General features: G+C 36.4%; 1 protein-coding gene across 12 annotated transcripts; it reads right to left on the bottom strand.

Annotated features, from left to right (window-relative positions):
* Positions 1-43,309: 43,309 nt before the first annotated feature.
* LOC131149059 (uncharacterized) lies at positions 43,310-101,187 on the bottom strand. Of its 12 annotated transcripts, none has more exons than XM_058099117.1 (7): positions 100,735-101,187; positions 99,568-99,715; positions 82,999-83,190; positions 65,030-65,158; positions 63,483-63,652; positions 61,874-62,010; positions 43,310-43,599 (listed from the first exon to the last, which is right to left on the bottom strand). In XM_058099117.1, exons 1-7 carry the CDS (start codon positions 100,952-100,954, stop codon positions 43,519-43,521), a joined length of 1,077 nt encoding a protein of 358 aa, XP_057955100.1. In that variant the 5' UTR covers positions 100,955-101,187; the 3' UTR covers positions 43,310-43,518. The 12 variants fall into 12 exon arrangements, with proteins under 12 accessions (XP_057955100.1, XP_057955101.1, XP_057955098.1 ...); XM_058099118.1 differs by having other exon boundaries at positions 61,874-62,004; positions 100,735-101,175; XM_058099115.1 differs by having other exon boundaries at positions 99,568-99,766; positions 100,735-101,169.
* Positions 101,188-144,179: the final 42,992 nt, after the last annotated feature.

Here is a 144,179-nt window from a genome sequence, read left to right as displayed (position 1 = left end):
CCAAGGTCAAGGGTCGGTTAACCATCCAAGCAAAGGAACTGAGATTTAGGCAAGGCTCGGTTGACCAATGGTTTTCAATTGACCAATCATGAGGCGATTTGAACCATTCGTGGGTTCGGTTGACTAGGAAAAAAATACGGTCAGCTACTCAATTGGTTTGGTCGACCATTGCAATTTTCAACTAACACTTCAATCGACCGGAGCAGGTGAACACCATCCAATTTCTTAGTCGGTCGACCTGGGGCAATTTGTTCAATCTATGGTCAATCGGCTAAGGCATGGTCAATATATTGATTCCGGACTTGTTCAGTCAATCGAGGCATTTATAATGCCAAGGGTTTGATCGACCGAGACCACTTAAAATTGTGCATTTAAGTCATGTTTGGTCTCTATGCTTCATCAGCCCTATGTGAACAAGCATATGGCATTTAAGTTTGAAGGGTGATGGCACCTATGGTCATTCTAGGCCTCTTGAGCATAAATACCTATTATGCCTGATATGCACATTATTACAAACCAACAAATTTAAATTGAAATTACAAGAATGAAAGATTGGTCTTCATTTCCTTTTGCTTCAATTGCCATCTTGTGATGTGAACATAAAGATCTTTATGAGTTCCACTGTATCCTTACCCTTATGTGCAAAGTATGGTCTTGTTTACAAACTCAAGGTACAGGTAAGATACCAAGATATTTGTCATTATCAAAACGGATATGACCAGTAAAGTCAACAAATGGCATTGCTTCAGAGGTAATAGGTGCAGTATTTGCAGCTACGATTGGCTAATATCTGGATACATTACACATTTCCTTCTTTTCTTTATGCCCTTCTTAGATTCTTGACCCTCTATAGTCTGAACATCACCCTCTTTAGTTTTACCTCCTAGCTTCCCTACACCTTTATCTTAGATCCTTCCACTTTGTGTGGCTAACTAGATCATTTACCTAGTTCTCACCATATTGGTAAAGCTTATTAAGGTATCCCTAGTAGTCTTTCATAGTAAACATTTGGGAGAGTACTAATAAAAAATGATGGTATTTCTTAATCAACAAAAGGTAGTTGGATCAAAGTAGACATTTCTTTCCATTTGTAAGCAAACTCCTAAAAGCTCTTACCTTCTTTCTTCCCTAAGTTATGGAGAGTCATTATGTCTGGAGCCAATTTTTGTAAAATTCTTATGTTGTTTCAAGAAGGAATTGAGCAAGGTCTATCCATATCATGATCTTACCTCAGTTTAACTATAGATACCAGTGCAGAGGTGCCCAAATTAAACTATCTTGAAAGTAGTAAATAAGCAGCTTATCTTCTAGGCATATGCAACCATGTTATACAAAGCATTACAATGTGCATGTTCAAACACTTCATTCAATCAAATTTCTTAACTTCTAGCATCTTCAATTTCAGTGGAATAACTACATTAGGAATCAAGCAGAGGCTAAATGCATCCACTCGCCCAAATCAACCAATTCCCTTTATTGTGCAGTCTTTCATTAATAAATTCATACTTCAATTTTATCTTAGATTCTTGCTCCACTTCCTTAGTGGTTGGCTTGCCAGTATATGCTTTGATTATATTTCACACAATAAGTTCTCAAGAGGAATACACTAGAGTTTCGTTGATGCAGACATATGATATATAGATCCTTAGGGTGTGTCATATCGTGGCAAGCTTAAGGGGAGGTAGTTGAATATGGACAATCACACCATTTGGTGCAAGGATAAGCCCCCTTGTAAAGTGATAGGAATGGTATGATTCCAAGAAGGGGGTGACTTGGGTATTAAAAAATATTTCGCTAAATTAAACATTTCCGATTCACCACATTATATCTCATTTAAAATGTAAGCGTGTGAAAGTTATGGTGTGATCCTAAGAGGGAGATGAATTAGGATTCAAAAAATATTTTTCTAATTTAAAATTTACCAATTCACCACATTAAATCTCATTTAAAAATAAAAACGTGTATGAAAAATAAGAGTGACAATAAATAAACATTCATACACATGTGGAAATTAAAGTGCAGAATTTGAATAAGATAGATAGATAGAGAGAGAGAGAGAGAGAGAGAGAGAGAGAAGATTTATTATCAAGGTTTGGCCAATTCTGCTTACGTCCCCGCCTTAGGCAAACCCACAAGGATTCCACTAACCTACTCACATAAACGGGCAGAGAAAAAACTTTTTACACTTCTCCTTACCGGGGCCGAGACTCCCCAGCTCAATTATGAGGCTGAGCCACAACAAGTACTCCTTGCGGGGCAAAGTCTCCCCAACTCAACTACATGTCTGAGCCACAACTAGTTCTCCTTACGAGGCGGAGACACCTCGATTCACTTTTCGAGCGGAACCAAGTTGTATACCCTTTACAGGATGGTGCAACCTACTAACTCAATTACCCAGGTTGAGCCAAACTGGTCTCTTTACAGGCCAGAGACTCCCCGACTCAATCTATAGGCTAAGCCAAATTGGTCTCTTTAGGGGGCAAAGACTTCCCAGCTCAATCAATAGGCTGAGCCAAACTGGTACATAAAATAGTTTTTGTACATAAAAAGGTGCTTCTGAAAATAAGTTGTGATGTATACAATGAAGCTCTAAAAATGCATTCTCGTATGATATGAAATAATGTTCAGTAGAGTATGGGTGTTACTCTCAAAATAAAATTTTCAAACTTTGAAAGATGATGTATATAATAAATGCTTCAAAGATTTGAACCCAAATAAAATTTTCTCCAAAAAATATTTTTCAAAGAATAAGAGGAGAACCTAGGGTTTTGCTCTTAATAAGATTTTTGCAAAAACTAATATATATTACCTTTGATGTGTAATGAAATATGCAATAAAAACTTCAAAATCTAATATAAAATAAATATTTTCTCCAAGAAAGATTTGCAATAAAAGTGTTTGGAGAAGTTAGGATTTATGCTCAAAAACGTTTTTGTAATAAATACAATATGAGCTTTTGAATCTTGCAATAGATGTGCAAAGATTCAATGACTACACTGTTAACGGGCATATTTTTCAAAAGTTTTTAAATTCAAACTTGTATTGCTTGGGCTCCAAAATTTCTAAAAACTTGGGAAATTATCTAAGGAAACTTTAGCAACAAGGAAACAAGTTTGAAAGCCTATAAATACATGGTTTTGCAAATCAAAACAAACCATGAATTGAAAAATCTGTTTTAGAAGCTGAAAGCACTCTTGTTCTTCCAAAGCTCTCTTGTTCACTCATTGCAAGTCTCTTTTACTGAGATATTTTGAAGTGCTAATCCTTCCTTCTCTGAATTCCTACTGCTACTCCTCATCGAAGAAGGATATTGGTGAATTCTACACTTAAGTTTCATTCTATTTCATATTGATATTTTACATTGAAGTATATAGTGCTGAACTTGTACTAACTTGCTCTTATCTTCTTTCTTGTAGTTCTTTGATGTTCCCAGGATTGTTTGGATCGTTGGCTAAGCAAGGGGATATTGCTTAGAAGGCGAGCTCTAGCCTAAAGGAGTGACTGAACGAGGGGACATTGTTTGGAGAGGCGAGCTCTAGCCTAGTGAAGGAGTGTTTGAGCGTGGGGTATCGCTTGTAAAGGTTTTGTTCCACCTGTCAACGGAATAGGTTTAGTGAATCCTTTGGTGGTTTGCCAAAGGCGAGGACGTAGGCTGGGTATGAGCCGAAGCTCGTAAAAATCTCTGTCTCACTCTCTCTTTCCCTATTCTTTATTTTCAGTACATATTTAAATTGTGTGGATGGTTTAAATTTGAAAATCATATAAACTACGTATATTTGGAAATCAAGTAAACCTTAAAGTTTGATTTTGATTTGGGTTGCAAAAACCGAAAGGGAGTACGTTGGTTGAACCATTCTTTACGGAAACCATACGGGAGTACGTTACTTGCCTAAACACCCGAAAGATAAATTAACTTAAGAGTTTATTTGAATTCTAAAGTTTGGAAAGAGTAATTGGATTTTATATTGAATATCATATTGAAGAAGAAATTTCATGTATACAGGGCTTTGTTCAAACTCATATTTATTACAGGGGTGAACACAACATAAAAGCTGAATGTTACATATACTAATCTTGAATGCTTCCATCAATCTTATAGTGCTGAAGTAAATTTATATTTGGCAATCAAATTGGTTGTGTTGGTTTGTAAATTGTGATTAATTGCTTAATTGTTTTTACTTTCAAAGTGTGGTTGAAGGTTGAATGTTTAATTGTGTTGTTGATTGATTGTTCTTGTTTGATTGACAAAATAAATAAACAAGTCAAAGAATTGGTTAAATATCAAAAGAAGTTAAGGATTTTAAAAGAAGTAAAGAGAAAGTTTTAAAAAGCCAATTCACCCCCCGTCTTGGGAAGCTATTCCTATTTTCAGACAACATTTTAGTAAACAAACTAGAAAAGAGGAAACAAACAAAAATGATAGTATTTGGTGTTATAATTGCAAAAAGGTAGGACATATTGTAACAAATTTTCCCTTGATCAAACCCAAAAGGAAATTTCAAAAAGAAGATTATATTGTTATGAATGCTACTATTTGTAATGAAAGTGATGATGAGGAAATAGCACACTTGTGCTTTATGGCTAATGAACAAGAAGTGATAAGTTCAGATGAGGAGGATTATGCACCATCCCATGATGAAGTTGTAGAAAATTGTGCTAAGTTATTTCAAGAATTAGTTTTGGTAAAGAAGAAGAACAAAAATATTGAGAAAGAGCTTGCTATGGTTAAACAAAGAGAATCCTCATTGAAAGAATTAAATGATTCTTTTAAAAAGAAGAATGAGGAGCTTGTTTTAAATTCTTAAATAGAGCAAGTAAAAATAGAAAACTTGGAGGAAAAATTATCAAAATACAAAGGAAAAGAACCTTGTCTTTGTTCCTCCTTGAAAGATGAAAATGCCTCACTTAAAGGGGAAATTGAGGAGCTTATCGAAAAAGGTCAAAAAGACCATGAATCTTTTCAAGTAGAAGTAGGAAATTTGAAAAATCAAATTGGAAATGTTTTAAAAGAAAATACTCTCTTGAAAAAGAAAGGTGAAGATCATGGTAAAGCCATTAGAGGAAAAATAAACTCAAATAAATTCTTGGAAGTTAAAAGAAATAATCTTTCCAAAAAGAATTTAAAGTCCTATTTTAAATCACATGGCTATGTGTCATCTAGAAAAAGTAGTGCTAATAAGTCAAAACCATTACACACAAACAAAATTTGTTTATATTTCGAAATAAAGGGTCATATCCGATATTTTTGCCTCTATAGAGGAGCTAGAGGTAAAAAAAGGAAGTTTGAATGGGTAGTGAAGAAAACCAATCCATTGGGACCCAAGGAAGAATGGGTACAGAAAAGAATTACATAATTTTTATTACTTCCTTAGAACCTAGGATTAGGAAATAGGATTTAGGTTGATTTAACCAAACCTAGGTGAAATGGAATAATTGTTGACTAAGTGAATTTATATAATGCTAAATTAGAAACACTTATTTTTGTGGATAGAACTCAAAGTGTAAAAATCCTAGATTATGCATTTTAAGTTGTTTGATTACTTTGCTGGGAAATTTTAGAAGATCAAGCCAATGTTGATGGATGAAAATGTTAAAACCAATATGATTTATTTTAATTTGTATATATCCTTGTTAATTGGTTTATCTTTTTTTTTTTTTTTTTTCTCAAAAGTATTGGATATTGTTTATGGGATGAAAAAGCATGCACTCAAAGCTTACTCTTTAGGAATAAAATTTATAAATCTTGTATGAGTAAAGTTTCAAAAGCATGCTATGTTAGGTAAAGTCCATCTCTTATGAAAAAGAGATATGTTCATTAGTCATATAATTCGTTTTGATGATATATGCTCAAGTTTGGATACATTGGTAGAATATCTTGAGCATAGCATAACCTATCCCATACATAGAATTGAGTTTTAGTAGAGCTAATCATAACAAAAATTAGAAAATTTGCATTGAATGATTGATTCAATATCAAATGGTTTCACTCTAAATTCATCATTCATGAGTTTGGAAGAAAGTCGATCTTGGCATTTCAAATGTTATGGTTTAGCAAATTATTTGGCATATGTTTTTAACACATACTCACCTCACCACCATGGATTCAAATATTAAGGGGGAGGAATTAGTTTAAATAAATGAATTGCACCTCTCTTTTTGATGATGATAAAAGGGGGAGAAGTTTTGTGTTGTTAGGGAAAAATATATGTGGGGTAGAATGCATGTGGTAGTATGAAAGTTCAATTTGATTATTGTTTTATACTACATGAACTTTCCATCAATGTATAATTGTGACATAGCTCCAATGGTTATGAAAGATTTTTAGGACTTATATGCATATAGTAAGGGGGAGCAAACGTTAGTCTTATTTAATAATATGCATAAATTGAGGAGGAGTTTTGAATTTTACCTTATAGAGAACACCAATGGTTTGCCATCATCAAAAAAGGGAAGATTGTTAGCCTTGGTGGCTATATGAGTTTTATTATCTTGTTTTGATGTTAACAACCCACTAGTGGTTTTAGGTAAACTTATTTTTGCATATCAAGCTATAATAAGTCAAACTCAAATGCAAATATTAAGTAAATTCTTAATAGGTTAGACATCATCAAAAATGGGGAGATTGTTAGCCTTGGTGGCTACATTGTTTAATGTGTTTTGATGATATTAACCTATTTGTTGTTCCTAGTGTTTTTCCTATCTTTGCAAATATGTTTAGTACAGGTACTCATATATAAAGTACTGAATCAAAGGTAAAGATCGAACCGAGTAGACGTTCAAGTAGGAACGATCAAAGTGGACACTCACTCGGAAGTATTTAAGCACATCCAAGGAAGCTAGTATATGAATTATATGTAATGCGGAGTGTTTGAGGTAGTATATTTTGTAACTCTTGCGGTTTTGTTTCATGCACGATTTCTGAGCAAGAGTTGAGCAAAATGAACATGCATATTAGGACACATGAGTTTATAGGATTTTACTACAGTCACAAACTCAACTTTCATGATTTTCAAAGTTAAATCAAATAGTTTGTCAAAAGAATTTTAAACTCAAATATGTTTTCCAAAGAGATAACTTTTCAATATCTTGGTTTTATAAACTTTTCCATACTTAGTCTCGGTTTTGACAAAATATGGTCTATGTCCTAAAGTTTTAAGAAAGTTAAGTATATTTTCTATAAAGTACATACTAAGCATATAAGATATCAAAATAAACTTTCAAAAATGTTTTCATAAACAAGATATCTTATATTCAAAAGGAAACTCATTTGGACAAGTATAAATCTTCATTAGACTTAATATATTTAATATACTTTTGTCCAAGGCTTTTTGACATGGAAAAACAAAGCAATCGTCGACTAATGTAGTGCATTCGTCGACTAAAGATTCTAGTAAGCCTAATTGAGTTTATGCCTAGTCGACTCGTCGACGAACGACATTGAGTCATCAATGAATGGTAGTGACTCGTCGATGAAAGGTTATTGAATGGCCAATGAAAAAGTCCAGTAGCCAAAACGAGTTTTCAGCCTAGGTGACTCGTCGACGAATGAGGTAGACTTGTCGACGACTAGACTCGAGTCTTGAACACCCTTTGGTATTTGGGGCTTAATCTTTGCTAGAAATGTCCAAAAATGACGATCTTGGTGTTTATGAAAAGTTAAGAAAAAATCCCACAACTTTCATGTTGATGACTGTTTCTAATTTGGGGCACTCATCAACAATTGGGTGCAAGTCATTGACGATTCTAAGCAGAATGTTAATGATTGCTGGTAGAATATTATTAGTCGACGAATGGGGGTCATTAGTCAATGAATGGGGGTCAACGAATGGGGGCCAATAGTTGACGAATGGGGGCCAATAGTCGACGATTAATATCGGGATTCAATCCCCAACGGCTAGAAAATGGCTAGTTCTCAAGCCAATCAAAGGGGGATCACTCCCAATGGTCAGATAACATCTAGGAAGGTTCTTTGGATATAAATACAAGTTCTTAGGCTTGTTTAAATATGGTTTTGATCATTTTAGTCAAATATATATTTTGAATACCAAAAACCTAAGCACTTTGCACTTTGCATCGTTAGTTCTTCATATTAAGTTCTCATTCTCTCTTGCTCACTAATCTTGTGTGAATCATTCCTTGAGAGAATAGTGCTGAGGGAAGGTGGAAGATTGAGGGAGATGGAGAGGAGGGCTGCCGGCTGTGGTGATGGCAGAGGGTGCAGTGGTGAGGCTCGCCGGAGAAAGAGAGAGAGAGATAAAGAATGAGGAAGATGGAAGAAGAGAGGGAGGGATGAATGGGCGAGTGGGGGGCTACGGCCTTGGGAGGCTAGTCGTGAGATGGGAAGAAGATTGGAACTTAGGTTTTTCTATTTTTCATTTTTTGCCCCCCTGCTGCGTGTGTTCCCTAGCCTTTTTATAGGCTTTCATCCCCCCCAACCCTAATAATAATAATAATAATAATAATAATAATAATAATAATAATAATAATAATGAAAAATAATAATGATAATAATACTAATAATAATAATAATTGAAAATTAAGAATATATTAATAATAATAGCATTACTAAGAATAATAAATCATAATAATAATAATAATAATAATATTAATAATATTAATATTATTATTATTATTAATAAAAATAATGAAAATATCCTAATAATAATAATAATAATAATAATAATAATAATAAAAATAAAAATAAAAATATAATATAATATAATACAATATAATATAATAATAATAATAATAATACGACGTCTTTGTTATATTTGGTCCGGGCAAAATAAGGTTTCAACAGCTGTCCCTCTTTGTAGGTTTCATTGTTCCAAAGTAACATTAGGAACTCTCCTACGTTATTTGTAACAACAAGTCTGCAAAAATAAAAGACGCCGATTTTGGACCAGGTCAAATGTAACAAAAGAGAATGACCAGCGAGGGATCAATATGAGTGAGACCGCAAAAGGTTAATAAAAGTGGGAGCGCGAAGGGTCAATAGGAATGGAACCGCGAAGGACCAACAAGAATGGGACCGTGAAGGGTTAATAAGAGTGAGATCGCGAAGAGTTAATAAGAGTGGAGCCGCGAAGGGTCAATAAAAGTGGGAACACGAAAAGTCAATAAGAGTGAGACCGCGAAGGGTCAATAAGAACGGGACCGCGAAGGGTCAATAAGGTGGGACCGTGAAGGGTCAATAAGAGTGGGACTATGATGGGTCAATAAGGTGGGACCGCGATAGGTCAATAAAGTGGGACAGCGATGGATCAATAAGGTGGGACCGTGATGGGTCAATAAGGTGAGACCGCGATGGGTCAATAAGAGTGGGACCGCAAAGGGTCCATAAGAGTGGAACTGCGAAGGGTCAAGAAGATTGGGACCGCGATTGGTCAATAAAGTGGGACCGCAAAGAGTCAATAAGAGTGGGAACACGAAGGGTCAATAAAAGTGAGACCGCGAAGGGTCAATAAGAGTAGGACCGCGATTGGTTAATAAGGTGGGACCGCAATGGGTCAATAAAGTGGGACCGCGATTGATCAATAAGGTGGGACTGCGATGGGTCAATAAGAGTGTGACCGCGAAAGGTCAATAAGTTGAGACAGCGATGGGTCAATAAGAGTGGGACCACAAAGGGTCAATAAGAATGGGACCACGAATGGTCAATAAGAGTGCAACCGCGATTGATCAATAAAGTGGGACCGCGAATCGTCAATAATAGTGGGACCGCGATGGGTTAATAAAAGTGGGACCACGATGGGTCAATAAGAGTGAATAAGATAATCAAAACAATTTGGATGGAACTACTCGTATGACTGATATAATCACGAAGGTTTGGAGGCAATCTAATGCCTCGGTTTCATTGTGAACAACACCATTTTTGGATTTGAGGGTCGATGCCCTAATTTCAAGGTAGATGACTCAATTTGGACTAGAGGGATGGTTACTCTGTATGGGGGATGATGAATCAGGTACGAGTTCTCGAGATCTTTTGGAAAGTGTCCTCAAGTGCAAGGTTCTAAGTCCTGAAGAATTGCTCCGCTGAGGATGATCCATTGGGTGCAAGATCCCAAGACTCTTTGAAGAATAAGCTCATGTGCAGGGTTCTAAGTCCTGAAAAATTGCTCCACTAAGGATGATCAATCGGGTGCCAGGTCCCGACAACTTTTGGAAGGTCAATATTTTGGAAAATGGTTACCCTACTGAGGGTGATCAATTGGGTGCAGGACCCCGAGATTCTTTTGGAAAATGTCCTCGAGTGTAGGGCTCAGAATTAATCCATAAGGGATTATCGATCAAGAATGAAATCCCGAGGTTCTTTGGTTGTCTTCAGATTACCCTCTTTGAAACTCAATAACCACCAATGCCTTAATTGATTCCTATGGTCAACTGCCACAATTTCAAAGTATGTCAATCTGTGCGTAGGGTCAGCTGCCCCAGCTTCAAAATACGTCTAGACAAGAATGACTCAATCAAGGATGCAAAAGGATTATTCAAAAGTTTATTCAGCCAGGCAAGTATGAATGAATGGTTTTCTATTGCTATATGTATGCATGTTGCTACTTGAGATGCTAAAATGCAGTGATATGTTGCTATGTGTGCGTGTGTATAATAATGCATAAATGCAAAGATGTATGCAAGTTGTTTGATATGATACCAGAACATGGGAATATGTATGCATGTTGCATGATATGACATGTATGCATTTTTTTTTTTTTTGCAATGCATGATGATGCATGAACTTTCTTTTTCCAATGCACATGTAATCAACAACTCAATCTTTGATCTTGGCTATGTTGTCTCTGAATTTGTTCTCCTAAAACTCAACCCAAAACCTGCCCCAGCTGAATGGATCTATGACTGATCTTAGCCTGATTTTCTTAATGGAGGTGGTCGACTTGGCTCGAATGAAACTCAATCACAAAATCTGCACCAGTTGAATGGATCTATAACTGATCTTGACCCTGTTTTCATATTCCAATATGATAAGAAGATGTTTGAATGGGTTCCACTGAAACAACTTGAAATTTGCCCAAGTTAAATGTATCTGTAACTACTTACTATCGGGTTATTAAATTCCTCTTGAATAAGCAACTCTCTAAATCATGACATTTGCCCCAGTTAGATTATTCTGTGACTGATTATACCCGTATCGTACATTCCCAATGGGGACCTTCTCTACAAGAAGCCTATTGGTGATTCCAAAATTCTTCGACTATCCGTCCTCTTTTCAAGCTTGGAAGAGTAAGAAGGTTTTTTATATTTTTTTTGTGCAATGCATGAAATGCATGATGATACACCAATTTTCCAACGAGCCCACAATAAACCAAATTTTGATCTTGGCCATATTTTCGAATTCCCATCTGACATAGATGTCCCTAAATGTGTTCCTCTGAAACTCGGCATGACACCTGCCCCAGTAGATGCATTTGTAGCTGATCCGTTCCATCTTACATTTTCTCCACAAGGACGTATTTTGGATTGCATTCTTAATGTTTAAAATCTCTTTGAAATTTAAATAAATAAGCATGCAATCGAATAACTCAATCTCAATAGGAATATGAATGGACTGCACAAACTTGCTTGTTTTTGCTTGATTTTTTGTGCTTGTTAAATAGGAAACAAATTTTACAAGTACTTTGACACTAATGTAACCTTACTAGCTTAGAGAATCATATCAATGGGCAAACCCCCTTTTTTTTCATTATTTAGCCTCATAACCATAACTCTTCCACTGTATCACCACTTAGAGATTCTTTCTTACTTATTTCAAACTTATTTCAAACTCTCTGTCTTGAATTATAACTAGTGTCTCATTAAGTAATCTAATTAATATTCCAATCTCAGGGTGGACTTTAAGACACAGGACGAAATGTAGGCTTAGGATTTAGGTTTCACCAAGAACAAGGAAACTAAGACTTAAAAATTTCATCCCATAATAAAAATTTCTGCCCCATTTTGTAATGCAGTATTTGCAAAGTATTGACCGAACTTGTCATTTGAACAAATTTCTTACGTACCTTTGCAGGATCAGGTCATTACGTAATTCAAACTCAACATTGAGTTTGACAAATCATTTGAGACAACAATGTATATTAATCTAATTAGGACTTTCATTTAGATCGCAATGTAGACTAGGGGTATGGGTTAAAGAAAAAAAATTTAAATAAGGTTCAAAATTTATCAATCTCATCACAGGTATTCGCTAGTCAAAGATCACATATGAATCATGTCCCTTATTTTTCTTTCTTCTTTCTTGTCTTCTTCTTTCTTTTTTTCTTTTTTTTTTCTCTTTTGATTTTTCATCTTCATTTTCTTCTTTTACCGCAACTTTTGCTTTTCCTTTTATGAAAGAATCTTAACTTTATTTTCATTTGAATTCCATTTGGGACTGATTTTTTTTTTTTTTTAAACTAACCTAGTGTGGGGTGTGATCCTTTGACGGGTTAATTAAGAATTAAACTTTTCAGACTCAAAAAAGGATTGCAAGGGATTTCTTCTTTGACTTTTTTTTTGGGAAGTAGAAAAATGGCATGTCATCCTTTTGGTAATGATTATTGTCTCAAATGACTTGCCAAACGCTAGAGAACCCAAACCCAGGTTAAATTTCTAGTGAACTGACTTTTAAGAAAATTTTGGTTTAACATTTAGGCTCAACTTGATTAACAAATGGTAAATCATTATTTGGTTCTTTATGGGAAAACTGGTAAACCAAAGATAGTCACCCCTCATTTGATCAGAATATAATCATTATACTCTTAAGACGCTAATCCTAATTTAGAAGACAAAGACATGAGACTTTGTTTGTCGATTTCATCCAACAAATGCATGATAGATAAGTCGTTTCCGTCTACTTATCCTACAACTCTTCATCATTTTGAAATCCTCACCTAATAAGACTCCTTGACAACATCTTGAAGTGGGGTCCTTACTAAACTCCGACTTGGAGGCTTTTCCTTCATTTTTTTTATTTTTTATTTTTTGTCTTTTTTTTTTGTTTTTTTGCCCCATTGAATAAACTCCCAAACCAACTATTGGCTCGAAGTTCTTTGTACTGACAAAACTATTTCCTATGTCACTTTACACAAAATGCAAACAAAAATAGGGAAAATTTGGCATAGGGTGATGATCCAAGGAGGATAGGATGAAATGAGACTGAAAGGCATTCTTATTTCATTTAATTTCAAAATGATTTAAATGAAAAGCATGGATGCATTCCTCTTATTATTACCCTTAGTTGATCAAGCACATCATTTTTGTATCACGTGAGCTCACTTCTGAAGTTGAACACCAATCAATCCTTTAACCCGATGACATTTGTGACATTTCAATTGTGATAGGGCAACGAGTTCCCATGATTTTAACCTTTCGCCTAGAATAGAGAGATCATTTTTGTTCTGCTCAAAGATGGAACCCCGAATCTTTAACTTTGCCAACTCGGCACACCAATTTTACAGAAAATTGGGATGTGATTACTGACTTATTGGAGATGACTATGCATGCATGGTTATGAAATTGAGCATGGGATGCATGATTATGTTGTGCAATGGGTGTTTATGTATGGGTGTAACTAGTGCAAACATACATACAAACACAGATATGAACATGCATGCAGCCTATCGTGCATGGCTATGTATGAAATTATGCATGAAGTGCATGAATGCAATGCTACCTAGATAACCACTTTACTAGAATTCTAGAAAAAATTCCACTAATGAAAGATTTCAAGATTAAGACGACCATTGATAGACCACTATTTCAATTTAATTCCTCCCTCAACTGTTCCTTTCCTTGATGATGGTCCATGTACCTTAGATCCTACGAAGGATTGGGTTATGATCTGGGTTTGGGGTTAACTCGGGCAAGTCAACTCATTGGGTTAGTTCATTGTGGGCTTGTAGACTCTAATGTGCACTTGGACCTTGGGTGTTTCAAAATATGGGCTTCAAACTATTTTTTGTTGGGTTGAGGCCCAAGCTCAAAGAGAGTTGAGCTTGGATTGCTTTAAAAATGTTGGCCTAGATTTTTAAGTAATAAGGTTGAAGCCCCCTTTTAACTCCGCCTGTGATGCACTTAAATGTCCTAATTTTTTCACACACAGCCGGTCCCAAGCCCGGGTTAAGGAGAAGGGTTGCGTTCACTATGATATGAATCCTTACCGAATATTTGCTAGGGCGTCCCCTACGAGCGACGCATTGCACTTGAACCACCCGGGTGTAGCGAAAAGTGGGCGAGGGTGGGCTAGGTCGTCACCCCGAAGCGATGCGCCGTGTCGGCGCCCAGGTACGGTGTCAAATATGCGAGGGTTCCTGCATCATTCTGGACATGGGCAGGTAAAGACGTTAGTTCAGGAAACTAGGATTAGATTAGCAACTTGGAATATAGGGACACTTACGGGTAAAAGCATGAAAATTGTGGATACAATGATTAGAAGAAGAATTAATATAATTTGCCTTCAAGAAACTAAGTAGGTGGGGGAGAAAGCTAGAGAAATCGATAACTCAGGTTTTAAACTTTGGTACACTGGAAAAGAAAAACATAAGAATGAAGTAGGCATTATTATAGACAAAAACTTAAAAGATAGCGTTCTGGATGTAATTAGAGTAAGGGATAGAATTATAAAAATCAAAATGGTATTAGGACAAGAGATAATAAATATCATTGGTGCTTATGCTCCTCAAGTTGGCTTAGCAGAAAATCTTAAGAGACAATTTTGGGAAGATATGGATAGTATTATACAAGGCATACCAGGGACTGAAAAAATATTTATAGAAGGAGATCTGAATGGACACGTTGGAAGAGATAATAAAAATTATGAAAGGATACATAGAGGATATGGATATGGAGACAAAAATGAGTATGGGGAGATGATCTTAGACTTTGCTATGTCATATAATTTTAGTATAATGAATACTTGCTTTAAGAAGAGAGAAGAACACTTAATAACCTTTAAAAGTGGACAAAATAGAAGTCAAATAGATTTTTTTTTAACTAGGAGGGTAGATCATGTATCATGCAAGGATTGTAAAGTTATTCCAGGTGAAAGTCTAACCACACAACATAGAGTCTTAGTGTTAGATATATGCATTAAAAAATGAGAGAAAAAGGATAAAATAAACCAGTGTGGGAGAACTAGATGGTGGAACCTTAAAGGAGAAAATATAATAAAATTTAAAGATAAAATGATCAAAGATGGGGATTGGACCTTAGAGGATGGGATAGATTCAAATACTCTTTAGAATAGATTAGCTAACTCTATTAAAAAGATAGCAAAAGAGATTTTAGGCGATTCAAGGGGAAGATTCTCAAATAGCAAAGAAAGTTGGTGGTGGGATAAAGATGTACAAAAAATCATAAAGACAAAAAGAATTTGGTATAAAACGTGACAAAAATGTAGAAACAACGATAACTTTGAAAAATATAAGGAGGTAAGAAAAGATGCAAAAAGGGCCATTAGTGAAACTAAATATAGATCATTTAATAGTTTGTATGATAGATTAGGTACAAAAGAAGGGGAAAGAGATATATTTAAACTTGCTAAAGCTAGAGAAAGGAAGAACAAGGACTTAGGAAATGTAAAATGTATAAAAAGTGAGGATGATATTGTCTTGATTAAGGACGAAGATATTAAAGAAAGATGGCGAAGTTACTTTAGTAAGTTGTTTAACGAAAACCAAATAGAAAGCTTAAATTTAGAATTGTCAAATGAGGAAAAGACTAAAAATATAAGATTTATTCGAAAAATTAGAGTTAACGAAGTTAAGTTTGCACTAAAAAAGATGAAAAATGGGAAAGCTATGGGACCAGATAACATCCCAATTGAAGTTTGGAAATGCTTGGGTGATAATGGAATTATATGGTTAACTAATTTATTTAATACAATTGTAAAAACTAAGAAAATGCCAAATGAATGGAGGAAAAGTACTTTAATACCTATATACAAAAATAAAGGAGATATTCAAAATTATAATAACTATCGTGGAATTAAACTTATGAGTCATACGATGAAACTATGGGAAAGAGTAGTTGAATAAAGATTAAGGTTAGAAACGAAGATCTCAGAAAATCAATTTGGTTTTATGCCTGGGAGATCTACCACAGAAACTATTTATCTTTTAAGAAGATTAATGGAAAAGTTTAGAGAAAAGAAGAGGGACTTGCATATGATATTTATTGACCTTGAGAAAGCATGTGATAGGATACCTAGGGAAGTTCTATGGTGGGTTTTAGAAAAAAAAGGGTGTATGTTGTAGGTATACCGATGTCATTAAGGATATGTACAATGGAGTAATAACTAGTGTAAAGACTATAGATGGAGAAACTAGAAAATTTCCAATTACCATAGGATTACATCAAGGATCTGCTTTGAGTCCTTATCTTTTTGCTTTAGTGATGGGCCAATTGACTAAGAGTATTCAAAAGGAGGTTCCATGGTGTATGTTGTTTGCAGATGATATTGTATTAATTGACGAAACTAGGGATGAAGTAGAGGCTGAGTTAGAATTATGGAGAGAAGCTTTGGAATCTAGAGGCTTTAAGATAAGTAGAAATAAAACAGAATATATGAAATGTAATTTTAGTAATGATAGGAGGAATATTGGAGACAAAGTTAAACTTGATGATGAAGAAATAAATAGCACTTGTAGATTTCGATACCTTGAATCTATTATGCAAGCTGAAAGAGAAATTGAAGATGATGTAATGCATAGAGTTAAAGCAGGTTGGGTAAAATGGAGAAGTTCTTCAAGTGTTCTATGTGATCGTAGAATACCCTTAAAATTGAAAGGGAAGTTTTATAGGACAGCTATAAGACTAGCTATGCTATATGGATCAGAATGTTGGGCGACGAAGAAACATAATATCCAAAAAGTAAAAGTTGCCGAGATGAGGATGCTTAGATGGATGAGTGGTATAACATTGAAAGATAAATTAAGGAATGAACATATTCGTGGTAAGTTAGGTGTAGCTCCTATAGAAGATAAGATAAGGGAAGGACGACTCAGATGGTATGGACACTTGCAATGTAGGCCTTATAGTGCACCTGTGAGGAAGAGTGACTTAGTTACTGTGGGGGGTAGTAGAAGGGGTAGGGGTAGACCTAAAATAACTTGGGAGGAGATAGTGAGTAAGGATTTAACATCTTTGAATCTATCAAAAGAAATGGTCCATGATCGCATAAATTGGCGGAAAAGGATTCATATAGCCGACCCCACTTAGTGGGACTAAGGCTTGGTTTTGTTGTTTGTTGTTGTTGTAGGTCGAAGCCCCCTTTTGAAATATGGGTTTGGCCCTTTTTGAAAATCAGGTTTGGGCCGGGTTTTTTGTTTAGAAAAAAGTCGGGCCTAAATTTGTTTTACAAAGAGTTGGGTTCGAGTTATTTGAAAATGATTGGACCGACCCATGCTTAGGCCAAGTGTTTTATTTTTTTGAAAAGATGGGTCATTGTCTCATTATTAGGTTTTTTCAGAATAATGGTTAAGTAGTATGCATGTCTAAAATGGATGCAAGATGCATAACACAACACAAAACATATATATAAAAGACACAGATTAAGTCACATGGAGAAGGATGAGGATCCTATCCCAACCCAAGGCAGATACACCTATTTTATAAGGCTTCTTCATGGCTCTATCCTACTTAGGAAAAACTATAGACAAGTATGTGTGGGTAGGCTCTAACCCTTATTGACAAAAAGGTTCTCAATCTAACATTTATCCTTACCCAAAAGGGGTTTGGACAAAGTTCAAACTGAGCGGCGTGGTTTGCGGGTCCCATCAATCTCTTCCACAAAGGGATTAACGTAACGCTATTACACTCCTATCTAATCCTAGTAGGAAAAGCTCAAGTATAGAGCGTGCGCAGGGGTGTGAATTCATCCATTTTAGCCTATGCCATCCACCTCCACCTTTATTACATGCCTATTCAAATAAGATATTCACAAGTAATCACATGCTTACTCAATAAAAAAGGAAACAAAATATTCACAATTAATCACATGTTTATTCAAACAACAAAGGAAATAAAGTGTTTACAATCAATCACATGTTTATTCGAAATATAGAAACAAGATATTTAAAATTAACACGCTTATTCTAAAAATTTGGAAACAAAATATTAGCAATTTATAAAAAAGATTTGGAAACAAAATATGTACAAATAAAATGTTTTACAAAAAAATTTAGAAGCAAAATATTTGCAATTAATAAAATTTGGAAACAAAATATTTCCAATTAAAATTTGCTTATCTAAAAAATTTGGGAATAAAATATTTGCAATTATTATGCTTATCTAAGAAAATTTGGAAATAAAATATTTACAATTAATATTCTTATCTAAAAATTTGAAAAGAAAATATTTGCAATTAAAAAAATTGAAAATAAAATATTTGCAATTACTATGTTTATTTAAAAAAAATGGAAATAAAATATTTACAATTAATATTCACAAAATAAGTAGCAACTAAAAGATTTATTAAATTTAAATTCGAGATAATTTCTAATTAATTACTCACTCGACTCTCTAACGTCCCCAGTGGAGTCGCCAAGCTGTCGCGACGTCCCGGAACGCGTGTGCCCTAGGGTGATGAAATAAAAATTGTGGTTTAAATTTTCATGAAAAATAGGAATGGAATCTCCACTAACATTTTAGTGTGGTTAGAACACTTGATTACTACCCAATTACGGGTAGAATCGGTCTGCGTTACCAAAATTGGGATCGAGAGTTCGGTTATGCGAGGGGAAGGTACGAGCACCCCCTATGCGCCCGTTCTTACGAACGGTACCTAATTAATTATGAAATTATCCCAAAGTAAATTTAAAAAGTCTTTAAAATTACTCCCTTTTAGTAAATTTTTGAAATATACGAGCAAAAAAATTAATCACAAAAATATACATAATATATATTCCCTCGGAACTAAAGGTACGTGAAGCCCGAAAGCTCGTACCCTTTTTTGAAATCATAGGGATAAAAAAAATCAAAAATATTTAATAAAAAAATATAATAATACTAAAATATAAAAATAAGTACCATAGTACATAATAATAAATATACACTATAATAAGTAATATGATATATATTAAAATACTAAAAATACCATAATAAGTTATATATACTAATATACTAAAGATATCATAATAAGTAATACCCTATCTATTAAAATACTAAAAATACCCTAATTAGTAATACTAAATATAAACATAGTAATAATACCATAATACATACCATATACAATAAAAATACAATAATAAGTTATATATACTAATATACTAAAGATATCATAATAAGTAATACCCTATATATTAAAATACTAAAAATACCCTAATAAGTTATATATACTAGTATACTAAAGATACCATAATAAGTAATTCCCTATATATTAAAATACTAAAAATACCCTAATAAGAAACACCACAATAAACATATAATACTTACAGTATGTGTAAGTGTGTGTGTAAATGAGTGTTTTAGTGTGTGTTAGAGTGTGTGCTCCAGTGTGTGTAAAGGTGTGTGTTTTTTCTGTGTGTGCAGAGGAGCTTACCGAGGGGCGTCGAAATCTGGAGAGCTGCCAGGCGTGCCGAAGATGTTGGGTTGCAGGAAGGTTGGAGCAGGGAGCGATGGCACTGGGAGGTTTTGCCGTCGGGGCTCGTGGTTGTAGTTGCTGGCGAAGCAAAGATGGTGTCTGCAGGCCTACAAAGGAGGTTGTCGGATTGGGGCTGCAGAGGAACGACGGCGGCGGCTGCTGCTACCACTACTACTGCTGCATGTGTGATGGCGACGGCGTGGCTAGAGCTACTCCTATTGTCTGTTGCTGCGTCTCTGGTAGTGAGGACGTGAGAGTGACGATGAAGCTGGAAGAGGCTGAGGGAAGGTGGAAGATTGAGGGAGATGGAGAGGGGGGCTGCCGGCTATGGTGATGGCAGAGGGTGTAGCGGTGAGGCTCGTTGGAGAGAGAGAGAGAGAGAGAGAGAGAGAGAGAGAGAGAGAGAGAGAGAGAATGAGATGAGTGTTAAAGCTTGATATACATTGTTGGCCCACAACCTAATAGCTCAAGCTTTTAGGTAAAGTGGTAATCTAACATGGTATCAGAGATCTGGTTACCACGAGGTCCAGGGTTCTAATCTTGTCGCCCGTCTTTATTCTGTGGCATTATTTGTCATCTGTTTATCTCCACGTGCTATCGGGCTGCACGTGCAGGGGAGTGTTAAAGCTTGATATACATTGTTGGCTCACAACCTAATAGCTTAAGCTTTTAGGTAAAGTGGTAATCTAACAATGAGGAAGATGGAAGAAGAGAGGGAGGGATGAATGAGTGAGTGGGGGGCTACGACCTTGGGAGGCTGGTCGTGAGATGGAAAGAAGATTGGAACTTAGGTTTTTCTATTTTGTATTTTCTGCCCCCCGGCTGTGTGTTCCCTAGCCTTTTTATAGGCTTTCATCCCCCCAACCCTAATAATAATAATAATAATAATAATAATAATAATAATAATAATAATAATAATAATAATAATAATAATAATAATAATAGTGGTAATAATGAAAAATAATAATGATAATAATACTAATAATAATAATAATAATAATAATAATAATAATAATAATAATGCTAAAAGTAGTAATAATAATAATAATAATATATTTGGCACAGGCAAAATAGGGTGTCAACATAAGGTATAGGATTCTTAAGTAAAGGTAAGCTTAACTTCTCAACTAGGGTGGTATTAGCTACATTGGTGCAACTTCCCCCCGTCTATAATCATACTACACACCTTGTTTACATAACATCTAGTATGAAATATGTTCTCTCTCTGCTGCTCCAGTTCATCTACCTTAATTTGCGTATTGAGAACACGCCTGGCAACAAGAGATTCACCTTTTATAGGATATTCCACTCCATCATCATCACTAGCATCGACCAACTCGAGCATTTCATCACTATCATCCTCACTCTCAGTCATCACCTCCCCATTGTCACGCATAACCATCACCGGCTTGTTTAGATATAAGATGCGATGTGTCTTGAACCCACACATTTAAAACATTTAATATCTCGATTCCTTGAAGGTTGGAAATCTACCTTGGGTTTGTTCTTGCTAGTTCCCTCATCTTTTCCCTTAGGTGGTTCGGCATTCCCCTTTACTATAGCTCGATCATTTCTATCCCACTTTGGTTTCTAAGGAGTGCTAGAAACTGAAGTATACATTGTTGCCCCCTCTCTCTTTAACTGCCTTTTTACCTTCTGATTACGCACCGAAACTGTGTAATTGGACATTTAACCCGGGTTTTACGGTTTATATTTTTAATTAAATGTCCAAAATTGTCCAATATTTTAATAAAATGCCAAAATCATCATTCTTGAACTTTATTGCACTATTTATGAGAATTTGGTAATTTTTTGTCGCAGGAAAATTCCCGGGAACCAAAACCGACACTTGTTCGTATTTCATGCATAACTTTTCCGTTCGAGCTTTGATTGAGACGATTCAAATTTCTAGAGAAAGAGGAAAGGATCATCTACAACTTTCGTGTTTTGAGTTTTATGAGATACAGGCTCCAGAAGAGCATAATTTGCGACGAACAGAGAACAAAAAAATACAACAATTCGGGTCAAGTTGCTGGGTCAAGTTTGTTGGATCCGAGTCCTAGGGCAGCTTCTTTCCTCCATCCTATTTAATTCCCTTTTCTCCCCTGCGTAGGGTGTGCCTCCAGAACCCTTCTCTCTCCCTCAAACTCTCCCTCTTCCCTTCTCTTTCTCCCTTACTTTGTTTTCTTTCTTTCTTGTTCTCTCCCTCTTTGTTGCTTTCTTTTCCTTTTATCCTCTTAGCTCCCTGCTCAGTCTTCTTCTTCTTCTTCTCTCCTTCTTCCTTTCTTGCTGTTTCTCTTGCCTTTCTTCTCCTCTCTGCTCTTCCTCTTTCCCTTGTTTCTCCATAGCTTCAGGCCTGCAAACCGTGAACCATCACAACCACCACAGCAGCTTGCAACAGACCTCTCCATACAGCAAAATATCAGCAGCAACCCCTGCTCTGCTGCACACGGCCAGCAACACAGCAGCAGCACAGCCCCCTGTTCCAGCAGCTCTCCACTCTCCAGACCAGCAAACACAACAGTCCCGTGGAGACTCGAAACCACAGCATACCAGCAGCAATCTGCAACCAACCCGAGGACATCCACAGCACAAACAACAGGCCCCTGCTCTCTCTCTCTCTCTTTCTCTCCTTTTATTGTAGTTGAATAATGTTTGTTTTTATTTATTTATTACAGATTATTGAAAAGTTAGAGTTTGGATACTTGCTAAGTAATTTTAATTTCTTTCTATTTACTTATCTTGTATTTAATTCAAGTTGTTATTAGATTTAATTTAGTAGTTTTATTTATCATTTGTTTAATTTATATACCGTTTTAATTTAGTTGATCTTTTCAAATTTAAATTTTTTTGTCGAAACTTGTTTTAGTTTAGGGTCAAGTCATATTAAAGCTTTCATTTTTATTGTGTTCAGTCTAGTTTAGGTTGTTAGGGATAATTTCTGTCTAAGTTCTTGGTTTCCCTTGAAGTTTGGTTTTGATTCAATTTCTTAATTTTGTTAAAGGTTTGATTTTTACTGTTTGTGAGTGTGTTTTATTTTGATTGCATCTCTATTGCGTGTGTAATTCCTTATTTGTAGTTTCCATTTTTAATTAGTGCGTGTGTTGATGTTTCCTTAGGTAGATTAGAGTTTCTATTCTAGCGTGTTTTAATTCCTTATTTGTAGTTTCCATTTTTAATTAGTGCATGTCCCAATGTTTCTTTAAGTAAACTAGGATTTCTATTCTTGTTTCTTTTATTTAGTACATGTTGGTTTTAGGGTTTTTAAATTACGTGTCATCTAATTCGGCAAAAGTAAAATTGAACAACTCTTGAAAAACCCGAATCTAAACTGAGTTCAGTACCTTTTTAATTTCGATTGGAAGAACGTAAAATCTGAGATTAAACGCATTCCCTGAGGAGACGATCTAACCCTTGGGCTTAATATTACACGACAGAACTCCTATACTTGGGATAGCTTTCGAGCTGCTCATTTTTCGAGTGAGTCACCTTCAAAGTCAAGTGCACCATGTCTTCTACCTCCACATAATGCTGCAACTCAACTACATTGGCTATGTCCCAATTCAAACAACTTAAAAATCTTGCCATTGTGGCCTCTCGATCTTCTTCTACATTAGCCCGAATCATAGCCACCTCCATCTCCTTATGGTAATTGTAACGCCCCGAACCCATAAACCCGAGTCCGGTGCGTTATATCTGATAATAACCTGATAAATCATAAATCCTTACATACCCTCGCAGCGGAAAACATAACCATAATTTCCATAAACTATATACCATAATACCATAATATACCAGAGTTTACTCTATCCTAACTAGAAATCCATTAAATCCAACCATCACCTACAATTCCATATATTCATACATCTTCAAAACATTTCAGTATATTCATAACCATTCCGTTCTCAACAGTCATAAAACATAAAGACATAAAACATAAACATATACATCCCCAAAATAGTATCAACATATACTCTTTCTCTTATAGTCCTCAAAATGATAAAAATACCCTTGAGCTCCTAAGCCCGACCTCGAGGATGTCCTGAAAAAGAAACATTTATATTCGGTTGAGACACATCTTAGTAAGGGAAGAAACATACATATTAAAACAGCGTGTGGCTAACGTGAGGTATATAGATATCATTTTAATACATTTGCAAATCATTACATACATTGAAATCGTTTTCTAAACCTAATAAAACACATGCAGAAATTTAACCCACGAGATTACTAAGGATAGGGGTGATTCCCCGCCCATACAAGTAGCACCTCTCTGTACTGATACATAGGTAACCCTAAGGTCACAACCAAAGCATACAAGGGCACTTATGTCAAGACCTGCTTATTTTTCTCATTTTTTTTAAAAAATAAAATAAAATCAATATCACATATCTCAAAACCCAACTCAACCAATCATAATCCATCTGGACCCGTGGGTACCAAGGATACATCAGAACACAATTGGAAGCCTAAGCAGCAGGGAATATATATATTCATAATGTTGTAAATATAAAACATCCATCATTTTACGACAAATACCAGAGCACTACAACCACCGTATTTCCATATATACATCTCAAAAATAAGACCTAGGGACATTTCCCCAAAAATCTAACCGTCCCTACAAAACTTACCCATCAAAAAGGCAGATACACAGCACTAGTTCAGCGGGGCTTTTCCCACTCTCTCTTATCTGGGATTCCTTAAAAGTTAATAAGATTTAAGGGTGAGACACCTCTCAGTAAGAGAAATAAACTAATACTAGTGTGTGGCAACATGAGTATTTTGCGTTCAACATATATCATACATAACATGTTCTGTACTGTTTATCAAATCTAAGAAAACATACATATACCATCAAAACACGGCAAAACATACTACATTTTTCATAATCATATTTTATCTCATATAATAATAATAACATAAAACATTCCTAGTAGGTTAGTTGGCTGTTGTCATGTATTACCCCCACATGACTGGGTTGTGTGGCCCGAAGGCGGGACCTGACAATGGTTGGCCAACCACTACCGAGTCAAACAGTAGTATGTAGGTCCGATGGGTCTGCCAGACCTGGTCTGTACACCAGGGGCGATCAGCACACTTCTTATAAACCACATCGACCATCCAATCTCACACCACTCCGTACAGTGGCGTTAATACAAATATCATGATCACAAAAACCATGGACACATAGCAACGGTACTGTGCAAGTGCTAGCCTAGACCAAACCAACCAGGTTCTGATATCATATACATATACTAAAATCGTGATTCATGGATATCTCATATCAATAATTATCAAATCAATCATATCATTTTTCACATATACATATTTCATGAAAATCATCGGCTCGTACGCCGGAATTACACATTTTATCATAGTTCGGCTCGTACACCGGCAAATCATTGCATAGCCCGTACGCTGACAAATCACATCCACATAACACGGCCTGTACGCCGGCAAATCACAGTTACATAGCACGGCTCGTATGCCGGCAAATCATATAAAAATCTCGGCTCGTACGCCGATTTTCCATCATAAAAATTCATATCATCCACATTCCCAGAAAACAGTATTTTACAACATTTTTACTCATGCCACACAAACGGATTTTCACATATTCAATCATACGATCATTTTCACAATCTTTTGCAAATATAACACATATATATATATAAATATATTTATTTTCCATAAATCATATGCTAAATATATATATACATATACAAGTATTTTCTCAAAACAAAACTAGCATAGTTTATCCCCTTACCTGACTACTGAGAAAGCCCCCAAAACAATCTAGTCTAACCCCCATAATATTTCCTGACCAATACCCTGAAACCAAAAATTTTCAGTGTTAAACTTCAGTACTTTCGTACGTACAACATTTTCTATAACAGCCACAAAGTCAAATTTGGCTTAAAAAGTCTTACCTCAACTTAGAGATGATTCCCAACGTTCCCAATCAATACCCCTGAAAAAGAAAACTCCCAATATTAAACTTTAATATTTCAACGTGTATAATACTTTTCTCAACTGTCACAACTTCAAATTTGACTTAAAAAATCTTACCTCAACTTAGGGATAATTTCCAAATTGCTTTCTCCAACGATCCACTCCGGCAGATTTGCAGAGAACTTCGCCAGAAGCGTCGTGGTGGCTTCATTTTGTCGATTCGGCGTAAAATTGGCCCGGAATCGAAGAGAGAGAGAGAGAGAAGAGAGAGAGAGAGAGAGAGAGAGAAAGAGAGAGAAAGAGAGAGAGCACTGGCGCAGACACAAGAATCCAATTCAAATTGGATTTGGCTTTCAAAGCTTCCTGGAGAAGCTTATAGTATTATATATATATATAAAATATCATAATTACTTACTAGTTGAAGCAAAGCTTCCTGGAGAAGCTTATGCAACTTTATATATATATATACCTTTAACTTATATATATTAAATATATATCATAATAACTTACTTATATATATATATATATATTTTCCGTATCATACTATTCATTTTACTTGTTAATTTAATTATTTTATTTTATTTTATTTTATTATTTTATTATTATTTTTTTTTTAATTTTATTTTTCCCGGTTACTACAACTTATCTTACTTAGTAAGCCCTCAAGTGCTAGATTAATCTCATATTCACACATTCAATAATAGTTTACCGGCAAAAGCCTTAAGAATAGGAAAATCTACTCACTCATACAAATAGTTTCCCTCTGTCCTAGTATATTATGCAGCTACTACCACATCTGAAGCTACTAGTGCACTCGTCTTTCTCAGCAAACCCTTAGGCGAAGAGTTCGCCTTGCACAATCACAACATGTTCTACATACATACATACTTCTAATATCATAATACATCATTCCTTTCTGTCATTATATATTCCTACACATTTGTTCATGTTCATAACTTAACTTTACATTTCATTTCACTTTAAGTGACTCTTTCTCATTCGTATCGTTCACGTTTCACATTTCTTTTCATTGCATTGTCATTCCTTTGTCATTTCATTGCATAACATTTTCATTTCATTCCTTCGTAGTACAACTGGTCTTTAGCCATCATCAGTTAGTTTCGACATAGAAATGCGATAGAATCTACTACAGTTAGTTCATATAGAAATGCACTAGAATCTACTAACATGGCGGTCTTTCAATTGTCTTACATTTACATGGTTACATTTAACATACACAAGCAACATTGTCCATATCATATTTTATTCATAAGCTTTACTTACTTAACCTGCATCTCATATATCTAACATATATTTGCACAGAATCTCATGCCACACAGTTTTCGCAGTAAAATTCATATACATTTCTTACAAAATAAGCCAACCCATAATTAACATTGATATACTGAAAATACATTTCCTTCCTTACTTCCTTAGAAAAATACATTTTCACTTTCATTCATTTATTTTCACATATACATAACTATATAAGCATTCCTAAGCTCAGAAAACATAAATTTCATAGCTGGCATTTTAAACCCACATATAAACATAAATACATAAATAACACATAATCTATTTTAATTCATGAAAAACCTAATTTAATATATAAATTCCCCCCTTACCTGACTTTCAACTACGCCTGTAGGATCCCCGAACTGATACCCACACGGCGTTCACCTAGACCCTGAATCCAAAATTCTTAACTTAATTAAAATAAATTCCAATTAACTCAAATCTTAAGAAAAATGCTTATTTACTATTTCCTAGGCTCCAAGTAACAACATTACTTAAGACAATCCCAAAATAACTAACTTACCCTGATTTTGGGATGTTTCCCAAACCTCACCACGCAACGATCAGCTCCTACAGCTTTGAAGAGAATGATCCTATGAACCTCGTGGCGGTTCCAAATCGTCAAATCGGGTCAAATCCGGCCCGAAATCGAAGAGAGAAGGTTGGGAAGTCGTATTTTAGAGAGAGTGAGGAAGGTTCGTGAGCTGTGCTGAAAAATGAAGAACTCTCTATTTATAGGCAGGGCTTCGTCAACAAAACATGTTGATTCATCGACGAGGTGCAATAGAGACTTCGTCGATGAAATTCAGAGTTCTAAATATACTCTCTCGGGATCCCTTCATCGATGAGAAACCGAGTTCGTCGATGAGCTTAGAAGGACACTTGTCGATGAGGACAGGACATTCGTCAACGAGGCCTACTTTTCTTTTGAAAAATTCTTCCATTATCCCTTATCACCCATTAATCCATTCTATTTGTTATATTTTCTATTTACTTTAATTTTCGGGTCGTTACAATAATCCTCTACACTCCTAGACCCTTTTGTAAGGTTTTCTAATTTTTGGTAGAGGTCTTTATAGTAGTGGCTAGGTACAAATCTCTACCTCATGAGAGTTTTCAACTCACCCCATGTTTCTACAGGTCTCTCATGATTCCTCCTCTTATCGGTCACTAATTGAACCCACCAAATAATTGGATAATTAGTTGAACTCTATTACCGCCAGTTTCACCTTCTTCTCCTTTTAATAACTGTGACAAGCAAAAATCAACTCTATTTTCTTTTCCCACTCTAAATAGACTTCAAGGTTAGTCCTACCTTGAAAAGATGGTATTTTCATTTTGACACTCCCAAGGTTCCTATCTACCCCATCTCGGCCCCTTGGATTTCTCCTAGGTCCTCTTCCACGCCTACCTTTTCTAGGTTTGCCCATACCACCCATTCCAACTTCAAATGCTATGTCCTCCTCATCCTCTTCTTCATTCTCATACTCATTTTCAACGCTAGGCTCATGTCTCCTCCTATCTCACCCACCTTGCAAATTTCTAATCACTACCTCTTGCTGATCCATCCTATCCCTCACCTCCCCCAACACCAAATTCAACTGTTCAAATTGTTGTTTAATGGTCTGCAACACAAAGAATGAGTTATCTGCCTCCTCCTTAGGTGTTGAGTTACTCTTATGAGACATTTTTAAGTCACTACAAAATAAGAATGTTCGTGGCAAAACCTTACACACTCCCTTACGTGTTTAGGCTCAAATATTGTCCTCCACTTGTGTTTCACTCTTTTGACCTTCCAATACTATTCTCACCCACTCTTGCCTTTTACCTCACCTGTTTTCCCTTTCAAGTTCTTTAAGAACTAGTTGAACTAAATCAAGACACAACCTTGTATTATTCCAACCAGTAATAGATTCAAGAAATAAGAAAGGAATAAAATGACACGGGTCTCAAGGAATTTGTACGGTTACAAATTCAAATTCAAATTCAAATAATGTAGCAAGAAAATCTAGGCTATCGGATAGTATATTTAACTTGTACGAGGAAAAAAAGAGCAATTAGGAAACAAGATACTAAAGATGATATATTCGACCCCTTTGAAGATAAAGATCAATCAACACCAAATCACTTCAATTTTCAGATTGCAAAGTATATCAAATAGCTATTTCTAAAATTTCTCTCTTTTCTTTTCTTTAAAAAAAAAAACCTACGCAGCAACCTTTGAATACCCTGCCTTTATATATGTATTGATTCCAAAAATTTCTGAAAAAGATTGCAATTTCCAAAAACGATTGCAATTTCAACAACAATAATTGCAATTTTCGAAAAACATTGATATGATTTCAACAACAAGAAACAGAAATAGAAGGAATCAAAGCAAAAATTACAAACCTGGAAGTTTTAGATCCGGAAATTAAAGTAAAGATTTGTGTAATCAATTAAAGAATTTGCAAATCTGACGAGTAATCAATTGTGAAAATCACATATCTGAATTCAAACACACGAAATTAGCAAGAATGAAAAAGGAATCGCAAATCAAAATAGAAAACCCTAGAACACACCTAAGAAAAAAAAAATCAAATGCAAGAATTAAAAAGGATAAACCAAACCTGATTTGGAGCCTGAGCTCCGATACCAAATTATGTGAACCCGTGACATCAGAATGCCTTAAACCCATAATCAAATTGAAAACTTACCCAAGAACGCCAAGAATCAAGTAAAAATGGTTTAGACTCGTTGAAATCTTATTTCAAGAACCTAGATTCGGTGAGAACGCCACAAAGGTTTGACCTTTGATAAGTTCTTAGATTCAAGAACAAGTAGAGAAAACTAAAAATTCTCTATGAAGAAAACTTCATTCACGTTCAACTTATGTAAAATGCGGTTATAAGTCTATTTTTAAACCCCTCCATGAAACCCTAGGGCCAACTAAGGCCTACAACAATTAAAAGACATGGGCTGAACATCTCAAGCGTAAAACACCCTAAACTACACGCCTATAACTAATAAAAGAAGCCCATCTAATAAATTAAATAAGCCCAAATGCCTACAATCATGGAAACATAAATAGGCCCACGCGCCTATACTTAATGAAATAAAGAGTCTACACTAAACCACTAGGCTATGCCGCCCCCCTCTATAGCTTGTATCACATGGATTAAAGCTAGTTCTTCTTCTTTCAAGCCCATCTTGAATGTTGGGGTCTTGCTTGATAAATTTGCAAACTCGGCCCAAGTGGATTGCACCAATCCTTACATTGCTTCCTTGATCTTCTTAGCTTTTGACCTTGTGATTGCCCTATCTGGAACTTACAAGGGATCTTTAAGACTCAGTCCACCATGGTGCCCATTAGTTTATCAAGGGGTTTAAATAGAAAATTTTTGGGTTTAAGAAATGTTGGAAAGGAATAATAGAATATCTCATTGATATGAGAAGGTGGTACTTAGAGTGCAAAGGACGAGGCTACTTTACAATTAGAGGATTCATTGTTGTGCATAAGACTCCAACTAGAGAGAGAAGAAGAATTTAAGTCACCCAATGGTCCAACAACATGGTAATGAAATGCCATGTGTCATAGGAACATTTGTGCCAACTAAAAAAGAGTTAAGGGACTAGGTCACTCTTGGCAAACTCAAGTTCTAGCCCACCAATGCTAATCTCTTAACAACCCCCAAGACTTAAGATAGATCGAGGGACCTATCACATTTCTTGTCATTTATTTAGGGTACACGCAGCAGGTCTAGCCCCTACAAAAATAATATGATTAAAAGTCAATAATGGAAGAAATTAATGTTCCATGTAAGTAATGGGATGTTATTTAAATTGTCAAGAGACAAGAATTGAACAATCCTTAGGAGCTCAAGTGTTAGTGGAAGGAGAAGTATGTAGGCTTGATCATAGGTTAGAGAGAACATCCTTAGAAAGAATAAAGGCCAAAATATCTCCTCAGGGTGAGAAGGGTGATATTTATAGTACTAACTAGGGGGTGAGGCAATTATCCAATGAGAGGAGTCATTGTTCGCAAGACTCCAATCAATGAAAGAAAAAGAATTTAAGTTACCCAATGGTCTAGCAACATATTAGTCAAAAAGAAATAGTAAGGAAATAGTCATGTGTCATTTGTGACACTTGTGCCAACTAAGAAAGGGTTAAGGGTGAAATTGGAATAGCTTTCCCAAGAGGGGGGTGAATTGGGATTTTATAAAAATTTATTTCCCTTTTTAATACTTTTGTGTTATAACAATAATCAATGCTCAACCACAATCACAAAATTAAATCAGAGTAATCACAACCAAAACAAAATAATCAACCACTTAATAATAACCCTGTAGTATTTTGTAAAGTTTGTTGAATTTGTATAAGCCATGTTGTTAAATTCCACAAACAACATTCTTCTCAATGTTCAGCTTTTAAATATAACTTTCACTTTAATAAGTTAAGGATAATCAACCAATGTAGTCCCTTTCAGTTTCCGTAATCAATGCCGATCAAACCAAAACAAATTAACTTCCAGTCTATTTAATAACCAAACACTCAGAATTCATAAATTTATAAAGCATCCACGCAGTTTGTAAATTTTGCTGAAAAGTAAAGAGTAGGGAAGAAAGAAGAACACAAGATTTTATGAGGTTTGACTTCAACACAGCCTACGTCCTCGCCCTTGGCAAAACCACCAAAGGATTCATTAACACCATTCCTTTACCAAGCGGAACAATACCGATTACAACATTCCTTGGTTAAGGCTAGAGCCCGCCTTCTCCAAACAATATCCCCTTATTTGGTCCAAAGATTCAACACTTGAACAGTCTATCAATCTACTACAAAAATTTAAAACAAGGCGTACAAGAATTGCTCATCAAGAGCTGATTAGTACAAATAAAAACTATATACTTTAGTAAATTCACAATACCAAACTCAGATTGAAGCTCTAAAGTTTTATCACCGTAGAAATCTTTCAATAGAGGAAAGAATTAACAATTGAAGCGCAATATCAGTGAGACAATCAGCAGAGCTTTTGAGAATTTCGTGGATGTTGAGAGCAATAAAGAGATTTCAAAATTTCAGAGTGCTTGAGAGAGAGTTTGATTGCTGATTTGAAATCTTGGTGTCTAAATCAATGTATCTTGAGGGTATTTATAGATGTAGAATGGTTTCTTACTTGTTCCGCAAGTTTACTTGGAGTAGGATCCAAGTTTTAAAATAATTTGGGCTTCAAGTAATTGAAAATTTAAAAATATGCCCGTTAAGAAATTTGAATTTTGCCGCGAGCCAGACGACTGTGGGATCTCTAGCAGTCAGCTGTCCAAATATTTCAAACACAGTTTTCACAAACAGAAAGGTGGCAGTCAGCTATCCTCAGCGTGGCAGTCATCTGTCACTGAACAACTCAGTTTTAAAAAATCATTCAAAATGGTGGCAGTCGGCTGGCAAAACACACATAGACGTTTCATTTGTCACTAGTAGTCATCTATCATGCTACTGTCACTTGTTTAAGATCCTTAAAAAAAATGTCAGTCGTCTGTCCATTAGACAGACAGTCGTCTGTCTAGCATGCTTTCCTTCTTTTAAAAACATTTTTATCTCTCTCATCTATGCTTAATTAATCTTGGAATATAAATTTGTTTAACTTTTAAAAACATGTCCCAAGACTTTAAAATTTCAGGTTTCTAAGTGTGTCTTTGCCTAATGAGCTTCAAAATGAAAATTTGTACTTGAATCAATTTGAAGTACTTACAAAGCTTGTTCTATAAATAAATTTGACACTTCTTTACTTTGAGTTCTTTTTGTCACTGATCTTGGATCTTTCAGACTTCTCTGAGCTTTCATTATTGATCATTCCTTGTTCCTTGATCCTTGTGAGCTTTTAAGATAGAGTATTTTGAAGTTTGAGCAAATCATCTTTGCTTGAAATAGTATCACTTGAAAACAATATTAGATAACCTTACTTTGTTATCATCAAAATCAAGAGTTGCAAGCTTAGCTAGGCCAACAAAGGGACTAGGCCACCATTGACAAACTCTAGTACGAGTCTACTAAAGCTAGTCTCTCCACATTCCCAAGACCTAGGTGTTGACTTTTTGGGTCCGCCTTCTGTTTTAATTATGACAAACCACAGTATCTCATTCATGTGTTAAGTGTATGAACATATTTACTTTTCTAAACACAGATGACAAATGAGAAATGGAAGTCGAGAAGCACTTAAACGAGAACATTTTTCGGCATATTCCATGGAATTGCAAAGGAGCAGCGCATGAAGATTGACTTCCTTTTCAAGTTGTATTATATTTTCTTTTGTTCATTCTAGGTCTGTAATAATTATTCAAATGTCCATAATAATTAATGCATGGTAGGGACTATAAGCTCAAAACCAAAGATTGACCTTAGGGATCACCCTTCGGTTGATCGCGCCAGGTTTTTTAGGCTAAATTAAAGAGCCTTGACCTTATATAGACCCTAGGTCCCTGCACGTAACTTATGATCTAAAACAGGACCACATCTTAAGCAATGAAAGGGCTTCGAGTAACCGAATCTGTGTGTTGAAAACGTCTTGGTCAACTGAACGTGTGAAAATTCAAAAGTGTGACCTGGCTTTGGGCGACCAAACCAAAATGAACTCAACATTCTTGATCGACCGAACTTTTATTACTGACTTTTCCAACAACCCGGGCACCCAAACTTCAAGGTTATTTTCACGTCGGGCGACCGAAAGTGCAAGTTCGGTAGACCGAACTTAAGACCAGGCGATCGAACCTCGACCAGGTTGGAAAATCGCCTTGGCCAACAGACCGAACATGTTTTTAGGCACCCGAACATGGAGAATTCACTTTTTCTCATGAGTCTGTTCGGGAGACCGAACCTATGGCTCGATCCACCAAAACTCTCAAGTTGGTCAAATTTTAGCAATGGTTAATTGGGGTAAAACAGGGTTATTTTTATTAAACTCATTTAAAACAATTTTAGTAATTCCCCTCATGTCCCCAACGGTCAAAATTCTTGGTTTGTCTATATATATGGCCTCATTTGCAAGATTAAGTAAGGATTAGCAATTTGATTAAAAGAAAAATCCTCTCAAATTTTCAAAGTTTATTCATCCAATACAAAGCCTATACACTCACCCATTATTATTCTTTTGATAAATCAACCTTGGTAAGAGTGCCCTTGAGTGATTCTATACTGTTCAAACTTGCTAAAACTCTCATTGTTGTGATTGTGTGATTGCTTTTTGATTGAGATTTTAGCTTAAGATTTTTCCCCCCTGGTTTAATTAATAATCATTGTGTGGGAAAATTTTGTAGCTTGTGAGTCTTGACACTTGTGTTGCAAGACTTGTAAGCTTGTATTTTGATTGTGCAAAAATCTTTTTCACAAGCTTATTTTTCAAATATCTCTTGTGCTAAAATTTTGAGAAAATCAAAGTGAATATATATCAATTATGGAGATTGAGAAATTAAAATAAAGAAGTTAGAGAAAGAAAACTTGGAGAGAGAGAGAGAGAGAGAGAGAGAGAGAGAGAGAGAGAGAGAGAGAGAGATAGAGAGAGAGAGAGAGAGAGAGAGCAAGCGAGCGAGTGCGTGAGGGATAGACTCAACACGTAGAAAAAACTCAAGGACCTTTTCATAAAGAAATTATTAAGAAATGTATAGAATAAAAAAATCAAAAAAAAAAAGAATGAGAGTAAAAAAATTAAACATAGAAATTAAAGGGAATATAAAAAATAGGAATCAACATTAGTGAGGTTGGTAACAGTAGGAGAGAGAGAGAGAGAGAGACCGGGCCGATTAGCAATTGAAAGGATTAGTAAGAAAGAGCAAACGAATTTAAAATAAAAATGAAACTAATTTTAATGGACATGGTTATCAATATAGAAACAAAAGAGCTGCAAGAAAAATAGAAAATATAGTACGGCAGTTGACAGTAAAGTGTAAAAAAAAAAAGAATTATCCACCTATTTGAAACTAAGAAAATATTGTGAAATAAAATACGAAGGAATTCACTTTTTGGCTGCCAAGTGATATAAAATAACACACACACACACACACACACATACATATATATATCAAATCAAAGAATAAAAGTTTAATTTCACACATCCTTATATTTATTTTTAAAATTTTTAATCATATTAGAACAAATTTTCATTTTAATGATATTTAATATAAAGAAAAAATAAAAAATAAATTTCCTTCTTATCTTCTTTCATTTCTTTTCTCTAATAAAAAATCCTTGATCCAAAGAACCCTATCTAATAGTATTCATTAGAAATTAAGTATTTCTTCCTAATTTAAATGAGGATATTAAGTACGACTGTAAGAGGATCATCTTCTCCATTCATATATGTATGACTGATGTTTACCATGACTGATCAAACTGTTAGCCTTAGTAGCTACATAATCATATGTAATGTATTTTGATGATATTAACCTATTTGTAGTTCCAAGTTTAACCTATCTTTGCAGATCAAGTTAGCATAGGTACAAGTGACAAATACATGAAGGTACTAGATCAAATGCAAAGATCGGATCAAGTGGATGTTTGAATAGGAAATATCAAGATGGACACTCACTCGAAAGAACTCAAGCACATCCAACAAAGTCATAGAGTAATAAGGAGTGTTTGAGGTAGAAACTATTGTAACTCTTGTAGTTTTGTTTCATGAATGAAAACTGAGCAAGAGTTGAGCAAATTGCATATGCATACTAGGACATAAGAGTATATAGGATATCACCAAATCATAATTTTCATACTTATGAGTTTTCAAAGACAAAATAATAAGTTTTACATAAAAATATCATATACTCAATTTTGTTTAAAATGGGACAAGTGCTAAACGATCTAAATTTCGTATATCTTTATATACTTGTTGGGTTTAAACCTCATTCAAGCACCTAAAAATCAAGTTAATGAAGAAACAGGACAAACCATCGACGGTTTGGCCAAGTGCTTCGACAGTTTCAGGCAGTAGCTAAATATGGATTCTGCCCAGATGAAACAGTCGACTATTTGGGGTAAACATTCAATAGTTTGGGGTAAACAGTCGACGATTTGCATTGGGATTCCAGCCCCAATGACTATAAATGGCTAGTTTTCAAAGTAAACAATTAATATATTAGCCCAACGGCCATAAAATGGCTAGTAACCCAATTTGACTATAAATACAAGTCCCAAGGCTTGTTTAAAGATTGATCTCAGTAGTTCATATATTATTCTCAAGCACACCATATTTTAGTTCATCATTCTTGTGCTCAAAATCTCTCTTGCTCATTCATCTTGTTGTGAATCATTACTTGGAGAAATTTGTGTGAGGTTTTGAGTGTATCAATTATCAGCTCATTCGAGGAGCTTTTGATTTGTAAATCATTTTTCATCATCTTGTTGTATTAAGGTTATTGGTGAACTAAAGTAAGAGGATTATTGGTGAATCGAATTGCAAAGGTTTCTTAGTGAACCTTGTTGGAAAGCTCTGTGTAAGCATGATGGGATTTGTTCCTGTGTGTAAAGGCTTCTCTGCCGATGAAGGAATTTGTTTAGTGGATTGTGGAAACCTTAGGTGTGACTCAAGGCGTGGACGCAAGGGGTCAAACCACGTTAACAACAATGTTAAGCTTTTCCTCCCTTCACTTTAAATTATATCTGGTGCATGATTTACTTTATATTTATTGTGATATAATCAGTTGCATCTTTCCAAAATTTATATTTTGTAGAGAAAGCAAAAAATACGCGAAAGAGTCTATTCACCTCCCTCTAAACTCGACTCTAGGGCCAACAAGTGGTATCAGAGCAAGGCGCTTGAGTTATCGGAGTAAATTCCAGAGTGGAAAGATCAATGGCATATATGGTGAACACCTCTTCTTCCCTAGGATGATCCATATATCAACCACTGAGGTTCGAAGGCACCAACAACCTCTCGTGGAAAAATCTAATGACCGTTTTCATTCAAGCATACGACTTGAATTTATAGGAGATCATCTCAAATGAAGACTTCTCCTTCACAAAGAAAAATGAGAAGAATGAAGATATTTCAAAGACGAGAATGAAGCTATCAATAAGAGAAAAAAGGTTAGTAGAACTGAATTTTAAAGCAAGACATTATCTTAACTATGCTTTAAATGATGTTGAGTATAGTCGTATTTGCGGATGTGAAACAGCAAAAGAAATGTGGGATATGCTTCAAAACATCTATGGAGACACATCTCAAGATAAGCAATCAAAAATATGCATGCTAGTTAGAGAATATGAGATGTTTAGAATAAATGAAGGTGAATAAATTTCTTTCATGATCACTCGGTTCACACACCTCATAAACAACTTAAAAGCACTTGGTAGAACTTATTCATTAGAAGATTATATTCAAAAGGTTCTCCAAACTTTAGCCAAGTCATCATTGACCATTGAAGAATCACAAAAACTAAAGAAGCCTAAGAAAGAAATTGGTTTTGCCTTTGATTCATCTAGTGCTACTAACCAAGGCATAGTAGAAGAAGATTAAGATAGTGAGGATGATATAGCATTCTTTACAAGAAAACCTAAGAAACTCTTAAGTAAGAGAAGACAGAAAATAGGAAGAGAAGAATCAAGCAATAATAGCATTGAATGTTGAAATTGCAATAACATCAGGCACGACATGGTAAATTGCCCTATAGATCAAAACGAAGGGAATTTTTCTAAATGGGGATCATAATGCCATGAATGTTGCTACTTGAGATGAAATCGATGGATTATCCACCGACGATGAAATAGAGAAAAAAAACACATTCTTGCTTCCTGGAAAATGAACAAGAAGAAGAAGTAAGTTCTAATAAGGATGATTATGCTCCCTCTTATGATGATTTAAGGATCACATGCACTAAAGTATATAATGAATTAGCTGTGATCAAAACAAGAAACAAAAATATGAAGGAACAATTATCAAAATGCAAACTAAAGGAACCTTGTCTTTGTTCCCCCCTAAAAGAAGAAAATATCTCCCTGAAAATGAAATTTGAGGAGCTCACCTTAAATGCTAAAAATGAACATGAAATTTTTCAAGAAGAAATAGGAAATTTGAAAAATCAAATTAAAAATGTTCTAAAAGAAAATATTCTCTTGAAAAGGAAAGATGAAGATCATGCTAAAACTATTGACAAATTAACAAGAGGAAAAGAAAACCCTAATAAATTCTTAGGAGTAAAAAGAAATCATCTTTACAAAAATAATTTAAGTTATGGTTCCTCTCATAAATCACATGGTTATGTCTCATCAAGTAAAAATAAGGGTTAATGAGACAAAACCTTCACATGCAAAAAACACTTACTTGTGTTGTGAAAGAAAAAGGCACATTTGTTATTTTTGCACTTTTAGAGGTGTCAGAGGCAAGGCAAGGAAGCTAGAATGGGTAGTTAAGAAAACCAACCACTAAGGTTCCAAGGACGAATGGGTACCAAAATGAATTACATGATTTTTAGAATATTGCTTCCTTAGAACTTAGGATTAGAAAATAGGATCCAGGTAGAATTAACCAAACCTAGGTAAAAAGGGATAGTGATGACTAAGTAAATCTATATAGTGAAAAATTATAGACACTTACCACAATAGCGCTCAAAGTATAAAATCTTAGTTTATGCATAATAAATGCTTGATTACTATGCTGGGGACTTTAGTAGATTAAGCCAATATAATGAGTTCAAATGATAAATCTAATATGGTCTATTAACTGTACATATCCTTGTTAATTGGTCAATGTTTATATGAAAGTATTGGCTATAGTTTAAGGGATAAAGTAGAATGCACACCCTCACATGCTCTATACTTAAAGCTTGTTCTTTAGGACTGGAAAGGAATGAAACAATATTTGCTTTCGTGAGACATTAGTCTTCATAAGATATCATTCCTCCAAAAATATACCAAGTAAAAGGACTCAACTAGCCTACTTTTGGGTGAAAATAGAAATCTCGTATTTTTGATATGAATAACTTAGGTTTTGAATAAAGGATTCAAAAGCATGCTTTAGTAAGTAAATCCATCTCTTATGGACAAGAGATGTCTTCCTTTGTTATATAAATTTTTGATGATATATGCTTAAATTTGGACACATTGTAAGTATATCTGAAGTATAGCATATTTTATCCCTTAACATATGAATTGAGTTTTAGGAGAATTGTTCATGACAACATAAGTAGTATGTACCATCCAACCCTAAATTCATCTTGGAACATTAACATTGAATGCTTGATCAAAATTCAAAGGCATTCAAAAATGAAAAATCAATTATCACAATTAACGCAGGAAAACCCTACTAGTGAAAACTTTCTAATAATATTCTACTAGTGCTTACCAAAAGATATCTCACCATGATCAATTAGAGGCATCTACTAGGAATTCTTAGTTTCATCTATAGTGACTCAAGATAAAGTATTCCCTCTATGCTTGACCTACAAGAAATATCCTTGAGCATTGTTAATACAAGAAGTATTCTCTTCCACAAGCTAAGATTTACCAAAACAGAATCAATTTGGTAAAGAAATTAGTTATATCATATTCTTTCTCATCGTGTAAAGCATATTCTTAGGTACTTTCCCAATAGTGGCTAATTGGGATTTGGGAGAATATATCTCCTATCTCCAAGAGCATTGTTCAAAAAGGCCTCGTATACTTCTGAAGGCTCATTGCCAAATAGTGAGGACATACTTCTCATGCTTAATGCGCAAGCATGAAAATATTATGCTTATTTTGAAAATGTCGACTTATAATTACTTTGGAATCAAGTACTAGATTGAAAAATAGCTCTCAAGCTATACTCAACCTAATGAGCATCCCCTACCAAGGAATTCAAGACTCATCATTTGGATGCTAATCAGGCAATACCAAAGTAATTAAAGAAGAGGTTATATTCACATAGAACTAATCTACCTCATATCTAAGCATCTAGTGCTCAACAGAATGTTCAATGTACAATTAATTCAGTTGTGCTTTCTTAGACACATTCTAGAACCACTATCTTGCCACATAAATAAACTTTCCTTTCCTTTAGAGGAAAAGTGGTCCTCTATAGTGGCAATGATGGAAGGCTCTAATTGCCAAGTGATGAACTGGTTGGATCTTCACTCACTTGAACCAGGCTAAGTGTCGCTTTGAGAATTAGAAATTGAATGTCATAAGTCGATAGGATTAAAAGCATATTTATGCCTTGCAATTGAATAAACTGGCAATTCATCTGATATTTATCTCAAAGCAATAGGTCCTCTAAATGAACATTCTTGATTGACTAAGAACCTATTCACCCCCACTCAACCATGAGCATCCATGTGTTTGCGCAATGCGATTTAGTTTCGAGCATCCGCAAACTTATGGTTAACTAAAAAAGAAGAAAAATTTCTTCTTGCACTCTCATACTCTTATCTTTTTGTATCCTTTGTATATATATCCTCACTCCACTTATATTATTGAAAAATTATCATTGATTATTCATGAGTAAGGAAGCCAATCTAGGCAAACAGATGGTTTGGTTCTGCACCAAACCGTTGACGATTTCAACCGATCAAGGAGGTTGATGCTTAGGTTCAGTACCACGGTTTTTGTCAGAGAAGTCACTTGAAAACACGCACAAAACCATCTTTAAGACACACCAAAACCCTAATCTCTCATGCCTCTATTTTTCCCTTCATCCAAAAAGCTTCCAAAAACCCTCCAACTTCCTCCAACTACACTGGTATTATGGCTTCTGAGACCAAGAGAGATGAAGGAAGTTTTTCAAAGATACAAGAAAAGGAACTAATTCAGGATTCCACTCCTCCTCAAACTGATGAAAGATCGAGAAAATTTTCTAAGGAATGGTATACACGATTTGTATCGAAGGAATCCTACGCACAATTCAAAAAGGATATATCCAAGAGGAATGTTATAAGTAGCAAAATCATACCGATAAAATTCCTTGAGGATAACTTTCCAATGTTCATAAACAAATTTTGGGTTATAGGCTAGGAGTTCCTAATGACTCATGATAATCCTGCTTATCCTAAATTAGTCAAGGAATTCTATGCAAACTTTGGACCTACTACTCCTCAAAAACTTGCACATTCCATGAATAGGAGTAAGGTTATATATCTAGATGCCAACACATCAAATGTAGTTATGATATGTACAATATAGTAAGTCTCCTTGGCAAGGTTTGGTCCATAAATAAGGATTGGTCAAATCCCCAATGAAGCGCTCCAACTAATAATGGGAAACCCAAACATACCGGAAGTGGAAAAACCCAAAAGCCAAAGATCTCACTGTAAAATTCAGGGTTTTGCACCACATAATTACCTATAATGTCTCGTCGAGCCAAGGTGGACGTGATATGGTAACGCACGGAGACATTTTCACTATGTACTGCGTATGGCATAGGCATAGGGCCCAGTAGGCCAAGTCGAGTGACCTATGGAAGAAGAATACCTAGGAACATGACATTTTGGTAATCCAGATGAGGAAATGGAAGAACCTAATGCTAGTGGTCCGCCTAATGACTATGTTAGGCAACATATTGATGGGATAGATGCACGCATCAGCTCACTAGAACATGGAATTACCACACATCTAGATAACTTAGAACATGAGATTACCACACAACTAGACAACTTAGAACAAAGGGTTAATGTTCGTTCGATAGCATGGAGAATAGTCTTAATAGGATTTTAGAGCACTTTAAGATAAATGAATAGTACCTCTCTTTTTTATTATGATCAATAGGGAAGAAGTTATAAGGCGTTATGTATATGAGAAAGAGATTTATTATAGACTATAGATTCTGAAAATATATTGAGTGTTATAGCTCCAATGAATATGAAATATCAAGTTAAATGATTTAATTGTGCCTTATATGCATATAGTAAGGGGGAGTAATATTTTCATCTTATTCAACAATATGCATAAATTAAGGGGTAGCTTAAAATTATATCTCGTAAGAACACCAATGGTTCACCATCATCAAAAAGGAAGAGATTGTTAACTTGGTGGCTACATAATCCTAATTGTTATATTTTGATGATAACAACTCATTAGTGATTTTAAGTAAACTAATCTTTGCATATCAAGTTATGACAGGTAAAAGTTCAAATGCAAAGATCAAGTAAACTCTTAATAGGTTAGACATCATCAAAAAGGGGGAGGTTGCTAGTCTCAGTAACTACATTATCATATGTACTGTATTTTGATGATATTAACCTATTTGTAGTTCCAAGTTTAACCTATCTTTGCAGATCAAGTTAGTACAAGTACAAGTGACAAATATATGTATATGAAGGTAATAGATCAAATGCAAAGATCAGATCGAGTGGACATTTGAGTAAGAAAGATCAAGATGAACATTCACTTAAAAGATCTCAAGCACATCCAATAAAGTCAAAGTAATAGGGAGTGTTTGAGGTAAAAACTATTGTAACTCTTACGATTTTGTTTCATGCATAATTTACTTTGTATTTATTGTGATATAATCATTTGCATCTTATCAAGATTTATATTTTGTAGAGAAAAAGAAAAACATGTGAAAGAGTCTATTCACCCCGTCTAGACTCGACTCTAGGGCCGAGACAAACAATCAATGATAAATTACATCATTACTATACTAATATAATATTTATCACTACACAATCACTCATGGCATACAGGTGTCATAAAAATACACATGCAAAGGCGAGTACTGTACTCTGTACACATCCTACCAAGAGAATCCTTCTGCCCCCAAATTCTCTCATACCTTTCATGTTTTTTTTTTCATTTTTTTTTTGCTTATTATTATCTTTTTTCCTCTCCTATGTGCATTAGAACACCTTTTTTCTCTAAATGTTGATAAAAACATAAATATTATTGATCTAATTTGGAAACTATTACAACCTGTACATACGAATCTTAAAAATCACATGATATTTTTTAGCTACAAGAAAACGATAAAGAATTCTTCCATGTAAAATCAACTATCCATCAATTATTAATATCACTTTACCACTTGGATCAAAACAAGAGATGTCTCCCAATGATGTAGATTCAATAGATGGATTTCAAATTTTTCATGAAAAATCCATCCCAAAGGACTCTACAAAAATTTTAGTCAATGTCTCTCTAATTTGGGTTTATGTTCAACTTCTTTCCCAATATGCAAATTGTACCATTGACTTTAGAACAGACGGGAATAGGCTTAAGGTGATAAAATCGAAAGTAGTTTTGTTTGCTTTTTGCTGAATAAATTAGCCCCAAAATGATTTTTCTAAGATGATTGTCCTCTGATGATCCTAAATAGCTCTTGTCAACTTTAGAATGAAGAGCACTTGAGAATTCTTGAAGTGCAACAAAATGCAATGATCTTATTTAACCCCACCAACATCAAGTCTTGGATAGTTAAGAGGGGGAAACCAATGACCAAATGGACACTCTTATCCTGCAATTTATGTTGTTCCAAAGAACCAAAAAATTTATGTTGTTCCATAGAACCAAAAACACAAAATGACAAGAAGAAAAAAAGAGGAGTCTGTGTGACCCAAATAATTTTGCACTCAAAGGCTATTTTGATTTGAAATTAATGGGAAAACAAAGCAAAACTAAATCTGATTTTTGTCACAAGGCTAAATTACATTTATGAAAAGAATTAAAATACTTTTAACCACTTTTATTCATTTTCACATTGCTCTTTTCATTTGTAGTTGTCACATCAGTATGCCAATGCAGCCAAGCATAGTCAATGATCAGCTTTTATGTACTTCATTGTGGGATTCCTTCATCCAGAAATTCCAAGCTACCAATGCTCCCCCTACAGCAGGCTCCACCTGATTGATTTTTAACAGAGTAAAGAAAAAACAGCAACGTAAAATACAAGTGGAGCTCCATTGCAGGCTTACTTGCAGATGGATATCAAACTTGAAAGGAAAAAACAAAAAACTTGACCTATGTTTAACTAAAATGCATGGCATACTAAATGCATTGTATATGGATCGGGTCGGAAGCGTGTACACATGCAAAAACATGATATGACGTCACAAGCAACAGTGATTATGCTACAAACACAAACTTTAAAGAGTTAAAACTACAATTTCAAAGAAACAAAAAAAAGATGCTTATGGAAAACAAGGAAACCAGTTATAGGAGTGGGAAAACCACACATGATCACAAACATAATTACAAAATCAATGCCACCAAATATCCTTTTCAGCAAAAAATTTAGTAGGTTCTATTTTTGTTATAATTGTTAGTAGAGACATTAATGTATGATTTAGAATGAAATACAATAACAAAACCAAACTTTACGTCCCACTAGGTGGGGTCAGCTACATGAATCATTTTCCGTCAATTTATAAGATTTCGAATGATTTATCGAATAAAATATTTGCATGATAATTACAATAGGGTGTTAGGACCAATGGTAGCTTAAAGATCAGACAGAAAACGAAAATGCCAAACAAAATGGCTGCATGGAAATTACAACATCTTGAGACCAAATGCATGTTGAAGAGCAAATAAAAAACAAAAATGTCAAATAAAATTTTGAAAGAAAGTTGGGAAAATAATGGATGAACTAATATAAAATACCAACAAGCATATATGACAGTGAAAATCCAATCATAGGAATCCATTATTTGTAACCTCAAATGCATCTTGCCATCGTTGAAAGTATTTAGAAAAAAAAAATTGAGGAAAATAAAAAGATCAACTGTTGAAAGAAAATATTAGTTAGTGTTCCAAAAACAAGTGTCTCAATAATGATGCATGAAATAAGTAAAAGTACTGTCATGCGTATACAGCAGTGTGGGTGTCCGATTATTAAAAATCCAATATTTGTAAGCTCAAGCATCCTGCCATCATTGCAAGTACTTTGAAAGAACTTAAAGAAAATAAAAATTTTAACTATTGAAGGAAATATATAAATTCAAATTCCAAAAATATGTATCTGTGTTAATTAAAACATTTGTATATCTCCAAAAAAATGATTACATTTGTCTATTATAGCAATCATTGTTTTTGAACGAGGTCAACCTCCTGCTTGGCCTTAAAAGCACAAGCTACTAGGAACACGATAACACAAAGCAGGATCTAATGGGACATAGTGCCATATCTTAATAAATCATCGCATTTGGGAGCACCTTGAAGGCACTATAAATACTTAAATGGTTAATAAATAATATTCATATTTAAAACATGTAATGCATAAAAATAAAAAATGCATTTTATCCAACAAAATGATAATCTACCAAAAGCTTCATAGTAAACTATCAAATAATTCAACTCCTAAGAAAATAACAACAAAAATTAAAATACCCAAATGACTAAAATTCGTGAAGAAATCAAAGCGCTGATTAACAACATAAAATTTCAGGATTTATGAAAGATTCACCCACTAGTTAAAGCTCAGAGTGATTGCACGATCTAGCTAGGGAATGGACCACCAATTTATATAAGGCGAATACACCCCTCAATAAATACAACTCACCTACATAAGATGCACCAAACAAGTGAACAAAGAGCAAAACGCAGTACAAGATAAATAGGGAGGGCAAGGGTTGACCACAAGACCCTCAGAAATCAGCGTTATATGCCACATTAAACTATACTTTTCTTTTTACGAGACATGATAAGCTATCACTTGATGCTACAAGACTACGCTGTCAATGAATGGACCAACAATGTTCCTCTGGAATTTTATAATCAGTGTCATATCTTGCCTATCCATCCATCACTTGGCTTGCAGATTTTGGGTATGATACAGCAATGTGTGTAAGCAAATGCTTACAACAAGAAGCCTTAAGTCTCACTAGGTGGCGCTTCTCATAATTAAAAATACCATCATCACAGCATTCCCAGAAAGCACCACTTCTGAGAACCATGGCAGTAATATAGTGCTAGACAATCAAACTCCGAAGTCCACCTAATTTTGCCTCTATACCAAAAGTGATTTTAAAAAGGCAAAAAACTCAGATTGAACAACAAAGGAAGATGGCCAACACCAATATACCATGACAATGCCGATGGCAACAGCAAATGGGAAAGACTCTCACTATCTCACTCCCATGTCATACAAAGACTGCAGTTAAAATCAACAAAAAATTCAATTACATCTTTCTGAGAATGTCCAAAACTCCTGGATCAAGGTATTAGCCAAAATATCTTCAAATTCAATAAGTCTGATTGTGGAGTTTAATTAATCGGAATTGAAGTGAATTAAACATGCTTCCCTCCAAATCTTCTTCACTCTTTCTCACATCTCTCACTGGCCATTCCACATGAACTGGTTTAAGACCAGTTCAACCCACCATTGCCTGTTCTACGCACCCCCCCCCCCCCCCCCAGCTCTATATCCCCCTCTCTTGGCATTATTGAGTAAAGCCACAGTAATGTTGAGAAATTTTGCAAAGGAAAAACTTAAATCGAATTGGACAGTAGCCGAACCACATCTTCGTAACCCGCATTGCTGATCAGAACCAATAATGAATCTTCTTATCAGTCAAAGTCCAAATAATATTGTGTGTGTGTGTGTATTAATGCTGCACAGACACCTAGCTGTACATGGTTTGGAAACTCCTTTTTTGTAGGGCCCACACAAGGCCACAAAATACATATTGACCATTCGGTTCAAATTTTATCTTGTGCCTAGCTTGCCAGTCTAATTTCAGTCCCATTTATTATCAAAAAATCCTCAATCAATACAATCAAACATCGAGTATTTTTAAAAATATTAAGTATCAAAATAGGGGCAAAATTTTGACTGCACTGATTGGAATTTACTCATTGGATAGGGTCCCAAATTTGATTGCCGAGTTAGGAACAAATCAATTTCAATCAACCGGTTGATATTGCTTTTCACAATGCCACATAAGCCCCACAAAAAATTCACCCAACTTGGTGACCTATAGATGTTAGTGCAGCGTTATTTTTTGTGTGTAAAGTTGGGTTGTTTAGGTCCAGTCTGTTGACTCAGTTTGACTCAAATTTCAAAAATTATGAAGTACAAAAACTGTGAAGATTTTTATTGAAAAGAAAATTATTTAAAAATTTTAAAACCAGAAGACATGAAAAGAATGAAAATAAAACTTCAAAATGTAAAAAAAAAAAAAAAATTCACGCCATTTGTGCTCAGCATCTCCAAGCCAGCACCACACGTATTTAAATTACCATCAATTCAGAAGCCACCAACTGAATGGAACACAAAAACCCACCAGTGTTTCTTGCTTTGCATGCTGTCATGCGTCATCAAGAATTTGGGTCATCCCTACCAACTCTACAGTTCCACCTTGCATAGATACATGAAGCTGGACGAGTGGCAAGATAAATATATTGGTAGGATTACGGTTTATCAATCCTTGTAAGTTCAGCAGAGCCACTATTAACATTTTATTTTACTAAAGTGTGGTTAGGTTGCCTAATTAACAACCATTTATGAAACCATAAATCAAAAATTAATCAAATAACTAGTAGGCTTTGATTTGCAAAACTAGGTTAGGTTCGAAATTAAGGGAAGGTACTAGTGCACCCATCACCTCCATTTGTAAATGGTACCATGGAGCATGTATGATCATTAATATAATCAATCATCGTTATTTTTTACTTACCTTTCCATTTATCATTCACTTCCCTCAAGGGTCCAATAAGTCTAGTTGCCATGCGGATCACCTTCCCTCAAGAAGCCTAGCAAAGCACTAGTGTGCTCATTTAAAGGAATCCATCATTGAAATTTTTAAATTCATTAGATAAAGAAAGAATGTACAATCAGGAGAGAAGACATCTCCTTGTCAAAATCTGAGAATCCCCAGAAAACAAAACAAAAAGTTAAAACACAAAAAAAAAAAAAAAACACAGCAAGCTCAAATCAGCACGCCCTTAAAGGGACTTCAGTCCCGCTGAACATCTTTCAAACATATAATATCACCTTAAAAGTTCCATTGCCCACACACCACAAAGAAGCCATAAAAAGCACTTTCTCCCACACCAACCAATATGGGATCTTCTTCCCTGAAAAAATATGTAGATTACGTTCCTTCCACAAGCCTCATAACACTACAAATAAAGCACAATTCCATAATGCAATTCCTCCTACCAAATCCCACAAAAGATATTGCCAAAAACTCATCCATTGTTCTTGGACAAACCCAGCTTTCTCCAAAATAATTAAATAACATATTCCAAACCTTCCATGCAAAATCACAATGCATACAAATATCAGGAGATAAAGCCTTTAAAGGTCTCCTCATCTGCAGCAAGTCATTAATATTTATTCTATTAAGCACAACCAAGCAAAGAAATGCTTTGATTTTATGGGGGATTTTGACCTTCCAGATTACTTTGTAGAGTGGAAAGGAATGACTAGTATCAACCAAGAAATCAAAGAAAGATTTACACAAAAATACACCTAAGGAATTCAACAACCAAGAACAACTATCATCCTCGAAAGACATCCTACAGTTGTTCAACATTACCAACAAAGAAGATAATTCAATAGTTTTGCTACCATTCAAGGCTCTTCTAAAACAAAAATCCCAAGAAGGTAGAGACTGTCCAAATCTATGATAAATCCATTGTTGAATTTATTTAAATCATTGTTTGTTAATAAAGGAATTATACTCAAATGGAAATTGAAATTAACTCAAAATAAGGCAACAAAATAAAGATACAAACACTAAAAGGGCAGAGAGCAATCAATTCACATTCTAACTTTCTTACATGGAAAGTTCAAATTACCATTAAAACCCCAAAACCTTAGGCCCTATCAAATTCTAAAGCTCAACATACATGAAGTTAAATCCTTTGGAAAACAGCAATATTTGATGGGCAAAAAAAGCCATTTCTGTTTTTTTATTTTTTTTTTACTTTTAGCAATTTAAAATTGAAGCAAGCAAAAGAAATAAACCCTAGAATTCCTAAAAATCAACTTAGTATTTTCTCTTTCCCTCCAATTTTCAGAAATTTCTAAATTTTTATTAATAATAATAATAATAATAATAATAATAATAATAATAATAATACTAAAAATGATAGTAAATGAACAACTAAAAAAAAAAATTTTTTTTTTTTCTATATTTTAAGAAAACGTTAACATTTTTATGCTACTTTACAACATAGAAGAGAAAAGAACTGTAATAATAATAGTAATTCTAAAAAAAAAAATTCTTTTATTTTTTCATATTTTTTTAATAATCACAACAAATTTTTTTATTATTATTTTTAATTATTCTATAATAATAATGATGAAAGAAAATTTTTCTTATTTCAAATCTGATCTCTTTCTTATTTTACTCTCTTTTTGGTTTTTTTTTTTTTTTTTGGATAGAAAAAGAAGAATTTTATTAATAGATTAAGAATGTGCAACCAAGAGAATAAGGCATCTCCTTAGCAAAATCTGGAAAAATCTAGACAAAAACAAAGAAGAAACCGAAAAGCAAAAGGAACAAATCCAAACCAGCGCACCCTAACAATCCAACAATTATCACCAATCTTGCTGAATATCCGAAAAGTTCACTCGCTTAAAGTTCCCATGACCCACACACAAAAGAGAAGTCAAATAATGAATCTTCTCCCAAACCAGAAAATACAACTTCTTCCCTGAAAAAATATGCGCAGTGAGCTTCATCCACAGCCCCTCAAATACTGCAAAGAAAGCACATTTCCAGGGCACTGTCCTATCTTTTTTCCTGCCAAAAAAGACAAAAAGAACTGCCAAAAAGTCCTCCACTGTCTCCGGACAAATCCAACATTTGCCAAAAAAACCAAATAACTTATTCCATACCCTCCATGCAAAATGATAGTATAAAAAGATGCAAATGCAGATTCCAAACAGTTAAAACAATGTAAACAAACATCTGGAGAAAGACCTTTTCAAGGTTTCCTAATCTACAAGAATTATTGGAATTCTTTCTATTAAGCAGTGCCAAACAAAGAAAAGCCTTGATTTTAAAGGAGACTTTGGCCTTCTAGATGGATTTATAAAGAGGAAAAGAAGAGATAGAGCCAGTTAAAAATTCACAAAAATATTTGAAAGAATATACCCCCAAAGGATCCAAAGACCAAGACCGATTATCCTCTTCCAAAGAAACGCAACAATTGTTCAGCAAGACTAGGAAAGAAGGTAACTCTTCCATCTCACTGTCATTCAAAGACCTCCGAAAATGAAAACCCCAAGAAGTTAAAAGACCACATGGATCAACAACAAAAGAAGAAATGGAACCATCCTTCTATAAGCTCAAGCGAAAGAAACGAGGTAAAGAGTTAAAGAAAAACTACAATCCCCAACCAAAGATCTTTAGAGAAACAGATATTAAAACTTCTACCCAACAAGAATTTTGTAATAGGGAATGAAAAGGGGATAAATCAGAGAGGTGGCTTTCGATGGACTTCTTGAAGAACGTCTAGATCTCAAATTGGTATCCATCCATTCTTGTCTAATCCATGTTTACTTTTTACAACTCTATGCCACAAGGAAGAATTCTCTAGCAGGAACAACCAAAGCCATTTAGCCAGGAGAACTGTGTTTTTAGACACCAAATTTCCAAGACCCAAACCAGCCCCCTCCAGTCTAGGCCTGCACACCACCTCCCCTAACCCTCAAACATTCTAGCTAACTATCTTCATAGCTTGACACGCTTACGACCCTTCCCAAACCCTTTCCTACCCTCATAATTAATCGACATAATCAGGTCTTTAGGCTCTTTTTGAACCTTTTTTTTTCTCCTACTGTACTCCCTAGGGCTCAAGCTCACCCTCACCACATTCCCAACAGGATCTAATAATTTCAAACCCAAATCCCCAAGGAGTTTTTGCGGATCTAATTAGTCGATCTCACCTCCCTCAGAGCTAAATCCACAACCCTTCCTCCTAATAGAATCCTCCCCATGGCATAAGAGTTTCAATAGAAAAAATAGGCTAAGTGGAAATAGGAAAGATATCTTGGATTTTTTTTTAATTTTTTTTAATAGAAAAAGAAGATATCATTAATTGAAAGAGAATTTACAAAGGGAGAATGAGAAATCTCCCGAGACAAACTGAGACACTTCAAGACTAAACAAAAAACATAAAAAATGTCCAAGAAAAAAAATCATCCACTCAACTTGTTCCTCCAATCTCTTTGAAACTCTTGAAAGCTTGCCTCTTTAAAAAAATTCATACCCAACACACCCATAAAGAGGTCAAATACTTTATTTTTTCCCAAACCAGCATCTGGTTTTAATTTTTTCCCAGAAAATATCCGGGTATTACGCTACATCCATAAACCCTATAATACTGAGAAAAAGCCACACTTCCATAACGTTGCCTTGTCCTTTCTTCTACCAAAGCTTGCGAAAGAATTTCTAAAAAGTCTTCCACCGAGGGAGGACAAACCCAGCTTTCTCCCATAACGCCAAAAAGCATATTCCAAATACTCCAAGCAAATTGGCATTGCAAAGGAAGGTGAGAAGTTGTCTTAGAGTTCTTGTAACAGTGCACACATACACCGGGAGAGAGAACCTTCATAGGTCTCCTTATTTGAAATAAGATATTAGTATTTATCTTATTAAGCACAAGTTGCACAACCAACTGAGTGAAAGCCTTTATTTTAAGGGGAGCCATAGCCTTCCAAATAGTAAGAGTATAGCGAGAAAGAATTGGAATGAATTTCAAAAAAATATTTGCAAGAAAACACACCTGCCTGGTCCAAAGACCAAGAACAAACATCCCTCCTTGAAGAAAGGTTACTCCCACTCAAAAAAGATAACAAAGATGACAATTCCATTATCTCCCTATCATTTAGAGGTCTCCTAAAATGAAGATTCCAAGAAACCAAAGGACTACTCAATTCACCAACAAAAAAAAAAGGGGCTTTATTTTGTTCAGAACTAAGATGAAAGAGATGAGGGAAAGAAGTACAAAATGGTGCACTTCCCAGCCTAGGGCCTCCCCAAAAATGAATATTAGAACCCCTTCCCACCTCAAATTTAGTGTGAGTTGAGAAATGGATCTCCACGGACTCCCCAAAGAGCATCTTAAATTAGCATTGGTATCCCACCCATTCTCATCCACCTCAAAATTACTTCTTATTACTTTATGCTAGAGGGACGATTCTTTTAGAGGGAAGTGCCATAGTCATTTAGCTAGAAAAGCAATGCTCTTAGACACCAACTTGCCAAGACCCAAACACCCCTCCTTTTTAGATCTACAAACCTCATTCCAACTCACTAAATGGTCCCTATCACTCCCCCTCGGAACCACAAAAACTCTCTCATAATTCTCTCAAGCTTGCTAGCAATCCCCATAGGAATCTTAAAGACAAATAGGAAGTATAAAAAGATGCTAGCAAGATAATCCTAAATCAAAGTAATTCTGCCCCCAAAAGAGAAGAGGACTCCCTTCCACCCATCTAATCTCTTCGTCACCCTTTTCCACTACCGGACTCCAAAAATCTGTTGTTCTAGGGTTACCCCCAAAGAGAAACCTAACCATGTCAAATGCCAATCCAAAATACCACACCCCACTTTGTTAGCCAGCTCTGTAACTCACTCGACTAGGACATTCATAGCATCCACACCACTTCCCCATATTGATTTTTAGCTCAGACACTCTTGAAAATGCGAAGAATACCCAAAATACTCCTAAAAGAAAGACTGATCATCTACAAATAATATGGTGTCATCAGCTAATTGGAGAGCTGAAACCACTACACCCACACCCTCTCTCCCCACTTCTAGACCTCTAACCAAACCCTCTCTCCACCACCCTATCCACCAACCTACTCAAAATATCTTCTACAAAGACAAACAAAAAGGGGGATAAAGGGTCTCCTTGTCCAATATCCCTCGAAGCACCAAACCAAGATTTAGGCTCACCATCCACAATTACCGAAAACCACACATCAGACAAACAATATCTAATCCAACGGTGCCAATGCACACCCAAACCCTTTCTTGTAGAAGCTCTATCCAATAAACTCCACCTTGCTCTATCGTAGGCATTCTCAAAATCTATTCAAATATGAACCCCCTCTTCTTATTAATTCTAGATAAACAAGGATCCTCCATAGAAGAATCAACCTTCCTAGAATTAACCCCCACTCCCGCTCCCCAACACCTAAATAAGGTACAACTGGATAGTCCGCTAGCAAAAAATTAAGCCTAGGGTTAAAAGGAAAAGGCCCCAGAAAATTTAAAACTTTCAATAGGTCAAAATTGAGATTAATATTTTTATCTACTAGTGCATTGTAAAAATCTAGATGAGGACTATCTCTCTCCAATTGTTGTGGGATCATTGCAAAATTTTGCTATTATCGGACCCCTCCTCTTCAAAATATCCACTTTTACCTTCAAATAGTTGAAGCAAACCGTCCTCTCCTACAAATTCAAGGTCGGCTCTTAATTGGTTGACCAATAATTCCTTCTCTAATCCACAAATACTGCACAACTCTTCTTCTGAATCAAAAAGCAACTCATCTTCTATTTCCCCATATCATAAAGTCTTTTGCTTCTCCCTTAAACTCGAGCTTAAAGGAGAAAACTGGTTGCATGTTTTGGTTTGCTCCCCGACATTCGTGAATTTTTTTGGATAGAAAAAGAATTCAATAGATAAAGAAAGAACTTACAATCAGGAGAGAAAACATCTCAAAAAATCTGGTAATCCTCAAGAAATACAAAAAAAAAAAAGAAAAATCCAAAAAATAAAAAACGACAAAAGAAACTCAAGACACCCTAAGAAGAGTCAACCAATCACACTGAACAACTGAAACACACATTCCCTTGAAATTTCCATAGCCCACAGACCATAAAGAAGCCATAAAAAGAATCTTTTACCAGCCAATATGATAAGTTCTTCCCTGAAAATATGCGCAGATTACATTCCTTCCACAAACCCCAAAACACTGCAAATAAAGCACAATTCCATAACGCAAATCCTACCTTCTTCCTCCTAAACCCCACAAAATAAGTTGCGAAGAACTCCACTATTCTAGGACAAACCCAGCTTTCTTCAAAGTAATTGAATAACTTGTTCCAGACCTGCCATGCAAAATCGCAATACAAGAAAAGATGTGAAATAGACTATAAATAATCAAAAAGCTATTTACAAGAGGGAGGATGAGAAATCTCCCGAGACAAATTGAGACACTCCAAGAATAAACAAAAAACATAGAAAATGCCCAAGAAAAAAAAAATCATCCAGCCAACAGGTTCTTCCAATCTCTTTGCAGCTCCTGAAAGCTTGCCTCTTTAAAGAATCCATACCCGACACACCACAAAGAGGTCAAATACTTTATTTTTTCCCAAACCAACACCTAATTTAACTTTTTTTTCCCAGAAAATACTTGAGTCTTACATTTCCATCCATAAACCCCATAATACTAAGAAAAAACACAATTCCACGAATCATTTCTTCTATCAAAACCTGCAAAGGATATTTCTAAAAAGAGTCTTCCACCAAGGGAGCTTTCTCCCATAACGCCAAAAAGCATATTCCAAATACTCCAAGCAAATTAACAATTCAAAATAAGGTGAGAATTTGTATCAGAGTTCTTGTAACAAAGCACACATACATCGGGAGAGAGGGCTTTTTGCATCAAGTTATTGGTATTTATCTCATTAAGCACAACCAACCAAGTGAAAGCATTCATTTTAGGGGGAACCTTAGCCTTCCAAATAGTAGAGTATAGCGAGAAAGAGGAGTTAGAACGAATCAAAAATTCAAAAAAAAGATTTGCAAGAAAACAAACCTGACTTGTCCAAAGACCAAGAACGAGCATCCCTCTCCCTAAATAAAGATAACTCCCACTCTAAAGATAATAAACATGACAATTACACCATCTCCCTATCATTTAGAGGTCTCCTAAAATGAAGATTCTAGGAAATCAAAGGACTGCGCAATTCACCAACAAAAAAAGAAATAGCTTTATTTTGTTCAAAACTTAGATGAAATAGACGATGGAAAGTAGAAAATGGTGCATTTCCCAGCCAAGGGTCTTTACAAAAACGAATATGAGAACCCCTTCGCACCTCAAGTTTAATGTGAGGGATGAAAGAAGGATAAATTTGAGAAATGGATCTCCAAGACTCCCCAAAGAGCATCTTAAATTAGCATTGGTATCCCACCTGTTCTAATCCATCCCAAACTCACCCCCCCCCCCCCACCCCTCCTTTTTAGATCTACAAACCTCATTCCAACTCACTAAATGGTCCCTATGACTCCCCCCATCAGATCACAAAAAACTCTCTTATGGTCCTCTTGAGCCTGCTAGCAAACTCCACCGGAATCTCAAAGACAAATAGGAAATAAAACCAAGGTCTTAAATTTCGATTTCAACTCAAATTTCGAAGCTCCAAAAGTACAGAAATTTCGATTTTGATGTCAATTTCGACTTCAATTTGAAAAAATAATGGAAATTAGTAGTAAAGCATGGAATTCTTTGTGAAACTTTAGAAATGGTTAACAAACATGATAATATAAGTTTTAAGACTAATATATTACAAATAAAATTCATCTATGTTTTGTATGAGGTGGAAAGTTGTAAACTATTATGTGTACAAACATATTTGTAAGATAATGTACATCAAACATATTCAGTTAATACAAATGAAATTCATAAATCATTTAAATATTATTTATTATTCAAATAATGATAATATAGACATGAATGGGTTAAATAAAATATTACTGTAAGTTTATTTTTTCATATAATTTCAAAAGCACTTGTAATAATATTTTGCTTCGGTAAAATAAATAAAATGAACTAAAAGAGAAATTTCACTTCACTCCTAAATCTCTCATTTGAATTCTGAAGAAATTTTATTGAGGAGTTAAAATTTTGGTAAGTTTCACTAAAATTTCAAGATTTCGATAAATTTTGGATGATTCGTTGATATTTCGACGGAAATTATGCAAGACAGAAATCAACTACCATTTCGATTTTGAGGGTGACGGAAATGGGAAATTTCGACGGAAGTTTCAACAATTTCGTGGAAATTTAAGTCCATGAATATAACAAGATACTAGCAAGACAAGCCTAAATCAAAGTAATTCTATCCTCAAGAGAAAAAGGACTCCCTTCCAACCATTTAATCTCTTCATCACCCTTTCCACTACCGGGTTCCAAAAGTCTGCAGGTCTTGGGCTACCCCCCAAAGGGACACCTAAGTATTTCAAAGGCCAATCCATAATACAACACCCACTTCGTTAGCCCACTCCCTAATACCCTCTTCTACAATGCATTTTTCCCCTAAACCATCTCCAGCAAGCTTGCATCAGTTTTCTGCCCAGCCATAGTATCTAAAGCAGTGTACTAATCGACCCATTCCCCCCTTCACCTCCTCCACAAGCCTTTGATGCTGCTTATCTAGTGTTGGGCTCTTGTCTACAACCCTTACTAAACTTGGGCTCCTTTCTTTTATGACCCACATCAATTTGAGTTTCTTCAACTCAAGTGGTTTGGGGTTTTTGAGTCACCATCCCAACATGACCTAAGCCTTTTGGCCCCTCAAAAGCCAAGCGCCCCGCGCCCCCCCCTCCCTCCCAAAAGAAGATTTGGAAAATGTCCCTATTTCTTTGCTTGCCAGTCTCAAGGAATTAGGACTGATTAATCTCTTCGTCACCCTTTCCTCTACCGGGTTCCAAAATTCTGCAGGTCTTGGGTTACCCCCCAAAGGGACACCTAAGTATTTCAAAGGCAAATCCATAATACAACACCCACTTCGTTAGCCCACTCCCTAATACCCTCTTCTAAAATGCATTTTTCCCCTAAACCATCTCCAGCAAGCTTGCGTCAGTTTTCTGCCCAGCCATAGTATCTAAACCAGTGTACTAATCGACCCATTCCCCCCTTCACCTCCTCCACAAGCCTTTGATGCTGCTTATCTAGTGTTGGGCTCTTGTCTACAACCCTTACTAAACTTGGGCTCCTTTCTTTTATGACCCATATCAATTTGAGTTTCTTCAACTCAAGCGGTTTGGGGTTTTTGAGTTGCCAGTCTCAAGGAATTAGGACTGATTAATCTCTTCGTCACCCTTTCCTCTACCGGGTTCCAAAATTCTGCAGGTCTTGGGTTACCCCCCAAAGGGACACCTAAGTATTTCAAAGGCAAATCCATAATACAACACCCACTTCGTTAGCCCACTCCCTAATACCCTCTTCTACAATGCATTTTTCCCCTAAACCATCTCCAGCAAGCTTGCGTCATTTTTCTGCCCAGCCATAGTATCTAAACCAGTGTACTAATCGACCCATTCCCCCCTTCAGCTCCTCCACAAGCCTTTGATGCTGCTTATCTAGTGTTGGGCTCTTGTCTACAACCCTTACTAAACTTGGGCTCCTTTCTTTTATGACCCATATCAATTTGAGTTTCTTCAACTCAAGCGGTTTGGGGTTTTTGAGTTACCAGCCCAACATGACCTAAGCAAACCCCCCCCCAAAAAAACAAAAAAAAAAAGAAGATTTGGAAAATGTCCCTATTTCTTTGCTTGCCAGTCTCAAGGAATTAGGACTGATTTTAGGAAATAATCCTCCCTTACTCCCTGTTGTTTTGAAAGGCTTCCTTCTCTGTCTCTGACCTTGTGGCCCAAGCTCCTCTAGTCACGTTGGTGAAGGAGGTGTTTGACGTGAGCCTTTCAAACATATTGATCCTTTCACTCTTCTCCTCTAATCTCTAAATGTTCAAGGAAGCATAGTCGAAGCATTGCCAACTGCCACTATTGGTGTTATAAGATTCATTTGTGGTTGATGATAGTTCTAACAAAGCGGGGAAAATAGGCCTTCACCCATTTTCCTTTTTATATCCCTCAAGAATGTGCACATCTTGAAAGTTCCCTATGTGAGCCTTCCTCAGACACATATGTCAGCCTCCATCATTCGCGATAATTTTCAAAGTAGCACCTTTCCCCTCTTTTTTGAAGCTTAAGCTGCCTCGATCCCCTACAAACCCATCATTGGCTTCTCTGAAGTGTCAGGAAATCATAAGAAGAAGGTTCTTAGGTATATAGGTTTAGAAAAAGAAAGAGGAACGTCACCATGCTCTCAACCTCAAAGGGGGAGATGCTGGGAGGAGAGCATAATGATACTCACTGATTTCATCCTACGTAATCAATGATTGGATCCCCAAATTTGCAAGATATCCTATTATACTCGATCTCCCATTCCTCTCAAGAAATTTATAACTTTATATATTTCCTATTGTGCAAGATGCGAAGACAAGCTCAATTTTCCTTCCTCTAAATGTGTCTTTGCCTTTGTGCATGTTTGCACAAGGATGAATCTTGACACACCTCACCACGCTAGGCTAAATAATGTGCATAGGGAACACAAAAAGGCATTTTTGGAAAATTTTCCTCCAAAAAAAATGCAAACCAGTTCCTCACAATAGGCAATTGGAGTTGAGAGTTAGCACAAATAAAAATATGTGCTCACAGCACACATGCCACTTGTGCAGGTGAAGTATGTAGCCAAGGACCTTGTGTGTTCTTCTTTCTTCTCTCTTCTGATTATTTTACTGAATATGATTCCTTTGATTATTGGCTACCTATGTTTTGTTTCCTAATCGTCTCACTGCAACACTGCCCGACTGGTATCCCAAAATAGTGAGACACAAAGAACAATCCTTGGCATATTCCACCCTTCACATAAGATTCCACACATCCCCCCCCGAACCCCCAGCACCTAACCATTTTTTGTCTCCACAATATTTCTCCCTAATTCACATCTATTATTTCTTTTAAAAAAAAAAAAAAAACAAACAAACACAAATAAACAAAAAAAAAAAAAAAAAAAAATTAAATATACAATTAAAAGAGAACAAAAAAAAAATTAATGCAAAATTGTCTAACGAGGTTGAATCGCTATCGAGTAGGGTGCAGACAATTGAGATTGTTCTTAAAAATTTTAAGTGTTTTAAATAACCAAACAGCCTAACTAAAGTTGCAGCCTATAGCAAAAGAATGAATTTCTTCCGGTGGTATGACATGAATGAAGCCCAAATGCTGTCCGTGGCCAGATAAAAATTGAAGAGAACTGCTTGAATTTGATGGATTAAAGAAAGAAGAAATATTTACGAAATATGAAGAAACAAGGACACAGGACAGCACAAAGCAAGCCATGCACTGTACCTCCTAACCACTAGCAGCATCTCCACCTAAAAATGTTCAGCTTGAAGCAAGAAGATGAGACTAGCAAAATAAAAAAATAGATTCATCATTTTCCTACAATGAATATGATGATTGCTTTCTATAGACAAAGGTTGAAGCCTATGAATGCATTAAAACTAGCTGGCTTTCCTCTCATTGAGTTGTGGATCATATTGCCAATGGCCCAATGACCTATAGAACCATGATGAAAATCAATGCACACACTCCAAATGAGTGAATAACGTCTTTGACCTCAACCCCTCAACAAAAACACTCCCCCGCTGTCAAAAAATTCTTAGTCCATAATTTACACACGTGACATGATTCTTGGCCAGTTTTTTAAAGACCAGACTGGACCGGGCAGTCGAACCAGTTAAACCAGAACCCGGCTCAACATCTTGTCGAGTTCTTATAAAAAATTTAACCAAGTCAAAACCAGAAATACTGACCAAACCAGACAAACCCAGCAAGCTGGACAAAAACGGGGTCATAAGAAACTCTTCATTTTTTTGAAATTCTTTTCAGATCATGATTAGTTGGGAGCAAATTTGTAGAGAGAGATACAGAGGGGGAGGGAGAGTGAGAATAACAACAAATGGCAGCAAATAATCCACCTGCTTGGCTAACAATATTGGGTTGCAGAAACGAGCCTTGCAATTAGTTATCACTTTCAATCTGCAACGAGGAGAGAGAGAGAGAGAGAGCAGTGAGGTCTAGCTTCAAACTTGAAAGAACAGAAGGGGGGAGCAAGGAGCTCTTGCTTGAAACTTTGAAGAACAGAAAGGGTAGGGGGATAATAATAAAAATTTGTTGGGAATTGGGATATAAATTATTGCAATAATAATGATTTGTTGGGACTTGGTATATATACTATTGTAATAATAATAATAATAATAAATTGTTGGGAGGCTAGGGACTTGGGGTTACCGTTTGTGGGTCTTGTGGCTTTAAATCTTGGAAAGGGAAAGGCCAGCTAATTACCAAAATGTCATTGTGGCAAGTGTGAAAACCAGAAAGAGAGGGGAAAAAAAGTATGGGTAAAGCCAAAAGTGGAGGCAATGAGAATTAAACCTGCGACACCTCTAAGCAGAGCAGCTCAAATTTACCACTAAACCCACAAAATTACTTTGCAAAAATTTATTTAAAACTACATATAACCATATATTAAATTTTTTTTAAATTAACCAGAGCCGGTCTGACCGGCAGTCTAACTAGTCCAACCAGAAAAATCAGGAACTTGAAAGCCCGGGTTTGAAAACATTGTTGTTGGTGATACTGGATTTTTCTTTTTAGATTTTGAAGTGTAATTGACCTTCAACAAAGCCTTTTGTTCCCCTAAAAACCATTATCCAAAAAATCCCAAGGAAAATCCTAGTACATATTATCGTATCAGGTATAGAGTAAATGTAAAAGAAAATGAGAAACTATATTGATAGTAGCTTTAAACATCCATCATCTGGTAACCAAAATAAGCCACTTCTTACAATGATTATCAATAGCCAAGATACATAAAAATTTGCATTCCATTAAATAAAGAAAAAAAAAAAAACATGCACACAGACATAGAGAGAATAATAATAATAATAATAATAATAATAATAATAATAATAAACCCTACTCTGAAAATTTTCCCCAAAAAAATTTATTTAAAAAAAAAAAAATCCTCATATTCCCTCATCTTCGTGCACATTTGCTTTCCCTTTGTATAGATGCTGCATCAACACATCAACAAATGGCAATTTCTATTCATTGAAATTTATCAAGAACTGTAGATTCCAACATAAATGGCCAGATCCAAGATCCATTTGCATACCAAAAGATCATCTCCGTCCATTATTAATCTGAGTAAAGAAAAAGGTAAACCTAGAGACTAGAACTGTATTCCCACTCCAAATATATTTCCAACTCGCATTAACCTTTGACTGCTTCATTGCGATGTGTATATTGTACAAACTACCAAATGATCTATAAGCGCCTCAAAAATCAAACCAGCCAAGGTTCAAAGAAATTTAAATATGCTAACACTATTTATTTATATATTTTCGTCAACAGAGTTGCAATGATAATATTCTCATGAGCAGAAAATTTTAGGCTTTGGAGGCATATATTATGCAATAAAAGAAACTAGGACTCAAAAATAAAGAGACCTAATGCTTTCTCACCTGTATATTGGCATCACATGGATGTGCGAAATTAGCACTGCAAAACTTCAGAGTATTGTCCAAAACTCAGGCCATCTTGCCATGCTAATTCGGTCGACTTGATTTATGCATGGTAATGGTTTGGTAATTATAGTTTTCAATATTCTCTATTTTTAAATTTTTTTAAAAAAAATTATGAAGGAAATAATAAAGAATTAAAAAGTATAAGGGCGTTTGGGATAGTTGTAAATAGTTACAGGAGTTTTTTGAGATAATTATGAGCAGTTATAGAGATACATTTGACATAATTATAAGAGTTCCTTGGGATAGTGATGGGTAGTTAAAGGGGTATTTTGGGATAATTGTTGGTAGTTATAGGGATAAACTTGACATCTTTAAAGAAGACACCAAAGCGAGAATCACCTTTATAGTATTAAAGAAGAAAACAATAGATCATTAATTTTTGCAGGACCATATAATTAAGTCGGACCTTCTTGTTCCAACATTTATTCCAACCAATATCAGATTAACCAGGTCACAAATTCATAAAGCAATAAAAAGAATCAAGGAAGAGAACTGAGGTTGCAACAAATGAGGACACCACTGAAATTCAAGTCAAGTCAGTTTTCACTGGAAACAAGAAGGGGCAAATAGCACGAGTTATAAGGAAATGCATAGGACCAATTTAAATCAAGTAGATGAATAATTTATCCCTTCATCTGAAGTTTTGTATTGGTGACTTATAAGAGAATGTTCTTCCTTCACCTGATGTAGCAGCTAGTGCTAATAATGCTGCTGAAGGAAGAAAAGATATACTGGAAACAAATATACCAGATAGTAAAAAATATATTACCTTTGGTCTAATTGGAAGAGCCCCAGGGAAGTCTTTCACTACGCAGTTTATGACTTCTTTCCCTATGTCCCACCTTTCATTGGCTTTAAGAACACCACCAACCATGACAAGGGGAAAGGAATCTTCTCCACCTGCAACTTTTTTTTTTATTTTGTTAAACATCTAGAATTATCAAATTTCATCCAAAGCAAAAACAATAGCAGCAATCAAGGCACAAAAGTTAAAATATTGAATTTATGCAAAAAATAATGAAACATTAGTAGGACTTTTTCATCAAGCATATGATGGTGGTACATGGTAGTATTTTCTCCCTTCTTGGTACTTGTCAACATGGTCCATGGAATCGTTCATTAACCAATGTAATCACATCCATACACACTAAATTGGAAGTGATTGAACTCAATTAATTAGTAAATAAAGACTACATATTCTATTGACTACATATTTCTATGCCCAACTAAAATGTTCTGGAAAATCACAAATGGTTAATGCAAAAAGATCTCAATTTTGTTAGGTTTGCCCCATATTTAATGCACAACCTGTATAGCAAAATGCATATCGCCATGGTACAAATACTATTATCTGGTACTATAACCAGTGTTTTAAAAGGCTTGATCGAGGCTCGCCTCAGGCAAGGCAGGCCTAAAATGCCTTGAGGCTCAATCTAAAATACCAAACTCCAAAAAGGCTAACGCATTACATGTTGAGACGTATGCATTTGTACAAAAGGCACAACTTTTGTGCCTTTTTAATTGAGGCTTAAGCATTTTGTGTGTGTGATTCTCAAGTTAGAATTGGCTAGAAAACTTTACTAGATGTTTATACAAAAAGGAATGTCATACTATGAGTTGATTCCTAAAACTCTTGAACCACAACCTTTCCAAAATAATTGAGTGTCATATCTTAGATTATGAAAATAATTTGAACTTTCTAATAGTATAACTATCTCTTGGATTCTCAAATTAGAATTGGCTAGAAAACTGTAACTAGATGTTTATACAAAAAGGAATGTCATAATATGAGTTGATTCCTAAACCTCTTGAACCACAACCTTTCCAAAATAATAGTGTCATATCTTAGATTATGAAAATAATTTGAACTTTCTAATAGTATACCTATCTCTTGTCATGATGTATGTCATGAATTCAAGTTCGCAATTTTTGAATGGCCAACAAGTAGTTTGCAAAGCATATCTATTTTTTTACACTATATTTGTGATTTTCATTTCTTTTTTTTCTTTTTTTTTTTAAATATATATAATTTAGTTATATTTTTATCTAAAAATAAAACTCTTAAAATTCTTACGCCCCAACTCCTTAAGGCTTACACCTCCCCTTTTAAGTGTTAAAACGCCCTGCCATATGCATTCGCCTTTTAAAACATTGACCATAACAATATATGCGCATTTAACATGACCTACACTGTGCTCCATAGTTTTTCTTTTATATTTTGATAGCAACACTTTGCTCCATAGTATTAAATACAGCTAACTTTTGAAAATGGATATTATGTTGTCAATTTGAAGGAAATATAACCCAAGCTCCATTTCAGGATAAATTGCTCAATCAAGGAAAAAAACTTATTTTTCATTTTAGTTTAATTACCACACCTTCACCACACAAGCCAAGTCTTCGGACAACAGCTTTCACACTTGCAGCCAACTCCTGAACAGAATCTAGTAAGATCTTATCTGCAACTAGATCACCTTCCTCTGCACAAGATACTACAACTGGAACAAGTGCTGCAATGCGAGCCCAAGATGGATCAGCGTAGGTCCACCTATATTGAAATGAGGAAGAGAAGGAAAAAAAAAAGGACTTGTATCTCAATTCCTATTTAAGAACAATCATGAAATTCATTAAAATAGGATACCGTGTGAAACTGAATATAAACATGGTCTTAAATTCCCACAAATTTGTTGAAAATTTCATTGAAATTTCTGCTCTCTGCCACCCTCGCAATCAAAAAGGCGGTCAATTTCCATTTTATAGAATTTCTGTGGAAATGTCAACGATACAATAAGAGTTCATTAACATCATGAACTTACAACATGAGATTAATTATAGAGTGAAACTTTCTACAAAACAAAATTGAGATTCAGAGCCTAATTGAAATTTTTTTTTTTAATTTATCTATTTTCTTTTTATTGAAGCCAATCATTATTACAAGACAATCATGAATAATAACTTTCAGACTTTTGAAATTATAAAAGAAATTAAGCTTAGATATTAGCTCTAACATTTGATTCAACTATTTAGGTCTAATTATATGCATTTGTATAATAAATAATATTTTATTGATTTATAAATTTCAGTTATGATTTTATATTAATTGAATAATTTAAATATAATTTAAATATGATTATTACATTACAGCTTTTGCACCTTATTCACCACATACCTGTCCTCAATGTATTTTATTTTTAATAGCATAGTTCTAGATTTTGCACTATTATGTCCATTAATAATTTCTAGTTTCATAAAAGAGTTCCACTTCCACCATTTACTACTAATTTCCATCATTTTTTAAAACCAAAATCAAAATTGAAACCAACATCAAAATTTCCATTAAAATTTGAGTAATTATGAAGTCTCAATATTTTAATCGAAATTGACTTTAAGACCTAATACTCCAACCAGGCATCATAGTTCAGTTTTTTTTTTTTTTCAATGACTAAATAAAGAATCACAAAAACCATACATTTGTGCAAATTACAGTATACTTCAGCCAAGAACATTTGAAACATATGTAGACAACAAAGCCAGATGGAGTAAACAAATTGAACACATGAAAAAGACGGGCAAAGCTTCGAATATAATTCATGAACTTGTCATTGACGTTATGCTCAAGGATGGTTCCAAATAACTTCATAAATTGGAGGCAGTTACCAAAGTATACAATATCTTATCCATCCAGTCCAAGAAAATTATAAATGCCCATGCTTAAATAACAGCAATCAAAATAATTTTCCACCCTACATAATGATCAAAGCCCGCCGATAATCATTTTTCAATCCATACGCATATCCAAGGGATTTCATGCTAACAGAATTATTTGCATCAGTAGAAAAGACATGTTACTTCTGTTTTGTCCAAAAGGCATAGTAAAAATTGCAATTGCATAAGAAATGCTCATGAAACATCTTTGAATAAACACCTGATGAGTTCGTCTGGAGAGGAAAGACCAAGTGCCTGTAGGATACTATTAGTAAGTTTCGTTGGTGGACCACGACCATCATGCGACCTTATTACTGCAGTTAATGCCTGTGCAGCAATGCCATATCCACTGCAAAGTAAACAGATAGAACTTGTCTCAACAAAATATTACATAAATAATTTAATGATTACTCAATATTGCATTGACAATGACATTTGAACAAGCAATTCATTTTTTTTGGGTATCAGCAGCTTTTATGACCCAGAGGAAAGGCACCACACTTTCCCAAGTTTAGAACCCTTACCACCACCTGACAAGAGGAGCAATCATTAATATCAGATTGATTGGGACAGGTTATTATGCAGAACAAAACTCATGCAAGCTAAAGTGATAAATCAGCTCACACTCTTATATATAATAAAAAAAAAAAATGACCACCTTAGATATATAGAACAAACAGAATAGTTCACCAATTAATGGAACTAAAATCAACGTAAACTAGTTTTGGACTTATGGAAACCCAAGCAGACAATTAAAAGACTTTAAATATTAGCAAAAAAGACTATTTTCGCCAGCCACATCTTCCATTACAAGTCTACGAATAATGCATGGATTGAAACACTACAAATTAAACTTTTTGAACTTTATAACCACAAATAGTGGTTCGATTTAATTCTTTCTAGATTAGCACAAATTTACCTTCTAATAACCCATCATTCTACCGAGTGATGAATAATGAAAAGCTCCAGTAATTTGTTGATGACATACATATTTTTGGGCTTGGTTGCATGAAATAAACCTCTATGTTATGAAGTAACCTTGCTCAAATGTGAACATGACCTGATGAACTTGCACAAAATGCTCCTGCATCAAACCCCTTCTATTAAGCAGAAATTTAGCCTTGAATTTGAGAATTTGCTATCTTTTAGAAACAATGTTGAGAAAATATGATCCAACCAACTTCATCCATGATGACCATCCAATCAGTCTCTTGCTTCAATGTCGTGGTCAATAATAAACTTCTTGATAAACCACATAGAAGATGACACAAAAGGAACCAATTCAAATCACCTTCATAATCGCGATTAATGTTAATATCCAGAAAATTAGGAAGAAACAAATACCGCCATCATCACGCTGCAAATTATCACAAAAGAGAATTTCTTTAGGGCCACATTTAGTTGTAGAAAACAGTTACCATTTTCCGTTTTAGTTCGCCAAAAAAATTATAAAAAAAAAAAAAAAAAGTAGCTAATTTTTCATTTTACAACACTTGCATGACATAAATAAACAATAAAAAAATTTAGCATTATTTGCTCATGAAAATAGTTTAATTTTTCCATTTGTAACTTTTCAAATAATTACAAAATGCCATCTTGTTTTTCAATTTTCCAAATTTATATAGAAAAGTTGAAAAACATCTTTTCTTCATTATTTTTCTACATTTATTATTCTTACTTTGCATATGAACATGGAATTCGGATCTTGAACTTTAATTTGCGGAGATTATTTTTAGAGTTTCTTCTAAATCCACAATAAAATTCAAGCCACAAAATCCATGGTTCCAAACATTACCTTATATTAAATTTGGAAAATTGGAAAACAAGTTGTCTTTTCTTGTGATTATTTTGAAATCTAGAAATAAAAAATGAAAAAATTCCTTCGCAACAAACTCTTTAATTTCTATATTTTCTAGTTTAAAAGTTCTAAAAAAAGACAAATTTTTTTATAATTCTTTGAAAAACTAAAAACAGGAAAATGGAAAATGTTTTCCACAACTAATGGGCCCTTAGATTTTCTAGTTTGCTTTGGACCATAAGAATCGCCATTATCAGCAACAGATTCCCGATTAAGTTTGGCACTTGACAATCACATCCATGGACTTTCCAGCAGTTCATCGTTGATAGGGGGTTTACTCCAATAGACTAAATTTTATTTTAGATTTTCCACTGAAGAATATGGCCAGATTAAATCCTCCAAATTTTCCTGCCTCAGACCACCCAAATAATTTTTTTGATAACAAAGAAATATCATTAATAGAGAAAGAATTTACAAGGAGGGAGAATAAGAAATCTCCCAAAAAAATCTGGAGCAATCGAGAAAAAAACTAAAACAATAAAAATCAAGCCAACCAATTCCTCCAATCCCTCCCATCCCTACTTAAAATCCTGAAAACTAACTTCCATGAAAATTCCAAACCCGACACACCACAAGAAGTCAAAAACTGAATCTTTTCCCATGCCAAAGACGAATTCAACTTCTTCCCATAAAAATATGCACATTACATTCCAACCATTAACCACATAAAACAGCAGACTAGCTACACTTCCATAGAGCTGCCCTATCTTTCCTTCCTTCCAAAGCCAGCGAAAGAGATGACTAATGAGTCCTCCACCGAACAGCAGCAAACACAACTCTCTTCCATTATACCAAACAATTTATTCCAAATCCTCCACGCAAAGTCATTATGTAGAAAGAGATGGAAGGTTGTCTCAAAATTCCTATAATAGAGCACGCAAACATTTGGAGGGAGCCCTCAAAGGTCTCCTAATCTGTAGCAAGTTATTGATATTAATTTTTTAGGCACAACCAACCAAGTAAACGCTTTTATTTTTTGGGGGAACTTTAACCTCCCAAATAACAGGATTAAAAAGAAAGGGAAAAGTTTGAATAGGTCAATCATTCAAAAGAATGATTTACAAGAGAACACTGCTGAATGATCCAAACACCAAGTACAAACATCTCTGCCCAAAGATAAGTTGCAATATTTCAATACAGACAACAAAGAAAGCAACTCCACCATCTCCCTATCATTTGGAGGTCTCCTGAAATGAAGATTCCAAGAGAGCAGAAAGATACTCACATTGTCCATGAGAAAGGAAAATTCTGTTCGGCTTAGAGCAGTCTAAAAACACAAGGAAAAGAAGTGGAAAAAGAAACGTTTCTGAGCCCTGGATCTTTCCAAAAATGAATCCAAGAACCCCTCCCCACTTCAAATTTAGTGCGAGAGGTGAAAATAGAGTAAACATGGGAAATATACCTCCATGACCTCCCCAAAGAACATCTCAAACTAGCATTAGTATTCCACCCATTCTCATCCAACCCAAACTTACTACGAATAACTCTATGCCATAAGGAATTATCTCTAAGGGGAAATGCCACAACCATTTAGCTAAAAGAGTGGCGTTCGTAAACACCAAATTACTAGGACCCAACCCCCCCCCCCCCCCTTTTTTAGACCAACAAACCTCTGCCTCCCAGCTAACTAAATGGTCCCTACAACTCCCCACACCAGACCACAAAAAAACTCTCATAATTCTCTAAAACTTGCTAGCAATCCCCACTGGAATTCTAAACACAGATTAAAACAAAAAAAAAGGTGGAATGCCAAAAAGACAAGCCTGGATGAGTGTAATTCTACCCGAAGAGAAAAAAAAGCACCCATCCAACCATCTAATCTCTTTGTCATCCTCTCCACTACTAGACTCCAAAAATCCACCCCTCTAGGATTCCCAAACCCTAAAAAAGTTAGGGCTAATCCAACAAGCCACACCCAACGTGCAGCCCAATCCCTAGTTCTCTCAACGGGTACATTTAAGGCTGCTAAACCACTCTTTCGCATATTAATTTTAACCACGAAAACGCTCTCAAACACTTGAAGTGCACCCAAAATTATTCTAAACAAAAGGTTATGATCATCAAGGAAGAAAAGGTAGCATTAGAAAATTGAAGATGAGAAATCTCCACCCCCTCATTCCCCACAACTGAAAGGCGTAGGACCCCATGAGTCCATGACACCTTACTAGACTCCAACAAGAGAGGGAAGTGATCGGAAGCAGTCCTATGAAGAGTGGTATGAGGGAGGTTATGAAACTCATCCTCCCACTCACTATAGAACAAAAATCTATCCAATCTACAAGCCACTGCTCTTCCCCCCACCCCTTTTCTCCCTACAGACCAAGTCAATGGCACATTCTCCCAAGGAGATCTCTCAACCCGCAGACCACCCAAATAATGCAATGACAAACCATCATTGATTCATGTTCTGCAAGACAAAAGATTGACATGGTCATCATTTCTACTGGGTGAATTTGTTCAGAACCATTCTCTTCATTTACATGATTTTTATAATGATAAATACATCGCCAGATATGTTGAATCTGACTTCTCAAATCAACCGTTTCCAAGTCACCCCGTGAATATGACAACCCCAAACAGCCAGAAAAACCTTGGCTCTCAAACCAGTTGATCCACAATCGACGGACATTGGTTTAGAGACAGAACCAGACATGCAGCCACTAACAGAATAAATCTGCTCACCAAACTCTAGCAACACAGAAAAATCATCAACTTAGAGATACAGAACAAAGAGAATAGTATCCACTAAATGGTATCAACCAAATAAATACAGAAATGAATAGCCAAAGCTAGAAATCAGAAATTCATTCAATATTACTTCTACATACAGAGACAGAAGCTAATATATAGAGATATTTGGAACAATCCCCCACGCATAGGCAACTACCAAAATGATGTTTTCTAGCCAAAATAAGAGAAATCATTGTAAATGGAACAAAAAAACTAAAACGACATAAAACTAGATTTTGTGCTTTCCAACAACAGACAGCCAAAGAAAATTTTGGGGTATTTAAGAGGGAGCACACACACACATATACACAACACATAAATTTCATTAAGAGAGAAAGATATCCAAAGAGAAGGATAAGAAATCCACCATAAAAACAGTAAATTACAATTAAAAAAAAAAGGAAAAAAGAATATTAATCACATCAAACAGCATCCCAATCACGTTGGAACTCAAAAGACACAACCTCTTAAAACAACCAGCAAAAAAAGCCTAATGTGATACCAAAAATTAGATACGATCCCAAAACAATGATAAAGAGAAAATCCTTCCATTAAAAATTCGAGCATCATTCTCCAATCAAATTCTTCATGGGAAAAAAAAAACACTCTGCACATCTCCACATCATATTAGCATCCATACTCCTCGAAAACCTCTGAAAGATGTAACTAGAAAACCTTCCCCCAACTCTCTCCAATGTCTATACAAACCAAACAATCTAGGCCAGAATCCCTGAGCAACAGAATAACGCAAAAACTTTAAATAATAAATAAAGATGAAAGCAGTCTCAAAATTCTCACAACATAAAACAAAAACATTTGGCTTCTAGGGCCTCCTACTCTACAACCACATTGTTGGTGTTAACACTATTAAGAAACATCAATCAAAAATAAATGCCTTAATGTTAGACTAAACTTTTTTTTTCATTTTTGAATAGAAAAATAAATTCATTAATGTAGATGCAAGAAAATTACAGAGAAAGGAGGATAAGATACCCTCCTAAATGACAAACAAAAGAAAAGAAACAATTACAATTACGTCAAAGGCCCTTTCCAGCCCCGCTGAAGATCCAACAACAAAATTCTTTGAAGAAACCCAAAGAAAGAGCCCAAAAAGAAGCCAAGAAGGTAACTCTATCCCAAAGAAAATGCAAGGAATTCATTCTTCCATTGAAAATCCTTGCATTCCTTTCAATCCACAACGTCCAAAAAATGCCAAAAACTGCACATAGCCATAATTCTATACCCCTCTTACTCCTCCCAAAACCTCTATACTGCACCAGCACGAAAACATCAATCACCTGGTGGCACACCAGTCTCCTCAAAAACTGAGGGAAAAAAAAAAAAAACCCATAGCTGCCTAGCCACCCAACAATAGAGAAACAAGTGGTCCCTCATCTGGTTTGCCTCCAAACACATGATACTAGTATCGGGCTTATGGCTTTGTAAGGTCTCCCCGTCTTGCAGCAAATCATTAGTAATTAAGCTTATTATGAGCCAAAGTCCACAAAAAATCCCTAAACCTAAAAGGAACCTTAGCCTTCCAAACAGATGGTTCAAGAGAAATTAAGAAGGGCTTGGCCTTTTAAACGATTGGTCAAGAAAAGATTTTGTGGAAAATGAACAATAAGAATCCAATTCAAATCCTTGAATCACCACCTATTCAAGGAACAAAAGAATCCAGCACTCACAACAATATGATCACATCCCTAACTCTCTCATTACAACAAAAACAAGAAGCCTTAAGTCCCACTAGGTGGGGTCGGCTACATGCATCTTTTTTCCACCAATTCACCCGATCAAGAGCGTTTTCCTCTATTAGATTAAGGGCTATTAAATCGTTCCACATTACCTCATTCCAAGTTAGTTTAGGCCTAACCCTACCCCATTTTCATGTCTGACACAATAACTAACTCACTTCTCCTTACAGGTGCTCTACTAGGCCTGCGTTTCAAATGCCCAAGCCATCTAAGTTATCCCTCCCTTATCTTGTTTTCAACTGGTGCTATGCCTAAATTATTACGTATATGTTCATTTCTTACTTTATGTTTTAATGTTAAACCACTTATCCACCTTAACATTCGCATCTCAGCAATTTTTATTTTTTGTACATGTTGTTTCCTAGTTGCCCTAACATTCTAAACCATAAAGCATAGTAGGCCATATAGCCGTCTAATAAAACCTTCCTTTTAATTTTAAGGGCAATCTATGATCACACAACACAACTAAAGCACTCCTCCATTTTACCCAACCTATTTTAAGTCTATGCACTACATTTTCTTCAATTTCCCCTTCAGCTTAACTCTCTCATTGAGATTTCAAAATAATGAAAATCTCAAGAAAGAGAGCCCCCTCTCAAAAGAATAATAAGCATTAATCGAGGCATTATTACATTGCCCTTTTACCTTCCAAATATTATGATGAATAGGAAAGATGTCAACGAACAAATAAAATGATAAAAAAGGATTTACAAGAAAACTGACCAAGGTATCTAAAACCCACATCCGAACTTCCCGAATACTAGAAAATCGCAAACATCAAAAAAGAATCCAAACCCAAACATTCCATTTAAAATATAATCAAGAAATAGAATCACTGGAAATTTACATTAAAGAAGAGATGCAGGTGTTAAGAAAGACTAAGAAAAGGAATACAAAAAGAAACATCACCCACCCAACCATCCTCCCAAAAGTGAACACAAGGCATCCCTCAAGTTTATAACAAATGAAAGAAAAGAAAAATGAACAAATCAGAAAAAATAAACCTCCAATGTTCCCCATATTAACATCCTGATGTGAGGAAGTGAACAAAGAAGGGAATAAAGCGAAAGATACGAGAGAAAGGGGAAGAAAGGAATCAAAGGATTCTTAGTAAGCCTCACCAGCAAGAGCAGCAACCGAATGCCCATATTTGCCCAAATTGACACAGTCCTTTACAGGATCAGTACCCCTTTCCTGTGAAGAAGATGCAACTGACCTCTCCTTTTCCAACTGCAGAGCAACTCTAGTAAGGTTACTTGAAAAGTTTTCTTCCAGCCTAGATGTGAAGTCTGCATATTTTCGCTCTTTACAAAGGCAAACAGCTCTGCAACCATGAACCCCTGACCCCTGATCTGTATCCTTCTTTAACTTGGAGGAACCAAATTCAGGCCCAAAGTCTTGCAAAGATTTATTCGCACTACAGGCTTTATTGCTAACAAAGGCAATGGGCTTAGTCTGGTTCAGATCAAAACCACGATTTGGAAGTGATGGGCTGGCTAAAGCATCAGTTTCCCCATTAATTTTACGAAAATCTAACACTGCACTTCCCAACAAGCGGCCCAGATGCAAAGAGATACTAATAATACTAGGCTCAACCCACTCAAAGCCCACAGCCTTCCATTTACAAGCCCCAACCCTAGCTGCTCTGAAGGTTGCTGAACGACCATCCACTCCACCAGGTACTACACCGCCTCCCAGCCTGCTGGTTATTTGGATTTGAACCTTCCATAATCACATCCTTCCAAGTTGGGCGAGCACCTGCAGGTTTCTTCCAATCAAATTATAGCAATCGCTAACCTTCTTTGCATCTAACCCCAACTCCAAAACTTCAATATTCTTTGCCAATTCCCATTCACGCCCGCTGGTATAAAAACAGAACTACCCTTGCCATTCGAAAGCAGTCCCAGTTCCAAGAATCTCCTTTTATGATTTGTTTTAATTGCCACCCAATGCAGGATTTTACCAAACTTATATCAAACGAACCACTTCAATCTTAAGACTGGAAAAGCATTTGCACACCCATCATGTAGCTGAATTGTGATCATAATCCACCCACTCTTATATCGGGATTTCTTCTTCAATTGAACAAAACCTCCTTTCCCAATCTTTTGCAAACCCAGATTGGAAGTCTTGCTTTCAGTCCACATGGACTTGATGGAGTTCTCCTCCATCTCTAACTTTGATTACATCTATGGAAAAGTAAAGGAGGAAAAAAAACAAGCAAGAGCAAGTCTTCAACAATTGCAACCTGCCACAGATGGATCATTTACCAAACAAAAATTCAATTAACCATCCAAATTAAATTGTCCCTAACACAACCCTATATTTGTAGGCAACCAAGAAACCTATAGATAAACAATTAAAAATTAAATAACAATCCTACATAAATTAAATATAGAAATAAAACCCCAAAATGACTAAAATATCCAAAGAAACCCTACATCAACTAAAATTCCTAAACTATCACATTTCCCAAACAAAGACAAATCTTTAATCTCTAAAATCTTTGAGTAGCATCTGTTCACCTTGAAATATATAGTAGCAACAACTCAACAGTCTAGAACAACTTCAACCAAGCAGCAAAATGAAGAATTGGTATGGACTATAATGCATCTTCAATCACCATTGAAAAGTTGCAAATAGATCTGCCAACTAAAGACTCATCGCTCAAAAGCTCTGAATCACCATATCATGGTTCCATGAGACAATACCAATGGACAAAACATAAGAGCTCAAAATGTAGAAGCACTAGTCTAGTGAAGTCATCTATGAGCATAGAAGCTCCAATGTACTTCAAAAATGTAACAAGTCCTCCAAACAAGAAATAAATTTAATATCCAAATCTAGTGTGAACACATCAAGTAAATATGCATCCAGTCCATATTCAAGAATTATAGTGTTCCATTAGATTTCGTTAAGGAACATAAGAAGGGGAAGGAGACTGGTGATAAAGGCACAGTTTCAAAGCATTTAGAAGGAATCAATCACTGTACATGCAAATCATTACGAGAACAAAGGGTAGACAACTGCGATTTATTCCATGGGTCAAATTGAGTTATTGAAAAAATGCGTTTCAGTCCCTGTAGTGAGTAGCTCAACCTGAATATTGATGCAAATCTCAACAATTAAGTCCAGGAACAAGCCAAGTTTGTGCCTGGCCTAGAAGAAGCATCAATTGTGTAGGGTTACTAAAGAGAATTCTAGGGACTCATCCTGATAACAAGATTTATGACTTCTGTCCACTGAAGGGTCAGGAAATTTTTTTTTTTTTTTTTTTTTTGGATAGCAAAAGAAAGTAATAATGGGAAAAGAATTTACAAGAGAGACGATGAGATATCTCCCAAATAAAATCCGGGAAAAATCAGAAAAAAAACAACTAAAACCTACAGAAAAATGAAAAACTCAACAAGCCAGCATATTCCTCCAATATCTTTGAATCTCCTGGAAAGTATTTCCTCTAAAAAAACAAATCAACACACCACAATGATGCTAAAAACTGAATTTTATCCCACACCAGCTCCCAAGTTAATTTTTTCCCAAAGAATATCCATGCATTGCTTTACATCCATATCACCCCATAAAATTACCTCCATAAGGCTGCCCTGTCCTTCCTTCCACCAAAACTTGTAAAAGAAATGGCTAGTAAGTCTTCCAACGATACAGGGCATACCCAACTCTAACCCATAATACCAAACTGCTTATTCCAAATCCTTCAATCAAAGTTGCAGTGTAAAAGGAGATGAGAAGCAGTGTCAGAGTCCTTGAAACAGAGCACAAAAACATCAGGAGAAGAAGCCTTCGAAGGTCTACTGAATTGCAACAAGTTGTTAGTATTTATTTTATTAAGAAAAACCAACCAAGTGAAAGTTTAAATTTTTGTGCACTAACAACATGCAAATCATATTTACAATGTCACTCAATAAAGCAATAATGCAGATGAAAATTTGAAACAATTGTTTGCTTATCTTCAACAAGTTGAGTGAGATGAACATTCTGAACAAGACTAGAAATTGCTCTAAGCTGATTAAACTCCCTAACATGGTAGGGTTTGTTCTTATGATTGGAAAAATAGAGAAATCTCTCAATTTCAAAAGTCATGTGATAAACCTCAAACCAAGTGAGGGATTTTTGGGTTTTGCCATGGAATTTGACCCTTCATTTTTTGGTCTAAACCTTCATGTGACATGGTGACAAACTTTGTGCTCTTATCCATAGTGCACCTAAACATATGATCATTAATTTGGTGAATATCCAGACACATTATAAGGCACAGTGTTTAAGGTTAGACAATTAGCTCTCGAGATACATTTATCTTTTAAGAAGGATTCCATTTTAGACCAAGTGGTAACAAATGGTTCTCTAAAGTACGCTAGATCCCTTTCAATCTTTTTCCAATTTTATTTTGAGAATCCAAAAAGTCTTGATTTGGCATAGTGCATGCATTGTCAGTAAAAAAATCCATACCAAATCAACAAAGCTCTGTACATTGACTAGCCAATCTAAGAAAAAGTGAGAGACAAAACAGCCATCAAAATCAAAGGGATCCCTAGTTTCAATCACTTGCTGAGAATTGCAACCACTCGAAAGCTAAGTGACGGACTTTTTTCTTGTAATAAATAAATAAAAAATAACGGGGTTGCAAGGATAAAAGTGAGGGAAACAAAATTAAGATTTGATGCAAGAAGGAAGGAAATGATTTTCTTTTTATATTAACGAGTACGATTGAGGAATGCACATATGTGTGGATGTGGTACAAATTTCCAAGCTTACCAATTAGATAAAAAAACATTAAATTCATTCTTAAAGAAGTATAAACACGTATAAAGGTCCACGTAGCCTAACAAAGTTCCTAGAAGAGTGTTTTCAAGTCTCAGTCAGATTTTTTTTGCAATTTCTCATAAATCTACCCAATTTCTTGTAGAAAACTCCATAATATCATGGAAAGTCTGGAATGGGTGCATTCTGGATCATAAAATCTACAATAATGCTGAAAAAATAAATTTTTCCACACTATTCTGAAAATCTCATGGAAAATCTTTAACTTCTCACAATAAAATGCAATTTCTCTTTGGTTTTCTTCAAAATATCACAGAAAATATCAATTTATCACAAACAGATTCAACTTTCCTTGAATATACTTGAAAATCTAACTATAGGATCCATTTCAGCCTTGCTATCATCAAAATATCACAAAGACAGTCAAAAAATCATGGACTAAGCTCAATTTCTTGTATCTGACATCAACCACTCATGTGCAATCAAATATCTTTCCTCTGGTTGAAATAACTTAGTTGGCTATTAGGTAAGGGCAAATGGGTTGGACTATTTGAGTATGGGTTATTTGGTATGTCAACTAGGTTGAACTATCAAAGGAGATTTTCAGATGAAGGCTTACAGTTGTGACAAAGTGGAAGCTGTGGCAATGGGATTCTCTTATGCAAGCTAACTTGATGATAGGGATGGGAGATGACAGTAGAGGGGCTATGATGATCAAAAGGGTTTGATAGTGGAAAAAGCTTCCAACAATGGGAGAGTTGCAACAATGGAAAATCAAGCTACATCAATTAACTAGGGCTGTGGGAAAGCTGCAACGGTCGGGGATTCTCACAATATGAAAGGTTTGGTTATAAAAAGAAGGGACTTCCAGGTAAGAGTGAGTTGCACATAAAGAGAGAAAAAGATTGATATAGGGATCAAAGCTAGGGCAAATTCAATTAACCATTCAAATTAAATCATCACTTAGATCCACAAGTACAAAATAATCTCAAAGTAATCACAAACAAAACTAATGGTAATTAAATATCAAAATAAAAACCCAAAATTAACTAAAATACTTAAATATCTATTTCCTAAATAGAGATAATTAAGGCATGAAGCATATTGCAGCCTATACCTAACAGCTTAAGCTTTTAGATAAAGTGGTTATCTAACACGATATCTAAGCCAAGGTTTCCAGGAGGTTTTGGGTTCTGGTCTTGCTGCCTGCATTTATTATGTGGTGGTTAAAAATTATCTAATTCCTTGTAATGGGTGAAAGACAGAGAAGCAGCCATATAGAGATTGAAAGAGTGAGTTTGCTTATAGAGAGAGAAAGAGATTGATATAGGGATCAAAGCTAGGGCAAATTCAATTAACCATTCAAATTAAATCATCTCTTAGATCCACAAGTACAAAATAATCTCAAAGTAATCACAAATCATAACATAACCAATGGTAATTAAAATATCAAAATCAAAACCCAAAATTAACTAACATACTTAAATATCTATTTCTTAAATTGAGATTATTAAGGCATGATGTACGTTGTGGCCCACAATTTAACAGCTTAAGCCTTTAGGTATAGCGGTAATCTAACACGTTATCTGAGCCATGGTTGCCAGGAGGTCCTGGGTTTATGCCTTGCTGCCTGCATTTATTGTGTGGTGGTTAAAAATTATCTAATTCCCTGTAATGGGTGTTATTTATCCTTTGTTTATCTCTCCACGTGCAATTGGGCTGCACATTTGGGGGAGTACTAAGATTTGATATACATTGCTGGCCATGTGAAATCATAATGAATAATTTCTGTATTTCTTGAATTCTATTTTGTACAAGCCAATACACAATACTTATAATACAACTAAATATGGAAACAATCTCCTAAAATAATCTCTCAATAATATACAATCCTCTACATAAATATCCCCTAAACCACTTCAAGATACTCGGGATTTCTACACTCCCCCTCAAGTTGGATCATAGATATTGATCATATCCAACTTGCAGATGAAATCATCAAATCTTTGTCGGGCTAACCCTTTGGTAAAGATGTCTACTATTTATTCCTTGGTAGGTACATAAGTCATACAAATGGTTCCTTCTTCAACCTTCTCTTTGATAAAGTGTTGGTCCACTTCTACATGCTTAGTCTTGTCATGTTGAACTGGATTGAGAGAGATACTGCTAGCTGCTTTGTTATCACAGTATAGTTTGATAGGGAATTTCACCGGGATCTATAATTCTTCCAAGAGTTTTCGTAACTACAGTCCTTCACATATCCCTTGTGCAACTGCCCTAAATTCAACTTCAGCACTACTTCAAGCCACTACATTCTGTTTTGTACTCCTCCAAGTCACCAAATTTCCCTATACAAAGGTGCAATATCTAGTGTTAGAGCTTCTATCTTCCGCTGATCCTGCCCAATCCGCATCTGTGAAAACTTCTATTTCCTTGCTTTCACACTTCTTGAAGAAGAATCCTTTGCCCGGAGAGCCCTTGAGATACCTAAGGATCTTGTACACAGCATCTAGGTGAGTCCTTTTTGGTGAATGCATGTGTTGGCTTACCAAACTTACTGCAAATGCAATGCCGAGTCTGGTATGTGATAGGTAGATTAGTTACCAACCAATATCTGATACCTCTCGTTTTCAACCGATATTTCGCAGTTTTCAACTCTCTTTACCGCTTCAATGGGGGTTTCACTAGGTTTGCATCCAAGCATGCTAGTTTCGGTTAGGAGATCAAGGATATACTTTCGCTGAGAGACACCGATACCCTTTTTTGATCTAGCAACTTCCATTCCCAAGAATTACCGCATTCGTCCCAGGTCTTTAACTTCAAACTCAATAGCTAGGACTTTCAATCTCCCGAGTTATCATCATCTTACTCTTCATCATCAAAATTTTCTTCTCCAACATCTTTTTCCTCATTTGTATCCTCTACACTACCCACTTGGATCTCATCCTCACCTACAAGTTCCAACACTATAGTCCAGCCCCTAGCAGTGCTAGATGAAGCTCTTCCTCTAGAAGATGACGACACATTTGCACTTAATCTTGATCTAGAGCGATACAGGGGATTATTTACTCCAACAGCTTTGGCAACAGTGCCCCATGTCAAAAGATCATCTTCAAACACAAGCTCATCATCCTCATTGGAATCACCATCCATCCTACCAATCAGCCACTCATTACTATCATCAATGTTGTTTAGAAGGATGGGATCAATGGTGTCACACTTGTTGCATCAATGCCTCAAAGATCGAATATATATTCACAAATACAAATCATTCAAGCGTTGCTGGGCTAGCCTATTTCTCCTTTTGCTATGAACTGCAAGAAGTTTAAAGTAATATAGAAAAATAATGATTCTAAAAAGTTGTAGACTAGTAGTTCATGTTCTTTATCCATGATATCCTAATGACTTGCATGTTGGAATATGCTCAAATTTCTTTTGCAACCGGTAGCACTACACATGAGGCTAAGGATTTTCAAAGCAAACTTTTGCAAGTTTGGAGCTGATGATCCAAATGATATCCACCATTGTCCTATTATTAAATAAATTTCAAATGAATACCTATTAGCTAAGTAGAAAAAATATTTTGGATTGAAAGAGGTAGTAAAAATGCCACTTTATCCAGTGCTTTTGTCTTCCTTTGTCTCACTGCCAAATCAATTCCAAAGAGGCCACTAGCACTAGTGTAATTTTCCAACTCATTTAAAACTTTATCTTGCAATTCAGGGTTGCCACAAACCTTATAATGCATTTGTACACACCTGTCATGATTTCATCTTACGAAATGTGAGGGTTTGAATTGTAAAATTTTGGGTTCAAGTAGCATGCAGCTGCATGCAAAGATTGATGGAGTTGGCATCCCCACCTCATGTCAATAATTTCAAATGCCTCCTTGAATTTATCCTCTCTCACACAAAAACTTGGCTATGGCTTTCTTAGCCCTGTCCATCGCTTCATAAATATATCCCATTGCAGGTTTCTTTTCCCCATCAACCAAATGGAGTACACGGACAAGTGGACCTGTCAATTTAAGAGCATAGACAATGGTACTCCAAAAGGTAGGCATCAAAACAATACTAGCTACTCTTATGCCAGCTGCCTCCTTCACCCATTTACTAATATTTTCAATCTTCAGAAGTAAACATCTTCCTCAAGTTTTTTTTTTGGAGGTGTATCAAACAAAGAGTGATGAAGGCAATTGCAAATATTGAAATTGCAGGCCTTAGTAACTCCTTTCCTCCTGTGAATTGCTGCATCAAGGTCACCACACTAGCACAGTTACAAATATAAGCATTCAAAAGCATTGCCCTTTTCAAAGGTGTGTGAATTGTAGGCATCTTCCCAATATCCTCCAATATTAAATCAAGGCAATGGGCATCACACGGTGTCCAATATAAATATGGCCTCTTTGCTTCCAACAATCTCCTTATTCAGCCATTAAAATATTAAATAAGCAATATATACATTATAAAATTTAGTTCCTAAGAATAAGCTCTTACCTGCTGCAACATAGTTTGAGGCATTATCAATCACTACTTGAATCAATCACATTTGATATTCCAATTTCCTCCGCCATCTCATCAAGTAATCTATACATTCTATCTGCATGCTTAACAATATTAGAAGCATCAATAGACTTGATGAACACAGATACCTTTGAAGAGTTCACTACGAAGTTTATTATGTCCTTATTAGCAATCAAAACCCTCCAACCATCACACATAATTGAGCATCCATATTTTGCCCATTTCTCCTTATGGGCCTTCATCAACTCTCTAATTCAACTTACTTCCTTCTTTAGGAAAGGAACTCTTACTTAATAATAGCTAAGCAGCTTTATTCCGAGACCATATTGCCCAATCGATTCAAGTGTACTGCAATGCTCTCCAAACATAGAGCGTTAAATGGCACTCCAGCATCATACATCCATCTAGCAAAATCTGCCATTGCCTTTTGTCTTAATTATTTCTTGCACACCTCATTTTTGCTTCATCTTCCTTTCTTTCCTAGCTTGAACCGCTTTCTTTGGATCAAGAGTAAAAACAAGTCTATAGGCCCTTTTTGTTTTGGTTTATTCAAGGTGGATTGGTATGAACTTCAACTTCCACTGCTAAACACTCACTTGCCATGAGGGTCAATTTCCTAAATTTCATCCCCTTCATCTTCGCCATAACAATCAATGTCATCAAAGTCAAGCAATAACTCATTTTCCTCCTTTGTATCTTTCTTCAACATGTACTCCCTAATCTCACGAACATGAGGAGGGCACTCATATTTTTACATTTCAAAATCCTCCAACAATATGTTGTTTTGCCCGAAATATTCCTCCCTTTGTGACTTTGCCACAAAAATTGCAAGTCAAATTATTTCTATTTTTTTTATCTTCCAAATGTGCATACTTCCATGTAGGATCTTTCTTTGCAGAGCCAGAGCTTTCAGAATCCATTTAAGATTTAAGCCCTGTTATCCTAAATGCAAAAGAAGTGTATGCTATATTTCAGAAATAAACTGAAATTGATAAACAAATTAAATTCAGGAAAATGTATAGTTTATATACTGTATTTCCAAAAAAAAAAAACAGCAACTGAATTCAGTAAAAAATGTATATATTAACTTGCGTAAAACTACAATACTACATAATTAATTAATTTCATATTATATAATATATTAACTTGCATTTAAGTGTTTAACCAGCCAAGAGCAGGGCAGTCTGCTAGCCACCAGCAGCAGCAAAATATTGAGCCCAGAGGCTAAGTTTCGAAGAAGAAAAAGAGGAATAAGAAGAAGAAGATCAGGCAGTGATCCCAACATGGTTGAGACTCAATCACTCAAGACTTAGTTTCGAAGAACTGAAGAAGAAGAAGAAGAAGAAGTAGATGAAGAAGAAGAAGAATATGATGATGAAGAAGAAGAACATAGCAGTGAGCCCTCGAAGTCGAAAAAGAAGAAGAAGAGAAAAGGAAGAAGAAGACAAATTACCTGCTTGAAACAGCCTGACGACTCAAGAAGACGATGTAAAGGCTCTAGCTCACGAGTGACAAAGACAAAGGCTCTGGCGATTACGACTCACTGGTTCAAAGCCTCTTGCTTGTTCGATGGCTCTGCCAAAAACTCTCTAGCTGGCGAAGGCTAGAAGACTCAAAGACAAAGGTTCTGTCTGCTGGTTCGAAGGCTCAAAGAAAACGGGCTCTGGCCAAGGCTTGAAGACTCAAAGACGAAGGGCTCTCTTTTGCTGGTTCGAAGCCTCTCTTGCACTAGGGCTAAGCTCTCTTTTGCTGGCTCTGGCTTGAAGTAAAATATTTTCTTAAAAGGTTAAAAAAAAATAAGGTTAAAGGTCAGATCTAGTGAGGCGCAAGTCACTCAACCTTGCACCTATGTGCACCTCACTGCGCCTCATGCAAGTCACCTCACCTCAGCCCTGGTGAGGCATTAGCTCCATTGCCTCTCTGCGCCTCGCACCTAGGTGCACCTCAGGCACGCTTTTGACTACTATGCATGCCACTTGCACATCATCATTGCTATACATGAAAAAAGGTTCTCTGTGCTTTGTTTTTATTTTACATATCACAAAATTATTCTTTTTTTAGATGGTCTGTCCAAGCCAAAGCTTTAACCATGAGGGAGGCAAAGAAAATCAAGCCACCACAGTGGAAGAATAGGATTTAGAGGAATGAAGTAAATAAAAGTATGAAACAAAGATCTATAAGGGAAAACACCACCAGCTCTGGAATCTGGATTGTTCCATCCAGCAGAAGAAGAAGAAGAAGAAGATGATGAAAAAGGGGGTAGAGGGGAGAGTACCAACATTGTATCTACATATATGTTACAGCACCAATCTAGTCCATTTTTTACGCATTTTTGGGCTAATTTTGATCAAAAAAAATATATAAGCTTAATCAGTTTACAATTTGTAAAGCACTCGTTAAAAAACACAAATGTACACACAAATTATTAGCTTAAATGAGGTCATTTAACACTTTTCTCCCAAGTAAAAGGAGCATTGAAAGAGAGCAATTAGGATCATTTATGCATAATAAGAAGTAAAGTAAATAGAGAATAATAAGCACATACCTTCCCCAATCACCTAAGACAGGCCCTGCACCAGCTGCCCGAGCTTCTCTACCATCTTCTGTAAATCCATAAGCAATGGTTCCTGTACCAGCAATCAAAACACATCCATGAAGCCTTCCCATTGTGCCACTTGCCAGAGCTGCCACAGCATCATTATGAACATATAGCCGTACATGGCTGGGGAATATATCCCTAAATAAATGTAAAGAAAGCATGTTTAAAACCAAAAGAATAATAATTAGGTGATAATATGCAGATAAAGAAAAGGAGGCATCAAAATGTTTTAGCTCCAGCCTTCAGTTAAGGAAAAGAAAACACACACAAGTAACAAGTATGTAGAATTTAACGTAGAATGTAATAAAGAAGGATTTGCAAGAGAAGGTCATGCCACGAAGCAGATAAACCACACCACCTTGATTTCAATATTCACTAGAATCTCCTCTAATAAAAAGTCGCAAAACACATAATTAGTATGCTATTAAACAGTTTTCAGCACAGACACAGTACACATCATATATAATTCTCCCAGAACTCATGGTTTAATACATATTCTAGACCTAAGATACAGTACATACAACTGATGCACAATTGAACTTTTTTTTGGCAATTGTTTCAAATATGAGAGGTCTAAGATTAGAGAGAAGAGAGCAATAATATACTCTGCATAGACAAAATACTTAAAATGTTTCCGTGGAAAATCACTAGTCTTTCGTTGTTTGGATAAGTTGAAATATTGCAATAAATGGAGAACCCTGGAATAGGTAGGTCTCATTTTCTGTTAATAATAAATTCTGCCTACAATAAATGATGTTTATACCCTTACTAAATTGCTAACTAATAACACCGCTCCTCAATCTGGATAATATATATCATATGCTCCAAGCTAGTTATGAATGAACTTAACTGCATATAGCCTCAAAAGACTTGGTAAATAAATCAGCCAATTGAAATTCAAACTTCACATAAATGGTTGTAATGAACTTTTCTACTAGTTTCTCTTGAGAAAAAATGACAATAAACCTCAATGTGCGTTGTCCTCTATTGGAAAACTGGATTATCAATATGAATAGGAGCTTGATTATCATACATCATCTCCATAGGCTATGAATGCTAGAACCTAAGCTATTCCAACATATTCTTGAACCAAACAATTAACTAGCAGTATGTGTTATGGCTCTATACTCATACCCTGCATTTGACCTTAAAATTACAGTTTGCTTCTTACTATTCCAAGATATCAAGTTGCCAAAAACAAACCTAGTGTGGAGTAGTGGACCTCTGTCAAAGGGTCAGCCAGTCTAATATGCATGTGTGTCCCTGAACATGTATGTGTCCATGATCCTGAAAAAAGTGGGCGCCCTTAAGACATCAAAAGATAAGAATAACAGCATTCCAATGACTAATTCGAGGAGATTCAAGGAACTAACTCAGTACACTGGTGGCAAGCCCTAGTAGCTATAAGATAATTCAACGTTCCAACAAGCCTTTGTTATCATCTTGATCAGTTAACAGTTCACCCTCATCATACATTAGCATGCTACTAAGGTCCATGGGTGCATTAACAAGCTTGCATCGTACAAGCCCCATCTCATCCAAAAAAACAAGAACATTTTTTCATGATAGGACAGTCTCCATAAAAGATCTAGATACCTCGATCCCCAGCAAGAACTTCAATGATTCTAGATCAATAATCAAATTGTAAGAACTGATTCAAATTTTTTACACCCTGACTATGTCCCTTGTGATGATAAAATTGTCCATAAACAATCAGAAATATCCAAACTACATGACAATACTCCATAGAATATTAAATGATCCACTGCATATCTCCAAAGGCCAAATCAAGCACCAAGGCACAAAATCAACCAAACCCTGCTCTAGGAGACGGCTTTAGGCAATACAGAAACCTTTTGAGTTGACAAACCAACCAACTCCACCTGAACAACAAACTGAAGAGGTTTCTCCATATAGACCTCTTCTTGAAGATAATTGTAGAGAAAGACATTCTTGACATCAAACTAGTGTAGAAGTCAATGGCATGTAGTCATGAGCAAACAAACAAAAGTGATAGGTATCTTAGTAATTCAATCCATACACTTGAGTGTAGCCTTAAGCCACCAATAGCCTTAAGCCACCAATCTAGCCTTCAGGCTTCAAGCAAGTAATTGAACCATGTAGAATAACTTCCACACTAAACACCCAAGGGCAACCATCAACAGACTTCAATCGAAACAAACTCAAGTTCCCAAGTATCATTTTGTCATCAAGACATGAATCTCTTCATCCATGACAACAATCCACCTAATGTCAAAAAAAGCTCTTCACACAAAGACTAGGGAATAGAGGTAGAGGACAAAATGGTAATAAAATAGCAACAAGAAGGTGACAAAGAATCATAGAACACAGAACTAATGATAGGATGCTAGATGATGTGCATTTACCTTTCTAAAAGGGCTTCACCAACTTTATCGTGCTATTATGCTGTCGTGCATACCTACAAGTTAGGACAATATAATCGACAAAAAGGACTCAATGGAGACAAAGGTGCGAAAGGAGAAGACGAAGACAGAGGAAAATGACCCACATCAGAAAGAGAAGGAAGGGTAATAATGGAAGGGAGTCATCAAGATCTATGGGACTCAAAGACTCTTCAATAGTAGGGAGTAGACTTAAAGAAGGTGACACCGGTGGAGACAAAAGAAATAATTATGGGCCGAACAATAATAGCAATACCCTTTCTATGAACGTGGATACCTCACGAAAGCATTTTTTATTTCAGGATAAGAAAAAAAAAAATTATTTAGGTAAGGAGGATGAGATGACCCCCAAAAAAACAAGAAGAAAGTGCAAACAATACAAATAAGCTAAGCTACAGCTGCCCTCCAATCTCTTTGAAGGTTATCCAATAACAGCTTCCAAAAACAATTGAAAGAAAGAGCAAACATAGATGTCAAAACCACAACTATATCCTATAATAAGGTAGGAGACCTAGAACAACCCTTGAAAGTTCCAGCATTCCTCTCAATCCAAATAGTCGACTGGATTGCAAAAACTGCACCGCACCATAAAACTCTTCCATTACTTCTCTTCCCAAAACCCCAAAAGTAATAGATCCCTCACACTCCTAGGCACCAACCAACCATGCTTCACCAAAGCAAGAAAAAAGAGTGTTCCAAAATTGGTTTTCCGTCCAATGATGGAGGCAAAGATGAGCTTTAATTTCGTTGGACTCACAGCACATACAACATATAAGGGACTAAGAGACTTATAGGATCTCTTTTTTTGTGTCAAGTTGTCTGTGTTAACCCTATTGAGAGTCACGGTCCAAATGAAAGCCCAATTCTTAATGTGGACCCTTGCCTTCTAAATCCCATCCAAGGAAAAAAGTTAGGAAAAGGAGTTTTTAAAAGGGGAAGGAAAAAGGATTTGGAAGAAAAAAGACATCATGGATCACTCTCCCAGACCCTCTCATCCCTTAAATAAAATATCCATAGTAGTAAACAAGGTGAATAGCTCAGCTCGTCAGCCTCTCTTCATCGAAATCCCAAGAAAGAGATCCCCTCAAGTAGAAGAAAAGAAAGAGCTGGGCTTAAATAAACAAGGCATCATCAACTCCAACGAATTCTCACCCACCCAAGCATCCTCCCAAAATCGAACCTTGTTACCATTACCTTGTTTGAAATGGATGAGAGGAAAGAAAAGACAAACAACCTCAAGACAAATTTCCAGAAATTTGCGTGATAAACAACGTTCCGCTTCCTTCAATATCCCACCCATTCCATTGAAGCCATAGTTACTTCTTATTGCTTTGTGCCTAAGGGAGTTAACTTCTAAGGGGAACCTCCACAACCATTTACCTATTAAAAGATGTTTTCAGAAACCACGGTGCAAAGCACCAGTCCCCCTTCGGATTTAGGACTTAAGAAAACACAATTAGAGCATGAGGATCCAATTTACATACCCTAGGAGACAACTAATGGGCAAAGGAAACATAGCCAAATATGTGGAGAAGTAATGAGAACAACAAACCTATAGGAAATAGGATGGAGTATGGTTTTTTTTTCCTTTAATCGATAGACCATGGGTTTTTTCTTTAATGTGTAAATCATGTCATTCGATTAATAAAAGAGCATGCAGTAAGAACCATAGTAGTCAAAAGCATGCGTCAACACAAGGCGCATAAAGGTAACTAGTCCAATCCCTCAAAGGGGGTGAGGTGAGGGAACATGCCCAAGGCGCACTAAGGTGCAATGGGGCACACTGAGGCACAATGGGGGGCAGGGAAGCGAGAGGCCCGATGAGGCATGACTCATCTGCCCTCCCCCCTTTTTTCTTCTTACACTTTTACTTGAAAAATCCCGCAAAAGCCCTTCATGAAACACCTGCTCATGTTAGAAGCTCCATCTCGCAAGCCCTAGCAAGTTCGAATGCTCTATTCTCGTTTTTGAAGCTCCATCTCACAAGCCAGCCAAGCCCTAGCAAGTTTGACTATTCAAAGGTTCATCTTTGAAGCTTCAACTTGTTCTTCAGTTCTTCTTCTCCGAATCGAAGGTCATCTCCTTTGAAGACTCAAAAGCTATTCTTCGAGACTTATTCGAAGCGCTAGCAGGGTTCAATCTCCAAAGCTTTTCTTCTTCACTTTGACTAATCCAGGTGAATCTTCTTCTTCTTCAAAATGCTACCATTTTCTTCTTCTTTGGTGACCGACTGAATCCAAAGCACTCAGCTGACTGCTCTGAGTTTGCTTGCTGTTGGTGAGATTTCAGACACTGTTTTATTTATTTATTTATTTATTTATTTGCTCTTGTAGAATATAGTACACACTACCCACTTTCTAAAGTTTAATATTATAGCTGCTGTAGGATGCTGCTTCCTTACTTTCTATTTATCCTCATCTAAGATTCGCAATTTAATTATTTAACAATTACTCAATTACAGCTGCTGCTTCCTAGTTCCTCCTAGTTACTAGTGTGCTGCCACTGCTGCCCACTATAAATGGATTTAGAAGGCTCTACAAAGAAAGATCCTACATGGAAGTATGCACACTTGGAAGATCAAAAAAATAGAAATAATATGACTTGAAATTTTTGTGGTGAAGTAACAAAGGGAGGAGTACTCCAGGAAAAACATATTGTTGAAGGTTTCCGAAATGTGAAAGAATGCCTGAGGTGCCCTGCCCATGTTCATGAGGAGCTTAAGGAGTATATGTTGTAGAAATAAGCCGAGAAGGAGGAATATGAGTTATTGCCTGACTTTGATGACATAGATTGTTATGGTGAAGATGAAGAGGATGAAGTTCAGGAAATTGACTCTTGTGGCAAGAGAGCACTTCGTGGTTTAAGTCGAAGTTCCTACCAATCCAATAGAATGTCACCTCACCCCATTGTGAAGAAACCAAAACAAAAGGAGCCTATAGTAGATTTGTTTTTTACTCCTGATCCAAAAAAAGAGGTTCAAGCTAGGAAATAAAGGAAGATGAAGCAAACATCCATCAATGAGACATGCTAGAAAGAATTAAGACAAAAAGCAATGACAGATTTTGCTAGATGGATGTATGATGCAGGAATACCATTTAATGTTGTACATTTGGAGAGCTTTGCAGTGGCACTTGAATCGATTGGGCAATAAGGTCCTAGAATAAGACTACTTAGCTATCATAAAGTGAGGGTTCCTTTCCTAAAGAAGGAAGTTAGTCAAACGAAAGAGTTGATGAAGGACCATAAGAAGGAATGGGCAACATATGGACACTCGATTATGTCTGATGGTTGGAGGGGTTTGGTAACTAATAAAGACATAATCATGGTCTCAAATTTCCACGAAATTGTCAAAATTTCCATTACCCTTGAAATCGAAATGGCAGTCAATTTATGTCTTGCATAGTTTCTGTCGAAATCTCAACGAATCATCCGAAATTTATTGAAACCTCGAAATTTTAGCGAAATTTGTCAAAATTTTAACTATGCAATGAAATTTCGTCGAAATTCAAATGAGAGATTCAAAAGTGAAGTGAAATTTCTCATTTAATTTATTTTATTTATTTTATTGAAACAAAAGGTTATCACTAGTGCTTTTTAAATTATATGAAAAAATAAACTTATAGTAATATTTTATTTAACCATTCATGTCTAAATTATCAATATTTGAATAATAAATAATATTTAAATGATTTATGAATTTCATTTACATTAACTAAATATGTTTAATGTACATTATCTTACAAACATATTTGATACACATACTATTTTACAACTTTTCTACCTCATACAAAACATAGATGTATTAAATTTGTAATATATTAGTCTTAAAACTTACATTATTATGTTTGTAAACCATTTCTAAAGTTTCACAAAGAATTCCATGCTTTACTACTAGTTTCCATTATTTTTTCAAATCGAAATCGAAATTGACATCGAAATCGAAATTTCTGTCAAAATTTCTATACTTTTGGAGCTTCGAAATTTGAATCGAAATCAAAATTAAGACCTTGGACATAATAAACTTCTTAGTGAACTCTCCAAAGGGATTGATGTTCATCAAGACTATTGATGCTTCTAACATTTTCAAGAATGCAGATAGAATGTATAAAAATACTTGATAAGATAGTGGAGGAAATTGGATAATCAAATGTGATTCAAGTAGCCGCAGATAATGCCTCAAATTATGCTACAGCAAGCAAGAACTTATTCCTAAAACTAAATTTTTTAATGTATACACTATATACTGTTTCTTTAAATATTTTAATGGCTTCATTCTTGATTTTTGAATAGGGGAATTGTTGGAAGCAAAGAGGCCACATTTATATTGGACATCATGTGTTACCCATTGACATAATTTAATATTGGAGGATATTGGGAAGATGCCTACAATTCGTAATTTTGAATACTTTTAAAATGGTTATATTCATAACCATGTTGGTGTGGTGCACTTGATGAGGCAATTAAGGAAAGGAGTTGCTAAGGCCTATAGTTACAAGATTTCCAACAGCCTTCATCACTCTTCAATACACCTTCTAAAGAACAACTTGAGGAAGATGTTCACTTCTAAGGATTGGAATATTAGAAAATGGGCGAAGGAGGAACTAGGAAGCTGGCAAAAGAGCAAATAGTATTGTTTGGATGACTACCTTTAGGAGTACTATTGTTTATACCCTTAAATTTGTTAGCCCCAAGGTTTTATTAACCAAGTTTTGATGATAAAAAACTATTGTCTATTAATGGCTTTGTGCTTGAGTTGTTTTCAACAACATTAAGCCATTGAAGTTGAAAAATTGAGCAAAGATTTGAAGAGTTAAAGTTCTATTTATTTGAATTGTTATTCTCTCAATTGTAATTTGTTTTAACTTGTAAGGCTCTAAGAATATTAAAGGCATGGCACAAGTGAACAAAAACAAGAAAATTGGAAACAAAGGAAGACCAAACCCGGCCTTACAATTAGGGAGGTCAACCAGCTCACAGGGGGCGGTCAACCAGTCCAGGAAAAAGCTGGAAGGAACCAGTCAGCCCCTAAAGGTAGTCAACTGGTCTAACAAGTTTTGCCTGCAACAAACATTTCTTTCTCTCTAATGGCTAGCAATCGGTTGATTGAACCCAATAAGCGGTCTGCTAGCCTGATCTAAAAAAGTTTTCAACAGGCAGAAAACGGCTAGTTTTTTCTCCAATCTCTATATACATGCCCTCTAAAGCCAAAGAAAAAGAACTGATCTATATTAAATTACCAAGTGCCTAAACATTCTATTCTCTCTTAATCCCTCATGTGCCATCTTTTGAATATTCCTTAAGAGTTTGTCTTGAGCTTCAACTTGTAAATCATTACTAGTGAGGATATTTGATTTGTAATCTCTCTTGTATTGATTTCCTTGCCTCCGTAGATAACAAGCATTGTATTTTATTTCCTTGTCTCCGAGAAACAAGGGGTTGTTTTGTTTGCCTTATCTTCATAGAAAACAAAGGGTATAAATTGGTTTCCTTGGTCTCCGGAAAACAAGGGGTTAGTGGAACCTCAAGGTGATTTGCCTTGAGAGAGTAAACGTAGGCCAGTTGCTGAACCACTATAAAAAGAGTTTGCAATTTCTCTTCCCTTCTCTCATTTGAATTCATTGCTTTCTATTTATTTATTTACTTGGTTTGTAATTGCTTTAAATTTTGTATAAAACACTTTACCTTTTATTAAACCCAACTCACCCCCCCCCCCCCTTCTTGGATTGCCACTTGGGCCAAAAAAATTGACAGGCCCCCTTGCCCGTGTACTCCATTTGGTTGATGGGGAAAAGAAACCTACATTGGGATGTATTTATGAAGCTATGGGCAGGGCTAAGGAAGCCATAGCTAAGGCTTTCAGTGAGAGAGGATAAATTCAAGGAGGCATTTGAAATTATTGACACAAGGTGTGGATGCCAACTTCATCGACCTTTGCCTGCAGCTGCACACTCCTTGAACCCAGAATTTTATTATTCAAACACCAACATTGTGCAAGATGAAAAAATCATGTCAGTTTGTGCAATTGCATTGCAAGGTTGGTGTGATCAATTGAATTGCAATACAAAATTTCAAATGAGGTGCAAAATTACACAAGTGCTAAAGGCCTCTTTGGAATTGATATGGCTGTGAGACAATGGAAGACAGGCACCAGGTAAGTGGCTTACTTAGCTAATAGGTAACTTAGTAACTTAGTATTTTATGTGCATTTTTACTACCTCTTTCTCTATGAAAAATAATATTGGCTACTTAGCACAGAGGTATTCATGTGGAATTTATTTAATAACGGCGAAACGATGGATCTCATTTGGATTGTCAGCTCCAAACTTGCAAAAGGTTGCTGTGAAAATTCTTGGCCTCACATGTAGGGCTACCAGCTGTGAAATATATAGAAGCATATTCCAACATGTAATTCACTAGGATATCGTAGATTAAAGAACATATTTTTCTACTTATAAGAATCATTGCTTACAATATTACTTTTTACTTCTTGCAGCTTCATAGCAAAAGGAGAAATAGGCTAGCACAACAACGCTTGAATGATTAGGTGTTTGTGGAATAAAATTGAACCTTGACGTGTCACAACAGCATGACACCATTGCTCCCATCCTTCTAAAGGACAGTGGCGATAGTAATGAGTGTTGATTGGTAGGATGGATGGCAACTTCGATAAGGACAATGAATGTGTGTTTGAAGATGATTGTTTGTACTCTGGACTAGCCAAAAAAATAATAAAGATGATAATTCTTAAATGAGGCCCCACATTGCACTAGATCAACACTAAGTGCAAATGTGCCATCATGTTCTAGAGGAAGAGCTTCATCTAGGGCTACTAGGGCTACAGCATCGGAACTTGTAGATGAGAATGAGATCCAAGTGAGTAGTGCAGAGGAGACTAAAGAGAATATTGGAGAAAAAAATTCTGATGAAGAAAAAGAAGAAGATGATGATATCTTAGTAGACTTAGTTGATGATGACTGAGGACTATTTGATTCTAGACTTTGAGATCTTTTCTTGAACTCTTTTCTTTTGATATTGAACCATGTTGTTGATGCTTTTGGGCCTTAGGTTTGGCAAATTCATTTTCTTTGTAGTTTGAAGCTTGAACTTTTGCATGCTTATGCTGAACTATGCTTGTTTCGCTTGGAACTTGGTGCTTGGTTGTCATAATTACTATGCATTTATGTTTTGGTATTGAATATTTTTGGTATTTAAATTCTAATACTACTGCTAAGGTGTTCATAGATCAATTACCCATCAAATAGAGCAATATACACGCAATTTTCATAAATGTGTGCCTCACCTTCAGTACCCTTTACACCTTCAACTACTATGGTAAGAACCACATCACTCCATAACATTTTGATAATTCATTTGGTATATAGCAGGTATGGCTGACTTTCAGAATATGTCTGTTTCTCATTTAGCAATCCAATTTTGTAGTGGTCAACAAGCACAAGAGGATCGGTGAATAATTAGCTTATGTGGAAAAGGGGTGTTGATGTATTCTTTAGCATTGTCACAATGAAGTATTTGACCAAAATATTTTTTGAGTTAATCTTAAAAAAAAAGCACAAATGATACTAAATAACTCAGAATAATCTTCATTAAATACAAACAAGTCATCCTCCAATGATAATCAACTAAGTTCACAAAATATTGGAAAACTAATTTAGAAAGGACTAGACTAGGCCCTAGACATTTGAATGGAATTGTTAGATTACCACTTTACCTAAAAGCTTGAGCTATTAAGTTGGGGGCCAACAATGTACATCAAGCTTTAACAAGAATCAATGGGCTAACACGAAAAGGACCGATTATGGACCTAGGACACAAAAAGTGATGCAATGATGCATTCCAAATTGACAAGACTCACACACTAAACTAGATAAAGGACTCAAACTAAGAACCAAATTCTTTAACTTGTTCAATAAAGGGCGACAAAGGCAACAACAAATAAAAAGAGGTGTGTACTAAGCAGAGTATCCAATAGATGAGGATAGTGACTCAAAATAGTAAAGCCCCCAAGTTTCATGTCCTATGCCAATCATCCTCCTTGTCTTCAAATTAGGGAAAAGGTGATTGAACAACTTACCAACAAATGTAACATTAAGGGAAATTTAGGAATATACACAATAGAGGATAAAGAATCTATGACCCAAGGTCTAAAAGAACATGTAGTGGATGAGGTTTACCATTCTGAGCAAGAAATGCAACAAAAAGAGATGCCAATATTGAACATCACGTGAAAACCTTCTCAGTACGAGAGTTCGGAGTGCGTGAACTAGGAGAGGTTAAAGGATGCATGTTAAAGGAGGAGTGAACCACACAAAAATAAACATTTGCAAAGAAAGGTAACTTTGCACTGTTGAGAATCTAAGAACGCAAACTCAAGTCAAACCCCCTAAGATATGAAGAATTGTCATCTATTCCCTTCATTTTTGCATCTCACAAACATTAGCTATGTTGGGTTGTGCACATTGAATTACTTATGAATTTTCTTCATTTCAACAATGTACTCATAACCAAAGTCTTAAATTTCGATTTCGACTCAAATTTTGAAGCTCCAAAAGTACGATAATTTCGACAAAATTCGATTTCAATGTCAATTTTGATCTCGATTTGAAAAAAATAACGAAAATCAGTAGTGAAGCATGGAATACTTTCTAAAACTTTAAAAATGGTTAACATACATAATAATGTAAGTTTTAGGACTAATATATTATAAGTTAAATACATCTATGTTGTGTAAAGGTGGAAAAGTTGTAATATAGTATGTGTATCAAACATATTTGTAAGATAATGTAATTAAACATATTTAATTTATACAAATGAAATTCATAAATCATTTAAATATTATTTATTATATAAATAATGATAATTTAGACACAAATGGTTAAATAAAACGTTGTTGTAAGTTCATTTTGTCATATAATTTCAAACACAATTGAAATAATTTTATTTTGATAAAAATAAATAAAATAAATTAAGAGAGAAATTTCACTTTACTCCAAAACCGCTCATTTGAATTTCGAGGAAATTTCATTGTATCGTTAAAATTTCAACAAGTTTCGCTCGAATTTTGAGATTTCGATAAATTTCGGATGATTCGTTGAGATTTCAATGGAAATTATGCAAGACCGAAATTGACTGCCATTTCGATTTCAAGGGTGACAGAAATCAAAAATTTCGACAAAAATTTCGACAATTTCATGGAAAATGAAGACCATGCCCATGACACTCCTAAGTCCTATCCCCCTCTTGTAGTATAAAATGCTCAAAAAAGAGATCACACATGCAAGTCAAGTCACAAGAATACAAGAGTTTTACAGAGTCCAGAGATCTCTCTATAAATATCAAGGTGCATGCACCTTCATGCAATCTAAGATTCCATCAAACTCCACAACAAAGAGGTACTCAACACATCTTCCTCAACCCATACCTCCTTCTACTAGTCATCACAAGGTCCATATTGGAACAGATATTCAAACTCACCCAATTCTATAAAATAAATCTTCACAACCTTAGATGTACGCAATTACTTTTGTTCAACTATTTCTCTAATAATCCATAGCAATGACAAGGGAACTAGGTTCTTAATCGGCTCCATCACAAGGAGAGAGACCAAACAAACAACAAAAAATTAAAACACCAACCACACCTCAGTCACAAGCAAGCAACCAACTATGCGAGTAAACAACCCACACTCACAAGCAAGGGCAAAGAACAATTGCATGGTAGGGTCTTAACTACTCTCACCTATACTGCAACATGACATCACTAGAAAATCATGAAGTGTTAAAAACTGAACATCACTAATCAAACGCAAAACTGGAACAAATCTTTTGGGAATGGCTTATAAAGCAAATAAAAGCATTACAGAACAAATCAAAGCAAAAACAAGCTCCAACCAAGACTAACACGTCGATGCATGGCGTCAGAGTTAGCAACTAGCAAACAATGCGAGGGGGTGCATAAGCCAATTGCTGATGACGAGACTTCAAAGTAGGAAGATCAACAGTGTCTCTAGATGATTACGGTTCTTGGCTTCACAAAAAGGGGTAACGGTGGGGGTTACACGAAGCTACTAGTGGCATCTGATCAAGCATTCTCGAGAGCCCTACCATTTTCTAATGCAACAAACAGTGTTTCAAGCTTACTGGAAGAATGAAGAGGCATATGGATGGAGAAAGTAGTAGTTGTGGCAATAGAGGGGAAGCAACAGCTAGGTAGGGCTTAGTGTCTCAAGTCTTTGCTCCATGTTGAAATATTTCAATAAATGGAGAACTTATGGAATGGGTAGGTCCCCCTTTCTTCATAGTTTACCCTATGTACAATAAATGATGCTTATACCCTTACTAACACACTAAACTATAACATGATAGAATGCTGGAATTTATTCCACTGCTTGCTTTGTAGAGGAAATATTGTCAAGAAAACAATGTCCACTTTGTTAAAAGTGGAAGTTGTTTTCCACTTTTGATATTTTGTCCATTTTGTCCATTCATCAAGTCAAAGTGAATTTTTTAGATTACCACTTTATAAAAACTTAAAATCTTTTAGGTAAAGTGGTAATGTAACATGGTATCAGAGCTAGGTTGACAAGAGGCCCTGGGTTCTAGTCTCATTGCTCGCACTTATTGTGCGGTGATTAAAAAATTATTATATTCCCTATAATGGGTGTTATGTATCGTGTGTTTATCTCTCCACATACTATTGGGTTGCACATGTAGGGGAGTGTTAAAGCTTGATGTACATTGTTGGCCCACAACCTAACAGCTTAAGCTTTTAAGTAAAGTGGTATTCTAACAGAATCTAACACACAAACACAAAGGAAAAATAAAATCAATTCAAGCATGCAACAATTCCTACACCAAGATCCTTCCATAGGTTGTTCATAGAAAAATAATCATATAAGAATGTTTCTAGTCTTAAGAAAATTTGGAGTGAAACATTTATTGTACCTGTCCAATGTAGATTCTCACTTGCACACTTAGCCACGTATTTGCTCAGCCCCTAGTGGTAACTACGTGAACCTCAGTCACTAAGAGTTTCTTCCTTAGTCACTCCTACTCTCAAAAAGAGAGAGGTTGGCACCACATAACTCTTATGAAATAAATACTCTCTTGACTTTTGACCAAACCTAGGTCCTTTATATGCGACCCGATAGGTTCAAACCATGCTGGCAGTGAGTACAAACACTAATCCCTATTAGTGTTCTCAATTGAAAATCCTTCCAATTAACTTGAATAAGAACTCTTATAATTCCCTATGAGATGGAAGTACGTGATATATTGAAATCACAATTATCTCTTGGCCTTTTATGTTATGATTCTATGAGAACCTTTACGTTAATTTCCATGCAATACAATCCCCTTTTTCTGATAACAAAAGAAATCTAGTAGGAAAGAAGATAAAATGTTATGAACTAAGAGAGGATAACATCTTCAAAGAGAAAAACCAATAAAAGATGAACAAAGAATAAAATTTAACAAAATCTAGGTAAGGAAGCCCCTTTTTAAGCCCTTTTCCATCGTAATTAATTGAAAATCACAAATTTTCTAACACACACTAGTTGTTTTTCACCTTACTCTTACCACCATATAATAGAACTTCTTTTCCCCACACTAGATTAGACACTCACAAGCCCATCTTGTCCATCAGTTGTCAAGCTTCTAAATCCTTCCCATTAATCTCCATCACAGGAGAGAAGAAGGTGGGCAAAATACCATCCATAACCTAATCACTCACTAGTTCTTTACCCATCGCATCATCCTCAAAAATAGGAACACCATCTAAAACTTCAAGCTAAATTGATGGCACATAGGAAATATCGCCAACTAAACAGAGCAATTTGAAACACACAGATATTGTTCATGAAAATAATCCAATAGTAAACCATCATTTCAATCAAACTAACTATCAAAATCACTCTCATCATCAAACACATCAATCCATTTCTTATTTTTCCTTAGGACAATCTCCCTCACCATCTTACGTGAGCCTATCTTTGAATCATTTGGAGTTTCCTCAATACAAATACTACGATCATTATTTCATTTAAAATTGTACTTACCCACGAATTAAGAGTCATTTCAGTTACTAACAAGAGAGAGTATAAACTATAAATCAAAGTAGACTCACCCTTATCATATTCCTTTCCAGCATCTAGAATCAAGTCTCCACCATTATTTCCCTATTTTGTTCTATTATCAGCATCTATAATGAATCCTTAACATCTCATACGCACAACTCTTCATCAAGACTCTGATTTTCTTTCTCCTAGTGTAAATTTTCATGCACCAAAGAAAGCTTTCTGGACACCTTAACACCAACATTGCTCTTTCACACCTAACCTGGACCACCTGAATAACCCTTAAAAAATACCATCCCATAATTATCTATCATCTAGAGGAAGTAATAGTTGAGCCATGAAAATTCCTCTTCTGCACTTGCACAGCATCCCTATGACAAGAAATGAACACCCCTTTGCTTCCATTAAATGGGCCGCTACACAACTCGTACCCAAATGTTAACTATGTTCGACCTTAGGATAACTCTTCTAAGCATCATCCCTATTAAAATTGTGGGCCTCCACACACTTATACTGATTCCTGCTCCATGTTTTGAAATTGATGTTGGACTTCTTACTTTGGGCCTGCTCATTTTAAAAGCTCTGCTGATCTACCTGGAAAATTAAGCTCACAATCCCTTTACTACCTAAGACCTGGCCCAAGTCCAACACGATTGTCAAGCATGGCCCGCTGCACTCCTAGCAATCTTGTGAACAGCCCCCAATGAAACCTTAGCTGCCTCTGAGAAAGGTTCTCTACTCCCATCCAAAAGTCCTTAACCACTGGCATTGAACAAACAAGCTGCCCAAACTACATCACTCCAGGCACCTCACATGCAAGATTTTCTGGTCCCAAGTCACAAACTCATTCCACGGACAAGCTTTCCCTGTATCCTTGAGCCATCAACACCATTACTAGAAGAAATCATCATAATTAATGATCAAAATTCTTGCACAAAACCTCACAAGCCATCTCCTTCAGGCCCCACTTAGTACAAAGTTAAAAAATTGTTTCCCATCCCAGCCCAACCCTAATCCCATTCCCTATCATTGTAGCTATTATCGCCATCCAATAGATCACCCTCCTTAATTCTAATGCTTTCAAAGCATCTTCCTAATCTTCCAAAAACCAACAAAATTCATCAGGGAACCACTTCTGTACCATGGAAGAAAAAATTTTCTTTCATAAGCATACTTATAAAAAACAGTCGCAGTCTTCAAAAACCGAAATGGCCGCATAGCTGTCACGGTCAGTTGTTACATAATGCATAACAGATGCTGCATTTGTGAATTTGTTTATGAGATTAGAAAACTTGTAAAAACTTATGGATTCACGTGTTTGACTCCAAAATCTTGCATCCTAATGCTTTAAGTGATTATTACCAAATTTTCAAATCAAGTCACACATAGTTTTGGCAAATACCTTGAATGTTACATTGATACTTTTGTCACTAAAGGGAGAAAATCCTTGCAGCTGTTATTAATCACCATTTTAGGGTATAAACCTAATTTAAACTAAGAAATCAGAAAATAATAAAACACAAACAATAGAGAAGGAAATGAGTTCTTCACAACTTTCTAAGCTATACAAACTAATAGTATGTTTCTCTATTTTGAAAATGATTTGCTCCAATCCCCCAACTCTGATAGGACCACCAAGTAAAGAAAAGAAAAGAAAAAATCCAAATATTAAAATTAATCACCATCTTTATCCAATTTATACACATTCTCTGCTACATGTGTGCACCCAATGCACAAGGCTCCCACACCATTGAGGGGACGGGAAACACATGACACATGCAGTGTCACTTCCGCGCTTGGAGAGACTGCCTCTGCCATTCAAGTTTGGATGTAACAACCTTACCACTGAGTCAAGGTTTGCTACAGCATATAATTCTTAAATCCAAAAATTTTTGCACTGCACATTGGAGTCATCACAAAAGTAGCCAATTCATCAAATCATCACATCATGCTCCAATAACAGGTGGAAAATTTTCCAAGAAAGATTTTCAGAGAACAAACCTAAGCCAATTTAGTATTCTTTGCTTGTCAGTTGGATGGTTAACACCAGATACAGCTAAACAAACAGCCAGGACAGCAGATCTATTCGAACCTGACTTTGAAAGAGCATCTGCCATAACAAGCTCTAATGTCTCCCTTGCAGCAGTTTCTGGAGAATACAAAATGTTGAAAGACACGGAGCAGAATGATTTTAAATACCCTATATAATAATAAAAGTCCCCATTACATGAAAAATGAATTTTACAGCAACCAAAACTAGTAAGCAAGGAACAACGATAACATGCTACAGTATCTTTTTCGATTGTTTCCTTTTTTCTTTTAAACCCTTCTAAGATGACATGGCAGGAAACCATGCTATTTGATCTCTATCCTTGTAATTATACAAAACAAGAAACAAAATCATTCAAGGGTCTCAATAATTACATATGCTTGACTCAAAAAACCTCTCAAACTAAGCAATTAAACCAAATTGATTTTTCCAACTACAGGTATGTTGTCAACAAAAAATAAATACATAGAGATTGCTTGAATTTAATCTATGATTAAACAAAAACTTATAAATAAAACAAATGCAAGCTAACAAAAAAATAATTAGCAGGTCTTTAACTATCTACAATCACCCATTACATTATGCCCACATAAGAACAAGAACATCACAGCACCAGAAAAGAAAAAAGAAAATATTTAAGATTTTTTTTTTTGCATTCTTTTCTTCCCAGATGAAAATTTTGAAGAAAAAGCAGCGCTTACCTCAAACCAGCACCAAATTAAATTCTAGAGTTCTGAAAAGTGTTTTACTTTCCAGAAGTTCTCAGACAACTAACACAGCCACATTGAATTCATGATCCAATGCCAACCCGAGCACAAGCAAAAAACTTCCACACAATCGTTGACTTTCAATAGCTAACGCGCAGAAACATACACACAACGAACAGACAAACAAGAGATTCACCCATATGTCCAATAAGCCTTCGATAACGTTTCCCAGAACTAAAGAAACAGAAATGAGTCTATAATACTAGCATCGCACAGTTGAAATTGGAAAAAAAAAAAAAATAAGGCACGAAAATCCAACCCAAACGAATTTTGCCAAAATCCACAATACAACATTACAGGAAGGCTAAAATAAAGAGCCTGAAAATTGAAGAGAAGTTAAATTAAGAATACCGCCGACACTGTTGTGGTTGGAACAACCGGCAACGGCACGGGCAAGGACCGGGAGGGTTTTGGGGAGAACACCGGAGTCGGCAAAAGGGTTGATGCGCATGCATACACACACTGTGGAGGTGGTCCCTCCGTCCACTCCCAGGATCACATGGGAACACTCGGGGCTCAATGCCATATCCTGCTCAAAATTCCAGATTTCCCCATTCTTGTACTTCTTCATAACGCCTTCCCACCAGACTCTCTTCCTCCTCGTCTTCTTCCTCTCGGATTCAAAGAGAGTGAGACAGAGAACACAGGCAGGAATGGCCGACGGAGAAGGAGCAAACAGAGAGAAACAGGACAAAGAAAGGACTCATTTTGAAATTAACATACATATCATCGCATTGAGATAGAGGATTCCTACGGCCAACGGTAGTTGTTCAATAGAAAACGGGGTCCCAGATTACATATTATTCCGTTCATTTATTCTCTTTTTCTTTTTTTTCTTCTTTATTTTTTTTATTTTTTTAATTTTTTTTATTCTTTTCAAATAACTAAAGTTTTTGGGTTTACGCATTAAACTAATCACACGCTTATATCAGCCGTGCTCATAGCCAACACATAGAGGGTAAATATAGATGTGCGGTGCAAGCAAGGTTTGAACTCCAAATCTATCGTTGCAAGTAGCCTTCCGAGACAAGTCGTTATTAGTTGACCATGTGCTTGAGGCATTATTATTATTATTATTTTTTTTTTTTAGATTACGCACTGGGCATCTACGTGTCCGATTTACGGTCTATGTGACTAATCCTGTACTCCTTAAAGTTAATCTCATAATTATTTATTTATTTTTGACAACATACCGTGATGCCAATTAACAATACATGCTTTGTGGCCCAACAGGAGTCCTTTGTCAAAATTTAGGTAATGGGGCAACGTACCTCTGTCCAATGTAATTGTGCCACGTAAGCTGTGAAGTCTCACTATTTGTGTGGGCACCATTTGATTAGATGAGGAGCACATGTTTAGAAAAGAAGAAAAGTTTACTGTTTCAGTGCGTCATTGTACAGGGGTAAGTATTTGATCGGGCTTTGATTAATTAATCAAATTAATTAAAAATTTTAAAAATTTTAGTTAAAATATTTTATTAACTAAATCAATTGAAATTTTATATTTAACCAAATTCAAAATTGATCAAATCAAATTTTGGTTAAATCGGTTAACCAATTTTGAGCGATTTAATATATATATATATATATATATAAAATATAGATTTTTATTATATATAAAATATAAAGAAAATTTTAGTATATATATAATATATAAAATATTTTAATATAATATATATAATTATTTATTATTAATTTATACTATTCGGTTAACCGATTTAACCGAACCCAAAAAATTGAAAATCAAAATTCAATGAAAATAAAAATCAAACTGAACCGAAAAAATTTTAAAATCGATCCTCTTTTATGTTCATTGTTTTCCGATTCATAAATAGAGAATGAATCATGAACCAAGGGTAGGAGACGGTTTGGTGGGAATTGAGGGGATTGTTAGCTTTGGTGCAATCCCAAAAAGGGGGTGAATTAGTATTTAAAAATTTTATCCCCTAAGTCAATGCATTAACATTAGTATTACACAAACCTAAGGTCAATCTAGTGCATATAAAATAAATCAATGTAAATATACAATGAAATTAAACTGTAATAGAAATTTAACCAAGCATGCACAATCAAGCAGTAAAGGATACGACACCAAAAATGTTATCGAGATTCAGCAAACTACCTACGTCCCCGCCTTAGCTAACAAGCATAAGGATTACCACTATAAGGTTCACTTAATGGATGGAGCGACACCTAAACAATTAGGTCAATTAGCACAGGGCTGACTTCAACCTTTACAACCAGGTCAATTAACACAAAGTTGATCTCAACCTTCACAATCAATCCTTATTGAACTAGATTACCGCCCCCTCAGCCCACGCTTGGAATTACAACAGTATTTCTTAATCAAATTTGCGTACAACAAATATGTTTCTCAACTAAGCAAATTATGTACCAATGTAATCAATCAAATAATGCACTCACATATGATAGGATATTAAGTTTAAGTGAGATTTTGTTAACTAATGTGTTAACTCTCAACAAGATGTATATCAATGTGTGTATGTGAGAGTGAGACTTTTGATATCAAACTAATATGTTTCTTGTGTGCACAATCAAACAATCTCTACAATCCTTACGCAAATATCACAAAATATTTCTCAAATGTAAACCACAGTAGATAATAGGATTTTAAGCTTGCTAAAGGTATTTTCGTCAAAACACAAATCAAGTTTATGAATCTTGCAATGAGGATACAAGATCTTAAGTCAAGTAATAGGTTTTCCCAATCAAATATTTATGAATGAAATATTATAGGAAAAACCTTAACCAACTCTCCAAAAATCAATGCACAATCAAATATGAATAAGGGAGAATGTGAGCTTGTATAATGAGTATGTAAAAACAATCTCACTCAAAATAAATAGCTAATGAATATAAGGAGTGGATTTTGGCAATGGATTTGAAGAGATATGAGAGTATAAATGATCTTTGGCCAATAAAATTTTTAGAGAATTTTGACTATTCTAAAACCCTAATATTCTCTTAATTTTGCAAATGAAGTTGTATTTATAAGCATAGGCAAAATTATGACCGTTGGGGACTCAATAGGAATTATTAAAAATGTTTTAAAACAAGTTTAGGAAATTAACCCAGTTTTAACCCCAATTTATGTCAGTAAAAATTAATTCAATCCAAGAGTTTCGGGTGGCTGAACTTTAGTTCTGTCACCCAAATAGACTCAGCCCAAAAATGTCTTTTAAATGGTTTGGGTGCCTGAGTTCAAATTCGATTGGCTGAACAAAAGTCAGAAAGTTTGGGTGCGCAGTTCAGGTGCCCGAAAATACGTTTAATTAACCAAATTAAGGGATTTGGTCGCCCAATGCCTGTTTTGAACTAAAAAGTTCGGCAGCCCAAGTTGGTGAAAAGTAACCTTCTAAGGGTTCGGTTGCCCAAGGGAGATAGGGTCATTTTAGGTTCCGTCGCCCAAAGCTTGGTCAAACTACTGACTTTCCAGCAGTTTGGGTGCCCAAGGTGTTTTGAACACCTAGGGTTCGGTTGCCCGACCTCTCACAAATATTCCAATTATGTTCAATTTCATTTCAAGCTGATCCCTTGATTGAGCAAGTTATTATGGGGACTGTTTGTGCATATGTGTAGGGACCTTAGGTCTTTTCTAAGGCCGTTTTGAGATAGTTCCAAAAATCTGACATCAGTCGAGGCCCTATGGTCCTTTGGCTCCCTATGTTCAAACTACGGTCTTGTTGAGCTTACAGATCCTACGTGCATGATATGCAGTGATTATTACAGACATTTAAAATAAAATTATTACAGACCCAAAATATATTAAGACAAATAATGAATATGTCGGGTCTTCACTTCTTTTCAGGTTGTCGCATGCCATTATATGAACTTGCCAATAAGAATCTGCACATAAACTTGGCAACCATTAAATACCAGAGTACTTGTCATTATCAAAACTGAGAATGACTCATAAGGTCAACAGGGATGTTCTTATCTTTAAAAAAAAAAATTAGATAGTTTTCAACTGTTGGCCTAGTTGTGCGTCTAGAGGGAGGGTGAATAGACGTTCTTTGCAGATATTGATATTTTCTACAATCACAAAAATTCTTTGGCAAGAAGCGAGAGTATTATACCATAATAAATTTCAAAGCAAATAAATACAAGCAAGCAAAGCAGATGAGATCATGAGAGAAGAGCTTAACACCGCGATGTTAACCTGGTTCGGCACCAAGCCTACGTCCACACCTTGAGACCAATTCAAGGATTCCTAAATCCACTAAATGATCTCCTTTCAAGATAGAGAAGCCTTTACATCAAGGGAACCAATCCCAGCTGCTCACCAAGAGCTTACACCAAGGAGTTCACCAAGAACCTCTTCCAAAATGGCTCACAACGAACCTCCAAGTGTACAATGAATCAAAGTCAGTAGATACAACATGAAATGCTCCTTCTTGAGCTGATTTTACAAATATAAACCTTACACTACTCTTTGTTGCAAATGATACATAAACAAGAATAAGGTATAAGAGAGCTTTGAGCAATATAAACCCTAACAGTGAATGCTTCAAGTAATATTCTCAACAACCAATATTCAATCAATGTGTTTAATGAATGCTAATGGGTCATATTTATGGCCAAGAAGACGAGCAAGTCGCTAGCTAGCCATTGGGCATTAAAGAAGACAAGACAAAGCAAAAACTAGTTGTTTTTTGCGCATTTATTACAGTCTGCCGCAGTTACTAGTCAGCGAGTCCATGGACCAGTCAACGAGTCACACACATGCACTAGTCGATGAGTGCCTTGTTCTCATCGACGAGTCTTCTCTGCAAGTCTCAAACTGGTCTTGGGATCTCCTAGTCGACAAGTGCTCAACACTAGTTGGGGGAGTCACCTGCATACACTAGTCGACGAGTCCCCTGTTCTTATTGACGAGGCAGCTCCGCAATCTTAGGTTAGGGATCTCCTAGTTAACGAGTGCCTTGCACTAGTCGACGAGTCACCTCATACACTAGTTGATGAGTCCCTTGTTCTCGTCGATGAGTCACCTATTTAACTACACAAGTAAGTCTCTAAATGTACTAAGACAAGTCGAAATGAAGTGTGTTTGATCTAATTATGATCCAACTTTGTCCAAGTGTAGTTTTAACCAAGTATAAGATGTCTTGGTTAATAAAACATATTTAAAAACTTGTTTTGACATCTTATGCAATGGTGTGACTAAGTATGCATGTATTAACTTGGTTTTAATGTTCTAAACTAAATGCATATGCAATTGCTCAGCTCTTGCAAGGTATTCTTATACACATCACACACACAAGAGTTACAAAGTAGTTCCTACCTCTCACACAACCCAACAATCATACAAACAACATAAGTCTTCATATATGCTCTGGTTGGTTGTGTTTTGGCTATTCCATGTATGTGCTTTGGTTAAGACCTTTGTTTATTGCCTCTTCAATAAAAGTCTAATCCTTGTGCTTGCTTTGGTGTTCACCTGTACACCTAAACTAAACTCGAGAAAAATGAATAGGTAACCTGAGGGTCACTAATGGGTTGTTATCATTAAAACCAATTAGAATGAGAAACCTTAGCCTCTAGGGCTAACATTCTCCCCCTTTTTTATGATAGCAAACCATTGGTGTTCTTTTGAAAGATTTTTCTTAAAAATGCTCCCCCTCAAAATATGCATACTTGTTTGAAAACTTTTTGAAAATTTCCTCCCCTTTACTGTATGTACTATATGCATGATTTGAAAGCATTGCCCTAAAAAGAACAATCAGTATATCCAACAGTTCAGCAGTATTGTCAATGTCAATCAGTATATTCAACACAAGCAGTTCAGTATGTCCAACACACGAGTATTTCAGTATGTCCAACACAATCAATTTAGTATGTCCAACACACGAGTATTTCAATATGTCCAACATTAAAGAGGCAATAAAGTTAAGTAATGATCATTAATCATAAAACATCAGGTGAGTACAAAAAAATCACTAAAAAGTTGTTTTTCATTAGCATGTATCATGCTCACTAGACAGAATAGAGACAGGCAATTGACCTCGTAGGATCAAGTGATTGACCCCATTTTGTGTTAAATTATACGCTTAACTCAAAAGGCACAGGTGACTGACCCCGATATCTCAGTCAACTAATGAATGTATTTTCAAATTTAAAACAGCGAGGGAAAGTTTCCAAATTTGATTGTTTGGTCCCTAATCTTTGAGAAAACTTGGGAAACATTGCAAGTAACTTGGGGAATACGAAAAATTACTTTTTCTATCTATAAATACATGTTAAACCCAAGAATTAAACATACCAACAATCAGCAATCAGTCAAATTCTTATACATTCAAAGCTATCTTACGGAATACTTTTGCTGAAAGTTTTTGCTAAGTTCTTGCTGAATAAAAGCTCACGGTTCTTGCTCTTTCATTGAGATTTTCAACTTAAGATAGAACCATGGTGACATTTACTTGAGCTTTAATCATTATATTGTTATTTTGCTGAAGTATATTACTCTTTATTTGTACAAATCTGCTCTAATAGAGAGTTTTCTTGTATGACACAAAGTTTGTTTCTTTGTTATTGTTTTAAGGATTCAGGGGTATTAGACCATTGCCTAGCAAGAAGGGGTGTTTTTGTTAGATAGGGATCTCTACCTGAGAAGGAGAGAGGTTGTAACTTTGCCAATTTAAAAGGTTGGAAAGGAAAATCTTCACAGCGATTGTTTGGGGCAAGGACGTAGGCTGCTGGCCGAACCTTGTAAAAAATTCAGTTTTCAGCTCTTTTCCTTACTCTCTTTAATTTTCTACAAGAATATTATATGTGTGTATGATCTTTCCATCTTGCTAAATTTTGGGGATTGCTGGAATTTTGGTTTTTAATCCATATTTAAAAACAGCATACTGTAAATTGTTGGTTGGTTTGATATATTGAATAAAGTTTTGATTTTTGAATATCAATAGCTGAAAGGTATTTTGAATTGAAAGCATTACAAAACCAAATCTCTGAAAATTATATTTCATTGATTAAAGTGAAGGAATAAATTCTGAGTTTGAGTTTAAAATTGAGATTTGTTTCTAAACTATTTTCACTTGATTCTTGAATTTACCAATTGGGTTTCAATATTAAAAAATTGAATTTGAGTTGAATATTAATTAAAATTGATTATCAATAGCATAGTGATTGTAAAAATTGATTAATTGTTGAAAGTAAATATTGCTGAAATTGAAATTCAATTAAGGAATTTGTAATACAGAGCAAGAAATTTTTTTTTTTAAATCCCAATTCACCCCCCCTCTTGGGAGTATACCTAATGTCATGCCCCGAACCTAGAAATGGGACCCAGGGGTGAATAAATGATCTAATCTGTCCCTGTATCGTACAAATCACCAATGACATGGCACAATAAATGAGGGTCCGACCCCGTGGGGTTCTCGTACACCCTATACACATTCATTTACATCACAGATACACAACGAAGAGTCTATACAAAAGAAACTAAGATCTATAATACAACATACAACTCGAATGCCAGTCTATCTCTCTAATTTCTAGAGAGATAGAGACAGAATTTGAGATTTCTTAGCTGAGAAGTAATAGGTACCTCCTCGTACGCTAGAGTATCCCCGATTTCCAAGTCCACATAACTCACAATATGTGATGGATCCAACACGTACCTCCTTAACATGGATACGTGAAACACATCGTGGATCCTCGAGAGTGCTGGGGGCAGTGTAATCCTCCTCAAAAACCTCGAATGGTACTATATACCTTGGGCTCAGCTTGCCCTTCTTCCCGAATCTCATCACCCCTTTCATCGGAGCGATCCTCAAAAATACCTTACCCCCCACCTCAAACTCTAATTCTCAGTGGCGAACATCTGCGTAACTTTTCTGCCAACTCTAAGCTGATCTAATCTTGTCCCAGATCAAACCCACCTTCTCAGATGCCTGTTGTACGATTTCAGGTCCTAACACCTGACGTTCACCAACCTCATCCCAATATAAAGGAGATCGACACCTTCGAACATACAGAGCCTTGAACGGTGTCATCCCAATACTAGCTTGGAAGTTATTGTTATAGGAGAACTCTCCCAATGGCATAAACTATAACCGGCTACCACCGAAGTCCAACACACAAGCCCGCAACATGTCTTCCAAGATCTGTATTGTCATCTCTAATTGTCCATCAGTCTGGGGGTGGAATGTTATACTGAAAATAAGCTTCGTCCCAAGTGCTTTCTGCAAGCTTGTCCAGAATCGAGAAGTAAACCTTGGGTCTCAATCTGGCACAATAGACACCGGTACCCCGTGCATTCTAACTATCTCGTGCACGTACATGTCTGCTAGCCTACTCAAAGGGTAGCTAGCCTTCATCGGTAAGAAGTGAGCAGATTTCATTAGCCTATCCACAATCACCCAGATAGCATTTTGCCAGTGAAGCGATGTTGGCAATCTGGTTACAAAATCCATGGAAATATGCTCCCATTTCCATTCCGGAATAGTTAAAGGCTATAACGTCCATGCCAATCTCTAATGTTCAACTTTCATCTGCTGACACGTCAGACACTATTCCATGAACTAAGCAATCTGCCTTTTCATACCACTCCACCAGAAAGTCTCGCGCAAATCCTGATACATCTTCGTACTACCCGAATGTCCCGTATATAACGAACGATGTGCTTCCTCTGGAATCATCCTTCTGATCTCATTGTCGTTTGGAACACATAGTCTAGTCTCAAACCTCAACACACCTCCCTCGGAGATATTAAATTCCGCAGCTAACCCTTGTTATACCTTCTCCACAATCTAAGCTAACTCTGCATCACTAGCCTGCGTGACTTTAACATGCTCAAACAAAGTTAGCTGGATCATCAAACTACCAATGAAAGCCTGATGGTCACCGACCACCAGCTCAATACCCAAGCTCTCCAGATCTCGTATGATGTGATGCTGAGCCACAACTCCAGACACTGTAGCATGTTCCGACTTCCGACTCAATGCATCGGCTACCACATTAGCTTTTCCCGGGAGATAACTAATGGTGCAATTGTAGTCCTTAATCAACTCAAGCCATCGTCTCTACCTCATGTTCAACTCTTTCTGCGTGAAAAAGTACCTAAGACTTTTGTGATGAGTGACAATCTCGCATTGCACACCATACAAGTAGTGTCACTAGATCTTCAGTGCATATACAACAGTAGCTAATTCCAAATCATGCGTAGAATAATTCTTCTCATAATTCTTAATTTGCTAAGAAGCATACGCTATTACCTTACCCTGCTGCATAAGCACCCATCCCAAACCCTTCAGAGATGCGTTGCTATAAATAAAAAAACCACCATCCCTAGAAGGAATGGTTAAAACCAGAGCAGTAACTAGTCGGTGCTTCAACTCCTGAAAGTACTACTCGCAATCACTGGTCCCTTCAAACTTCACCCCCTTCCTAGTCAATTGAGTCAAAGGCCTAGAAAACTTAGAGAACCCCTCCACAAACCGAAGATAATAACCTGCCAGTCCTAGAAAACTCCAAACCTCCTACACATTCTTCGACTTCACCCAATCAACTACAACTTCAATCTTGCTAGGATCAACTGAGATACCGCCCTTAGATGCCACATGGCCTAAGAATGCGACCTGATTCAACTAGAATTCACACTTCTTCAGCTTAGCATACTGTTTCTTCTCTCGTAGAATCTATAATACTAACCTCAGATGGCTTTCATGCTCCTCCGAACTCCTCGAGTATGCCAGAATATCGTTAATGAGCACCACTACAAACCGGTCCAAGTACTCATGGAAAACCCTGTTCACCAGATCCATGAACACTGTTGGAGCATTCGTCAATCCAAAAGGCTTGACTAAGAACTCATAGTGGCCACATCTGGTTTGAAAAGCAATCCTCGCAACATCCCCAGATCTGACCCTCACCTGATGATACCCTAACCGTAGATCGATCTTCGAAAAGACCTAAGTCCCCTATAGCTGGTCAAAGAGATCATCGATACAAGGCAAAGGATAACGATTCTTCATGGTTACCTTGTTAATCTCGCAGTAATCAATGCACATATGCATCGACCCATCCTTCTTCTTAACTAACAAAACTGGAGCTCCCAAGGGCGAAACACTAGGTCAAATGAAGCCCCTATCCAGTAATTCCTGCAACTGCTCCTTCAACTCCTGAAGTTCTGCTGGAGCCATCTGGTCAGGAACTTTAGAGATCGGTGTCTTGCCAAGCAGCCACTCTATCGCAAACTCCACCTCATGATCCGGAGGTAAACCCAGTAAATCTTTCAGAAACACATCCAGGAATTCGCTGACTACCCAAATATCCTCGAGCCTCAACTCATCCCGTAGCGGTTCCCTCACGCAGGCCAAGTACCCCTGACATTCATCCAAGAGTAACCTCCTCACTTGTAGTGCCGATAGAACTTGTGGCGTCGAATGCACACATGATCCCATAAATTCATACTCCAGCTCCCCAAGACTTCTGAACACCACCACCGTCCTACGACAGTTGATCATAACATAACTGGAGAATAACCAATCCATCCCTAATATGACTTCAAACCCCAACATGTTGTATACCACAAGATTCGCTAGTAGCAACTTCCCCTAAATTACCACTGGGCAGTCCTTTAACGTCCTCCTACAGAAAGATACACTCCTAGATGGTGTTGTTACAAACAATCTTTCTTCCATGTTTTGGGTCTCCACCCCACACAATTTAACAAAATTAACAGATATAAAAGATTGGGTTGCACCCGAATCAAATAAAACCACAGCTTTATTCAAAAGCAACATCATAGTACCTGTCACCACATTCCTCGCATGCTCAGCATCCGCTGGAGTAAGCGAGTATACCCTTGATGGGGCTGTGTTTTCCTAATAAGATCCCTGGGATACCTAATTACTTCCCTAATTCTGACTCAAAGAAGGCGTACCCCTCTTTGGCGCGTGGCAATCCCAAGTCATATGACCTAACTTGCCACAATTGTAGCAGTTGCCCCCAAATGACTAGCATTCACCTTTATGCCATCTGTGGCACCTGGTACAACGATCACCTGACTGGATCATCTGAGAACCCTGATGCTTGATACTCTAACGATAACCCAAGCCCCTGCTCTTCTTCTTCCACCATCCCTGACGAGATCCAGACTGAGAACCAGAAGGTACTGGCCTATTCTTCAGCTCCTGATCCACCGCATCCTTTTGGATACTGGTCTTGATGATAGTGGCCTTATCTACCAAAATCAAGAATTCACGGATCTAAAGCATACCCACTAATCTTCGAATGTCCTTCCTTGGGCCCTTCTCGAACCTTTGAGTCTTCTCATACTCGTTTGAGATCAAATATGGTGCAAAATGGGACAACTCTATATACCGAGTAGCATACCCCTGCATCGTCATATTTCCCTGAGTCAGAGTAGAAAACTCATCCGCCTTAGCCTCACGTGTGGAAGCTGGGAAGTATCTGTCAAAGAATACCTCCTTAAAACGGCTCCACGTCATCTCCACAGGACCGACTCTCTACTTCTCCAGTAGACTCACCGCAGTCCACCATCGCCCTGCCTCCCCAGACAGCTAGAAGGTAGCATAGAGGACTCTCTGCCTGTCCGAGCAGTGCAAGACCTCCAGAATCCTCTTGGTATTCTTAACCCAGTCCTCAACTATCATCGGGTTATATCTGGCCGAGAACGTCGAAGGGTGCATGCGTGTGAACCTCTCAATGGTGCACCTCGCAGACGTAGGAGAGTGTTCGCGTCTTTTGACACTCCACCCGATCTCCCACAGAACATGCCTCATCAAACCTCGAGGCGCGGAAGGAGACTCATCACTCGCCGTCTCCTCGGAGCCACTTCCTAGGTTGTTATCCTTAGGCTCCATTCTGAAAACACAATAGGAATCTATCAATACCCCAATAACACGTACAACTAACACAATTATCTACGACTAATCATGTTAACTACCACCCGACTGGTCTAGGCCTATCCTATCACACCGACACAGAAGTCATCAATGGTTTGTCATGATTTTACTGAAATCATCATTCTAGGAAAAACACGGAACACCACCAACGAGTTCCTGTCTAGTAACAAAATAACCCTCGACCTACTCTACCTATTTCCAATATCCTATACTCTGGTATGTACACATAACTACGCCTAACCAAGTCTACAAAACCTAACAACCTGGTTAGCTCTGATGCCAAGCTGTCACACCCCGAACCCGAAATGGGACCCAGGGGTGAATAAATGATCTAACCTATCCATGTATCATACAAATCACCAATGAAACGGCATAATGAATGAGGGTCTGACCCCGTGGGGTTCCCGTACACCCTATACACATTCACTTACATCACAAATACACAGCGGAAAAAAGGTCTTTCTATACATAATCCGTACCATACCAGAGTCTATACAAAAGAAACTAGGATCCATAATACAACACACAACTTGAGTGCCAATTAATATCCCAAAATGGCAACCCAGTATAATCCTAGTACTTACCAAGTACCTCTCGTAGTACACCGACCACTACGCTCCCAACACCAGGACGTTAGTTTCGGTTACTCGAAGGACCTAAAAAATATGTACGTACAGCAGGGGTGAGAAACCTCTCAGTAAGGTAGATATAGGTTATATCGGTGTGTGGCATTTAAGTGTTAGCACGATACAAAACATACACAGTTCAATGCAATTCTAGTATTTTCACAAAACAGTTCCAGTATAGTGCATACATGCACACACATATGATCAAGCAACCCGGTGTCCGCACACCCTTCGGCCCGAAGCTGGCCCGCAATACATGGCGTCCTCGGCACATGGCGTAGCCCCAGACTTCCATCTCATCGTACCGGTACAACTGGTGGATCCACACCCTTCGGTGATTAGCCGGTAAGGCTCACGCCCTCGGATATAGAGCTGAACACTTTTTCCAAATATGGCCAGTGATTTCATACGCCCTCAGATATAGAGTCGGACACTCTTTTAGTACCTGGAACAATTCGAAACCCAGTTCCTATTACATTTCAACAAAACACAACCATGTATGCTCATATAACCAAACAAACCACACCCATTTGGTAATCTAAAATCATGATTTTCCAAACATAAACAGTTTAAACAAGTCAAGGCATGGTCATCCCTATAGCATAATATATATCACAATATATTTACAGTTTTCCAACAAAACCAGGGATGCAGCACGTCGCTCCCTTTTTCCCAAAACTGTTACGTGAAAACCCATAATTTTACACGTTATATTTCCCCAAATGAGAAACCAAAACATACACAGGACCGCGGACCACAGTTCCACCGAGTTTGATTTCAAAAATAAATGACATTAAACTGAAGCCCCTTACCTTTCCCCAAATGGTCAATCCCGAACTCCACGGCCCCTAAATAGCGAACCGAGTTCCCAAAACCTATAAAGCATAGTATAGAAGATACTCACAACTCTAATATTCACGTAACTACTGGATCAGAATTGAAAATCAAGTCTTACCTTGATTTTGAGCTGAAACCCGAAAACGTCCGAAACGAAGATCTAATCCGTAAAACTTGTATAGAATCCTTCCCTGATCCTCGTGGTAACGTCAGATCTATGATTCCCGCAACGTATGATGAAGAAATCTAGAGAGAGAGAGAGAAAGAGAGTATTTCTAGTTTCCAGAGAGATAGAGAGAGGATTTGAGATTTCTTAGTTGAGATTCTGAGAAGTAATGGAAACTGATATTTATTGCCCTTTGACTCGGCCGTCCTCGTCGATGAGATGACGTCTTCATCGATGAGGCACTGAAGACAATTCGTCGATGAGATGGTGACCTCATCGATGAGCCTAAGATTCCTGATTTTCCAAAACATCTCGGCTTCTCCTCATAGACGACCACCTGAATTTCATTGCCGAGCAACCTTAGGCCTTCGTTGACGAACTCTAGCTTCATCGAAAAAGCCTGCTCAATTTACCATTCTAACCTTCTCTTTATTTATTTAATCCATATATCATGGTTCGGGTTATTACAACCTCCCCACCTTACAAAAATTTCATCCTCAAAATTTGCAATCTCTCATTCATAAACTCATACATACAACCAAACACATACACACAACTATAGAAAGAAACTAGCAACTACTACAATGCAGTCCCATCACAATATATACATACCCTCACTTATGGTGGAGGAATACGTGGTTACGCACATAAACTGTCTTAGGAGTTCACAATACACACACTCCCCAAGACTAACCACCTATTCCAGTACAAAGTAGGGTAATGCACACACATACTCAGAACAATTGTGGATACTTATGGCATATCTTCGCTTTCAATTCCTAAGAAATTTCCTCAACCTTGTGATCCCACTATAATACCTTCACCAACGGTATGTCCTTGGTAGCTTCTGAACTTTACGGTCCAAAATCTGAATAGGTACCTCCTCGTATGCTAGAGTATCCCCAATTTCCAAGTCCATATAACTCACAACATGTGATGGATCCAACACGTACCTCCTCAACATGGATACGTGAAACACATCGTGGATCCTCGAGAGTGCTGGGGGTAATGCAATCTTGTAGGCTACCAGACCCACTCGCTCAAAAACCTTGAATAGTCTGATATACCTTGGGCTCAGCTTGCCCTTCTTCCCAAATCTCATCACCCTTTTCATCAGAGCGATCCTCAGAAATACCTTACCCCCCATCTCAAACTCTAATTCTCAGCGGCGAACATCTGCGTAACTCTTCTGCCGACTCTAAGCTGATCTAATCCTATCCCGGATCAAACCCACCTTCTTAGATGCCTGTTGCATGAGTTCAGGTCCTAACACCTGTCGTTCACCAATCTCATCCCAATATAGAGGAGATCAATACCTACAACCATACAAAGCCTCGAACGGTGCCATCCCAATACTTGTTTGGAAGCTATTGTTATAGGTGAACTCTTCTTGTGGCATAAATTGTAACCAGCTACCATCGAAGTCTAACATGCAAACCTGCAATATGTCTTCCAAGATCTGTATTGTCCTCTCTGTCTATCTATCAGTCCAGGGGTGGAACGTTGTATTGAAAGTAAGTTTCGTCCCCAGTGCATCCTGCAAGCTCATCTAGAATCGAGAAGTAAACCTCGGGTCTTGATCTGACATAATGGACACCGGTACACCATGCATTCTAACTATCTCGTGCACGTACATGTTTGCTAGCCTACTCAAAGGGTAGCTAACCTTCATCGGTAAGAAGTAAGATGATTTCATCACCCTGTGCACAATCACCCAGATAGCATTTTGCCCGTAAAGTCATAGCGGCAATCCAGCTACAAAATCTTTGGAAATATGCTCTCGTCGACGAGAAAATATTGAGAGAGGTTCCGAGGCAGCCTAAATTTCGTCGATGAACACAGGGTCTCGTCGACGAAATTTGTGAAGGACTCGTCGACGAAGGTCGGGCTCGTCGACGAAATCCTGTTTTATATATATACAAAAATCCAGGAGAAATATCATTGTTTAGAAATCTCTCTCTTTCCTCTCTCTCTCTCTCTCTCTCTCTCTCTCTACAGTTCTCTTTCCCTTCTCTCTACGTTTCCGGCCCCATCAGTCATCATATTAATGATCTGAAGTCACCACGACCCTCCTAGCGGAGTTTTCTCCAAATCTGCTGGAGCGGATCGTGGGAGAAAGCTAGTTGGAAATCATCCCAAAGTTGAGGTAAGGCTTTTTAAGCCATATTTGGTCTTGTGCTAGTTAGAAGAAATGTTGTGCGCATGAAAATACTGAAATTTAATACTGGGAGTTTTCAGTTTTGGAGTATTGGACAAGAAATCCCTCAGGTGTTAAACTTGAATGCTTTTGGGTGAAAACTTTCTACCCAATATTTTGGTTTTTGGCAGTTGAGGAAAATATTGTATACTTCAAAATACTGAACTTTAATTCTGAGATTTTTCATTTTCAGGGTGTTAAGTTAGAAACCCTGCGGGTGCGGGGCAATTTTATTAGGGGCTTTCCAGGAATCAGGTAAGGGGATAAACTAAGCTAGTACTGTTTTGGAAAATGCTTATAAATATATATAGTTATCATTTGATTCATGGAAAATGTATATGTTTATATATACGTATGTTTTATATTTGCAAAATACTGTGAAAATGATCGTATGTTGAGTATGTGGAAAATCTACTGTGTGGCATGAGTAAAAATATTGTGTAATGCTGTTTTCTGGGAATGTGGATGACGTGGATTTTTATGAGGGAAAATCGGCGTATGGGCCGAGATGTTTTTTGTACATATATATATATATATATATATGTATATGTGTGTGTGTGTGTGTGTGTGTGTGTTTGTGGATATGTTTGCCGGCGTACGAGCCGTGATATGTGATTTGCCGGCGTACGGGCCGTGCTATGTGATTTGCCGGCGTACGGGCCGTGCTATGTGGTTTGCCAGCGTACGGGCTGTGCTATGTGATTTGCCGGCGTATGGGCCGTGCTATGTTAAAATGAGAAATACCGACGTACGGGCCGATGATTTTTATGATACGTGTATATATGTGAAATGATATGATTGATGTGAAAATAAATGAAATGAGATATTTATGTATCATGGTTTCAGTATATGTATATGATATCATAACCTGGTTGGCTTGGTTTAGGCTAGCACCTGCACAGTACCATTGCTATGTGTCCATTATCCCCGTGATCATGATATCTGTGTTAAAGCCACTGTATGGAGTGGTGTGAGATTGGATGGTCGATGTGTTTATTTTCGAGAAGTGTGCTGTTATCGCCCCTGGTTTACGGACCAGTCTGGGTAGACCCATCGGACCTACAGACCAGACTATCGACTTGCCAGTGGTCGACCAACCATTGTCAAGTCCCACCTTCGGGCCACACAACCCAGTCATGTGGGGGTAATACATGACAACAGCCAGCTAACCCACTAGGATGACTTTTATGTTACTATTATTATGACATGAGTTGAGATATGTTATGAGAATGCAGTATGTTCTGCTTTGTTGAGATATATATATATATATATATATATATTCCCAGATTTGATGAAACAGTACTAAATGTGTTATATATGATATATGTTGAACACGAATTACTCATGTTGTCACACACTAGTATTAGTTTATTTCCCTTACTGAGAGGTGTCTCACCCCTAAATTTTATTAACTTTTTAGGAGCCCCGGATAGGAAAGCGGGAAAAGCCCCGTAGAAGTAGTGTTGTTTATCTGCCCTCTGCGAAGGGTAAGTTTCTAGTAGGGATAGTTAGGTTTTGTGGGAATTGTCCCTAGATTCCATTTTTGAGATGTATATACGGTGAGATAGTGATAGTAGTAACTCTGGTATGTGTTATGCACATTATGATGAGATGTATATGATTTTATATTTTCTGCTGCGTAGGCTTCTGCTGTATGTTTTGTTATATCCCTGGTACCCACGGGTCCAGGTGGATGGTGACCTGCTAAGCTGGATTGTGGGATATGTAGTATTGATTTTATTATGTTGATAAAAAAAAATATATTTGAAAAATGAGCAGGTCGTGACATAACGTCCCTTCCAGTCTCTGATGTTCAGCTTTCACCTACTGACAAGTTAGACACTACTCCACGAACTGAGCAATCTGCATTTTCATACCACTCCACCAGAAAGTCTCGCGCAAATCTCGATACATCTTCGTACAACCCCAAATATACCGTATATAACGAACGATGCGCTTCCTCTGGAATCGTCCTTTTGATCTCATCGTCGTTTGGAACACATAGCCTAGTCCCAAACTTCAACACACCTCCCTCGGAGATGTTAAATTCTGTAGCCAACCCCTACTGTACCTTCTCCACAATCTCAGCTAACTCTGCATCACTAGCCTGCGGCGGCTTTAACATGCTCAAACAAAGTTGGCTGGATCATTAAACTAGCAATGAAAGCCTGATGGTCACCGACCACCAGCTCTATAACCAAGCTCTCCAGATCTCATATGATGTGATGCTGAGCCACAACTGCAGACACTGTAGCATGTTCCGACTTCTAACTCAACGCATCGGCTACCACATTAGCTTTTCCCGGGAGATAAGTGATGGTGCAATCATAGTCTTTAATCAACTTAAGCCACTGTATCTACCTTATGTTCAACTCCTTCTGCGTGAAAAGTACCCGAGACTTTTGTGATCAATGAAAAACTCGCATTGCACACCATACAAGTAGTGTCACCAGATCTTCAATGCATATACAACAGCAGCTAATTCCAAATCATGCGTAGAATAATTCTTCTCATAATTCTTAAGTTGCCGAGAAGCATACACTATTACCTTACCCTGCTGCATAAGCACGCATCCCAAACCCTTCAGGGACGCGTTGCTACAGATCACAAAACCACCTTCCCCCATAAGGAATGGTCAAAACTGAAGTAACTAGCCGATGCTTCAACTCCTGAAAGCATTGCTCGCAATCACTGGTCCATTCAAACTTCACCCCCTTCCTGGTCAATCGAGTTAGAGGCCCAGACAACTTAGAAAACCCCTTCACAAACCAACGATAATAACCTTGTAGACAACCCATTTTTACCCAGGCCCAATATGTTTATTACTATTATTATTATTATTATTTTATTATTATTAGTAGTATTTTTATTATTTCATTTATCCTTATTATTATTATTATTAATTAGTATTATTATTATGTTTATTATTATTTTTCATTAGTATTATTATTATTACTTTTATTTTTATTTTTACTTCTATTTTTGTTGTTTATTATTATTATTATTATTTATTATTTTCATTATTATTAATATTATTTTTAATTATTATTATTATTATTATTATTATTATTAGTATTTTTATCTTTAGGATTACTATTATTATTATTATTATTATTATTATTATTATTATTATTATTATTTATTTTCATTATTATTTAATGTATTAGGGTTTTAGAAAAAGCCCTTAAAAAGGCTTGGAGCACGGCTGTGGAATGGGGGGGGGGGGGGGCGCTGCGAACGCAGAAGGCACTGCGCACACACACAAGCAGCATGCCAAAAGAAAAAACCCTGTCTTGTTCTACCCCCTCTTCGTCTTCCCGGAGAACACGACCCACTCCTCTCATCTCCATCTCGCCGGCGAACCGTTCTCCTCCTCTCCAGAAACTCCAGCAACAGCACCATCCGCGCCACACCCAGCCCAGGCCAGCTTCCCGCCGGCCACTCACAGCCCCATCTCTATCGCCGTGTCTGCAACTGCTGCCGCTGCAACCATCCGAGACCTACGCAGCAGCAGCGGCAATTTGTTCCAGCCACCGAGCCACCACCGTAGCTCTTCTCCAGCAGCAGTTCCTGCAAGCACCACTCCGGCAAGCCTCCAACGAGACACCAGCCGAGCATCTCTGCTCTGCTGCACAGCAACCTGAATCACCCAGTCCTCTCTGCTCTAGATTTCCAGCCATCATCCTCTCAGTCCCGGCTGTACCCCCCTCCTCTGTAAGTACCCGCTGCCGTCTCCTGTACACGCACACCACACACACCAGCACACACAATTTGTATATGTATATATATTTGATTACGTTGTTGTTATTATTACTCTAATACTTGTATGTTATTATTATTATTATTATTATAGATTGTGGTATATTTAATTGCCCTTGTTTTTTTTTATACGTATATATCTCACATCAATTTGTTTCTTTTGCAGGATTTTTCTTCCTTTTGTAGCAACATTTATTTAAGTTATATATAAATTATATAGATTTGATATCAATTTGCCTTTTATGGCAGAATTTTTCTTCTTTCTAATTTTAGGAAATCCATATTATTTCTGTGTTAGTGTTTAGGGTTTAGGCCATATTCATTGTTGTGTGTGTTTTAGTGTGTCTTGGTTATTATTGTATTTATTTTACGTTGAATAATTGTAAATTCATGGTTGTGTATTGTTTTTGGTTGCCATATTGAATAGGTACACATTAATTTTGACGATAACTTGTTTCCATAAGTTCAATTATTTTCTTACCCTTTTCATTGGTTTCCATACGTTAATTTTAAGTTCGATTTGTTTCTTTAATTAATTGTTGGCATATGTGTGTTGCATATCTTTGACAGCGTGTTAATATTAAGCTAAAAATCCTATCAGTAAAATATGTATATTATTAGTTAACAATATTTATTATTATGACCGTTAATATTATTCTTGTTACTATTATCGTTATTTATTATTATTATTGTTATCATTAAGGTATTTTTTATTATTATTGTTAATATTAGTATTATTATCACTATTGTTTATTCTTATCATTATTAATATTGTTATCACTATTTTTAGTATATTGTTATTGTCTTATATGTTTATTTGTATATTTATATTATTTTGAATGCACATTCCTTTTTTGTATAGTTTGTATATTTGTATTATTATCGTGATTGCCTCATATAATTATTTGCATATTTATATTAATTTTTACCGCACATTTAATTGTGTTTCTATTTTAGATGTTTGCTATGTTTCCTAAATATCACATTGTTTCCATATTGTATATGTATACACTTGCATAATAGATTTGTAGTTCGAATTATTTCCATAATTTTTTATTGCATGTTCATATATTGTATACTATTTATGGGATTTAATTTGTATTGTCATATTTATATATAATATTCGATGTGCATACCATCATTATTATTATTATTATTATTATTATTATTATTATTATTATTATTATGGTAGGAAGCATTATTATAGTATTTTTAGTATATACGATATATATTATGGTATTATTATTGTGTTTGTGGTTAGTATTACTTATTAGGATATTTTTAGTACTTTAATATATATGGTATTACTTATTATATTTTATATTTATTATTTTGTACTATGGTACTTATTTTTATATTTTAGTATTATTGTTATTATTTTTAAATAATTTCGATTTTCTTTATCCCTATGATTTTATTGCGAGGGTATGAGCCTTTGGGCATCACGTACCCTAAGCTCTGAGGGAATATATATATATATATGTATATATTATCTTTATTTATTTATTTATTTATTTATTTTTTACATGTACTTATAAATTCATAAAAATGAGTAATTTAAAGAATTATTAGATTAACTTAGGGATAATTTTAAATTAATTAGGTACCGTTCGTAAGAACGGGCGCGTAGGGGGTGCTCGTACCTTCCCCTCGCGTAACCGAACTCCCGAGCCTAACTCTGGTAATGTAGATCGATTCTATTCCTAACGGGGTAATAATCATGTGTTCTAACCGCACTAAAGGTTAGTGGCGACTCCGATATCCATGTTTTTCCATGAAAATATTAAATTGATTTTAATTTCGCCGCCCGGGGCATATGAGCTCCCGGGACGTCGCGACAGCTTGGCGAGTCCGCTGGGGACTTAGAGAGTCGAGCCATTAATTAATTGTAAATTATCCCAAGTTTAAATTTAATAAATCTTTTAATTACTCCTTATTTTGTAAATGTTGTAATTTGTAAATAAACTTTGATTAATTGTAAATATTTTACTTCCATAATTTGTAAATAACCAAAATTAGTTAAAAATATTTTGTTTCCTAATTTTTTGAATATTAATTGTAGATATTTTGTTTCCAAATATTTTGAATAAAGCATATTAATTTTAGATATTGTGAATAAGCATATTAATTATAGATATTGTGTATACTAATCATAAATATTTTGTTTCCTTATTTTTTGTTTCCAAATTTTTTTTTGAATAAACATATTAATTGCATATATTGTGTTTCCTTATCTTTTGAATATATGTATTAATGGTAGATATCTTGTTTCCATATTGTTTATAGCATGTGAATAAATGTAGGGATAGCGGGATTAGGTTAAATTTAAATGCACACACTTTCACGCTCTATACCCGGACTTTACCTGCTAAGATTAGATAGGGATGTAATAGCGTTTGTCCCCACGTGGCAGGGCTTGTGGGGACCCGCGAACCACTCCGCTCAATTTAAACTTCGTCCAAACCCCTTTTGGGTGAGGATGGAGGTTAGATTGGGAACCTTTGTATATAAGGATTAAAGCTTACCCACACATACTTGTCTATAGTCTTCCCTAACTAGGATAGAGTCATGAAGAACTCTGTATATATATACCTACCCTGGGTTGGGACAGGAGCCACATCCTACTCCACGTATAGTATGTTGTATATATGTTATGAGATACTTTGTATTATATCATGCATTTGACATACATTTAGACATACATGCTACTTATTCAGTATTCTGAAAAGGGCCAATAATGAGACCATGGCCCAGTCTTTCAAAAATGAAGCACTTGGCCCAAGCATTTTAAAATATGGGTCGGCCCAACCCTTTTTCAAATAACTCGGGCCCATTTCTTTAAAAACAAACTTGGGCCCAACATTTTCCTAAGCAAAAACTCGGCCCAGGCCTGATTTAAAAAAAAAAAAGGGTTAAACCCCGATTTCAAAAATGGGCTTCGGCCCTATTACCTAAAAATCTGGCCCAACCCTTTTCAAATAACTTGGGCCCAATTCTTTAAAAACAAATCAAGGCCTGACCTTTTCCTAAGTAAAAACTCAGCCCAAGCCTGATTTTCAAAAAGGTTAAAACCCAGATTTCAAAAGTGGGCTTCGGTCCTATTGTCTAAAAACATGGGCCAACATTTTTCTAAGAAATCCAAGCCCAAGCCCTTTTAAAACTACGGCCTGATCCCATCATGAAATATATTGAAGCCCATATTTTAATATACTTGAGGCCTAGGTGCACACTAAAGTCCACAAGCCCGTATTGAACAAATCCAACAGGTTAACTAACCTGGGTCAACCCCAACCTCAAATCATAATTTGACCCTTCATAGAATCTGAGCTACATAGACCGTCATCAAGGAAATGAATGATTGAGGGAAGAATTGAATTGAAATTGTGGCCCATCAATGATTGTCTTAATCTTGAAATCTCTCATTAGTGGGACTTTTCATAGAATGCTGACAAAGTAGTTAGTTAGGTTACATTGCACCCATACATTCATGCATAATTTCACACATAATCATATATGATAGGGCACATGCATGGTCATGCCTCTATTTGTATGTGTAATTGCACTAGTTACATCCATGCACAAACATTCATTGCATCCATGCATTCATGCATAATTTCACACATCGTCATGCACGATAGGTCACATGCATATTCATATCTCTATTTGTATGTGTAATTGTACTAGTTACATCCATGCACAAACATTCATTGCATCCATGCATTCATACATAATTTCACGCATAATCATGCACGATAGGTCACATGCATGGTCATATCTCTATTTGTATGTGTAATTGCACTAGTTACATCCATGCACCAACATTTATTACATCTCATGGTCATGCATTAGATACTCACACATTCATGCCTTACATAATAATGCATTCACGATTCTAAAAAAGGAAAGTTTTGGTTTACAGTGCCTAGCCACAGAATTTGTCTAAGCAAGCAACATTGAGACTGTCACGCATCAATACAATACCAGGAGAAGGGCAAAAGAAATGAGTGAACAATTGGAAGGTAGAGTCCTAGGCATAGAACAAGGACAGGAAGAATTGATTGAAAAAATGAGTAAAATTATGGAATTGTTGATGAACAAAGGAAAAGCGGTACAAAATGATTCTGAAACAGATATAGACCCTACTCATCCTCCAGGGTTCACCCTAAATCTTGGACAAACATCAGCTCCACCGCCGGGCGTCATGGGGGATCCAATGCCAAATATGCCTCCATTTATCCCAACTGTGCCAGCACAGGGGTTTCCAGTGGCAGGGACTTCCCCCTTAGCAACTCCTAATATGGGGATAAATAGATCTGAGTCTGAGCATCGTTGTGATGTATTGGAGGAGCGCTTGAAAGCAATTGAAGGGTATAATACACTTGACTCCGTTGACCCTAATGACCTTTGCCTAGTACCAAAGGTCACTCTGCCGCCAAAATTCAAGTTGCCGGATTTCAAAAAATTCGATGGGACCCATTGTCCTCGGACCCATTTACGCCTTTATTGCCAGAAAATGGCGGCACACACCGATGATGAGAGGTTGATGATGCATTGCTTTCAAGATAGTTTGACTGGAGCAGCTATCAGATGGTACATTCAGCAGGATCGAGCTCGAATCCGTACTTGGAAAGATCTGGCAAATTCCTTCATAGTTCAGTACCGCCACGTGATAGAAATGGCACCTGATCGCATGACCCTACAAAGCATGCAAATGAAACCTAACGAAACATTCAGAGAATATGCATATAGATGGAGGGACATGTCCATCCAAGTGAGCCCTCTAGTGGAAGATAGAGAGGCTATATCCCTATTCGTGAATACATTGAAAGATCCCTACTTCGGACATCTCCTAGGGGCAACCCCACATGACTTTATGGATATTGTTGCTACTGGAGAGAGAATTGAAACGACCATCAAAGTCGGAAGAACCAAAAGTGGTGATGCAGAAACTGACCCGAGTAAGAGGAAGAAAGACGGGGAAGCACAGATGATTCAGGGGCATCATTACCAAGAGGGTAAAACCCGGTGGACAAATAAGAATTTTGCTTACAAGCCCACAGTCCATCAGATAGTGCATTCAGGTGCGCAACCCCAAGTAGTTTCCTTCGGACCTAAGCCTATTTCAAGGCAGCTGAATGTTCAGGACATGGGAGGGAGCCCCCTAATGGAAAGAAAGAGAAAAGAAGTTCAACCTATTCCGATGACTTATGCAGAATTGTTCCCGCAATTGGTGGAAATTCAAATGGTTGCGCCAATACTAGGATTGTTGCTACAATCCCCTTTCCTAAGGTGGTACGACCCAAATGCTCGATGTGAGTATCATTCTGGGGCAATAGGACATTCAATCGAGAAATGTTGGCATTTCAAGCATAAAGTACAAACCTTAAGAGATTTGGGTTTATTGGCCATTGACGTGGAGGAGCCTGTTGTGCAACATTAAAAGAATATTTTGAAGTTCAGATCAGTCAGAGAAGTACAACAAGTTTTGAACCAGAGATATTCCGCATATAGTCTGAATAAATGGGTTTACTTTTTGACCATGGAAACAGAGAAATACAAGTAGCAAGCTTTTGATTGTTCGCCCCCTACAGGGATGCTTTTATTTTCTTTTGTTTTCTTCCTTCTTTTGTTGCAATTTATTAAAGGTTTTGTCTCCAAAGTTTCCTTTTCTATCAAAGAAATGAAATTATGCATTTTCGTATATCATTTGCATCGGGAGTTCAATGTCCAAAATTTTGTTTACTCGTGTTTCTTTGCTAAGATAAGGAAAATAAAATACCAGTATTCATGAACCAAAAGCAGGTGTTAGTTATGAAAAATGCAAGCTACGAGACGAAAATAAAGCAAGATGAAACAATGTTCGTCACTCCATGAGTTCAAATATTGCGAAGAAGTTCTGAAAGCCGTAGTAAAATATGTGTTGGTTCCATGAATCTCAGGTTAGTCCGCTAATCAAGTTTTGATCGAATGATAGATGGCCATCTTTGGCCGATCAGTTATCCCTAAAAAGAACCCAATATTGATTTACCATTTGTTAACCCACTTGAGCTTGATTGTTAAACTAATTTTTCTTAAAAGTCAGTTCACCAGAAATTTAACTCGGGTTTGGGTGCCTTAGCATTTGACAAGTCATTTGAGACAACAATCATTATCAAAAGGATGGCAGGCTATTTTTTCTGCTACCCAAAAGAAAGGCAAAAGAGAAACCCCTTGCAAAGCCCTTTTTGAGCCTGAAAAATTTCATTCTTAACCCGTCAAAGGATCACACCCCATACTGGGGCAGTTTTAAGAAAATGATCAGTCCCAAATGGAATTCAAATGAAAATGAAGTTAAGATTCCTTCATAAAAGGAAAAGCAAAAGTTGCGATAAAAGAGAAGGAAGAAGAAAATGAAGAAGAAAGAAAAATAAGGGACATACTACACATGTGATCTTTGACCAAATTACCCTTGATAAAATCAACGATTTTGAGCCTTATTTAACTTTTTTCTTCTTTAACCCAAACCCTAGCCTGCATTACAGTCCAAATGAAGTCCTGACCAGATTGGTATACATTGTTGTGTCAAATGATTTGTCAGACGCAATATTGTGTCTGAACTACGTAATGACCTGATCCTGAAAGGGTACGTAGGCAACTTGTCCAAATGACAAGTTCGGTCAATATCTTGCAAGTGCCTCAATTCAAACTGGGAGAATAAAACATCATTATGGGATAGGATTTTTGAGCCTCAATTTCCCTTTTATTCTGAAAACCTGTATCCCTCAGCCTACGTTTCATCCCGAGTCTTAAAGACCATCTTGAGATCAAAACATTGGTTGGACTTGGCTGAACTAGGGGCAACCATTAAACAAGAGGTTCTCAATGGTTTCACGGCAGAACAAGGTAGAAGAATAGTCCCCCAATAAAACTGGGGCAATTGGTTAAAGAAGAAAATCAGTTATTCAGTTCGAAAAGTTAGCACCATCATCATTAGGGCTCTCGAATACTGGTATGAATTTTTTCCATTGAAATAGCAGGTGAACTCAGTAAAACATCTATTTTGTGCATATGACCTTTTGATTTAGCAAGTTGATGTCCTAAATGCATGATCATTCATCATTCATTCCTCCATCCAAAAAAAGAAAAAAAGAAAAAAAGAAAAAATGCCATTCTTCAAAAGCTCTAAAAGGAGGATGGATGGTCAAAAGGGCTTAATCACTGACACATTCGCCAATAGAGGATACTTGTGAAAGACAGGTAAAATGGTCAAGAATAGTTGCAGATGCATTTAAATGATCCAAACTCCGTGTTGAGTTCTAGTGACGCTGATTTGGGGTGCCTTCGTGTCAAAGTCAAATTTGAAGCCAATATCAGTAACAAATGATGGTAAATGGGGCAGGTTTTGGGTTGAGTTTTGTTTGGACTAATTCCGATGCCGTCATATCAGAGTGTATGATGAAAACATAGCCAAGATCAGTGGATGAGGATCGAAACTAGGCAATTTTTGAGTTCATTGGAGCAAATTCAAGAGCTTTCAGGACAGAATCAAAGTCAAAAACAGAGTCATGACCAATGGCATGTAAACACTAGGGCAGATTTTGAGTGCCTTTTGGAATTTGAAACATGGCCAGAATCAGCAGGCACACCCAAGATCAGAGATTGGGTTGTTGATTACAAGCATGTTGGAAGGAGAAAAGATTCATGCATTACCATGCATTTCATTCATTACCATACATTTCATGCATTGCATAAGAAAGAAAATATAAAGGGCATCTCATTCAATATGCATACATCTTTGCATTCACACATCATTGTGCACACATAGCAACATATCACTGCATTCTAGCATCTTAGGTAGCAACATGCATACATATAGCAATAGAGCACTATTCAATCACACTGGCCTGGTTGAATAAACTTTTGAATAATTCTTTTGCCTCATTAACTGAGCCATTTTGGTCTAGATGTATTTTGAAATTGGGGCAGCTGGCCCCAATGCATAGGTTAACATACTTTGAAACTGTGGCAGTTGACCCCTTGGTTGTTGAGTCTCAAAGAGGGTAATCTAAAGACAGCCAAAGAAACTCAGGTTTTCATTCTCGATTGATAATCCCCAATGGAATAATTCTGAGCCCTATGCTTGAGGACACTTTCCAAAAAAAAAATCTCAAGACTTCGTACCCGATTCATCATCCCCCATACAAAGTAGCCATTTCCCTGGTCCAAATTGAGTCATCTACCTTAAAATTAGGGCATCGACCCTCACATCCAAAATTGGTGTTGTTCACGACGAAACCGAGGTGTTGGATCACCTCAAAGCCTTCTTGATTATCTCATTCATAAGAGCAGTTTCATCCAAATTATTCTGATTATTTTATTCACTTTTATTTGACCCATCGCGGTCCATTCTTATTGACCTATCGCGGTCCCACCTTATTAACCTATCACGGTCCCATTCTTATTGACCTATTGCAGTCCCATTCTTATTGACCCATCGCGGTCCCATCTTATTGACCCTTCGTGGTCCCACCTTATTGACCTATCACGGTCCCATTTTTATTGACCCATCGCGGTCCCATTTTATTGACCCTTCGTGGTCCCACCTTATTGACCTATCACGGTCCCATTCTTATTGACCCATCGCGGTCCCATCTTGTTGACCCATCGCGGTCACACCTTATTGACCTATCACGGTCCCATTCTTATTGACCTATCACGGTCCCATTCTTATTGACCCATCGCGGTCCCATCTTGTTGACCCTTCGCGGTCCCACCTTATTGACCTATCACGGTCCCATTCTTATTGAACCATCGCGGTCCCATCTTATTGACCCTTCACGGTCCAACTCTTATTGACCCATCGCGGTCCCACCTTATTAACCATTTGCGGTCCCATCTTATTGACCCTTTGTGGTCCCACCTTATTGATCCTTCGCAGTCTTACCTTATTGACCCTTTGCGGTCGCCACCTTATTGACCTATCACGGTCCCATTCTTATTGACCCATCGCGGTCCCATCTTATTGACCCTTCGCGGTCCCATCTTATTAACCCATCGCGGTCCCACCTTATTAACCCTTTGCGGTCCCACTCTTATTGACCCTTCGCGGTCCCACCTTATTGATCCTTTGCGGTCTTACCATATTGACCCTTTGTGGTCTCACCTTATTAACCCTTCACAGTCCCACTTTATTGACCCTTGGCGGTCCCACTCTTATTGACCATTCGCAGTCCCTTCTTATTGACCTATCACGGTCCCATCTTATTGACCCTTTGCGGTCCAACTCTTATTGACCCATCGCGGTCCCATCTTATTGACCCTTTGTGCTCCCACCTTATTGATCCTTCGTGGTCTTACCTTATTGACCCTTTGCGGTCGCACCTTATTGACCCTTCACAGTCCCACTTTATTGACCCTTGGCGGTCCCACTCTTATGGACCATTCGCAGTCCCACCTTATTGACCATTCACGGTCCCACCTTATTGACCCTTCATGAACTATAGCTCGGGTTCCTACACCTGATGCAAGTCACCCCTCGTGAACTATAGCTCGGGTTCCTACACCCGGTGCAAGTCACCCTCTCATGAACTATAGCTCGGGTTCCTACACCCGGTGCAAGTCACCCTTTGTGAACTATAACTCGGGTCCCTACACCCGGTGCGAGTCACCTCTCATGAACTATAGCTCGGGTTCCTACACCCGGTGCAAGTCACCCTCTTGAACTATAGCTCGGGTTCCTACACTCGATGCAAGTCATTCTCATGTGCTCTCAAGCATACATGCAAATCGGTTTTCACAAATCATTTTGGTCTCTTTTGTTACAATGGGCCTGGTCCAAAATCAGCGTCTTTTATCTTTGTAGGCTTGTTGCTACAAATAACGTAGGAGAGATCTTACTTTTACTTTGAAGCAACGAATCCTACAAAGAGGGGCAGCTGTAGACACTCCATTTTTACCCAGGCCCAATATGTTTATTACTATTATTATTATTATTATTTTATTATTATTAGTAGTATTTTTATTATTTCATTTATCCTTATTATTATTATTATTAATTAGTATTATTATTATGTTTATTATTATTTTTCATTAGTATTATTATTATTACTTTTATTTTTATTTTTACTTCTATTTTTGTTGTTTATTATTATTATTATTTATTATTTTCATTATTATTAATATTATTTTTAATTTTTACTATTATTATTATTATTATTATTATTATTATTATTATTATTATTAGTATTTTTATCTTTAGGATTACTATTATTATTATTATTATTATTATTATTATTATTATTATTATTATTATTATTATTATTTATTTTCATTATTATTTAATGTGTTAGGGTTTTAGAAAAAGCCTTTAAAAAGGCTTGGAGCACGGCTGTGGAATGGGGGGGGGGGGGGCGCTGCGAACGCAGAAGGCACTGCGCACACACACAAGCAGCATGCCAAAAGAAAAAACCCTGTCTTGTTCTACCCCCTCTTCGTCTTCCCGGAGAACACGACCCACTCCTCTCATCTCCATCTCGCCGGCGAACCGTTCTCCTCCTCTCCAGAAACTCCAGCAACAGCACCATCCGCGCCACACCCAGCCCAGGCCAGCTTCCCGCCGGCCACTCACAGCCCCATCTCTATCGCCGTGTCTGCAACTGCTGCCGCTGCAACCATCCGAGACCTACGCAGCAGCAGCGGCAATTTGTTCCAGCCACCGAGCCACCACCGTAGCTCTTCTCCAGCAGCAGTTCCTGCAAGCACCACTCCGGCAAGCCTCCAACGAGACACCAGCCGAGCATCTCTGCTCTGCTGCACAGCAACCTGAATCACCCAGTCCTCTCTGCTCTAGATTTCCAGCCATCATCCTCTCAGTCCCGGCTGTACCCCCCTCCTCTGTAAGTACCCGCTGCCGTCTCCTGTACACGCACACCACACACACCAGCACACACAATTTGTATATGTATATATATTTGATTACGTTGTTGTTATTATTACTCTAATACTTGTATGTTATTATTATTATTATTATTATAGATTGTGGTATATTTAATTGCCCTTGTTTTTTTTTATACGTATATATCTCACATCAATTTGTTTCTTTTGCAGGATTTTTCTTCCTTTTGTAGCAACATTTATTTAAGTTATATATAAATTATATAGATTTGATATCAATTTGCCTTTTATGGCAGAATTTTTCTTCTTTCTAATTTTAGGAAATCCATATTATTTCTGTGTTAGTGTTTAGGGTTTAGGCCATATTCATTGTTGTGTGTGTTTTAGTGTGTCTTGGTTATTATTGTATTTATTTTACGTTGAATAATTGTAAATTCATGGTTGTGTATTGTTTTTGGTTGCCATATTGAATAGGTACACATTAATTTTGACGATAACTTGTTTCCATAAGTTCAATTATTTTCTTACCCTTTTCATTGGTTTCCATACGTTAATTTTAAGTTCGATTTGTTTCTTTAATTAATTGTTGGCATATGTGTGTTGCATATCTTTGACAGCGTGTTAATATTAAGCTAAAAATCCTATCAGTAAAATATGTATATTATTAGTTAACAATATTTATTATTATGACCGTTAATATTATTCTTATTACTATTATCGTTATTTATTATTATTATTGTTATCATTAAGGTATTTTTTATTATTATTGTTAATATTAGTATTATTATCACTATTGTTTATTCTTATCATTATTAATATTGTTATCACTATTTTTAGTATATTGTTATTGCCTTATATGTTTATTTGTATATTTATATTATTTTGAATGCACATTCCTTTTTTGTATAGTTTGTATATTTGTATTATTATCGTGATTGCCTCATATAATTATTTGCATATTTATATTAATTTTTACCGCACATTTAATTGTGTTTCTATTTTAGATGTTTGCTATGTTTCCTAAATATCACATTGTTTCCATATTGTATATGTATACACTTGCATAATAGATTTGTAGTTCGAATTATTTCCATAATGTTTTATTGCATGTTCATATATTGTATACTATTTATGGGATTTAATTTGTATTGTCATATTTATATATAATATTCGATGTGCATACCATTATTATTATTATTATTATTATTATTATTATTATTATTATTATTATGGTAGGAAGCATTATTATAGTATTTTTAGTATATACGATATATATTATGGTATTATTACTGTATTTGTGGTTAGTATTACTTATTAGGATATTTTTAGTACTCTAATATATATGGTATTACTTATTATATTGTATATTTATTATTTTGTACTATGGTACTTATTTTTATATTTTAGTATTATTGTTATTATTTTTAAATAATTTCGATTTTCTTTATCCCTATGATTTTATTGCGAGGGTATGAGCCTTCGGGCATCACGTACCCTAAGCTCTGAGGGAATATATATATGTATATATTATCTTTATTTATTTATTATTTTATTTATTTATTTATTTATTTATTTATTTATTTATTTTACATGTACTTATAAATTCATAAAAAGGAGTAATTTAAAGAATTATTAGATTAACTTAGGGATAATTTTAAATTAATTAGGTACCGTTCGTAAGAACGGGCGCGTAGGGGGTGCTCGTACCTTCCCCTCGCGTAACCGAACTCCCGAGCCTAACTCTGGTAATGTAGACCGATTCTATTCCTAACGGGGTAATAATCATGTGTTCTAACCGCACTAAAGGTTAGTGGCGACTCCGATATCCATGTTTTTCCATGAAAATATTAAATTGATTTTAATTCCGCCGCCCGGAGCACATGCGCTCCCGGGACGTCGCGACAAACCTGCTAGTCCTAGAAAACTCCAAACCTCCTGCACATTCTTTGGCCTCACCTAGTCGACCACAACTTCGATCTTGCTAGGATCAACTGAGATACCGCCCTTAGACACCAAATGGCCTAAGAATGCGACTTGATTAAGCTAGAATTCACACTTCTTCGGCTTAGCATACAGTTTCTTCTCCTGCAGAATCTGTAATACTAACCTCAGATGGCTTTCATGCTCCTCCGAACTCCTCGAGTATACCAAAATATCATCGATGAACACCACTACAAACTGGTTCAGGTACTCATGAAAAACGTGTTCATAAAATCCATGAACATTGTCAGAGCATTCGTCAACCCAAAAGGCATGACTAAGAACTCATAGTGGTCGTATCTAGTTCGGAAAGCAGTCTTCGCAACATCCCTAGATCTGACCCTCACCTAATGATACCTTGACCATAGATCGATCTTTGAAAAGACCTGAGTCCCCTGTAGCTAGTCAAAGAGATCATCGATACGAGACAAAGGATAATGATTCTTCACGATTACCTTGTTAATCTCACTATAATCAATGCACATACGCATCAACCCATCCTTCTTCTTCACAAACAAAATTGGAGCTTCCCAAGGTGAAACACTAGGTCGAATGAAGCCCCTATTAGGTAATTCCTGCAACTGCTCCTTCAACTCCTGAAGTTCTGCTGGAGCCATCTAGTATGAAGCTTTAGAGATCAGTGCCTTGCCAGGCAGCAACTCTATCGCGAACTCCACCTCACTATCCGGAGGTAAACCGTGTAAATCTTCTGAAAACACATCCGGGAATTCGCTGACTACCCAAATATCCTCGAGCCTCAACTCATCCCACGGAGGTTCCCTCACGCAAGCAAGGTACCTCTAACAACCGTCCAAAAGCAACCTCCACACCTTAGTGCCGATAGAATCTGTGGCATTGAACGCACACACGATCCCAAAAATTCATACTCCTGCTCCCCAAGAGGTCTGAACACCACCACCCTCCTACGACAGTTTATCACAGCATAACTGGAGAATAACCAATTCATCCCCAATATGACATCAAACCCCAACATGTTGTATACCACAAGATTCACTTGAGCAACCACTCAAGGATTTCACTAAAATCTCTGCTCCTTAAATAGGGACAAAGCTTCCCTTACAATCTGCTGCATACAAAAGGCACAGTTCCCTCCTACTTCGCTGCTTACAAGAGATATAATTCTCTCTTCAACCCCAATTCACACATTGAACCGTGAATACAATCGAATATGTAAAAACACTCAAAAATGCTTCCAAACAAAAGCTCGTGAGTACAATTCAAATTCCTAATACATTAACGCATGATAAAATCTGAAGCTCAGAATGTATGAAATGATATAATCGTTTATTTATGATATGCTTGAACACACAAATCCCTTTTGTTGACCTTCTAGGTCACACCCAGTTTTGATAATGACAAATACTCTTGGTATTTGATGACTTTCGAGTTTGTGTGCAGGTATATAATTAGCAGATTAGCTAATGACACATGAAGACTCAAAGTCAAAAGATCTTGAAGACTTCCTTCATATTGTAATTCATTTTAATTCAATGAGGGTTTGTAATAGTAATTAGGAGAAACGATCTGTAATAATCTCTGCATGTCATGCATGTAGGTTTTGTAAGATTAAAATGATCGTAGAATGACCATAGGGGCTGAATAACCTTAGGGTACGGTCGACCGAAGCCAGATTTTTGGGACTATCTCAAAACGGCCTCAATTAGACCCTAGTATGACTTTAAGTCCCAACACTCATGCACATATATCATACTAATTTGAGGAGTGTTAAAAACGCGCTTAATTGAATATTTCTAAGCATTTTGAGAGAGCTCGGGTGACCGAACCCTTGGAGTTCAAAACTCCTTGGGCGCCCGAATTTTTGAGTCAATAGTTGACTAGGCTCTCGGGCGACCAACCAATAAATACACATGTCTTCCCCAGGCGCTCGAACCCCTCGAAAGGGACAGTTCACCAACTCGGGTGATCAATACTTTTAGTTCAAAAAGGACCCTCGATGACCGAACACAGGAGTTCGGGCCACCGAACAATGGACCGGGCACCCGAAGTCACGAACACATGCTACTGACTTTGATTAGGGCTACCGAACTCTAACTCAGGCGACCGAACCTATTTAAAGACCTTTTATGACTGTGTCTATTCAGGCGACCGAACCAAGGTTCAGCCACCCGAACCTCGCCGGGTTAAAAAGTTTTTAACTGAGGTAGATACGGGTTATCTTGGGTTAATTATGTTTAAACGTTTTTGAACTTTTCTAATAATACCCAATAGGTCCCAAATGGTTATATTTTTTACTTAGCCTATAAATATGGGTTCATTTGTGAGGATTAGTCAAGGATTAGCAAAAATCATTATCCAAAGATCCTCTCTATTTCAAAATCCCACTTTGCTCAAATACCTTCAAATACTCATTCCTTCGATAAATCTTGGTATTGTAAGAGCTTAGTAAGTGTGCTTGTAATTCCTAGATAGTTCTAAATACTCCCACTTGCTTGTGTGATTGAGATATTGTTTTGGGGGAGTTTAGCTTAGGTTTATCCCACATATTTTCATATTATAAATCTTGTGTTGGGATAACCTAGTAAGCTTAGGATACTTGTATCTTTGTTGTAAGTGTCCAATAGCTTGGTTTTTGTTGTGAAAATATTTTTCAAACAAGAAAAACATTTTCAAACTAGTATTGTGCGTATTTCGTTGAGGAAAATCTTCTTGAACTAGTTTGAATATCTTATTCATATCTTTGGAATATTGATTTGTTGCTGAACTGTTCATTGCTTAGATTCCAAGATACTGCTTGTTTAGAACACTCTTGCGCATATCACTGATTATACCATATTGAGTGTTGATAGCACAAATATTTGCATCATTGAGCTTAGATAACCTACATTGTTGATGTGTATGTGATTGCGCGTATTGGGGTACATATCTGCTTTACATAAAAGCATAATCACTGTACCAGTTGATTGAGAAAAATACTATTGTATTTCCAAGCATGGCCTGAGGGGGTTTGATCTAGCCCGGAAGGATCAGGTTGGAGTCAGCCCTGTGAATTTGACCTAGGGCCTTCTCCGCCCCCACAAGGAGAGTTTGTAAAGGTTAAGATCGGCCTTGTGCTAATTGACCTAGTTGTATTAGGTGTTGCTCCACCTGTTAAGTGAGCCTTTAGTGGAATCCTCGGGCTTGCAAGCTAGAGGCGGGGACGTAGGCACAGTTGGCCGAACCCCGATAACATATCGTGCGTGATCTTTATATTTCCGTAAATTTATTTTCCACACATTTATTTTCAGCACATGTATGTTGTATGCTTGATTCATTATATATAGTACATGTGTTGATTGGGTTTATAATTCAATAGAAAGACCCTAAGTTTGTGTAATGCTACTATTAAATTAGCTAAACCTAGAAATAAATTTTTAATACCCAATTCACCCCCTCTTGGGAATACACCAAGGCTAACACATTTTTATCAAGTCTCCCAAAAATGTTTTTATAAAACAATGCTTTGGAGATCTTAGGTTAGATCTTTGAATATAAAGATAGCTTTGTGGATTGCAAAGATGCCAAACACACTTTGTCAAGCAAACAATATTTCTCTAAATATTTCAAACTCAATGTGATCATGATAATATTGACTTAATGTATATATGTATGCATCTCTAAGATGATAATGCCAAAGATCAACAAACTTAATATTTGATTTTCAGAAAATATCCTTCAATATGTATATAGATAGTTATGCACTTCTAAGAATATAGGCATATTCAAATAGTTTAGATGTATTCAAAAATATCAGCTTTAAACTAAGAATACACTTGAATAAAGAAACTTTAATCAATGGTCAAATACAAAACTTTCTCAAGTACTGAGTTTGTCAAAAATGACCTTTATATGAATGTGAAAACTCAATATCAAGTTTCTCTAAAGATATCAAAACAAATGGTGATATGAGATTCTCTAACAAAACTAAATGTAATAACCAAACCTCAAACCAAGTTGAAGAGCAAGATGTATAATAGAGATCCCTTTAGATTTTCTGAGGTGATTTGCCCAAAGATGATGTCTAGAAATTAGAGCGTAGGCAAACGTACAACATCCAAGACACTTCAAAGAGGCATCACTGTATATTACAAAACCGTCCTCCCCTGACGGAACAGCCAGTACTGGAGCTGAAACTAACCGCTGCTTTAACTCTTGGAAACTTTGCTCACAGTCATTAGTCCATTCAAATTTTATATTTTTCCTCATAAGTCATGTTAATGGACCTGATAGCTTGGAAAAACCCTCCACAAAGTGTCGGTAATAACCTGCTAACCCCAGAAAACTCCTAACTTCCTGAACATTTCCCGGCCTCTCCCAATTCACCACTGCCTCTATTTTGCTCGGATCAACTAATACTCATGCTTCTGAGATCACATGGCCAAGAAAAGTAATATGCCTTATCCAAAACTCACATTTCTTGAATTTTGCATATAATTTCCTTTCCCTTAATACTTGCAACACCAGTCTCAAATGATGCTCGTGCTCCTCAAGACTTCTCGAGTATACCAGTATATCATCAATGAACACAACCACAAACTGGTCTAAATACTGGTGGAACACCCGATTCATCAAATCCATGAAAACTGCTGGTGCATTAGTCAACCCAAATGGCATCACTAAAAATTCGTAATGCCCATATCTAGTACGAAAAGCGGTCTTCGAAATGTCCTCTGCTTTGACTTTCACCTGGTGGTAACCTGACCGCAGATCAATCTTAGAATAAACTTGGGTCCTCTGGAGCTAGGGGTGAGCATAATTCGATGAAAACCGAATTAACTAGCCGAAATTGGTCGGTTCGGTTCGAGTAAAAAACTTGGTTCGGTCGGTTCGGTTGGGATTTTAGAAAAATTCGGTTAATCGGTTTTGGTTCGGTTAATAACAAAAAATAGTTCGGTTAACCGATTAACCAAATTATTAATTAATTAAATTTTAAGTATAAATTATGGATATAATTGTTTTTTACTATGAACATGGATATACCTTGTGGAAATTAATGTTGTCATCGAAGGAGATGACGACACCGACAATAATTTTTTTCAGCAAAATTTTTTTTATCTTTTTTATTTTCAACATTTCAATAATAACAAAAACATCGCCTTCTTTTTTATTTCCACTTGATTTGTGAAGACCTAGAATATATAAATAAATAAAAATGATTACACCTCAAAATAAATAAGCCTATGTGATAGAGTAAATGCATTGACACAATTATTAAAATAAATTAGTTATGAAAATTTTATTTAATGTATAATTGAATAAATTCGGTTAAAATTGGTTAAAATCAGTTAACCGAATTACTCGAATTGGTAATTCGGTCGGGTTCAGTTCGGTGTGATTAAGTAGTTCGGTCGATTCGGTTAACAACATTATTTGATCGAATTTTTTGGTTAATTCGGTTAATTACCCGAATTTGGCCAAACCGACCATTTGCGCACCCCTACCTGGAGCTGATCAAATAAATCATCGATCCTAGGGAGAGGATATTTATTCTTGACCGTCAATTTATTTATCTCCCTATAATCGATGCACAACCTCATGGTTCCATCTTTCTTTTTCACGAATAGAACTGGCGCTCCCCAAGGCAACACACTCGGCCTGATAAAACCTTATCCAGTAAATCATGTAGCTGATCTTTCAGTTCTTTCAACTCGACTGGAGCCATACGGTACAATGCTTTAGATACTGGTGCAGATCCTGGCAACAAATCTATAGCAAACTCAATCTCATGATCTGGTGGCAAACCAGGCAATTCTTCTGGAAATACATCTGGGAATTCTCTCACTAGTGGTATGTCAGCTTGTCTTAATTCTTCTTTTGGAAATTCTATTATGTATGCGACATACATCTGGTAACCATCCTGCAACAGTCTTCTCACCTGAATAGCTAACACCAGCTGTGGCGAGGCACGTACACGTGAACCCGCAAATCTAAACTCTGACTCGCCGGGGGTCTGAAAATTACTTCTTTCATATGACAATCTATACTAGCGTGATAAATGGCCAACCAATCCATACCTAGTATCACATCAAATCCCTGTATATCCAGGACCACAAGATCAGCTAAAAGTACTCTCTCTTGAATACTTACTGAAAAATTTCGAAGTACCCTCCTGCATCTAATCACAGATCCCATCGGCGTACCCACAAACAATTCTATATCTAATGGTTATGTCTCTATTCTAGCTATTTTCACATATCCCGTCGATATAAAAGAGTGGGTAGCACCTGTATCAAACAACATAATCATTCTATATGGTAAAGTAGTAAGAGTACTTGTGACCACGTCTCCAGCCGTCTCAGCGTCTCCCAATGTCAACGTATAGACCCTCGTCGGCGCTGTGTTCCTCTGCTGACCACTGCGGGGCACCTGATATCCACCTCGAAATGGTCTAGGAACCTGTGCATAATTCGACGGCATCTGACATGATCGAGCCATATGATCGGGTCTCCCGCAGCGGTAGCAAATATTCTCCCCAAATCGACATTCACCCGGGTGTCTCCATCCACATTTGCTACAAATGGTGGGAGGCTGACTGCCCTAAAATCCCCTGTGTTTTAACCATCTGTCTCTAGCCTCCACAAGATCTACCTCCTCTCCAATGGTCTCGGCTTGGACCCGCCTGAAAATTCGAGGGCACAGTCCTCTTCCTCTAACTCTATGTCTTCGTCTCTCTAGATAAACTCTCCTACGCTATAGTGGCTATGTCAACCAGTTCTGTAAAGTCCTGATTCCTCAGTACTGCCACTTGCCGGTAAATATCACACCTTAAGTTTCTCTCAAACATTCTAGCCTTCTTTGCTTCATCGGGGACAACATAGGGACAGAAATGAGAGAGCTCAATAAATCTCGCCACATACTGTGGGACAGTCAACGACCCTGGGAAAGACTCAAGAATTCCTATACCCAAGCATCTCTAACTGAAGCAGGATAATATCTATCAAAGAACATGTCCCTGAATTCAGCCTAGGTCATCTGCACTGGTATAGCCCTCTGCTCCTCTAACAACCTGGTGGTTGCCCACCATCTCTCAGCCTCCCCCGCCAGCTTGTATGTAGCATATAAAACTCTCTGCTCATCAGTGCAATGGAGTACTATCAGAATCTTCTCTATCTCCTGCACCCAGTTCTACGCAACTGCAGGATCAGTCGCTCCAGAAAAAGCTGGCGAATTCATCTTCATAAATTTCTCTATGGTACATCCCTGAGCTGAGGATGGACCTCCTTGCTCTATAGAACTCCGTGCTATCTTAGCCATGACTTACTGGGCCACACTATGCAGCACAGCATCTGAATCCCCACCTACTGTGCCAGAAGGACCCGTTCCATCATCCCCACTGGCATGAGCGCTATTGCCTCCTGAGTCCATCCTACAAACACATAGAACACCGTTTCAAAATTTTATCTTCCTACAGACCTAACTTATTCAACTAAAACTCCAAATCCTCTATTAACTATCCCTCCTGATCCTACCCCAAAATCCACTCCTGCAACCCAAACACATGACTCGTCGACAGTTTACTATGGTTTTCCTGAAATCGTCACCCCAGGAAAAACACAGAAACTACCACGAAATCCTGTATCCATATCATAGAATAAAACCCCAAATTTTTTCCCTATATTCTGGTATTGTTTCTCGTTGCACTCTAGAGTCCACAGAAGCTAACAACCTAAGCTCTGATACCAAATTGTAACGACCTCAAAATTCTAACCATTATATATATATTTGCATATCTATATCAATACCTAAGCAGCGGAAACACAAATCATCCATCCATTCACAGATACGCTATACAATACCAAAATTCAATATATATACAGGCCATAGCCATACAAAAATACCCCTCTAGCATCATCTACACAAAAAAATATACACAACTCTGTCAGAACTCACCCTATAACCAAGGTAATTAAACGACACTCTATTCGCGAGCCTAATCTGCTCGCCTAACTAGCTCACCTGAAAAATGTTAAAGTAATAGGATGAGTCGACGCTTAGTAAGTGGAAATATGCTATTACTAGTGTGTGGCAACTAAGTCAAGGATACTTTAAAATAGTAACTGAATTGTAATGCAATAAATCATCTATAAAGCATATTTTTCTTTCACAATTTAAAATATACTGTATCATCTGAATTTTCTACTTTTCATACTAATAATATCATACTATACTCATCATATACTGTAAAACTATATACATATACATAACTGTGCTTTATCCCTGGGACTTTGTACATCATGATTTGACCCCTCATGAAAGGGTTGTGCGGCCCATAGGAGGGACTTCATCTAGTCGGCCCTCTAGATAAGTCAATATACTCTACACTACCTTAGCCCGGCCAAACTGCATCCTCTCCTAAGCTCAGGATTGGCTACTACCTCATCAAACCGGCCCCCTCCACCCAGTGAACTGTGGAGCTGCATACTCTCCGAGCACGGCTGACGGTACCCACACACTATCTGAGATATGTGGTTGCACTCTATCTGTATCTAGCAACGGTACCGTGCTCTGTAATCTTTATCTGTATCTGTCTGTAATCTTTCCTCAGGGATCTGATACTATCTATATATATATATATATATATATATACATACATATATATACTCTTTTACTGTTTTCATCATATTTCCAAAATTACCATAACTCTATCTTTCTGTACTGTAAATACTATAATCTCTGTATCTGTAGCATCTTGATGCTACCTCTGTATCTTTGTCTGTATACTCTGTCTATATACTCTGTTTGTATACTCTGTATGTTATGGTAATAGGAAACATGGCATGCTATAACTCTGTATATACTATTCTGTATAAAATTGTAATATAAATACTGATATGAGTAACTGTATGCATGTATATGTATATATATTTGTTTCATGAAATTATTCATATAAAAGTTGTATATGCATGAACATTTCCCTGAATACTCTCTATGAATATAAATCTATATCTGTATATTATGTGTAATCTCATATACTAGAAAAGAACTATATAAACTGTATATACTGTCTATATCTGTATATTCAGTATAGTATGATACTTTATAAAAGCTTTATAAATTCCTTTATCACATGAAAATCTACTCAGGCCACACAAGCATTTAAACTCATATTCTGTAAATACTGTATAATAAACTGGTATAAATATATGTCTATGAAATCTCTGATAGCATTATAAAAAATCCTAGCATAACATATTTCCCTTACCTTAACTTTGAAAAGCCCCTATAAAATTCTAACTCTATACCCGCAGGGCTCCTAGCTCAACATCCTGAAAACACAATTCCCCAAAACAAAAGATCAGTATTTTTTTACCTACAACATTTCTTATAACTGGGGAAAAGGCAAATACTGAATAAAACGCCTTACCCTGAGATTGGGACGAAATCCAACCCAACTTTTCCAGCGATCAGCTCCGGCAGACTTGCAAAGAATCTCGCCAGGAGCATCGTGGGAGCCTCAGATCTTCGATCCAATGAGACACAGGCCCGGAAACGAAGAGAGAAGTGAGAGAGAGTCGTAAAGAGAGAGAGAGAGAGGGGTGCGGATAAATGATAAAAATCCAAGTTTTTCACTTTTATACTGCGGCCTTCATCGAAGAGACACGTCATCTCATCGATGAATCTTTCAATAAATTCATCGACGAGTCCCTGTATTTGTCGACCAAATTCAGGCTGCCCCATAACCCCTCTTGGTATTTTCTCGTCGACGAGGCCCTGTATTCGTCGATGAATTTTCTTATGTACTCGTCGATGAAGCCCTATATTCGTCAACGAATTCTAGCAATTCTTTGAAATTATTATTATCGTTATTATTTCCAAAATGCGATGTAATCGACGAATTCTCCGTGTTCATCGATGAAGTCTACTGCCTTCTTCTGTTCATGTTTCCATTTTCCTCTCTCTTTAATATTTAAATATCAGTATTTTCTGGGTCGTTACATCTAGTCAAGCAAACTTTCAATATAAATAATGGCTGGTCGACCGAACACCCATGTTCGGTCAACCGAACTCACTTCGGTCGACTTAACCTCGGAGGTTTAGGAATCGCCTTTTGAATGGCCAATCGAACACACTTCAAAATTTCCCTGGTTGGCTGAACTAAGCACCTCGGTCGACCGAACCATAAAAATGGTCAACCGACCCTCTCGAGTTGCCATAATTTTACTGTGGTAATTAGGGTTAATTTTTTATTAAACATTTTCTAAAATCCCTAATATGTCCCTAACGGTCAAATTTTCGAAGGAGTCTATATATACCCCCTCATAACTCAAAATTAGCAAGATGATTAGTTAGAAAATCCTCTCAAATTTTTATATCATATTTTCATCTTCCTAAGCTTGTTTTTCATCCTCTTTTTGTTATATATTCGAAAAATCATTGTCAAGAGAATATTCTTTATCATGGGCCTTTTATATTTACAAATCATATTACTTATACTCTGATATCCCATTATTTTCAAAATCATTATCTTGAGAGTAAATCCTAAGTTTTCTCCATATATTTTCATTGATAAATATCTTTGGAGAAAAACTTGTTTATTGCTTGTGAATCTTGCACACATATTGCAAGAGTTCAAAGGCTCATGTATTCTTCATTACAAAATTATTTTTAAGAAAGAATCCTAGTTCCCCTAAGCTTTATTTGAAAAACTAGTTTTTGGGAAAACTCTTGACATATTGAAAAGAGTACCTTGAGCATATTCTTATTTTAATATCTCTACTTGGAAGGTCTCTTACTCTTGTTAGTAAGAAAATCATTTTTCACACTCGGTCTTTATTGAGAAATATTTTTTAGTGAAAAATACACATTCTCACATTGAGCTTTAATTCATATCATATGTGAGTACATTATTTGGTTGCGCATATTGGTACATAATCTGCTTGTTTAGAAGCATTTATATTGTACACAAATTTGAATATCTGTCGTATTCCTAACGTATGATCAGAAGAGGGAGACTATCTCTATGCATATTCTCGGACTTGCTCAGACCCAGTTAGGAGAGCATCAGACCGGTTCATACCTGTTTAAGAGAACTAGGTGCACCACCCTGAAAGGTGTTGTATTAGGTGTCGTTCCACCTGCAAGTGAGCAACCTTAGTGGAATCCTCTTGCTTGTTAGCTTGAGGCGGGGACGTAGGCACTATTTGCTGAACCTTGATAACATATCCTCTGTCGTTTCTTTCTCTATACTCTTTATATTCCCGAAATTTAATTTATGCACATGTATGTTTATATTTGAATTGTTATATGAATGATGTTTATATTTGAATTGTTACATATCTGCTCAGTATTATTTTGTTGGGGTATTGGTATGTGCTTAGATAGACCCTAGGTTAGGAATTATTGATTGTGGAATCTGGTTTAATCTAAGAAGAATTTTTTAAATACACAATTCATCCCCCCTCTTGGGAATACACCAATTCCAACAAAAGGGGAGATTGTTGGCCTAAC

The sequence above is a fragment of the Malania oleifera genome, chromosome 2 (genome assembly GCF_029873635.1).
Source record: "Malania oleifera isolate guangnan ecotype guangnan chromosome 2, ASM2987363v1, whole genome shotgun sequence".
NCBI lineage: Eukaryota > Viridiplantae > Streptophyta > Magnoliopsida > Santalales > Ximeniaceae > Malania > Malania oleifera.
This window is presented reverse-complemented; position numbering and strand designations above follow the sequence as displayed.

Coding starts and splice junctions, on each gene's coding strand:
- LOC131149059 (XM_058099115.1), bottom strand. CDS start 100,954: ATGAAGAAGTACAAGAATGGGGAAATCTGGAATTTTGAGCAGGATATG. Junction 83,191..99,567: donor AGAATACTAAATTGGCTTAG/GTTTGTTCTCTG, acceptor ACATTTATTTAG/GGATATATTCCCCAGCCATG. Junction 43,600..61,873: donor CTCTTCCAATTAGACCAAAG/GTAATATATTTT, acceptor AAAATCAATCAG/GTGGAGCCTGCTGTAGGGGG.